Source organism: Chrysemys picta, chromosome 9, assembly GCF_011386835.1.
Source record: "Chrysemys picta bellii isolate R12L10 chromosome 9, ASM1138683v2, whole genome shotgun sequence".
Taxonomy (NCBI): Eukaryota; Metazoa; Chordata; order Testudines; family Emydidae; genus Chrysemys; species Chrysemys picta.
Genome location: NC_088799.1, coordinates 3185107 through 3328752, shown reverse-complemented (window position 1 = coordinate 3328752; position 143646 = coordinate 3185107). Strand labels below are relative to the sequence as shown.

At 48.4% G+C, this 143646-nt stretch overlaps 1 protein-coding gene across 4 annotated transcripts; it reads left to right on the top strand.

Moving 5' to 3' along the window:
- The first annotated feature begins 32226 nt into the window (after positions 1 to 32226).
- On the top strand, positions 32227 to 96027 carry IL1RAP (interleukin 1 receptor accessory protein). 4 transcript variants are annotated; one of them, XM_008173482.4, is made up of 11 exons: positions 32227 to 32348; positions 54010 to 54077; positions 64469 to 64754; positions 65517 to 65709; positions 69084 to 69249; positions 70569 to 70640; positions 72851 to 72980; positions 74909 to 75057; positions 78981 to 79130; positions 79779 to 79922; positions 86199 to 88033. In XM_008173482.4, exons 2-11 carry the CDS (start codon positions 54011 to 54013, stop codon positions 86564 to 86566), a joined length of 1725 nt encoding a protein of 574 aa, XP_008171704.2. In that variant the 5' UTR covers positions 32227 to 32348; position 54010; the 3' UTR covers positions 86567 to 88033. The 4 variants fall into 4 exon arrangements, with proteins under 4 accessions (XP_008171704.2, XP_042699797.2, XP_065413574.1 ...); XM_042843863.2 differs by lacking the exon at positions 86199 to 88033 and adding an exon at positions 94865 to 96027 and having other exon boundaries at positions 32234 to 32348; XM_065557502.1 differs by lacking the exons at positions 78981 to 79130; positions 79779 to 79922; positions 86199 to 88033 and adding an exon at positions 77680 to 78041 and having other exon boundaries at positions 32234 to 32348.
- Positions 96028 to 143646: the final 47619 nt, after the last annotated feature.

Genomic DNA, 143646 nt, shown 5'->3' with positions numbered 1-143646 from the left:
TGATGCCATCATGCGCTGTAACGATTGACAAAGCTACGGTAATAGTCAGGTTTTTTCAGCTGAACAGGTGTGCGGTTTCAATAACGTTGGGCACGCAAAATCAATCCAGTTTTGTTAATTATTATTAAAGATTCATAGGGGCCTGATACGGATTCAGCTTCCTCAAAGTTTGGGCTGTTTGGATCTGATTTGAGCCCATCTCTACTTAAGGGCAAGCTTCTGCACTGGCACTCTCAGGCCGGGATGTAGAGGAGCCAGGTTGTGGATGGAGTCCTGGGGAGGAATTCTTCCTGATTGAACCAGAGTTCCCTCTGGGGGCTTGTGCGGTGGGGATGCTGAAGTGGTATCTCTGCCATCTTCGTAGCAATGTGCTCTGAACAGCAGTATCTCTCATACATTGGAGGGGACATATGTATCATGCCCTAGAAAAGGCTGAATAAGCCAGTGCTATTTGCTCAACTGTTTCTGTTCAGCTTCGTTAACTGACTTAATTGTCATATCCATTCCTGAGCGTTTCTCTAAAAAAATAAATCTAACTGCATAAAAATGTGTCCTCGGCCTTGGTAGGAAAATCTTGTTACTTGTACAATTTCGACCTTCAAAGGAATCGTCCATCACTGAACTAATTTCAGATTTCTTCCTCTTGCAATTATTTCCCTGAAATTCCCTGCCTGCACTTCAGTAAGATACCATTATCAAGAACTCCAGTGCAGAACGCACAGAATTGCTTCAATTAAGAGCTGCTCAATTTATCATCCCTGCCAGGTCTCAAGATCCCTTATTGAAAAGTAAAAGAAAATTTTTCTGGGTTGATCTCCACCAATGCCCACCTTCCTACAGTCATAGGAAACTGACCGCATGGATACATCCATCTAATCCCAATGGATGATCCCCACTCACTTCTCTAGATGAAGTTCCCTGCCAGGACATCCTAGTAAAGTGGTTCTCAAACTCTGGCTCGTGTTGTCAGTCTGCGGATCCCTTCCTGGTGCTTCTGCAACATGGGGCACATCTCAATCCTTAAGCCACCATGGACTGAGAGGTGGGAAGGTGAGGTGGGCCCAAGAAAATCTCTCTTTTTTGCTTAAGGAGAGGTCCAGACACTGAAAAGCTAAAGAACTGCTGTTCTACAGAAAATTGCTTCCTGACCTCCATTTGCGGATCAATTGAAACCTGTGAATCTAAGCAACGGTCCCTGTACCAGTAGTCAGGGATCTAGGGCCCGAAACAAAAAATCAAGGCAAGCCTTGTTCCAGAGAGATCACTTGAAAATGGGCAGTAAGATTTCCAGCATAAGGGCCCAATCCTGCAAATATTCCCGGTAGCGGTCTTCCTACCATGAGCAACCCCATTGCAGTCAGTCTTTTGCAGCATTGGGAGCCTAAACCCTTGAGTGTCCAGTGTTTTCTTGTCCTAGGGTTTCTCATGGAATCTCTCTCCTCTTTCCCTCCAAAAGCACAATGCCTGCCCAATAAACCTTCAGCTCCATGGGCTTTTACTGATGACCAGGTTTTGTTTTCCTCTCTTCACTTGGACTCTGAAGGCTGCCTTCGATGGGCTGCGGCCTATTGTTAGAAAGAGGCCTTTTCTGAATGACATCAGTTCACTTCCATCAAAACGACAACCCACTTTTTCCTAGGCACGGAAAGTTGTTGGTAGGTGACAAGGGCACCACCTACCGGGCAGCAAGAAATACTGCAACACCCAGCAGTCTGCGGCCATCCATTATCCCTTTTCTTAAAGGGCCTGGTCTTCACAACGGGAGGAAGATCTGCAAACCTGGAATTCACTGACACAGCTTCTTGGGCGGGGAGGAGGGAGTTTTTACATCCATCTCTCCTGCCTGGGGCAGACCCTCATGAGGGACGTTTGCCTGACATATAGGACCAGGAAGGGAGGTCTGTGAGATGGGTGGACGGACAGACACATTTAAGGTGCCACAAGTAAGGAAGACATTTATTCCCTAAGTTATTTAGTTAGTGTTAGGGAAAAACTTTGCCTTTTCCTTTATTTAATACTATTTTATCTCTAAACAATGTCCTGGTGTTATTCCCTACAGACAGGCATGCATTTTCCCTCCTGCCTTAGATTTTGTTATTAGTACATATAATTAAATTGGTTTTCCACCATACCTTCATGAACTTCTTATATCTGGCTAAGAGAGAAGTCAGAAAGGAATTGGTAGCCCAATTTTGACTTGCCCTAAAACTTATGAAACATAAGTTGGACAGGGGTGAGGATAGGGGGTTCTACTCGCCTCTGAACAACTTCAAGTATCCAAGAGGCTGACTAGAGGAAGGGACTGTCTCTTACGAGGCATATATACAGAATATAGCCCAACGGGGTCCTATTACAATAACCCTCAGAATAAAATCATAATGACAAATGGATTCTTTTTTCCAAAAGTCCATGGAAGCCTTCTTTCATCTCATTCCATTTATCTCCTCACCAGTGGTGCTTGATGGTTAAGATGGATTCCTCCATTTAAAAAAAAAAATGATGTTGCATGATAGCTCATGATCATTGATTAGAAGAGGAGTAAGTGCGATGCACACTTCGGAACAGTAGAGAGAAGCAAAGGAGTCTACCGGAGAACAAGATGGTGGAGCTGTTAAGCTAATGTGAGTTTGCTTGTGTAAGCAGAGTCAGGATGAGCTCTACCCTGACATCTGGTGGTGAATTATGGCGAGTGTGGAAAAGAACTCCAGGGGCTGATCTTGTTTGCATAGGCACACCCACTCGCCTGGCAGGAAACAACAGCAACTCAAAGTGGTTACTTTGGCTGGTGTGGGATCCCCAGTTTCTCTGTTATTGGGGCAGGAAGAATAAAGTTTTGTTACCCTGATTCTGTGAATCAAGGCCAGTGGAACTGGTGTATGACAGAAGGACTGAGTGAGTCATTCACCATTACCTAAGTAGCATTTGCTTGTCAAGGGGCATGGGTTACAAAACCCAGTGAATGGAGAGAGGATGGGGACAGGTATTTGTACCTGATGGTGTGGCCCCCTCCCCAAGGGGGTTGAAACACCAATTGCACTACCTCCTCTCTCCACTGTTGAATGTCAGAGCTAACTTTGATTCCCTTAGGAGTCTAGTTACAGACTGCTGAGCTGAGTTTGCTTTGGGCCAATAGTGCACCAGCACTGGGGCTCCCCTACTACTAGCTGAAATCACTAAGAGCTGAAATCACAAAAGAGCTAAAGCTATTTAAGAGCTGAGATCACTGAGGCTGTGTTAACTAGTGGGGGAGCCTGAAGCTATAGCTAAGCTAACCTAGCTTAGCGGGGAGTGAGCGGAGCGGAGCGGCTGGAGGAGCAGCGAGCAGAGCAGAGCCTTGTGGGAGCGGCCCACGGGACGGCTGGAGCGGAGCAGAGCGGCTCACAGGTCGGTGAGCGGAGCGGTGCAGCTCACAGGTCGGTGAGCGGAGCGGAGCGGAGCGGCTCACAGGTCGGGGAGCGGAGTGGAGCGGAGCAGCGCGGCTCACAGGTCGGTGAGCGGAGCAGCTGCCAGAGCAGTTCGTGGGACTGCGGGTGGAGTGGAGCAGTTCGTGGTGAAGGCTGCAGTGGAACCCCACGGAGAAGCAGCCGGTTGGCCTCGGATCACGTAAGGTGCCCCTTAACACCCTGCTCACCCCCCCCCTTGAACTCTGGGGCTGCACTGATCATGGACAGAGACTTTGGGGGGTTGTTGGACTTTTGGGACTTTGGTGATTCTTGGGTCGCTGGTTTCAAGAACCAACGGGAGAGGACACGGCCCAATTTGCTGGGGTGGGTCTTCGCTCATGGTTTGGTCTAAAAACTCTAGTTGTGGTGTTTTTCCATTTAATGCTGATGTTGTTTACCTCATGTTATTAAACATTTTCTGTTACACTCAGACTCCGTGCTTGCGAGAGGGGAAGTATTGCCTCTTAGAGGTGCCCAGGGGGTGGTATGTAATTGTCCCAGGTCACTGGGTGGGGGCTCGAGCCGGTTTTGCATTGCGTTATTGAAACGGAACCCCTAGATACAGAACCCGGCCCTTGTTGCTGCCAACTCAGATGGGCAGAAGGGTTACATTTTTGGGGGCTCGTCCGGGATCCCCTGGGTCAGTACCCCTCGCAAGCACCTGTTGAGTGTTCCCCTGCATTGGGAAACAATTGTGGTTATATTTTGAGGAAATTACTGTTTGTATAATGGCTAATATGTCGGGTTTGTTGGGCCCCGGCCCTGCAGCCTCTAGCTCAGGGGCCACAGCCTCAGCCAATGATTGGACAAAAGCACTGGGGCAAATATTGGAAAAGGTTGTGTTGTCCCATGCTAGGTCAAACTCTTGTCGTGAGTTAAGGTTATTTGCTGGGGCAGAGGAGTTCGAACCCTGGTTGGAGCATACCACTGAAATGCTGCAGGAGTGGGCCGTACCTGATGCAGAAAAGCGAAGATGTCTGATAGAGAGCCTTAGTGGCCCAGCATTAGATGTGATTCGCACCCTGAAGCTCATTGACCCTGGGGTCAGTGTGAAGGACTGCCTAGAGGCCCTTGATCATACCTTTGGGACTGTAGAGGGCCCTGAAGACAGTTACTGTAAGTTCCTTAATTCCCGACAACAAATTGGCGAGAAGATTTCAGCCTATATACAGAGGCTGGAGAGACTGCTTCAGAGAGCTGTCATTAGGGGTGCAGTGACTGCTGAACAGATGGATCGGACCAGACTGGCTCAAATTGTAAGAGGAGCTCAATATCAGAACTCGATTCTACTCCATCTCCGGCTAAGAGAACGACGGGAACATCCCCCAAGTTATTCCCAGCTGATAAAGGAGGTCAGAGAAGAGGAAGAAAGGCAGGCTGCCAGCGAGTTTTGGGAAGCCCAAACATTGGAGCCAGCCGGCACAAGACCACTGCAAATGGCCAGTGTACTGATGGTGAGCACCACAGAGGAACTTGCCCAACAAGTGCAGGTCCTGACAGAACGGATAGCTGAACTGCAAAGCACCATTGACCAAGCTAAGACTTCCGGGAATAAGGAGTCTCTGACCGTGGCGATGGAGAAGTCAGCATTTAGAGCCACCATCCCATCTGGGCGAAGAGGGAAAGGACAATTCTTCTGCTACCGATGTGGTCAGGATGGACACAGTGCTGCCAAGTGCCATAATGAAGAAAACCCCTCCTTAGTGTATGGAAAGCTGAGGATCAGTTGGGAGAGATCCGGTAGCTGCCAGAGAGTCCAGGGACGGGGACCACCCAGGCCTGCAGGATTTGAAGATTCCCCCAGAAAAGACTGTCCAGCTGGGATCCCCGCAGGACTGATAGGGCCTCGAGCAGAGGTCATGGTGAAGATTGAAGGGGTGGAGTGTAAAGCTGTGCTTGACACTGGATCTCAAGTGACTATTATATTTCAGTCATTCTACCAACAAATGCTTAGGCACCTGCCTATACAGCCACTGACTGGCGTTGGTCTGTGTGGCCTCAGCATGGATGAATACCCCTACCAAGGGTATGTCATAGTGCACCTGGAATTCCCAGAGGAGGTTGCTGGGGTAAGAGAAGAGGTGGACACAGCTGCATTAATATGCCCTGACCCTAAAGGGACCTCTGATGTGTCTGTGCTGATAGGGACCAACTCCAGTCTCTTCAAGGTGCTCGCGGATTACTGCAGACGACGGGCTGGGGACCAGTACCTGAATACCCTGATGATCCATACGCTTTGTGCTGAAGCCTATAGGAAGATTGAGGGTGCTAAAAAGGAGACATCTGAGCTACCGATTGGGGCGCTGAAGTACATGGGCACAACCCCGTTAGTAGTGCCTGCAAGGACGGAGCAAGAAGTGCTTGTCATGAGTACTCGGCTGAAAGGCAGTAAAGGGGCATTAGCAATGGTAGAGCAGCCGGTTGAAGGAGAGCTCCCGGAAGGAGTGCTGGTCCCCAGTGGAGTCATAACCCTACCTGCTGAAGCCCAGGAAAAGGTGACTATACTGATTGCTAATGAAACAAGTCGAGATGTTGTTGTGAAGCAAGGACAAAAGATAGCGGATCTCTTTGAGCCTGAATCAATTGTAAAACCCCAGTGTGAGACTCAAGTTCCGCCAATAGACCCTGCAAAGTTTGACTTTGGAGATTCACCGTTGTCCGAGGAGTGGAAAGATCGCCTGAGGAGGAAACTTTGTGAAAGATCCAAGGTGTTCTCATTGCATGAGTGGGATGTGGGATGTGCAAAAGGAGTAGAGCACAACATCAGACTACATGACTCTCGACCTTTCAGGGAGAGATCTAGGAGGATTGCCCTCTCCGAGATGGAAGATGTGCGACAACATCTTCAGGAGCTGGCTGCGAATGGCATCATTACAGAGTCCCGCAGCCCATATGCCTCACCCATTGTGGTGGTCCGTAAAAAGAATGGGAAAATCCGGATGTGTATTGACTACCGCACCCTAAACCGCCGTACTGTGGTTGACCAGTACACAATGCCTCGAGTCCAAGATGCCTTAGACTGTTTGCTGGGAAGCCAGTGGTTCTCTGTGTTGGATCTTCGGAGTGGATACTACCAGATCCCTCTGGGTGAAGCAGATAAGGAGAAGACAGCCTTCATCTGCCCATTAGGGTTTTATCAGTTTGAACGCATGCCCCAAGGGATCTCTGGAGCACCCGCCACATTTCAACGTCTTATGGAGAAAGTTGTGGGAGACATGAATTTACTGCAAGTGTTAGTTTATTTGGATGACCTGATAGTGTTTGGAAGAACCTTGGAGGAGCATGAAGAAAGACTTCTTAAAGTGCTTGATAGGTTAGAGGATTATGGTTTGAAGCTTTCAATTGACAAATGCCAGTTCTGCAGGACCTCAGTGAAGTATGTGGGTCACATCGTGTCCCAAGAGGGTGTGAGTACTGATCCCGATAAAATAGAAGCCCTCACTACATGGCCATGTCCAAGTAACTACAGAGAACTCAAGACCTTTCTTGGGTTTAGTGGCTACTATCGCAGATTTGTGAAAAACTATGCTACGATTGTAAAACCTCTGAATGATCTTACCAGGGGATACCAGTCCAGCAGGAACAAATCTAAGACCAAGAATAAGGGAAGGTCCCCAAAACCTCCTGTGCAGAGACACTATGGCCCCTTCGAACCATTTGGGCCACGGTGGGATGAGAGATGTGAAAGGGCTTTTCGAGAAATCATTACTTGCCTAACTCATGCTCCAGTCCTAGTCTTTGCTGACCCAAGCAAGCCATTTATCCTGCATACTGATGCCAGTTTGGAGGGTCTGGGAGCAGTACTGTACCAGGAAGTGGAAGGAAGACGTAAACCTGTAGCCTTTGCCAGCCGAGGACTGTCTGATAGTGAAACTCGCTATCCCACCCACAAGCTGGAGTTCTTGGCCTTGAAATGGGCCATCACTGAGAAATTTCGAGACTACTTATATGGTGCTCAGTTCCAGGTGTGGACAGACAACAACCCACTGACCTATGTGTTAACAAGTGCTAAGCTGGATGCTACAGGGCAAAGATGGGTGGCCGCTTTGGCTAGCTATGACTTCAGCATTCAATACCGATCAGGGAGAAGCAATGTAGATGCAGATGCATTGTCCAGGCGTCCACAGACACCAGGAGTTGCTGTGATACCCACAGATGGAGTGAGAGCTATTTGCAGTGTGAGTCGCCGAGAGCCAGAGGCCCATGAGAGCCTTCATGGATGTGCTGCAGAAGCTTTGGGCCTGCCCCCTGAATGCGTGCCTTCTGCTTCAGTGAACTATATTGCGTTGGACCAATCTCCTTTGCCCATGCTCAATGCGGCTGACTGGCAGGAAGCCCAGCTGCAAGATATTGGCATTCGTGATACACTACTTGCCAAAAGGGAGGGGCGAAGCCCAGCTGTGGTTGTCCCACCTAACCCGGAGGGTAAACTACTATTGAGAGAATGGACCAAACTAAAACTGATTCAGGGAGTGCTACATCGAGTGACCACAGACCCTTTACAAAAGCAACGAGCACAGCTAGTGCTGCCAAAAGAGTACAGAGCCCTGGCCATGAGGGCCCTGCATGATGACTTTGGACATTTAGGGATGGAGAGGACCCTGGAACTTCTTCGTAGTAGATTCTATTGGCCTCGGATGGCTGAAGATGTTCGCAGGAAATGTGAGACCTGCGCTCGATGTGTTCAAAGGAAAACTCTGCCCACGAGGGCTGCATATCTCAAGAACATCACCAGCACCAAACCTTTGGAACTGGTATGCATCGATTTCTTGTCTTTAGAAGTAGACAAGAGGAATATTGGGAACATTCTAGTAGTGACTGACCATTATACACGATATGCGCAGGCATATCCCACGCGTGATCAGAGGGCCACCACGGTTGCTCGAGTACTGTGGGAGAAATATTTCTCAGTTTATGGATTTCCAGCCCGGATACACTCGGATCAGGGGCGGGACTTTGAGAGTCATCTTCTGAAGGAGGTGCTGAGGATAGCGGGAATTAAGAAGTCTAGAACAACGCCTTATCACCCGCAAGGTGATCCTCAGCCAGAGAGGTTCAACCGAACCCTATTAGATATGTTGGGGACTTTGCGACCAGAGCAGAAAGCAACCTGGAGCCAACATGTTGCATATCTGGTGCACGCCTACAATGCCACAAAGAATGATGCTACAGGAGTCACCCCATATCTCTTAATGTTTGGACGAGAACCAAGATTACCCATAGACCTGTGCTTTGGTGTATCAGAGGATGGAGATAGCTATGAAACTCATCAGCAATATGTATCCCGACTGAGAGAAAAGCTGCGGGATGCTTATCACTTAGCTACATCTGCGGCTCGGAAGAACGCCGACCGCAACAAACATCGATATGATGCTAGGGTACGTCTGCAAGAACTCCAGCCGGGGGACAGAGTTCTGCTGCGAAATTTGGGTATTGCTGGCAAACACAAGATAGCCGACAGATGGAAGGCAATACCTTACTTGGTGATGGAAAAGCTAGGAGATCTGCCGGTCTACAAGATCAAACCTGAAGAGGGTCCAGGGCAGACAAAGACAGTGCATAGAAACCTTTTGCTCCCTGTGGGGGAATTGGTAGGCACCCCGTATGAGTTGGGCCACAACAGGGCAACTGGGCAGAACGAAGGTGCTGGACCAAAGCCGCCCTCCAACGTGGACAGCCAGCCCCCTGCAGCTAACCTACCCCCATGCAGCACATCCGAGAGTGAGTCTGAGGAGGAAGACACAACCATGGTGTATCCTGGGATGGAGACAAGATTTCAGTCTCGATCGGCTGAATCAAAAGAGAGCTCTTCTTCTTCCGCCCTAAACCCCATGGCAGAAGTATTTAGGCCCATTCCTGACACCCCTGAGCGACTGGTGGGACCCCCATGTGATGACACACCCAGGTTATTGGACAGTGGAGACTTACAGGTGGAGGATGTCCTGGGCACCTTGGACCCTCCACTGTTAGAACTAGAAATGCAGGGGCTTATGCCAGTAGCCGAGGGACCCTCAAAGGAAACCTCTCCATCCATCGTTCAAGAGGCTGTCCCGCGCACCCCGGCAACAGAGATTCTCAATAGACGAGACAGGGTAATAAGACCAGTAAAACGGTTGACTTATGATGCACCTGGGGTAACTAGTGAGGAACCAATATGTTTAGCACACAGGCTTGTGGAAGCTAAAGTGGGTTATCTGAGGCCCTTTGGAGGGAACCAGTGAGTTGTTATAACAGGGAGTGTGATTTGTCGGGACGACAAATTTTCGGCTGGGGGGAGGATGTAAGCAGAGTCAGGATGAGCTCTACCCTGACATCTGGTGGTGAATTATGGCGAGTGTGGAAAAGAACTCCAGGGGCTGATCTTGTTTGCATAGGCACACCCACTCGCCTGGCAGGAAACAACAGCAACTCAAAGTGGTTACTTTGGCTGGTGTGGGATCCCCAGTTTCTCTGTTATTGGGGCAGGAAGAATAAAGTTTTGTTACCCTGATTCTGTGAATCAAGGCCAGTGGAACTGGTGTATGACAGAAGGACTGAGTGAGTCATTCACCATTACCTAAGTAGCATTTGCTTGTCAAGGGGCATGGGTTACAAAACCCAGTGAATGGAGAGAGGATGGGGACAGGTATTTGTACCTGATGGTGTGGCCCCCTCCCCAAGGGGGTTGAAACACCAATTGCACTACCTCCTCTCTCCACTGTTGAATGTCAGAGCTAACTTTGATTCCCTTAGGAGTCTAGTTACAGACTGCTGAGCTGAGTTTGCTTTGGGCCAATAGTGCACCAGCACTGGGGCTCCCCTACTACTAGCTGAAATCACTAAGAGCTGAAATCACAAAAGAGCTAAAGCTATTTAAGAGCTGAGATCACTGAGGCTGTGTTAACTAGTGGGGGAGCCTGAAGCTATAGCTAAGCTAACCTAGCTTAGCGGGGAGTGAGCGGAACGGAGCGGCTGGAGGAGCAGCGAGCAGAGCAGAGCCTTGTGGGAGCGGCCCACGGGACGGCTGGAGCGGAGCGGAGCGGCTCACAGGTCGGTGAGCGGAGCGGTGCAGCTCACAGGTCGGTGAGCGGAGCGGAGCGGAGCGGCTCACAGGTCGGGGAGCGGAGTGGAGCGGAGCAGCGCGGCTCACAGGTCGGTGAGCGGAGCAGCTGCCAGAGCAGTTCGTGGGACTGCGGGTGGAGTGGAGCAGTTCGTGGTGAAGGCTGCAGTGGAACCCCACGGAGAAGCAGCCGGTTGGCCTCGGATCACGTAAGGTGCCCCTTAACACCCTGCTCACCCCCCCCCTTGAACTCTGGGGCTGCACTGATCATGGACAGAGACTTTGGGGGGTTGTTGGACTTTTGGGACTTTGGTGATTCTTGGGTCGCTGGTTTCAAGAACCAACGGGAGAGGACACGGCCCAATTTGCTGGGGTGGGTCTTCGCTCATGGTTTGGTCTAAAAACTCTAGTTGTGGTGTTTTTCCATTTAATGCTGATGTTGTTTACCTCATGTTATTAAACATTTTCTGTTACACTCAGACTCCGTGCTTGCGAGAGGGGAAGTATTGCCTCTTAGAGGTGCCCAGGGGGTGGTATGTAATTGTCCCAGGTCACTGGGTGGGGGCTCGAGCCGGTTTTGCATTGCGTTATTGAAACGGAACCCCTAGATACAGAACCCGGCCCTTGTTGCTGCCAACTCAGATGGGCAGAAGGGTTACACTTGAATAAAGAGTCCGGGTCAATCTTGTGGATTCCTTGCATACAACAGTCAAAATACAACCTATGACGGTGTCTTGTTTATCCCTGATCTTCTTCCAGAAGGACTATAAATAACTGTGGGACTTGCACTGTGACCCAGTCCTAGACTTCAGCCCCAAATCAGTCTTCGACACATCTCTGCATCTAGGCCCGTGCCTCAGATTTATGCACAAAGCCCTGATCTCGCTCGCTCTTGTTGGTTGGCAGCTACTTGCCACGGGGTGTGCCTACTGCTGCAGTTCAGGCCAGGGCTACGCTATGGACTTCTGCCAGCAGAGGTAGGTCAGTCAGTGTGATGAGCTGTGATTTGTGACCAACATACTATCGCTGTGTTCACCGTAAGGGTGCTTTGATGGTAGAGTACATTGGTGTACAGGTAAAGTGCTCCTGATGTAGACCTGGCCTCATGTTAAGACAGACCAGAGTCCAGCTAGTTCTCTGAACTTTGGGCATAGCCAATATCTTCAGGCAAAGCCATTTATTGGTTGAGCAAAGCGAGGCCGTACATTCAACTGGATGGCATTTCTCGCTCTGGGTGTAATGTAATAACTTCTCAGCACTGCATCCGGTCAATCCCAACATTTCTAGGCATAAAAGGTTGTTACAAGGAAGAGGGAGAAAAATTGTTCTCCTTAAATCTGAGGATAGGACAAGAAGCAAGGGGCTTAAATTGCAGCAAGGGAGATTTAGGTTAGACATTAGGAAAAACTTCTCAACTGTCAGGGTGGTTAAACACTGGAATAAATTGCCCAGGGAGATTTTTAAGAGCAGGTTGGACAAACACCTGTCAGGGCTGGTCTAGATAATACATAGTCCTGCCTTGAGTGCAGAGGACTGGACTAGATGACCTCTCGAGGTCCCTTCCAGTCCTACACGCCTCTGATTCTATAACCCCCTGATTTTAGTGAAAATTGGAAAAACCAAATGAGGCAAATGGGGGACACCCGGAGCCCCGGGTATCTGGATAGCAGACCCAGCAGCTTCAACTACCTCTGTAATTGTTGATGGCAGCCATTAACCCCTTCCAGGGTAACAACAGCCCCACATGGAAGCTCTGCCCCATCTCCCAAAGCCATTTAAAATTGTGACCCCTTGAAACACTTCTCTGCCAGCCAGAAAGAACAGAACAGAGCAATGGGGGGAAGTGTGGAATGGGGGTACACGCAGAGCCTCTAGTGGGGGTGGGGAAGTGGGGGACTCTGACATGGGGTGCATGGGGGAAAGGGGAATGAGTGGGCACACTGAACCACAGGCAGGGGGGAGAATGGGGGATTCTGGCATGGGAAAGGGGGGAAGGGGGAACACAGAGCCCCTGGGTTGATGGAGGAGTTGTGGGGGTGCAGCAAGTCCCTGAAATAGAGGGGCATGGGAGGCTGGGACACAGGAGCTAGTGGGGGGGTTAGAGGAGTACAGGGAGCCCCCAGTGCCTCCAATGTGCGGAGCCTACCGGAGTTATGACGTTTGTGTGTTCTTCTATCTGAACATTTTCAGAGCAGCATCACAGTCAGTTTTACTCCCATCCACATCTCCCTGGAGTTTTCCCCTCCCACCCTGATTTCTCTGTTACCTCTCTTCCAACCTCAGCGTCCACAGCTCCATTCTCAGTGCCTGGGGTAGCCAAGCCAAGCATCTGCCCCCTGGAGACCATCTCAGATGCCCCCTAAACCATTTGTGGTTACAAAATTGGATAACACAGCCCTGGGCCTACATGAGCAATGAAGTGTGCATGCAACCTCCTAGCACGGCATTCGTTACAGTCCGTTCACTTTGCTAAGGATCCTCATCAGTGGCTGCCAGGAGGTGACCAGGAAGTCAAAGATTTCAGTGCAGCACCCACCTAGAGGAGGGCAAACAATTCTTCCATATCGTGAAGAAAGCACTAAAGAGGTTCTCATGCATCATCACCATTATGAAGATTTTGAGGTCACATGAGGCCCTATATTACACTTGGACAATTCCATTGTTCTCCGATTTTGCCCTCCATGTCCCTTGGGCAGACCCATTTGTTTGCTCGCGCTCCACGCCAGTGGCGGTAAAACTGGCAGAATGCAGGGGTGAATCATTCAAGCCTTATGTCTGGTTCAGAGGAAAGCCCAAGGAATTCTGTACATCAGGCAACATTAGCTATGTGTAAGGTGGATTTCTCCCTTGAACACTTTTTTTATACCCCACAAGTGCTTAGAACTAACAAGACAGCTACTTTCAACAAATAGCCAGCTATGGAAAGCTGGAATCTGTAATGGCACACTAACAGGATGTGTAACATTTTAGTACCTCCAAAAGTCTCCCGTGAGAGTTTGTAATGAATTGTCCAAAATACCAGTTTGCAGAGAAACATCTGGCAAACAGATGCTACAGTGACGGAGGCCCTAAACATAGATCGATTGGCATGAGATCCTTCTTACTGAATAGTTCATAGGGGAATACCGCTTTTACACAAGCGTCTTTCCAGTAACAGTCTGTGGCATGTGTTTGGGAGTTTGGTATAGACTCTGCACTCCACTTTTGCAGGAGATAGAAATTCTTTGGCTTTACAGTTTTGCCTGTGAGCTGGGTTGTGACAGGGTGATGCTAAGAGACTAAAGGAGGATAGGCCCATCAATGACTGAGGCATGCAACAGTAAACTTGCAGCTTATTTCTGGCTAGGGTATTGGATGGAGACTCAGGAGAGCCGAGTTCAGTTCTCAGCTATGCCAGTGACTTCCTATCTGATCTTGGACAAATCAGCTGGTCTCTCTGTGGCGCACCTCCCCCGCGGTAAAGTGGGAATAAGAACCCTTCCTTTCTCCCACTCTGTTTAAAAGATACATTCTCAAGGCAGGGACTGTCTCTCAGTATGTGTCTCCATAGGATTTAGCCCAATACTGGACCTCTTGGCATTACAGTAATGCAAAGAATTAGACCTAAAGCTCATGGAAATAAAGGCAGATTGAACGAAGGTGAACACTGAGGAGTGGGCCAGAAATACAGTCCATTAATCAACGGAGAGAATTTGTCCCCTTGAGGTTTTTAAAGTGAAATTGAAGCTAACAGGAGCTAAAGGTCTGAAGCCTAAAACCATCTATTTATGCTCAAACAGGGTCTTTTATTTTTAATCATTTTAAGTTGCAGTGGTATTTGTATCTTTTCCCTGATTGCCCTTCTTTTACTGTGTTGCAAAGAGCTGAGATTTCCAGTTAAAAACTTAAACCACTTTTGTATTGTAATCCTCTGTAATTCCCAGAGCTGCTGGATGGAAAAAAGACAAGAGGAGAATAAATCACTTGCATTTCCTCCCCTGGTTTCGAGTTACTGGTAACATATTGGACACCGGCCGCACGGGAGTTTTGGACTGAGGCATTAGAGTGAAATGGCACAGCCTGAAATGCCTTTTCAAGTCCATTTCTTGGGCGGAATCATTTAGCAGTGAACGCTGCAACATCTCCCGTCCGAGGGCCCGTTGTCAGCTCACACGGGCACAGTGTATCAGAAGTCCCACAATCACACTGCAATGGAGCTGCCGGTCTTTTGGCGCCCCCTGTAGGAACCAGAAACTAAACCCTGCTGCACCTTCCCTGCATCCTGAAATGAGGAGGAAGCCCTACTAAATTAGGCCTGGGCTTTTCAGAGGTTAATTTCCCAGCCAGGATGCAGAGGCAGCCGCATCTGACAGCTCTTTAGGAGCAGTTGAGAGCATTGAGGACCGACACCTTAAAAGAAAGGGAGCTTTGCTTCCAGACACCTGGCTTCTGCTCGAAAAACCGCCCCTTGCTGACCCAATTTGCAGCTGCCTCAGCCCTGAACGTGGTCTAACTGGCAGGGCAGCCCGGCACAAGCTGGGATTCGAGCCTCCAAGTTTATGGCTTCTGAAAACACAATTAAACATATTTTTTAAAATAAAAGATTTCATCAGAACATAGGAACGGCCATACTAGGTCAGACCAAAGGTCCATCCAGCCGAGTAACCTGTCTTCCCACAGTGGCCAATGCCAGGTGCCCCAGAAGGAATGAACAAAACAGGTAATATATTAAATGAGATGTCCTATCTCCTAGAACTGGAAGGGACCTTGAAAGGTAATCAAACCCAGCCCCCTGCCTTCACTAGCAGGACCAAGTACTGATTTTGCCCCAGATCCCTAAGTGGCCCCCTCAAGGATTGAACTCACAATCCTGGGTTTAGCAGGCCAATGCTCAAACCACTGAGCTAGCCCTCCCACCAAGGGATCCAGCCCCTGTCGCTCGTTCCCAGCTTCTGGCAAACAGAGGCTAAGGACACCATTTCTGCCCATTCTGGCTAACAGCCATTGATGGGATTCAAGTGGGGAAGACAAAGGATTTCCTTGGGTTACAGGTAGGGTGACCAGATGTCCTGATTTTATAGGGACAGTCCCGATATATGAGGCTTTTTCTTCTATAGGCTCCTATTGCCCCCACCCCCCGTCCCGATTTTTCACACTTGCTGTCTGGTCACCCTAGTTACAGGTAACAGATCTGGCACAGAGGGGCTCTACTCCTCTCCCGATGCTTTGCAGGAAAGGAGAGAGGGAGGGGTGTTGCCTACAGATTTGGGCTGGGGGGAGGGCTGTCACTGCTTCATGCTCTCCGCTTGCTCCCTAACTCACAGAAAGGATCCCTGCAGTGGTAGCGGGGTGGGCGGGGATGGTTAGAAATGGGGTGGGGAGGAATGGCAGACAGGGCTGTGCTGGATTCCATGCCCCCCCCCAAAGCCTGTGGGGCAAGCCAGCCCCAGTCACTGCAGAGCAAGTCTGCGGTAACCGCTATCTGATTTACAGAGCCGGGCCCCTTGGTACGGGAGTGGGAAATACTAGCCCTGAAGAAGGAAAGAAGAGGTCCCAGAAGGTGTTTTGCTCTGTCTGTTCTCCAGGGTTCTGGCAGCGTGTACGTGTTCATGTGCGAATAGATAGAGAGTGGGGGATTCAAGTGGGGAGAACAAAGAATACAGGTGAGACTCTGTGGGCGGGAGGTTGGGGCCTTTTGTTGTTGATATATTCAAAAAATCCTCCTTAAGCCTCACTGAGAACTGAACTCAGATCTCCTGCTGGCTTTTCAGCTGGCCCACCTTCTAAATGAGCATCAGCAGGTGAAGCCTATAAACGAAGGAGTGCTCCCTCCAGCTGACCGTGAGACAGCCAGACACACATCCTCTCCCCCGGTAAGCCGGGGCCGTCCTGCTTCCATCTGGGGCTGCAGTCCGTGCTGCTGCAGGACCTGTTAGCGTCCAGGGACTGTGCTGAAACTTCCCCCAGGAAGGGAAAGCATTTGACTGTTCAGGACAGGACAATATCCCCCTTAATGGGCTCTGTAAGCCCCAGTGTTTCCCTCCCACAGCTGCCTCATTGGGACTCCTGAGAGAAAAGGGAAATTAACTCTTCCTGCTTTGCCCCTGGTTACCATCAGCACAAGCTGTGGAGTTCTTTAAACCTGCTACTCCTCCAGCGTCCCCTGCAGCAGGGGCCTTTCCAGCCCCCTTAGAACCGGCTGGAAGGGGCTCCTGAATTATGCTTGGGGGTTCCAAGGGCCCCGGCCGCAGCTCTCCAATGACACAAAGTCATCGCTGCGAGGACAGGTTTCCATTCCCGGGAGGTGCAGGGGAAGGAGTTCCCTGCTGCCGCACAGGGACTTTCCTCCTCCTGGGAAGTCTCAAGTGAACTGCTTGAAGGAGTTCCCTGCTGCTCACAGAGACTTCGAGACATACCACCATTGTGCCTGTGTCTCTTCGCTCAACACTGGCAAGATGAAGAAATCACGGGGGGCACCGTGCGGTCCAGATAACTGTGTTGATGGGACATACACAGCATATATGTGTAACCCACACACCTCCTGGGTGGGGTGCCTGTCCCATCAAGTGGCACCGAGACCACTTAGCGAGAGATTCATGAGTCTGCTCTACAGCCATATGGCTTTTAGCTCATGCATTGAGCTCTAGAGGTCCCAGGTTCAATCCTGCCCACCAACGACCAGGGTCTGTCAATGTTACATATGCACTGCTACTGCTCTGGGTGGGTACTGGTGGCTTCTGAAACACGGAACACAGTAAGCACCAGTAGAAGGCCACAAACTATTTAAAGGGATAGTACCCTGTTCCTATACACTACAACCATGGGGAGAGGCCTGTAGATAGAGAGCTAGGGGAAGAGAAAGAAAAAAACATATTTTGAAGTCTACTGGAGGGGCAGGAAGGGTAAACAGAATCAATGTGAGGGAGCGCACGTAACTCACTGGCCAGGATGTGGTCTCCGTCCCGCTCTGGGCTGGACCCACAAGGAGTACAAGTCTGTTACAGCCCACATCTGGCTCGCAGATGAGGTAGGAAAAGCTGCTTCCAGGGAAGAACAATTCATTTTTCAGCCCATTGGAATTTATGAGCGGTGGCTCTTTATCACCCCGCTATGTACTTAGCTGTGATGCACACATGTACTGCCATGCATCCTTGTTACTGAGAGCAGCATGTCTCCCTTTCTATCCCCCACACTAGTCATTCATCCACCTCCCAGATCCTAACTCACCTTATTCCTGTGAGACTCCTTTGCTATCTTGTAACACCTTCCTTTGAGGCTCCCAAAGTGTGTTACAGGCACCCCTCCTCTCCTCCCCACCCCCGGGCCTCTGAGGTGGGTAAGTATGAGTGTGGTCACTGTATGAGGTGGGAAACTGAAACACAGAGGTTAAGTGACTTGTCTGAAGTGGCTCCGCGTATGTCTACACTGCAATGAAAAACCCACAGCAGCGAGTCTCAGAGCCTGGGTCAACTGACTCTGGCTTGTGCTACAGGGCTAAAAACAGCAGTCTAGACATTTGAGCTTGGAACTGGAGCTGGGGCTCTGCCAAGGGTGGAGGGTCCCAGAGCCCAGGCTCCAGCCCAAACCTGAATGTCCACACTGCTATTTGTAACCCCGTAGTGTTTGCCAGAAGCTGGGAATGGGCGACAGGGGATGGATCACTTGGTGATTCCCTGTTCTGTTCATTCCCTCTGGGGCACCTGCCATTGGCCACTGTCGGTAGACAGGATACTGGGCTAGATGGACCTTTGGTCTGACCCGTATGGCTGTTCTTATGAGCCCAAACCAGTTGACCCCGGTTCTGAGACTCGCTGCTGTGTGTGGTTTTTTTATTGCAGTGTAGACGTACCCTCGGTGGCAGAGATGGAATTAAAACCCAGAAGTCCTGATGCCCAGTCTCTACCCTAACCACTAGCACATGCTGCCTTGTGAAGGAAAACTTCATAGACGAGAATCTCTGGGGCCTGGAAATGACAGAGTCATTAAAAACTGTAACTGCTGGAAAGCTTAGCTCATAAACACCCACCCACGCACACACCCACGCACACACACACCCCCACACACACCCAACCCCCCCCCCCCCACCCCACATCCCCCCCCCCCCACATGCACACCTACACACACACACACCACTTGGTATTTCTAAAGGCTCCCATCCGAGTTCTAATTTGTTCCTTATTCAAGTAAGCCCTGGTGTCAAACATAGCTAATAGGGGCCCAATCCTGCAATGCTGAGTTCCCATTGAAGAGAAGGAGAACAGAGGGCACTCGGTATTTTTCAGAGTCAGAGCCCAATTATTTTGTTCTGGCCTGGGCGCATACCAGGGCAGGAGGTCAGAGCCTGATCTGGCACCCACTGAAGTCAATGGGCACTTCTGTCACTGACAACACCAGGAACAGGCTCGGGCCCCAGTCCTCTACTGGAACGGAGTGTGAGCATCTTTGAATTTACTATTCTGTCTCCACTGGTAATTAGTTATTTACATAAAACTTTGGAGCATTTTAATTAGTTGCGCTAATTTAGAATTCACAGAAATTAAGCCATAAAAGTCTATTACATGCAACACTTATTCAAATGAAGCTTGAAATGGCACATGGTAATAGTCACAAATCTTCAGCTAATGCATGGGGAAATCTGGAGAGCATAACTAGGCTTTGAATAATGCCGTTAAGTCATTGGTGCTTCTGCTACACCCGTGCGAGGTTCAGATGTCTGACCTATGGGAGGATGAACCTTTTAGACCCTAGGTCATCACTCCCCGGCCACCCGGGGTTGCAGTGACCATAGGTTGGTACCATCTGACACCTCTTTGGGGCCCCGTGTGAAGTGACTTAGTGGACACAGGTCATTTCCTGGAAGATGGCTGTCCGTGTTACAAGACCACCCTGGGACCATTAGGATAAGTAGGGGCATTGCCAGCAGATTGAGGGACGTGATCATTCCCCTCTATTCGACATTGGTGAGGCCTCATCTGGAGTACTGTGTCCAGTTTGGGGCCCCACACTACAAGAAGGATGTGGAAAAATTGGAGAGAGTCCAGCAGAGGGCAACAAAAATGATTAGGGGGCTGGAACACATGATTTATGAGGAGAGGCTGAGGGAACTGGGATTGTTTAGTCCGCAGAAGAGAAGAACAAGGGGGGATTTGATAGCTGCTTTCAACTACCTGAAAGGGGGTTCCAAAGAGGATGGATCTAGACTGTTCTCAGTGGTGGCAGATGACAGAACAAGGAGCAATGGTCTCAAGTTGCAGTGGGGGAGGTTTAGGTTGGATATTAGGAAAAACTTTTTCACTAGGAGGGTGGTTGAAGCACTGGAATGGGTTACCTAGGGAGGTGGTGGAATCTCCTTCCTTAGAGGTTTTTAAGGTCAGGCTTGACAAAGCCCTGGCTGGGATGATTTAGTTGGGGATTGGTCCTGCTTTGAGCAGGGAGTTGGACTAGATGACCTCCTGAGGTCCCTTCCAACCCTGATCTTCTATGATTCTATGATAGCAAGCAAGGGTGAGGCCCAGAGCCTCAAAGGTATTTAGGCTGCTAACTTCCGTTATTGAGGATCTGGGCCCAAATGATCATGGAGACTGACCTACCCAGAGGTTGGTCCTTTGAGGTCTTGCTTGGGGCGCTCTTGCATTGGACTTTGTAGCCGAGCTCGCTTAGGTGCAGCCTAAGCTATGCCTGTTCTTTGGGTAGACAGCGAAAGACAACTCTTCAGTTTCCCAACTTTCCCCAGTCACCGGCACGACATTGAATTAAAGCGAAGTTGCAGGTGTGTGGCTAGACTGATAACTCAGTCAATCCATCTGTATACCATAGGTAGCTTGTTACAGAGTCTAAATTACACCATCCCTATTAATCCCCACATAGAGAAATAGCCAAGGAAGCTAAATAATAGAGCAGACATTGGCATAAGATTTCATCTGCTGGGGAAAATGGCTTTCTGTATAAAATGCAGCATGTGGTGCCTCGTGGGGGCAAAAGGCTTGGTTCCACAAATCTGGAAATACCCAAGGCATACGTTTGCTTGGAAACTGATTTCTTTGGAAGAGAGGAAGAGAGTACGATACAGCATCATATCAAGCCCCGATAGTGTTGTTCTTTCTGATCTACAGGCATGAGAAGAGCAAGAAGAAAGGGGACACTGGGATATATATGACACACTATCAACATAATTCACTGGTGCTGAAATTAACAGTGAGAGAAAACCCTACTTTAGTCCAGGATGAAAAATCTGTTATATTCATGGATACATGGGAGACTCAGGAATATTTCTGCACAATTATCTTAAAATATATAGAACCATCTGAGAACAGAAATTATGGGCTAAAAACTGATTCATCCCATTAAAATCTATGGATTAATTTGGCTCAGTATATTAATTTGATGCTAAAAGCATGGCCCTTTTTTCAGACTGGTGGACTAAAACTCCTGAGAGGTAGTATTTTAACAACACAACTAGGGTTTGAGCTGCATAATTCCTATGCATCCGAAGAAGTGAGGTTTTTACTCACGAAAGCTTATGCCCAAATAAATCTGTTAGTCTTTAAGGTGCCACCAGACTCCTTGTTGTTTTTGTAGATACAGACTAACACGGCTACCCCCTGATACATAATTCCCAATGGGGTGTCATGCAGCTGTTCTCCCCCCCTCCCACACCGATTTGCAAATGTAGGTTCTTCTCAGTGATAAGAGCAAGTAGGACCCCAAGAGATTGCAACTAGGACCAAAGGAATGAAAGAGAAATTTAGGATGATCCCCAGTTTCTTTGAAAATCCTCACCATTTAGAAGTAGCCACTAAATATTTTGGACAAATCATTTTCAGACTACAGGTTGTTCACGTCAACTGGTGTTCTGTGTTTCATATCAAAACACAGGGTATTGTTTCTGCTCCTTAACTGGACAACTGAAATCTTTGAATGAATAATAAATAATAATGAATAATAAGTACCACACAGCTAGACCTCTCTCGATCAACATTTCTACAGTGACAAGCACTGTAGACCATAAGCACAGCACAGAGATTACAGAGAACAGAAAGATCTGCCCAGAGTTGTAATTCGTGCGACACTCCATGATGCAAAAATATTTTCATAAACACGTGGGGCTTTACTGAACACTTTAAATTCAGTTAAGTACTTAAATGTGTTTAAGACCATCCATATTAAGGAAAGCACTAAAGCATGCGCTTAACTTTAAGTCCTATTGGACTTACGTGCTTTTCAGAATTAAGTGCCCCTCACAGTCTCAGCTCCATAAATTTCAGCTCACCCCTCATGGTACTTTTGATTCATGAAAATATTCTTGAATTAGGCTTTTTGCCTATTCGACCAGCTCTAATCATAAGCTGCACACGTTGCCTGCTGTCTTCATCAGTCAGTTGGCCAGGAAAGAAAAGATAATTACAGAACATTTGTTTGGTAATTGTCTAGTTCTATTTTGGAGTTTGTTTCTCATGCTAGTGAATGTGAATCCATTATGCCATTTACTAGGCTAGGAGTCAGGTGGAGGAACATTTTTAATCAGAGACTATTTTGGTTTGTATGAGAAATAACCCCGTAGTGCCATTAACTAAGATGTGTTAGTGGAAAAATCCCACGGCTGAAAATAATGGACTAGGTAGTTTAACAGAGTAAAAAGCTCCAGAAAGAGGCTTTCTTCTTCAATAGCACAGGGGATTCTTGTCATTTATGAGGTGAATATTTGCAGATTTCCCCCACTCCCAAACACAGACATCTAACTGTTTAATAGACTTAAAGGTTACTAGATGACATTAATTTTATCTCACCCTGATTTACTGTCACTTGCACAATGCAGAGCAGAACTTGTGTATAGACATTTCTGTTGCTAAGTTTAATGTTTTTAAACTCACTTAAATGCAAGCAAAATATTTCTGCGGTTCCCTCACAGATGTAGCAACCTGCATGGAACCTGGAGGGAGAAACACAGGTTGCAGGACAGAAGAGTTTGGAAGCAAGCCCAGAAAAGCAATCTGGATGTACGTGGCTAGAATGCTAGCTACGGTAGCAGCACCTCTGTAAATAGTTGTAAATAAAGAGTGGGTTTAGTTTTAGAAACATGGAGTCCTTTCATGCTATTGCCCAGAACACAGTACACGAAACAACAGGGACTAGCACAACCCACTCATCCGCAGGGTCGGGAGCTGATCTGGGTATTCAGGTATCTGCTGCTCTGTGGACAAGAGCCGTTCTATGAGAATGGAGACTTTGCTCTACTTGGGCTCAGCACAGAGCGAACATGCCAGGATCATAGGGCTACGTGAGCGCAATCTTTCAATGTGCTGTATATGGGGTCTTCCATCACAAAAGAATATATTAATTGCTGGTACAAACAACGTGTAGTGAAATCTATCTTATGTGGCCAGCCAGTGGACCAGCAAATGGTCGTCGCTTGCGGGAAGTAGTCTTCTAAGAAAAGGGGAATAGGCAATGTTTTTTTATTATACGTTGGGGTGGTCTTTTAAGACAGGAGGTTGCCTAGTCAGCGTGGGCTTCTGTAAAAAGTTCACTGCACATAAGCACATTAATTTGCTCACCACTGAAATGCAACCAGCTCTGAGTGAAACACAGTAACTAGTTCAACAGCACACAGCAATACAGAACTAGAGGTTAGGACAGGAAGGGAAGGGAAGGGATCCATCAATGCCAGTGCTAAAGAAACGATGTATGGCCTACAGCGACATATAGCTCAAGGGATCTGATTAGTCTTCAGCTTGTGCCACTGACCGTTCTTATGGACCATGCATCCCACTCTGAAAGCTGAAATGAAAACTGTAGCCAGCAGTGTCAGCCCAAGTGTCCACATCACAAAACCCACCATCGCCCCTGGTGCTAGCTAGCAGCTTTGCATGCACCCTCATCCCGGAGAGAGACCAGTGATTTTCTGGTCCATGGAGAATGAGCACTTCCTCATGCTTCTGGGGAGGGCTCCTCAAGATCACTGTTAAAGCCATGTTAGCAGGGTGGTGTTGGGGAATCTTTCCCTGACGCCCCCTTGTGCTGCATCTGGTCTGTGGATAAGCAGAGGACTTCGGCTTTTAGGGCTGTTAATTCAGGATCTTTCAACAGCACCCGATCCAGAGAAATTAAATTAAGTTAACTGCAAAAACTGTAAAAGTCTCTCAGCACCCCCACTATAAACATTGTTCCAGTTCCCCTGCATCTGGAGATCCACTTGCAAGTACAGGAGAGTTTCCTATAGAGGGTTCTGAGCAGTGAGGCTGCCAGCAATTCCAGCCAATTTCCCTCCACTTAATATTGGTCTAGTACATCAAGTTATACCCCCTTGGGCCACCATCCCGAGCAAACTTCCCTCAAAGGCCCTCCCTTGCAGTACTTGGAGAAAGTGATTGTTTAATCTAGCCAGGCGTGGAGAGTTCTTTGATTGTTCTTCATATAAATTCAATACCTCCTCCAATGACTTTTACTGCTGTTTGCTGAATCCCACCTCAATTAGTCCAAGTTTTTTCAATTTTCTCCCAAAGTTTCAAAGGCTTTTGTCCCTGAGAGGCTGATGATGTTAGTGCAGCTTTGCAAATGTTTGCTTCCTCCTTTTTCCTTAACAGGCAAAGCAAATAGTCTTTGTTTTTTTTTGCCTCTTCGTTATCAGGATGGTAATGATGGGTCAACAAATTTGGGGCTTGATCCAACCACCATTAAAGTCCTTGGGAAGCCTGGGTGTTTAGGTTAGGGAATACTGGGGCTAACTTGGCACGGGTGACTTGTTAGACCAAAGTCTTTCCTAATGTAAATCCGCTGAGGTCAGTGGTGTTATAGCAGAATGAGGGTGGCTAGCCGCCTTTGTCTGATGGGCCCTTTTTTGTGGTGATGGTCGGCCATTCCTGAGAGAAAGGCTGGTCTTGTGGTTAAAGCTCTAGACTAGGCCTCAAGAGAACTGGCTTCAGTTTCTGACTCCGCCACAGGCTCCCTGTGTGACCGTGGGAAAATAAATTAAATCTCTTTGTGCTGCAGTTCTCCTTCGGTAGAATGCCAGTACTTTCCCTCCTCTTCGGCCTGTCTTATCTGTTTAGGCTGTAAGCTGCTCAGGGCTGGGACTGTCTCTTACTATGGGCCTGTACTCCAAGTAAATAACAATACTCTGTCTGGAAATACACTGCTCTCTGAACTGTATGACAGCTGTGCCTTTGTGGAGAGAGGAGTTCTGCCCAGCCAAACATTTAATGCTAGTGTGAACTACTGGGGTAGCTCCAATGGCGTTACACTGGTTTACACTAGCTGAAGATCTGGCCTATTGACTTCAGTGGCGCTACTCATTTACGCCAGTGGTGGATCTAGTTGCTTATTGAAAATGTGCTGACATATAACCACAGGGTTCTAGATTTTCAGTTGTAATAAAACTGTGATATTAATATCAGAGCCCTGCTAAACCCAGGCTGCCTTACACAAATAGTGGGTAAGGTTTTCTGCAGCCTGTGAGTTTGTTTCTTTAGCTGTGTAACCTTTTAAGGGTTTTCCGAAAGCAATCCTTAACTCACTTACACACAAACTGTGCGTCTAAAGGTTAACAATTCCTTATTACTGCTGAAGGGAAATCAAAGACTTAAAAGTCCATTGTCAAAAGGATTTTTCTTTCATTTTTTTAGGGAAAACAATGAACTGCTATTGATTATAATAAACCTCGGCGATCTGCAAATAGAAATTTGTTCCTCTATTAAATGTACAGTATATCTGTTTCCTCCATTGCATGACCACACTCGTTTGTTATTTGTTGTTGTTTCTGTATTGTTATTGTGCAGGACGGTTGCTTCTAAGATCTGGGCCCCCCGTAGTTTTGTTTTTTGGAAAAAAGAGTATGAAAACACTTATTCTAAAAAAAAAAAAATACACAAAGAAATGCATGCGCTTTACAATCAAATAAGAGAAAAGAAGTGGTACGTTATGTTTTGTGTCTACTAGCCATGTCAGTGTCCTTTAAATGGTGCCATCCTATTTAGGTGGTGTAGGCTGTCAGCATTGCTAACTGCTTTTCCTCCCTATAATGGGTAGCTAAAAACTGTGACCTAGTCACAGCAAGGTGATTTGTGGGGGCCTTCAAGCAACAATCCCAGGTTGCCACCCTATGGAATAGAATCTCACAGTAGGAGACCTACCAACATCATGGAGGAGGCTTTTACATGTTCTAACTTTGGGCAGGTCTACACTCTGGTGCGACATCAGCGCAGCTGACCGGAGGATAGCTAAAGTGATGCCAATTTTTTAAAAAGGCTCCAGAGGCGATCTCAGCAATTACAGGCTGACAAGTCCAACTTCAATACTAGGCAAATTGGTTGAAATTATAGTAAAGAACAGAATTATCAGACACATAGATGAACACGATTGGTTGGGGAAGAGTCCAAATGGCTTTTGTAAAAGGAAATCGCGCCTCACCAATCTACTAGAATTCTTTGAGGGGGATCAACAAGCATGTGGACAAGAGGGCTCCAGTGGATATAGTGTACTTAAATTTTCAGAAAGTCTTTGACAAAGTCCCTCACCAAAGACTTTTAAGCAAAATAAGCTGTCATAGGATAAGACTGAGGAAGACTGGTCCTCTCATGGATCAGTAACTGGTTAAAAGACAGGAAACAAAGGGTAGGAATAAATGGTCACTTTTCAGAATGGAGAGAAGTAAATAGCGGTGTCCCCCAGGGATCTGTACTGGGACCAGTGCTGTTCAACATATTCATAAATAATCTGGAAAAAGGCGTAAACAGTGAGGTGGCAAAATTTGCAGATGATACAAAACTACTCATGATAGTTAAGTCCAAAGCAGACTGCAAAGAGCTACAAAAGGATCTCTCAAAACTGGGTGACTGGGCAACAAAATGGCAGATGAAATTCAATGTTGATAAATGCAAAGTAATGCACATTGGAAAACATAATCCCAATTTTGATGGGGGTCTAAATTAGCTGTTTCCATTCAGGAAAGAGAGCTTGGAGTCATTGTGGCTAGTTCTCTGATAACAACCACTCAATGTGCAGTGGCAGACAAAAAAGCTAAGAGAATGTTGGGAATCGTTAGGAAAGCGATAAATAAGACAGAAAATATCATATTGCCTCTAGATAAATCCATGATATGCTCACATCTTAAATACTGCATGCAGATCTGGTTGCCCCGTCTCAAAAATACATATATTGGAACTGGAAAAGGTTCAGAAAATGGCATCAAAATGATTAGGGGTATGGAATGGCTTCCGTAGGAGGATACATTAAGAAGACTGGTAGTTTTCATCTTGGAAAAGAGACGACTAATGGGGGATAGGTCCCTGGGGATAGGTCCACCAATGGCTATTAGCCGGGATGGGCAGGGATGGAAAACCATGCTCTGAAGTGTCCCTAGCCTCTGGTTACCAGAAGCTGGGAATGGGCGACAGGGGATGGATCACTTGATGATTCCCTGTTCTGTTCATTCCCTCTGGGGCACCTGGCATTGGCCACTGTTGGAAGACAGGACACTGGGCTAGATGGACCTTGGGTCTGATCCAATATTGCCGTTCTTATGTTCTTAAGATGGGTTTAATTGAAAAGTCCAGATCAGACAACATTTACAACATCTGGTACATTTTAATTTCTGGTCTGGCTGGAAACAGAGTGGGGATCAGTTTTCCATGTGTTATTTTGGCAGAAAAATGGAATTAAAAATGCTTATATTGATGGATTTCATTGAAAATGTGAGTATGGGTGGTCAAAATTATAGGTGGACTGTGAAGATTTGATCCTTTAGATCTCAAATTTGAATGTGATCCAGATTGGTATGAATGGAGTTGTATACTATGTGGGCAGTTAGGTGATATGACAGAGCAGCCTGGAGGGTGGAGTCCAATTCCTTCTTGGGAGGTATCCACATAATCAAACCTACCATTCACAACTGGCCAGGGAGCGGAGAGCCAATGACTACTTAGACCATGGAGATTTACAGCAACTCTCCCCTTGCTCCTTGAGGACAAATATGGACCCAAATGGAACCACAGATCTGATCCTTCTCACTCTCAATTTTCTAGGGTCTCATGTTATGTCTCGAGTTGGAGTCAGAGTGAAACCCAGAAGTGGCCTGATTCCAGATCTGGTTTGAATGTGGCCCATGATGGCAGAAGTTGTCCAAAATCAGCTGACTTTGGGACAGGGGAAAATCTAACAACGCGATGGCACAGTGTAACATGAATCTGAGCCCTGAGTCTTCCGATAACCCAGCCTCAGACTGACCCTAACTGGAACATGGCCTCATCTGCCTGCCCCTAGTTACAACACCTTGGGCAATAATGTATCCAACACCTTCATTTATAATTCCATAGACTATAATTTCATATAGCTAGCATTCGCTTCCTGGATCAGGAGGGAGGAATAATGGATTAGGTGGGTACGAGGACAGTAACAAGCAAGAACATGTCTTCTGAGGATTATAAAACAGCCTTGGACTCACTGTGTCAGAATGATTGGATACAAAAAGAATGCGAAAACCATGTGCAGGAATCTTAAAGGATAGCCACAGGACAGGACAGGACAGGACAGGAAACACAAAACCAAGGTCTGGATCCTTAAAGATTCATGGAACTTCTCCCAACAGTTGCAGAACTAACCACAGTGTCTTGGATTAATTCCAGTGCCTTTTTTCTGCCTATTTAAATTCCCTCTGTGGTTTCATTTGGCTATGATATTCTTCACCCCATCATTCCTCACTGTTGCACAGTGTTCTTGCTGTTTGCAGCTAAACAGCTGCTGCACTTCAGCCTGAGTGAATAATAATAATAATAATAATTAATAGTAATTAACATCTTTTATACAGTTCCTTTCTTCCCAATCATTTCAAACTACGTATGCAATGAACTGCTCTTCATACTGAAGTGCAGTCACCTTTGGAGTGGAACCCCACAGGTGTTTAATAGCGCAACACTACCCAACAGCATAGGGCAGGGAGTGAAGATGAACGGCAATATTAATTAATCCTCACAACATCCATGAGTCTAGGTGAGCAATATTAGCCCCATGTCATTAGTTGTTAGCATTTTTAATCTACAGACAGCAGCCGTATGAAATGTTTGCTGTCAAACCACAACAGACCGGCCGGGTTTGGGATTTCAATCCGAACCCGCTTTAATTTTGGATCATATTCCCGGAAAGGTTTGCTAACGTTCATGAGCCTTTCAAGTGAGCCTGATGCTGAATTGCATCAAGATCAGGGGGAAATTCTTCATGTTGCTGCTAAGGCCCAAGTAGTTTTGATGGAGTTCTAGCTTTAAGATTTCACAGTTGTTTGAACCTCAGGGGTGTGTGTGTGTGTGTGTGTGTGTGTGTGTGTGTGTGTGTGTGTGTGTGTGTGTGTGTGAGGGAGAGAGAGAGAGCACGCAAATGTTATTATTACCGCAGATGAATGACTAGGCCCTGTACAAACCAAAGTAAAAGACAGTCCCTGCCTCGAGAACCTTGCAAGCTAAGCAGACAATGGGAAGATGAGTGGGATACAACATAAAAACAAAGTGTTCAGGGTGATCATTGGACCTTGGCTCTTTAGTTCCATTTCCCCCCATGACCTCAGGACAGATGACACAGAGACAATGGAGGAGAGAGAGGGATAACCTCAAACTATGTCTGTTATTTATATACATTCTTTATATGTGCATGAATCAGATCCCAAAGAAACTGTTCACATGAATGCCTGTCAAGTGGAAGCCCGGCGTTTTTCCTGGCTCGGATTTTAGACCTGCTTTCTACTGTAGGGTCACTTCACTGCAACAAAAACAACGAGGAGTCCAGTGGCCCCTTAAAGACTAACAGATTTATTTGGGCCTAAGCTTATATAAATAAATCTTTAAAGTGCCACTGGACTCCTCCTTGTTTTTGTTGATACAGGGCTACCCCTCTGATACTTGGTTCACTGCAACAGTTATAGTTAGGAAAATAAATTCAGACAGTAGAGGGCGCCCTGGTCCTGATGTCATGTGCAAACCCATCATCTTCTACACAGGGCCCTCAAACCAGAGGGTCCCCTCAATTCAGGAGTAGGAAGAAAGCCTGTCCTTTATGTCTGTCTGCGGCATGTTCCCTTTGAAGAACTGCTTCCACCCACAGCTGAGAGACCTGCGATGGAGATCTCTGAATCACAGAGTCTCAACAAAGAGGCCATCTACCCCAGCAGGGCCATTGGGACTACTGTAGTCTGCAGTGTGCATGTGATACTTCTTTGCTGCATAAAGAAGCCTCTCGCAGAGCATGGTGGGTGAATTCATTCCAGAAGCTAACCCCCACTTCTCCTTTTCTCCTAGGGGGATGCAGCCACCCTAATGTAAGGAATGTGAGCACACCGCCTGAAGGCATGACACCCCTCAACCCCCATTGGGGCAATACTGCAAGATTTTCCCAACTTTTGGGAATTAGTGTTCCCCTTGTGTTTAGTTACATGGGCCCAGCAGTTTGCAATGGGAGTCGGCAAAAATCTAGTAATGATAAAAGGGTGCATGACTTCTGAGCGTGCCCGTGAACCATGTGTAAAAGGCCAGGTGTGCTCATATTGCTCAGGTATTTCCATACTTGCCATTTATTAATCCATGGGCTGCTGTGAGTGAAGCTGACTCATAGACTCATAGACTTTAAGGTCAGAAGGGACCATTATGATCATCTGGTCTGACCCCCTGCATGCTGCAGGCCACAAAACCGTCCCTACCCTTTCCTTGACTCTGCTAATGAAGTCCCCAAATCCTGTGTCTTAGTGACTTCAATTGGCAGAGAACCCTCCTGCTAGAGATCCCTGCCCCATGCTGCGGAGGAAGGCGAAAAACCTCCAGGGCCTCAGCCAATCTACCCTGGAGGAAAATTCCTTCCCGACCCCAAATATGGCGATCAGTAAGACCCCGAGCATGTAGGCAAGAGTCTCCAGCCTGACCCTTGTTAGTCATTATACTGTTTACCTGCATTGCTTGGTATTCCTCAGCTAATATGTTTTACCATTAAACCATTCCCTCCATAAACTTGTCTAACTTAATCTTAAAACCAGACAGGTCCGTCGCCCCCACCGTTTCCCTCGGAAGGCCGTTCCAATATTTCACCCCTCTGACGGTCAGAAACCTTCGTCTAATTTCAAGCCTAAACTTCCCTACGGCCAGTTTATATTCATTCGTTCTCGTGTCCACATTAGTACTAAGCTGGAATAATTCCTCTCCCTCCCTTGTATTTATCCCTCTGATATATTTAAAGAGAGCAATCATATCCCCCCTCAGCCTTCGTTTTGTCAGACTAAACAACCCGAGCTCCTCCAGTCTCCTTTCATACGACAGGTTTTCCATTCCTCTGATCATCCTAGTGGCCCTTCTCTGCACCCGTTCCAATTTAAGTTCATCTTTTTTAAACATGGGAGACCAGAACTGCACACAGTACTCCAAATGAGGTCTCACCAGCGCCTTATACAACGGAAGCAGCACCTCCTTATCCCTACTAGATATACCTCGCCTAATGCATCCCAAGACCGCATTGGCTTTTTTCATCTGAGGACGAGATGGGGTGGTTAGGGATGGCTCTGTTTTTATGGGACGGGTGGCCCAGTGGTGGATGAAGCAGTGACCTCCACTGCCCAAATGTCAATATTTCTGTTCATCTGCTACTGGCAGGGCTGCAGAGGACAACATGCACTCTGGAGGAATTATGTTGGGGAAGTTCTCTGGTCTGTGTTCTACAGGAGGTCAGACTAGATGATCACAATGGGCCCTCCTGGCCTTGGAATCCACGAAATGGCAAAAGCAAGTAACTAACTTGCCTAGGTCTTTATTATAATCCTGACCTTTTCTTCAAGCGTCAGCTCTGGGAGAAGTCACCATGATCCTGGCTTCCCTTCCCCCTCCGGCTCTGTTGCTGCAGTGAGAGACTGAGTCCCCCTAGCAGCGTGTCTGTCCTTTGTCCCCTCAAGGTGCTCTTGTGCCTCCAGCAGGCACGTCTGTCCCTCAACCCACCCGGGTCAGGGGAACCAGCTTGAGATGCCTGGCAGATCTGTGAAGCCTTCCTTATTTGCATTCATTTGAAGGCAGTTTAAAAGAATTGTGGGGACGGATTTTTTGCAGGGTGTTTTCAACAAGATACTTACACATAGTTCCAGCCCGACTTCTCCAGCTCTGTCACTCCAGATGGTTGAAGGGGTGTGTATGAGACAGGCAGGGGGCTAGGGATGAAGGGCCAGAGAACACATCAGTCCCCCCCTTCTGCCTCCCCCATCCTTGATGCCTCAGCAGTGTTCTTCCCATTCTCTAGCTGTGTGAATGCAAGACCATCTGGAGGGGCAGAATCCCCTCCCTGCTGCGGAACAGCTGGAGCATCTGGAAGAGGAAAAAGTCTCCCTCTTTTATTATTTTTTGGAACATCGGGAAAGAAAGAATCCCTTCGCCTCCCCCACGCTGGCCCATCTGTAAGGACAGAATCTCCCTCCTTCTGCTGCACATCTGCCACATCTGGAAGGGCAGAACGACGCCTCTGGCGCTGCACATCTGGAAGGGAATGATCCCCCTGACCCCTCTCCCCTTTGCACAGGGCAGAATTTCCCTTCTCGGGCTGTTCCAGAAGGGAACCATTCCCCGCACCCCTCCTCCCCTTTCCCGGCACATCTGGCAGGGCAGATTCCCGCCCCTCCCTCCCCGCGCACAGCTGGAGGACTCGTCCCTGCTGCCGGGAAAGCTCCGCCCACCCCGCCGAGGGGAAGGAAACCCTCCTTCGTTTGCATAATAAGACGTCACTGGGGGAGGCCGGGCCAATCAACCCCGCGGAGGGCGGAGTCTGGGCGGGGCGCTGGGCGGCGGGGAAGGCGCCGTAAGGAAAAGGGAAGAAGTCGCGGCACTCGGGCTGCGCTGCGTGCGGGACCCTCCGGCTGCGTGGCCCCTGGCGCCCCGGGGCAGGTGAGTGAGCCGGGTCACGGGCTGGCGCTGGGGCAGATGTGGGGTCCTGCAGCGCCAGATATGGGGTCCCAGATGTGAGGTCCCGCAGCGCCAGATGTGGTGCAGAGCCAGATGTGGGGTCCTGTAGCGCCAGATGTGGAAGCGCAGCTGTGGGTCCGGGCCCGGGCTCCGGATCGACTCCCCCTTGCTTAGCGGGGCATCGCGGGGAGCTGGGGGGCTCGTTTCCCCTCCCGATCCTCTCCGGGGCTGGTGTCGGGGAGCCCCCGCCCGTGACACCCCGGCTGCGAGCCCCGGGGAAGGCGGGCTGGGTTCCTTCTCGCCCTGGGCTGGTCCCTGGCGTGTAAACGGCCCCTGAGCGCGGCTGCCCGGCCATGGGCAGTCGCTCCGCTGCGCTAAGGGATGGCAGGCCTGTGTCCCACGCGATTTCGCGAACTTTCAGCCCTCTGCAGAAAACTTTGCAAACACGAAATGTGCGGGGGTTGGGTTTTTGTTGTTGTTTGTTAAATCTTAACAGTTTTTTATTTTTTAAAAATCCTGCACAGTTTCTTTTTCTTTGTGTTCTAGCTCTGCCACAGATGTAGCCCTAGGTAAATCACTTAATGCCCCCGCCCAACCCCGCGCCTCGTGCCTCAGTTTCCCCGTCCATAACATGGGGAAATTAATTTGACCTGGTGAAAAAAGGGACAAAGTAAATCACAAATATGTGAGCAGGAGGAGGGAGCAGAAAGGTTAAAAGGCTGAATTCATTGATGTTTATAATGTGTTTTGAGATCTTGAGATGAAAGGCATTGTAAGTCATCACTGTTATCATGAAATGGAGAGCGAGGTAAATAATGAGCTTTGTAATTTAATTTAATTTAATTGCTTTGGCTCAATAAATTTACATACACCAGCTTTTCAGATCCCCAAGGTCACTTAGAATAGTAGAGATTAGGTGGAAAGGAAAGATGCACTAAACCGTGCAAGATAGATTTGATAGAGGACGCACCCAGTATTAAAATGATCATAGCGAAAAGGGCCACAAATGCACACCTCAGCTGCTCCCGCAGCACCTCCAGTATTCTCTGTATTCCCAGAAATGCAAACCGAGTTGCTTTAATTCTCTCCTTTGGACTGGGGTGTGTGCAGGGAAATTGGACATGTTGATTCCTTGCCACGCGTCCAGTGGCACGGGGTGTAACTTTAATTTTCATCTGCACTTCAAGCAGAAGAGCCTTCAACAACGGCACTCTTGTGCTGTACATGGGGAGAAGAAGGGGGTGAGGGTGGGTCATACTGAAGATACAACATGAAAATAGAATGAAAAGGACATATCCAAGCATGCAGCGTTGCAATACAGAGAACAATCTGAACCTGATTAGACGCTGGCAGCAGCCGGACCCTTTTTGCCATGTGTGCTTGTGGAGGTCAGCTGCTTGCAAATAGAAAGCATTCTATAGCAGTATTTACAGAGAAACTGATGAAGTCTGGCTTGTTGTGTTGGAGCAGGGAGAAAGGCAGAGCATGGGGACTACATCTTGTAAGCCCTGCAGTTCTGTGACCTACGTGGGTTTCACATGAGTTGATTAATAAACACCACCAGGGACTGTCTCTCACTATGTGTTTGTACTGTGTCTGGAAGAATGGGTCCCTGATTTTGAGGCCTGTAGATGCTATTGTAATACAAAACACACACATACACACCTCTGTGGTCTTCCTGCTGGCCACTCTTTCGTGGTTCAGCTAGTGATGATGCGCTGGCAAAATGTTTTAAACGTCCTTTCCTATTTTAAATAATTGGCTTTATTTTCATTTATTTTGTCATTGCACCAACTGCTTCTTTTATTTCTGAGATCCCAGCACGCACCTGAACAGATGTAATTAAAGCCGTTAATTTTCCTGACAGTCTGTTTTTAACTCTGCTGCCTTCTTTGTGGTCCCCGGCTGGTCCCTGGGCAGAAGTCCCTGAACTTAGATTTACACCCAGAGAAGGCTTGCAACCTGAGGTCCAATATCATTTATTAACTGTACTATAGACAGTATAAAGAGCTATTTATAACAGGCTGCTCTTGGCAGCCCCAGGGTATTTGCGTATTTTATTGTCATGCACCTGGCAGAAAACATATCTAGCATGTGTATGGATGGAGCTGGGAGCCAGGGCATCACCTTGTCCAAGCAGCTTCGTGATTATGTTGTAAGGTGCTGTCACAGGCACCCTGCTTTCCTGTTCCCACAGCGTATGTAGCTCTGGTGAGCAGTGAAAGATACAGTGGCTGAGTGTTGTATAGGCTGCTCATGTGGAAATACCCACAGAGTTCCCCTCTGATATGGACTTATCTACCGGATTTGTCTGTTTTCTATGCCCCACTTGGGTAAGTGATTTTGCTCTGGCATAACATGGGAGAGGGGCTGGGCACGGGGCATTGGGGAGCAGTAGGCAGAGATGGGGAGGAGTGAGAATCGGACGTAGGAGGCTGGGTGGGATGTGGAGAACATGGTGTTGAGGCAGAAACAAGGGGCTGGGGGAGCGTGTTGGGGGGGAGAGATAGACCTTGGTGACTAGGACAAACTGAGGGGCAGCCTAGGGATGAGAGGGGTTTGGGGAACATTGGGGTAAAGGTTTGAATTGGAGGAGCGGGCAGTGACGGGTAGCTGGGGTGCATAAGGGTGAGAGGGTGGGTGGGCTCCAGGCTGGAAGGTGCATGAGGTGAGGAGGTAGGTAGGACTGGATGCATGAGGGTGAATGGAGAGCATAGAAGTGAGGGGACTCTGGGGGCTTGCTTAAGGGCGAAGAGGGGAGGCAAGGAGGTGATAGGCCACTTAGAGGCCTAGCGGGGGCCTGGGGATAAAGAGAAACCTAGGGGGCTGGGAAAGACACTGAGGCCAAGGGGTGCCCAGGTGAGCTGTAGGACCAGGGAAGGCTCAGCAGGCCGGGGATTGTCTCTTTCTGAAGCGCACACCCTAGAAGGTGGAGAAGAGAGAGAGATTTTTGTCTGAACTGCACTCCTCAGGGCTGACCTTGCGAGGCGCTGTGGGCCTCCAACTAGGAGCCATGCAGTCAGCTTCTGCTGAAGTCCATAGGAGGCCCCAGCGCTGCCTCCTATTCCCTCCCATCTCTTATCATCCCCTTGAATTTTATTTCAGTCCTTGACAAGCAGAGGACGCTGCCGGCTGTCAAACCCTCTCTCCTTTTGACAGGATTCTGGGGTGGCACAGGCAGAATTTGCCCGGCAGAACGCTTATTACAGCTGATGACGTGTGAGAAGGAAAGAACCCAGCTTGTCTCGTAGAGCCCAAGCTGAGTTTTCAGGGCTGGTAGTTAGAGAAGCTGCAACCTGGGTGTGGATGTGTGTAAAATATGCCAGCCAACTGCTTCAGCCATGCTGTGCTGGTCTTTCATTGACTCTTACAGTCAAGGTGAAGTGAAGTGCTTTAGAAAATAAAAATACATTCGCCTAAAAATACAAATGGCTCCATGTTAACAGTGAGCTGAGACACTTGCAGTGTTGAAGATCTGAGTTCAAGACCTCCTCAGGGTGTCTTTCTCCCAGCACAGCTGGTGGTTTTCACCGACACTGAAAGCAGAGCAGAGAACTGCATCCTTGGATAGTCCTGCTTATTTAGCTGAGTTGGTAGCACCCTGTGGCTCACGGCCGTTGTTCCTTCCAGCAGTGCTGTCTCAGCAAGGTAGACCAGATGCAGTGGCAGAAGGAAAGAATAGAGAGTTGTCATGTTTGCCACGCGTAAACTGACTTCTCTGTCCCTGCCAGTTCCAGGCCACCTGGGAATCTGGAAATTACTTGGAGGCAGAGCTCACGCGAATCCTTTTCCAACTGTGGAGCTGCCTGGCCTGTAACCCCAGCCCACTTCTCTTAGGTGACCAGACAGCAAATGTGAAAAATTGGGACGGGGTGGGAGGGCTAATAGAAACCTATTTAAGAAAAAGACCCCCAAATCGGGACTGTCCCTATAAAATCGGGACATCTGGTCACCCTAACTTCTCTACAAGCTGCCATCAGCTGAATGTAGCATCCTGAAATTAGGCTTCTGCTAGATTGACACCAAATATCCTCTTAATTTGGGCCTGAATTTAGGATTTTTTCCCCCAAAACATAAGGCTCATTTAATGTTTCTCTGAAAAAAGCCCATAACATTGCAGCATTCACAGGAGGGACAAAACTTGAAACTGGAGAGACACGAAATTGAAGTGTCAGTTTTTGTTGTGTGACCGACAAAGGCAGAAGTACAGGAAAAATAATGAAAAAGCAAATTGGCTTTTCGAAGAGTCTTCAGTTGTAGTAATCTAAGGTGTTGTCAGGACTGCAAGGACAGTTTGTTAAAAAAGAAATGTTTAATCTGTTACCGTCTCTTTAATTTAGATGCACAGTGTTTTCTTAAACTTTCTAGATTCCTTGTATTAGACAAATCAAAAAGCAAGACAGACAATTTTGTCGTAGTCCTTGATTCTGCCGGCATTTATGCACGTGAGTAACTTTATGCATGTGAATAGTTCAATGGGACCATGCTTGTTTATAATTTACTCATGTGCATGAGTGACGGCACAACACTGGCCTTCATGCTTAGAGCTAACTGAATGTCACATTATTATTAATTATTATTATTAGGGCTGTCAAGCGATTTAAAAAATTAATCGTGATTAATCATGTGATTAATCGCACTCTTAAACAATAATAGAATACTATTTATTTCAATATTTTTGGATGTTTTCTATTTTTTCCAAATGTATTGATTTCAATTACAACACAGAATACAAAGTGTACAGTGCTCACTTTATATTTATTTTTGATTACAAATATTTTCCCAGTAAAAAACAAAATAAACAGTATTTGTCAATTTATCTAATACAAGTACTGTAGTGCAATCTCTTCATCATGAAAGTTGAACGTACAAATGTAGAATTATGCACACAAAAAACTGCATTCAAAAAATAAAACAAAGTAAAACTTTAGAGCCTACAAGTCCACTCAGTCCTACGTCAGCCAATCGCTCTGACAAGTTTGGTTACAATTTGCAGGAGATAATGCTGCCCGCTTCTTGTTTACAATGAGAACAGGCATTCGCATGACACTGTTGTAGCCAGCATCACAAGATATTTACATGCCAGATGCGCTAAATATTCATATGTCCCTTCATGCTTCAACCACCATTCCAGAGGACATGCGTCCATTCTGATGATGGGTTTTGCTCGATACAATCCAAAGCAGACCAACGTATGTTCATTTTCATCATCTGAGTCAGATGCCACCAGCAGAAGGTTGATTTTCTTTTTTTTTTGGTGGTTTGGGTTCTGTAGTTTCCGCATTGGAGTGATGCTCTTTTAAGATTTCTTAAAGCACGCTCCATACCTCATCCCTCTCAGATTTTGGAAGGCACTTCAGATTCTTAAACCTGGGGTTGAGTGCTGTAGCTATCCTTAGAAATCTCACATTGGTACCTTTTTTGCGTTTTGTCAAATCTGCTGTGAAAGTGTTCTTAAAAAAAACGTGTGCTGGGTCATCATCCGAGACTGGCAGAATGTGGGTAAAACAGAACAGGACACATACAATTCTCTCCCAAGGAGCTCAGTCACAAATTTAATTAACGCACTGTTTTTTTAATGAGCATCATTAGCATGGAAGCATTTCCTCTGGAATGGTGGCTGAAGCATGAAGGGGCATACAAATGTTTAGTATATCTGGCACGTAAATACCTTGCAACGCCGGCTACAAAAGTTGTCATGCGAATACCTGTTCTCACTTTCAGGTGACATTGTAAATAAGAAGTGGGCAGCATTATCTCCTGTAAATGTAAACAAACTTGTTTGTCTTAGCGATTGTCTGAACAAGCAGTAGGACTGAGTGGACTTGTAGGCGCTAAAGTTTTACATTGTTTTGTTTTTGAGTGCTGTTATGTAACAAAAACAATCTACATTTGTAAGGTACACTTTCCCAATAAAGCGATTGCACTACAGTACTTGTATGAGGTTAACTGAAAAATACTATTTCTTTTGTTTATTATTTTTACCGTGCAAATATTTGTAATAAAAATAATAATATAAAGTGAGCACTGTACACTTTGTGGTGTAATAGAAATCAATATATTTGAAAATGTAGAAAAACATCCAAAAATATTTAATACATTTCAATTAGTATTCTGTTGTTTAACAGTGCGATTAATCGCGATTAATTTGCTTGAGTTAATCGCGTGAGTTAACTGCAACTAGTCAACAGCCCTAATATTATTATTATTATTTATTTGTTTTACCATAGTGCCCAAGGGCCCTAGACATGGCCCATTGTGCTGGGTGCTATACAAACCCAGAACAAAAAGACACTACTTGCCCCAAACAGTTTACTGTCTAAGACAAGAGACAACAGATGGATATAGACTGAGGTGAGAGTACCAGGAAACAATGAGACAGTATTGGTCAGCATGATGCACATAACCTTATCTAGCTATATATTTATATCAGGGTTAGTAAGAAGCACGCTACATTTTTCCTCAGAGATTTTACGTTTGTTTTGCCTTTTTCTTTCTGTTTACACTTGTAGTTCTTTCTTTCTTCTTGATTGTTTTACCTTTGGTCCTAGGTCTAAATAATGACCTAATTGCTGTTAATTCCACCATAGGGGAATCAGATTTTTGAACGGGTAGAAATCATTTCTATCTGTTAGGTTAACACTAGTGGTTTAAGGTGTTACATTGTGACTTGGAACGAGGCCAAATGTTCTGTTGCTTGATTTAAGATTCTCCTGGTGATATTTAATCTGGCTTTTTTAATCATTTAAGAAACCAAGAGGAATGTAGTTAGATTTACAAAATGCATTTGGGCATATGCTCAACATCCTTTTTAATAAAACCTAGCAGCTCAATCTTGCTCAGGCTGAAGTCACTCGTTGTTTAGCTACTGACTTCTATGAGAACCGGAACGAGCCCTTATTCTGGCAAAGGTTTTACCGAAAGACGTCTATTTTTTCACAGCAATAAATTGCATTTCTTTTGCGCCCATCTGCTGGGGCTTCCCATGTGCCCAGCAAACCAGCCAGAGACAGTTTGTTCTAAGGAGAGTTGCTAAATAATTGTTGTTATTTAAACCCGTGTTTTCAGTGGTGGGTAACCGGTGCATTCATCCATGACCCCGCCACGGCCTACAGAACTAAGGGAATTAATTGAATATTTTGCACCTGCAGGGTATTTGATAGCCTCACATCTCTAAGCACATTAAAAACATTGGTTAAGATTCACACTTCCCCTGTGAGGTAGGAAGGTATTGTACTCCTTAGATAGGTGGGGAAAGTGTAGCATGAAAAGCTTATGGCCCAAATTCTCATGAGCTTCCACTAATTTAGGGCATCTCAGTTTTGGGGGCCGAGATCCTCAAAGGTATGTAGACACCTGACTCCCATTGCCCAGTTTGAGTCACCAAGGTCCTGGTTGTCAGAAGGGCTGACTACCGTGGGTGCTCTGTACCCAGGGCCGGCTCTACGTTTTTTGCCACCCCAAGCGAAAAAAAAGAGTGCCGCCCCTCCGTAACAACTCCCCCCGAGCGCCGCGCCACCGAAACACCCCCCCGAGCACTGCACCATCGAAACACCTCCCCTGCCGACATCCCCCCTCCAAGCGCCGCCCTGCGGAAAACCTCCCCCCCCCAAGCGCCATGCTGCCCCACCCCACCAAAACACCCCCCCCCGAGCGCTGCGCCGCCGAAACAAAAACAAACAAAAACTTTGAGCGCCGCCCAGCTGAACCAAAAAAAAACCAACCAAAAAAAACCCCTTGCGCCGCCCCGCCGAAACAAAACACAAAAAATAAAAAAAAACCCGAGCGCCCCCCCCTTACAAGGTGCTGCCCCAAGCACGTGCTTGGTCGGCTAGTTCCTGGAGCCGGCCCTGTCTGTACCTCTGAAAGTCAGGACTTAGATGTCTCACGTTGGTCAACCAAAACTGGAGGAACCCTAAGTTAGGGGTCACTTTAGAAAACTTTTCCTAAGGGACATAGTCAAGGGCAAAGCAAATCATGTGCAGAGCTGGGAGCAGAACCCTAACTCCTAGTCCCTTGCTCTAATTAGTACCACACTGCAAAAGGTAGGCACAGTGCAAAACCAAACAAAACCCCAACCAAACAAAAAGAATCCCGCCTCGGCCCACTTAGATTTGTCAGTGATTGCGGATAAAAAGCCCTGAGCTGCGTAGAAATCCTTTACCCCTAAGTCTAGGGCTTTGCAAGCAAATGGTAAATACTGATAAATGATTTATTTTCTTCCGAATGATCCCGCCCTTATTTACAAATGATTGCGATAAGGCAGGAAAATCTCTCCACTGTTGCACAACTCGGTCAGGCTGGCAAAGATGTGGAGGTTGCTGTACGCTGAATAAGCACACGCTCTTGCACAAGGACTGTCTCTTGGCTCTCGAAACACTTGACTTTAGCCACCCTGGCTTGTTAAAGTTCTGCTAGAGGCAGACGCCGGCAGGTGGAGGTGTGGGGAACACCTTGGGGGTCTGACACTCAGCCGCCTTCAGACAAATAACGTCCTCCTGCCAGCATGATGGGCTTCGCTGAGCCCGGGACCTTTACCCAATGTCTGAAGGGGACATTGATGGTCTGAGCTGGTCCCTTGCACGTTGCTGGTCCCGTTCTCCCCTCCTGGTTCCCAGAAAATGCCCACCTAGCCCTTTCCTGCCCACCCACCTGCATTGTTGGGGGTGGGCTGGCAAAGCAGACTCGCTGCGCCCCCCCACCCGATTCCAGGCAGGTGTCTTCAGAGAGGTGTGCAGCCTGCCTCCTCACCCACCCCGCCAGCCGCAACGTCGCTGCTGGAGTCCTCTACGCTGTGTCGGAGAAGCCGCAGAGCATGCCGGGCGGGGGTGAGCACCGCCTTAGTGAGAGAGGCCAGGGTGTGGGCAGCTAGTCCGGGTGGCTGGGAGGGGTAGCCAAGGTGTGGGTGTGGGGAGAACAGCGCCAATGGGGAGCCCTGTGGGATTCAGTAACCACATGCTGCCGACAGGGCCAGGCAGACCTGGGCTGGGCCAGGCTATGGGACTGTCAGTGTCTGGGGCAGGGACTGGCTTTTTGTGGGAGTGTGCAGCACCCAGGACAGAGTAAGAGTATGGGACGGGAGACGGAATCCACCCAGAGGGGCTGGGAATTCCTAGCTCACCGAATGCAGCGTTCCTGCCACGTGGCAAACAGAGTGCGTCCGTCCCTACCGGGCTCCCTAAGTGGTGGTTGCCAAAGGGGGTGAGCCTGTTGCTCCAGGGCCGCCGTCCTCCTCCTCTCTCGCTCCGTACTGCGAGGGATACAGCTCAGCACCAGCGAATCATGCTGTGCAACGGGCCGTGGGTTTTCAGCCCCGCTGCTTAGCTCAGGGCCATAACAACGTAAGGCAGTGAAATTCAAAGGAGCCCTGTCCATATCCACTGGGTGCACCCAACGGGTATTTGCTGATAAGCAGCGTCAAGGGGCGAAAGGGGAAATTCTGACTGTATTTTTTGTGTGTGTGCATAGAGCTTTCTAAAGGAATGCCGTGGCTGAGCAGTAAGGAGGCGGCGGGGTTTGGTTGTGGGCGGTGCAGATTGTACAGTAATAAAGCACCCACTTCCTGGCAGCTGGGACTTGAAAACCCCAGAAATGAGACACTTGGAACTGTGGAGGTTTTAGCCTGAAGTGGTTTGTCTGCCTTGTGCCTGCGCCTCGCAGCCTCTGGAAATGTCAGCACTGCATACATTACCTTTTGTTTGTCCTTCAGCTTGGGGGATAAATTCATTGACCTCCTGAAATCAATCAGATTCTCCCTGAATAATAAATATTGATGATCATCACAGCATTCCGCTGCTACTTTGAGTTCCGTTCCAGCCCTCCCTGCTTGTAGGTGCATGAGACACAGGTTCTCCTAGAAGGCTGCTCCCTAGATGCTTTCCATGGTATTTTAGGGTCCCTTTGTTTCAAGGTACATTTAATACTGCTGGTGAAGGGTGCCTAGTTGTGTCCTCTGGGCAGGTAAGCACAGGCACGGCTGGGACAAGTTTCCCATGCTTAGTGGTGTGCTGGGGATACCTAGGGGCCATCTGGAATCCCCCTTGTTAAAATCCTCCCAGCCAATTTAGGGAGCTCACCCCTCACCCCCTCCCGCCAGCGATCATCTGTCTTCAGGGCTCTTAAAAATATTTCTCACGAGCAGATTTGTTTTGCCGTCATAATCCATCCATCCAGCAGACTTACCTGGCCACCATCACCATGGTATTTGAGAGCCTCACAATCTGTGGTGTTTGACCTCCCAACACCTGTCTAAGGTAGCACAGTGCTATTATCCCCATTCTGCAGATGGGGAACTGGCGCCCCGAGAGGCTAAGTGACTTACTCAAGGTCCCACAGGAAGTCTGTGCTGGAGAAAATCAAACGCAGATCAGCGTCCTAACCATTCGGCCCTCCTTAGTGCATTAGATTGCATCACGTATCAGGTCTCTCCTTCTCTCACCGCTTCCCATTAACATTGCTCAGTGCACTCAGTGTGTTTTTTCAGGAATAAAGTATAAACCTGGTCAGCAAAAATCCCACCCTCGGATGAGTTTGTTTCCCCACTGGTGTCTCCTCTTTCCCTTGTTACGATTATGAGCAGGTGGTTTTGTTTAAATGGGGGGAGGGAGGGGAATGAAAAGATTGCCCTGTCCCATACTTGGGCCCCTCAGCAATTTGCTTGGCCCTGCCCCCTTGCATGGGCTTCGACAGAGGCTAAGGGGGACCCTGCTTTGCAGGGACCCCTTGTTAAAATATTACCAGCATGACACTGTCCCAAGTGCCTCTCAGCCCCGACCTAGGCTGGATTTGAATTGGCTCCCAAGAGGTGAATGTCTATCAGGGATGGTCTAGACAGTATTTGGTCCTGCCATGCGGGCAGGGGACTGGACTCGATGACCTCTCGAGGTCCCTTCCAGTCCTATAATCTATGAATCTATTTTTTCGCTATTTATTTTCACTCTGGCTGAATTGCAAATGGTTACAGGGATTTTAAGAAAAATCAAGATATAAATGACATCAAATCTACCTTCTAGCAGAGACACAGGGCCCGATCCAAAACCCACCCGAGCCAATGGGAATCTTCAGTGGGAGTTGGAACAGACCCCAAGTTTGCAAAAGCTCAGTCCTAAAAGGAGGAATGTGTGAAACAAAGGATTATAACAGACGCGGCTTTAACAATAGCTATTGCTGTCTTGTGTCTGCTATAAAATAAGGAAATTATAGACACACTCCAAAGAAAGATGGATACATGGTTTAAAAAAAAGTCAGCCTTGCTTCTCAGCTAAGGTCTCAAACACTTGGGTTTTGTCTACACAGGGATTTTAGCCAGTGAGGCAACTATGCTGCTGGTGCTGCAAATGCCTGGATGGTTTTTACCAGTGCAGCTTTCATCAGGGTGCGCTGAAGTAATGGAAATCATGCTGCATGAGTGTAACCTGTGTCTTTGCTAGGGGTTGATACTGGTGTAGCTCCACGGTTGGCTCCCATCCCAATGGAGAAGACGCCTGAGCTATTGAAAACGGTCTGTGTAGGCCGGGTTGCGGAGCTGGAGATGTAGCAACATGTGTGGGGTTTGGTGGTGATTGCACAGCAGAGGATGGGGAAAAAATAACACTTCATGGTTCTTGAAATGGGACATTGTGACACTGGGGAACTTTTCTTCGCCGATGTCTGGATGAGTGACTTGCTGGGTCAAAGGACGGGCAGAGAATTGGAGAGATTTGTGAAGTGTCAACGTAAGGGGTAGGCAGGAGACAGGTTTCTGTCCCACCAGAATGTTTGAGATTTTAAAAAAAGAATTCCTCTCCCAAATCAGGAAGAAAAAATGAATTATTGATTTTTATGCTAAATTTTCATGAACTGACAAACTGAAAAAAATGTCAGTTCATGTCAATCAAAATGTTTTGTTCTGATAATTCCAAAATGTTTCATTTCAATTTATAAGAACATAAGAATGGCCATACTGGGTCAGATCAATGGTCCATCTAGCCCAGTGTCCTGTCATCCAACAGTGGCTGGTGCCAGGTGCTTCCGAAGGAGCGAACAGAACAGGGCAATTATCGAGTGATCCATCCCGTCGTCCAGTTCCAGTATCTGGCAGTCAGAGGCTTAGGGACACAGAGTATGGGGTTCATCCCTGGCCACGTTGGCTAGTAGCCATTGATGGACCTGTCCTCCATGTCCATGGATTTTGATCTGTTTTTTTTTCTGTTTTTAATATTGAGTGAAATTTTGCAACGAAAAGTCATTTTGAACCAGAAAACCAAAACTTTTCATTTGGAAAAATATCAAAATGTTCGGTTATGACAATTCTAAAACACTTTTTTTCCCAACTGTATTGAGTTGGCAAATTCCTCAAAATTAGCTCTTTCTTACAGACAGTTCTGGTTTTGATAAATCGGTATTTTTGGTGGGGAGAAAAAAGTTTTGTTGAAAGGGGAGCCTAGACAGTGACATTTTTCAGACATCTTCACCCCCCCAGTAGGTGCCTCCCATTCCCTCCCCTCCACTGGACAGGGCACAGATTGGTTCTGCTGATGGTCCCCTTTTGTCTGAAAAAAGCCACTTCCTATTTCAAATCTGCTGATTGCAGAGATCTCCAGCAGGTGGGATTTAAATGTCATCACCCAGCCATGGCAATTTTCCTCATGCTGTAAACCACTAGTCACGGGATCCAGCCAGGAGCTTTCCTCAGCGAACATCTCCCGCGCACCAGCCGAGGTCCAGATACAAGCACTCTGTCCATTGGAGTGCTGCCTTGTCGCTTTGAAGATGTGGGTTGCTGTTGTGATCCCCTGCATGATCTGTTTCTGTTCGGATGCCCGGGCCAGTCAAAGCCATGCAGCTGGGAATCCTCCTTTTTTCACAGATTCCAAGGCCAGGAGGGACCGTTGTGATCATTTAGTCTGACTTTCTGTAGAACACAGTCCGGAGAATGTTCCCAAAATAATTCCTAGGGCCGAGCTTTTAGAAAAACATCCAATCTTGAAATTGAGCTGGGATAGAGAATCCACCACGGCCCTTGGCAAATTGTTTCAATGGTTAATTACTATCGCCGTTAAAAATGTACGCCTTATTTGCAGTTTGAATTTGTATAGCTTCAACTTCCAACCATTGGTTCATTTTATACTGTTCTCTGCTAGATTGAAGAGCCCATTATTAAATATTTATTCCCTTTGTGGGGGGGATAGCTCAGTAGTTTGAGTATTGGCCTGCTAAACCCAGGGTTGTGAGTTCAGTCCTCAAGGGGGCCATTTAGGGAACTGGGGTAAAAATCTGTCTGGGGATTGGTCCTACTTTGAGCAGGGGGTTGGACTAGATACCTCCTGGGGTCCCTTCTAATTCTATGTAGATACTTGTAGACTGTGATCAAATCATCCCTTAACCTTTTCTTTAAGTGAAATTGATTGAGTTCCTGAGTCTATCACCATAAGACAGGTTTTCTAATCTTTTAATCATTCTTTGGGCTCTTCTCTAAACCCTCTCCAATTTATCAACATCCTTCTTGAGTTGTGATGCCAGAACTGGGCACAGTACTCCAGTTAAAATAACCTCTCTACTCCTACTCACGAGTCCCCTAGACATCCCAGGATCACATTAACTATTTTGGCCACTGTCACACCGGGAGCTCATATTTAGCTGATTATCCACCACAACCTCCAAATCTTTTTCAGAGTTCCCTGGATAGAGTCCCCCATCCTGCAAGCATGACAAAGAATGTATTCTTTGTTCCTAGATGTATCATTTAGCTGCATGAAAACACATGCACTTTGCTTGTGTCCCGCTTAGTAAGCAATCCACATCCCTCCGAATCAGTGACCTGTCCTCTGCATTATGTACCGCTCCCCCAAGTTTTGTGACATGTGCCCTCCTTCACTCCCCCCACCTCCCACTTCTCCCAAAGTGTTGGATTGCTTTGAATGCTGCTCCTGGTGTCAGGATGGGTTCCCTTCCCCAAAGAACAGCAAAACATTGTTTCCCTACCTGCTATTCACATCGGGCTTCATAGCGAAGGATTAACACTTTTCAGAACTGCAGGGATTTAAGGTTATGGGAAGAAGAAGAAACAACCCTCCTTCTGCTCTGACATCCCTGATGCAGGCAGCGCTGCAAGAATGCGGAGCTCCAATTTGCCTTCCTGTCTGCTGTCAACCACCCGGGCCAAAGTAGAGTCTTTCTGGAAGGCTTATGGGCCCCTCTTGAGCCAATGCAATGTGTATCTTATTTTTATAGGGTTTATAATGAATATATAACACAGGGTTTGGAAAACATTTACCAAGCACCTACTAGCCAGAGGACTAAAGCTACTGGCCTACTGGAAAGAGCTGAAAGGCCTGGTATAAATGAAAGTAGTGTCTGACAGTGTCCCCTGCAGAAGCAGCGATGGTATTACCTGGCCCAAGGCAGATTTCTTTCTAACTCCCAGTAGTGAGCGATTGGCTTAAGAGGAGGGTTTAGATCTACTCTGTCTTGTGCCGGTTTCCTACCGGTGTAGCTCCATTGACATCAGTGGAGTTATTCCTGACTCTCGCTGGCGTATCTGGGATCCGAATTTTAATTTCTTGGGTGGGGAAAAGGGAGTCAATTTCTCTGCCTATTGTCGGTTCTTCTATGGCCCTATTTCCATAGAATCTGAGTGCCTCACAGTCTGTGATGTATTTCTTATAGCTAGGCAGGAGATGCATTTTCCGTTTGATGGGAAATAGGACAAGTTCAAAATATTTTTCTGTTCTGAAACAAAAGCAAAAATTTCAAACTTACCCATGAAATGAAATTCCCCCATGTTCAATGCAATCGAAATGTTTCACTCTGATTTTGACATTTAAAATAAAATAGAATGTAAAATGAAAGAATTTTCGAGACAAATTTCTGGCCACCTCTAGTATTTATCCTCCCATTGGCCCTATGTAGCAGTGCTATTATCCCCATTGTACAGAGGGAAACTGAGGCACAGAGGTTAAGTGACTCACCTGGGGTCACACAGGAAGTCTGTGGCAAAGCAGGGAAATGAACTCATGTCTTCCAAATCCTACACTAGTTCCCTAAGCACTGTACCATCCTTTCAGTGGCGATAGGCAATTGTTTTGGGCCTTCATCAGGGGCTTTTATTCTTAACGTGTCGCTAGATCATTCTGTCTCGCTGCTGCTTCTGTGTCACTGGTGACATGGGGCCAGATTCTGGGCTTAATTCGTGCCGGATGTAACTCCACTGGCTGTAGTATAGTCACAGCCGGGGTGGATTTGACCTTCAGGCGAGATGCATGTGTTTTTCTAAGGGCAGAATTCAGCCTCTCTCGTTGGCCGGCATGACTGCCTCTGAGCTTAGGGTACTCTGTGTGTAGTGGACTGGCCAGTGTATTCAGTATTGGATTGTTGGGGCAATTCCCCCTATTGCATTCTTAAAAGCTTCCTGCGAAGGGAGACTTTAATGAGCACACCGCTTCCCAGAGAGGGAACGTTGGGGTCTGAAAACCCACAGCGTCTGCTATTGCTCATGCTCTCGGCACAGTCCCGTGTGACGTTAGGCTGCTCGGAAGAGCTCTCCGTGGAACGTGCAAACTCACCACACTAATGGTTTGCTTCCTGGGAGATGTGTGCGGAAACCCTGAGAAACTCGAACAAACGGCAGTGTCATTCAATGCCAAAACCGCCTCCGGAAGAGTGATCTGGTCCGAAAAAAACCACAGTAAGTCCCAGCTAAATGGAGCCCAGATGGTTTATGCTACAGTTATTCTCTTCATTGCTCGATTTACTCCTGCAGATATTGAAAAGCAAGAATATGTCCTTAAGGGCTGAAGGGCCTTTTCCCAGCTTCCATTAGTGCATTTATCTTTTTCTTTGCAGCTGCTTTTGTTGACTGTCCCTTTCCCCCCCTCGTTGGTTCTCTTAGTTTCTTTGCTTTAATTATATTTTTTCTTGTATCCCTTGAATGCCAGGATAAAAAAATCCTAACTAAGCAACCAGCCATAGAATCGTAGGACTGGAAGGGACCTCGAGAGGTCATCTAGTCCAGTCCCCTGCACTCATGGCAGGACTAAGTATTATCTAGACCATCCCTGACAGGTGTTTGTCCAACCTGCTCTTAAAAATCCCCAATGATGGAGATTCCACAACCTCCCTAGGCAATTTATTCCAGTGCTTAACCACCCTGACAGTTAGGAAGTTTTTCCTAGTGTCCAATCTAGGCCATCCTTGCCATCTAGGCCCATTGCTTCTTGTCAGTCTTCAACCCTTGTCCTGTGCAAGGTGTGGGCCAGGTTCTCCAGAGGAGCTGAGCTCTGACTGGGTGTGTTATCTGTGAATGATCCGAGAAACCTCCTCTGATGAGGAGAAGAAAGGAATCCTTTCCTCCTCCCGCACAGCACTGTGCAGGGGCTGTGCCGGGCACTAGAAGCCATCCATCGGGGAAGGAATCTATGAAGTGATGGGTCTCTGGCCCTGCTGCCCCATTGCAGGGAGCCCCGGCGAGCACGTGGCATACACCCCTGTGTGCACCCCTCCAGAATTCTGGTCCCCCTGCAGTGAACCAATTTCTATGGGAGACCTGAGAGCCCAAGGGAGAAAGGGTCGTTTTGTCTTACGGGCAAACGATTGGAGCACAGGGTGGAGCCGTGAGAGCGCCTAGCCTGCATCTATCACCCATTTAGCTGGATCCTCCAGCCCAGTGCCTCCCTGGAGCCCTTCCAGGTACATCCAGGCAGTACAGGACAGAGCGAGCTGTCCTCCTGGTTGTCAGTCTCAGCAGGGAGGCCAGAGACTGAACCAGCCTCTCACCCCAAGAGGTCAGCTCCTTGCTGGCCTGGCTTGAGGTGCACTAGTGGGGAGGGATAGCCGAGGGCGTGGGAGACCCGGGTTTAGTTCCCTGCTCTGCTCTCGCCTCCCTGTGTGCCTTGTCTTTCTGTGCCTCATTTGCTCCACCTCCCAGGGGTGCCACGAGGATGAACGTACAAGGTTCTCAGATCCCACGGTGACGGGGGGCCGGATAGCGAGATAGGTGCATCCCAGAAGCTTGTGCCGTGCTGCCCATTGTCTTCCTCCAGGGCTGCTTTCCCCAAGGACCGAATTCAAAGGGGAGAAATGAAAGCCGATAAAGGGATGGAACCAATTGCTCACCAAACTTGGCACACCGACTCAATCCGCCTTGCTAGCTTTCCCACATCTGCAGCCCTCCTGTTGGGCTGAGCGTATTAACCTCCCAGCAAAGGCAGTGGGAGCTGAGAGTGCTCAGAGGTACTCAGCGCCTTGCAGGATTGATCCAGGAGAGAACTGCAGGGAGAAAGCAGGGCAGACCCCGCTCCTGCCATTTGGAGGCTGTTATTTCCCCCCCGAAGTGTCCCATTAACTTCAACGGCCCTCGAGCACTTAGTGGGAAGTCTTTGAGGGGAGCTTTCGTTCCATGTGCAGTAAAGTGGCTTCTCCGCGAAAAGTAAAAACCTGTCAGGTCTTTAGAGGGGCTCAAGGACAGAGGCAGTGTAGTGGAAAATACAGCGTCGTTGTCCTTTAGAATGGGCGCAGGATCTTTGGACAGAAAAAGCTGTCCTTACTTCTGATGGTATTTTTTGCCCTGGTGTTGGATACGTTGTAAAGCAGTGAGCGATTCTGGGTGGTGTACGAGAACTCCAGGTAACGATGCGTGTGCAGAGAGCGGAGTAGCGAATTTGCAGAACTCCCATTACCTTGAGTGGGGCAAGCTCCGTCAGGGTCGGCTTAGACTGGGCATTAGGGGCCTGTGCCATTGTTCCTAGGGGTCCAGCTCTTAATTCTGAGTGTGTCCTGCAAAGAAAGGCTCCCCTCCGTCACCCTGTGTGTGCCATTGTACTTGTTCAATGGCAGAGCAGCCGATGAGTCCCAGACCAGGAATGGAGAAGTTGCTGTAATCTGACACGCTCTGTGTCTGTCTCCAATGATAAGATCTCCGGAGAGCCTGGAATGAACCAAAAATTAATCAAACTGTTGCGCTGCTCCGGATAATGCAACTGGGAGGAAGTTGCAGAAACACTGGATTTCATAATAAAAAAAAAAAAAAAAAAAAACCATTGGGGCCAGTTTGTGGAGCCCTTAGGGGATCACCTTGCTCTTGGAAGTAGAGACCCATTGGCTTTAATAGGATTGTTTGGGGGAGCAAGTCCTCATCTGCACAGCTAAAGGATGCAAAAAAGAGCCCATTGAGATTAAGGCTGTATTCATGTCACAATGGGCGAGGGTATAGCAGCCCAGCTGATGGCAGTGGGCCAAACTCAGCCCTGGGGTAAGCAGGAGAAGCTCCCCTAAAGCCTCTTCCACCAAGGCTGACTTTGTCCTGTTTTGCGTAAATGGGGAGGGAGTGGGTTCCATGAAAAGTAGGGAAGAGGGCTCATTTGTGGACTTATTTTGATGAGGAAACGGGGAAGACTTTGCTGCTCACAGAGTGGACTCTGCACACGCCAGAGAACACACAAGACGCCGTGATGTTTGTCATCGTCAGATCTGACAACAGCCGGGCGGTGCGAGAACTTTGCCCCCACTTCTGATTAAATGTATCGCCTTTCCCAGCTCCAGCCCTCTGTGCTGTCAGCTCTCTGTTCCCCACTGAGCAGTCGCGACCTCTCTCTTCCCTCCGTCTGACCGGCCTAAAAGAAAACAAATAAAGAGTTGTTTTGTTGTCCGTGAGGGAGGCTGGCAGGTAGCAGAGCTGGTGTTTCTTTTTTAGCCCTGGAACTGTTCTGAGTGACTCAGGCAGGTATTGACGGGGCAGCAGTAATGCAGGATTAGGCTATCTGATGGCATTTCACTTTGGATGACAGAAATGCCTGGAGAAGACCAGGTCTCTTCCTTTTTATTGAGGCCTGGTAATTGGCTCCCAGAGGAAGAAAACAGCTCATGAAAAACAAACACAAATGCCTGGATTGTCAGGTCTCTACTGATCTCTAGTGCTCAGACTCTGGGGACAATCCTGGTACCTACCAGCAGGAATTGGCTCCCTGCATGTTTAGAGACAGCCAACGAGAGATGAGAGTAGGACCTCATTTGTCATGAGTCCTCGCAATGCCTCCCCGGACTGGCTAGTGGGACCTTCGTGCTCTGTAACTCTAGAGCCAAGCACATTCAATGCAAACCTGCCTTATAGTGAAAGGTTTGAGAAGCTCAGTCTGTTTAATAAGAGAAGGTGAAGAGGTGAGTGATCTTAGTGTTACATGGGGAGTCTTCTGAGAGTAGAAGGCTCTCTAGCGGATGAAGGCAGAACAAAATCCAGTGGCTGGAAGTTGGAGCTAGATAATTTCAGGCTCGAGATAAGATGCATGTTTTTTTAACAGTGAGGGTAATTAACTCTTGGGACAATCTACTTAGGGATGTGGTGGAGTCTCCATCACTTGGCGTCTTTACCTGAAGATGGAATGTTTTTTTCTAAAATAATCATGCTTTAGCTCAACTACCAAGATATGGGCTAGATGCAGAAATTACTGGGTGAAATTCTCTGGCTTGTGTTCTACAGGAGGTCAGCTAGATTTTCTGAGGGGCCGGAGATGGATAACCTTTCTTTCTCATCTCCCTCCTCATCTGTGGGCAACATGCATCCGATCCTACCTTCCCAACTCCACCTCCTGAGACCCGGAAGACGGCCCCTCTCCCAGGGGGGCAACAACCTTACACTCCTTGCCCCATCATCCTGCCTATTCCTTGCTAGCCCGCTTCCTGGTGTGACTGGCGCCCACCAACCTCCCTCCGCTTAATCCAAAGTCAGGCGAGGTTTGGGGAGAAGCAGCAGGCTGGGAAGCAGGGTGCTTTGGGGAAGCTTGCTGGGAAGAAGGAGGGAGCGTTCCTGGGGCAGACGAGGGCGCTTGGTGGGAGAAGGGATGGGCGGGGACTCATCCCTCCAGGAGCCCCGTCCTTAACACACATGAAAGTGGCTGCATCAGGACTCATTGTTTAGCCGAGGGTCCCTGTAGGCTCCTGCGGTTGTTTGTTAAGCGCTGTATAGAAGGCAGCGAACGGCTGTGCGATTGCATCGCTTTGGTCTCCGTTATTAGCCAGTGGAGCAGTGCTCTTTGCCAGTACCATCCTGGCTAGGCAGCTTTGCATTCGCAGCCCGGTAGCTGAATGCTGCCCTTTGCTTGGGACGGCAGAGAAGCGCAGGATTCCTGCCTGTTTCCCTCTGCTGCTAGGAGAGGCTGGCCCAGCCCGGGGAAGCATCATGACAATCTCAAGTGCAGGTGCCGGAAGTTGGACCCTTAAACCAGTGGTCCCCAACCTTTTTCGTCTGGCAGGTGCCAGACGAGCCACGGAGGACCGTGGTGGTGGACGAGAGTCCGCCGAAATGCCGCCGAGAAGCGGCAACGTCAATAGGCGAATCGGCAGCATTTCGGCGGGGACGCCTCTGGACGATGCTGCTTCTAGGTGGCATTTCGGCGGATGCTCGTCCGCCGGCCATTATGTGGGCGCACTTAGACACCCTGGCGGGCGCCATGGTACCCGCGAGCACCGTGTTGGGGACCCCTGCCTTAAACCCATGGCCTGGTTTGCAGAGTTGTTAAGCGCACACAGTTCCCACTGGTGACTGAACTTTTGCTGCCTTCGGGGCTCTGTGCTCCTAGAGATCGCCCCCACTGACACACACAGCTAATCAGCTTTGCCTTCGCCACTTCCATTGTCTGCCTGCCTTCCCGATCTCCTGGCACCTGGGAACGTCGAATGAAGGCTTCAGTCCCACTAATTAGAGCATCTACTAAATGTCAGCTTTCATAACCTGCAGCTTCTCTTCGGCATGCTGGGAAGGCCTGGAGCTGCAGGGAACTTTGCTTTTCAATGACCAAGAGGATTTGTGAGAGCAGAATGCCAAATGTCAGACGTATGTGTCGGCTCACATTCCTGTGCCCTGAAGCTGTAATGAATTGCACCATATAGAGCACAGGACTGGGAATCAAGAAATCCAGGTTCTAGACCTCGTTGTGGAGATGGACTGATTTTAAAACATCTCCTGGAGTGACTGGACTGAGGGGTTCGGTACTGGGATCTGGAGCCTTTAATTATTTATAGGTCACCGGTTCAAATCTGGAGTTGACTGAAAGCTGTTGCAATCACAGCGTAAGCCTCATTCCTAGGCGACCTGCCCACTAGATCTGGGTGAACTATTCGCATTCAACAAAGTTGTTTGTCAAATGTAGCCTTTCCTCCTTTGCAAGTTATCGGCCAACAGACTTTGCAATGGTCAGATTGTAAAATGCGTTCATTACTCAGAATCATTAGATTAATGCTTTATGCAAACGTATTGCATCAGTGCTTAGGCTGCAGGGTGCGCACTGTGACAATTGCCGAGTGATACCGTCCGTCTGCAGGGGTCCAGCACTGTGGCTTTGGAGCCAAAGCTCAAGAGTTCTCTTGCTTCTCTTGCTGTATGCTTGCAGTTGGCAGATGCCCATGGTATCTGTGCGTAGACGCTGCCTCTGAATGTTACACTGAGCTGAAATGGTTGAACTTGAGACCTGACTTCCACTTTCTAACTATGCTTTTGGGCTTAGGCGCCTCATGCTCCCATGGTGTCTCTATGCAAACTTGTTAAAAAGCCTTAAAATCAAACGCAGAGGTGCTGGAAGGTGCCAGCACAAAACTGCCGAGGACAAAACTTCCCGTCGGTGAGAAAAGAGTTTTGAAATAACTGGAACTTCTTTGTGTGTGTTTGTATTGACAGGATGAAGCTGTGCTGCCTCCTGCTGGTGACTTTATGGCTGTGCATGGCCACCCTCAGCAGCAGCTCAGGTAAGTGAGGGGTCAGATTTTGTTTTAGGAAATGGCAGGCAGTGTCTTAGGTTCCACTCTTCCCACTCAGGACAGGAAGCACAGACTCATCTCTGGGCCTTTGAACTCAGCAGGGATGGATTTATTGCTTTAAAATAGTTGTTGTTTTTATATTCCTGGATGCAATGGCATCGGATGCAATGGGCATCTGAAAGAGTTTTGCAAACACAAGCTTCACAACACTCTGGTCACTAACATTATCCCATTTTACAGCTGGTAAAACAGAGACTCAGCGTGGGGGGGCGGGAGAATGACTTGCCCGAGGTCACTTAGTGAGTCAGGCAGGGCCGGGAATTGAACCTGAGAATCTTTCCTTCCTGTTTGGATCCAGAACATGAGATTCTGGCCCTTGAAGTCTGACTCACGTCTCAGTCATGGCTGCGGAGAATGGAACTTCTTGAATGGGCCAAGCTCGCATGCCAGCCTCATTGAGTCACGTTCCTAGCAGGAAATATGTTGTAATCCTCACGGGCCGTCTGGCTCGCATTCAGCTGGGCTGCTCGTGAAGAGGGGGATTGTATCGGTATCGGCCCCAGGCTTCCTATCTGGGGCGAAGGAGAGATGTCGTGATTGATTTACAGAAGGAAAACGGAAAGGGGCGGGGGGGAGGGGGACAAGCTCTAACTTTATTAGGGAAAACCCATTAAAGAATGAACATTCCAGGCAGCCAGTGGATGTTCGGTATGTCCCTCATGGGCATCGGCCTTGTTGCACCATTTACCGAGCCTGCGCTTGGATAACCCCCCCCCCCCCCCCCCGGAATCCCTAAGTCGGACCCCATCCCTTGCCCGTTGGAGCTGCCCTGGCTCTGCTGGGTCCCGCGTGCCCCAAGCCCCCGGTGGGTGCGAAAGCCGGTCGGATTCACCTTTCTGTGCATTTCTCCCGTGGAATCAAAACTGACCTGTCTACATTGTAGACAATCTCCCCTTCCATTTCGGGTAGGGTGCTGCTCCCTGGCAGTGCGCCAGAAAGCATTACCGGAGCATTTCACGCCGCCGCTCGCTGCGGTGACAAATCTGGGAAGCCCCAGCCAGTGAGCAAAATCCAGTTCCCCGCAGTGCCGTGGTTTGTAGCTCCTGGCCTATTGCCTCTGCAGGTGTTGCTGGATTCGTTCGGGCTTGTGCTAAAATGAGGACATCAGAAGCGGGTGCTATGAGTTGGGGTAATATGATCTACTGACAGGGCCGGTGCAAGGAAGTTTCGCGCCCTAGGTGAAACTTCCACCTTGCGCCTCACCCCCCCCAGCCCTGCAGCAGCTCCCCGGCCCCCCGAGGCGCGCGCCCCCCCCCCCCGTGGCAGCTTCCTCCACCCGCCTTGAGGCGCCCGCCCCGCGGCAGCTCCGTTCCCCCCCCCCCCCCGAGCGCCGTGCGGCAGCTCCCCACCCCAGCTCATCTCTGCTCTGCCTCCTCCCCGAGCACGCCGCCCCCGCTCTAATTCTCCTCCCCTCCCAGGCTCGCGGCGCCAAACAGCTGATTGGTGCTGCAAGCCTGGGAGGCGGGAGAAGTGGAGCAGCAACCGCACGCTCGGGGAGGGGGCGTAGGAACGATGTAAAAAAAAATTGGGGGCACCACTTTTTGGCGCCCCCAAATCTTGGCGCCCTAGGCAACCGCCTAGTTTGCCTAAATGGTAGCACTGGCCCTGTCTATTGATTAGACTAAGGTGCCACAAGGACTCCTCGGTCTTTTGGCTGATACAGACTAACATGGCTACCCCTCTGAAACCTGATCAGACTATGGGATTGGGAGCCAGGACTGCTGGGTTCTGTGGCCAGCTCTGCCCCTGACTTGCTCTGTATCCTTAGGCAGGACACTTAAGTTCACATTTTCAAAGAAGTGTCCACTAATTTTAGTGTTTCAGCTGTTGGGTGCCCTCCTTGGGACCCCAGGCCTACTGTGAAAAGGGGTTGAGAATCCATAGCTCCCCTGGGCTCCGCCTTAAAAAGGAGTTAACTGTTATCAGGAAGGGACGCACTTTGGTATCCATGGATGAAAGCACGATATACTGTGGGCCAGATTCTGGTCTCAGTTCATTGGTGTCAATCCAGAGTAACTTGTTTGAGGCCAGTGGAGTTACTCAGGTTGACACTGGTTTAAGTGAGATCAGAATCTGGCCAGATAATAGCCAGTATTTTACAGTGCAGAATGGGTTATGATGGCTGTTTTATAGACCTCTTTATCATATCCCCCCTTAGTCTCCTCTTTTCCAAGCTGAAGAGTCCTAGCCTCTTTAATCTCTCCTCATATGGGACCTGTTCCAAACCCCTAATCATTTTAGTTCCCCTTTTCTGAACCTTTTCTAGTGCCAGTATATCTTTTTTTAGATGAGGTGACCACATCTGTACGCAGTATTCGAGATGTGGGCGTACCATGGATTTATACAAGGGCAATAATATCTTCTCAGTCTTATTCTCTATCCCTTTTTAATGATCCCTAACATCCTGTTTGCTTTTTTGACCGCCTCTGCACTTTGCTCGGACATCTTCAGAGAACTATCCACGATGACTCCAAGATCTTTTTCCTGACTTGTTGTAGCTAAATTAGCCCCCATCATATTGTATGTATACTTGGGGTTATTTTTTCCAGTGTACATTACATTTATCCACATTAAATTTCATTTGCCATTTTGTTGCCCAATCACTTAGTTTTGTGAGATCTTTTTGAAGTTCATCACAGTCTGCTTTGGTCTTAACTATCTTGAGCAGTTTAGTATCATCTGCAAACTTTGCCACCTCTCTGTTTACCCCTTTCTCCAGATCATTTATAAATAAGTTGAATAGGATTGGTCCGAGGACTGACCCTTGGGGAACACCACTAGTTACCCCTCTCCATTCTGAGAATTTACCATTAATTCCTACCCTCCATCCTTAGAGGTTTTTAAGGTCAGGCTTGACAAAGCCCTGGCTGGGATGATTTAGTTGGGGATTGGTCCTGCTTTGAGCAGGGGGTTGGACCTGCTTTGAGCAGGGGGTTCCAGTTGCTGGCCAGCTCAGGTATGTTTTTATGACCTGCTACCCCATTGTTAAGTCCAGTTCTGGAGCTGCTTTCATCTCCAAGGTTTATTTTTGATGCTTTGAGGTTAGGTTGTTCCCCACCCAACTTTTAAAGTGAAGTGATGCTGGGGAAAGATGCCAGATTCGCAGCTGTGGGGGGAACCTGGAGGTCTAGCTGCAAAGCAGGTAGAGCAGTTAGCTACCCCCATGTTGTACTTACCTACGGGCATTAACCCCGAGCTGCCGGGATTCCTTCTGCAGACAAGAGCGGAGTTCAGCCTCTATGTCCAAGCAGGCCGCAGCTCTCAGAAGAGAGGAGCCCATTTCACTTAGGTCACTGATCTGAGGTTAGTTGGTCACTTTCAGTCTCTCCTCAGGTGAATCAGATTTGAACTGGTGACCTCTTTGATTCAAGCTCCATATCCTATTATCTGAGTCACCTAATCTTTTCCCCCCGGTTTAGTTTTGTGTAATAAACCAAAGTTATAAGCCAGAGTGGCCGGGGTTACGCTTTGAGACCAGCCAGCAACGTCCATGTCTCACATCGCTTTTGAGGGTTTTGTTCTGTTCGACTCAGCCGTTGATTAAAAACCTGTGAGACGCAGTTTGAGGGCCCATCGAGGCGTAACTGGATTTTGGCGGCCAGGGGCAGTCGTTGCAGTAGCCCTGTCAAAAGGTATAAGCTAAGCAGGGCTGCGCTTGCATGAGACGTCCATGGAAACCCCAGCATGCTGCAAGGAGCAGCCAACGCTCCTGCCTGGTGTCACGGGCACTGGGCGGTGTGAGACGGGAGCTTACAGAGAAGCTGTGGGAAAATGAAGAACCTGAGATCACCAAAGAGCCCCCTGGGCTTTGGATCAACCCATTGCTCGTCCTGCGCAGGGAAAGGGTATCCTGGATGGTAGTCACGTTTGCTCTGCTCTTCCCCCTCCCCCAATTACTCTTCTGTTGTGCAGCTGCACGAATAGAGAGACCACGTGAGGGTGTGGTGTGGAGGTTTGCTGGGGAGCATCTCCCCTGTGCCATTTACCAGTATGTAGCAGGCACGGCAGTGGAACGGTCTTGGGCTGGAACGTGTGTACGAAGGTAGACTCATAAGACACCGTCGGTATGAAGGGAACAGGTAATTGCCCAGCTCCCGCTGTCTGGGTGAACGTACCCACCTTTGGCTGCTGGCGCGCACTACTGTGTTCAGTCTGCCTTCTTCTCTTCCTCCGGAATCGTGACCCCAGCCCCTGCAATCTTGGCTTGGAGCGGAAGGTGGGGGATTTTTCGGTCATTACTACCTTCTACTTTTCTTGTCTCACTGATGCTGATTCTTTAGCGAGCTGAATGTGAGCCTGGCTCTCTCCTCCCAGCTCAGGGTATTGCTCAGTCAAATCAGTTCTGCTTAAGATGGTAAGGCAGCGGCACCTAAAGACGTCAGGAAGCTGCTAAGATGATAGTAGACCAGTGGTTTTCAACCTCTTTTCACGTGCAGACCCCTACAAAATGACGGTGCAGACCCCTTTGGAAATCTTAGCCATAGTCTGTGGACCACGGATTGAAAACCACCGTGATGGGGTATTGCTCGCTGTTGCTTCTCAGATGGGTGTGCTGGAGGAAAGTGCAGATAAGATCGGCTGAAGCTCGCTCTGGTGTCTACTAGAGCAAAGCATCAGGCCCTTGTCTCCGTATCCACTAAGAAACAACCCCCATCGCTGGCTCGCCGCCTGCTGTTAGCGCGCAATCAAACCCTTTGCAGGGAGGGCAGCTTTCCAAGGATTCAAGACAATTAAAAAGGATGCTTCTATTTGGCAATGGCGTAGTAGCAGATGCCAGCAGGGTAGATGGCTTGTCGCATAAGCAGCGCTTTGTAATGCCATCTCCAAGATTTTAACTAGTGATGGACAAAACTGGGGGCGGGGTTGGTTTGGCAGAATTTCATTGGTCAGGAGTTTTGAAAAACAAAAAACTGAAAGGAACTGGCAAGGGCTTAGAGCTGGGTCCTACTTCTTTTGAACCACGAAAGTTTGAGGAAGTTGGGATAGAGGGTTCTGGATTTGGCATATCTGTAACTTAACCTGCTTTAAAGTCCTTCCCCTTACAGCAATTTACAAAAGAATGTACCCACTTAATAATCACATCTATTATAGCTCTGAGCGCTTTATAAAGGAGGTCAGCATTATTATCCCCATTTTACAAATGGGGAAACTGAGGCACTGATTGAGGAAGTGATTTGCCCAGGGTCACCCAGCCGGCCAGTTGCAGAGCCATGAATAGAACACAGAGTCTCAGTGCCCTAGCTCGTATTGTGTGTGTGTATATCTGTGTGTGCATGGGCGCTTCTGTTGGTGTGTTGTGCTCGTGTGTGTGGAGGAGATGGTCTGTGTGTCCATAGGGGGCGTTCCTAATGGGGGAGTGGGGAGCATTGTGAACAAAGCTGCAATGTTCCAGAATGTTTATTTTCTACTTTCCGGAGGTCGAGCGACACCGTTATTTTCCCTCCTTCCCCAGCACTTTCCTTTGTGCAGAGAGGAACCCCCAGCTTTGCTCAGCTTCTGAGCAGGGTCCCGGCTCCCTGCTAAGCCTCCTCACCCGTCATACAGCCAGGCTGAGCAAGGGGGCAGGTTTTTAAAGCAAGAGAGCAAAGATGATAATAAAGAAATCTGCCTGGTGCGAGGTTGGTGTTGTAACACCCACAGCCCGGACCATTCAAAGTTAACTCCTCTCCCCCATCTGAGCTGCTTTTCCCCGTGCATCAGGGAAGAACTGTAGAAGGAGGGAGTCCTCCCTTCTCATCCTGTTCTCAAGGAACATTGAACACGTGCAGTGGCCTTAGAATGACCTTTGTCTCTGCTCCCCGGCCTCCTGGGTTGGAGGTGGATCGTTGGCTCCTGACACACCGGCTGGAACAAGTTTGCCCACCTCCCTGCACCTCGCTTGCTCCCCGTCCCTTTCCCTGGCAGGGTTGTAAACCAGCCTCTTCCCTGGGGTCTGCAGCCGCTGAACACACTGGTATTTACTGATGCTGGCTTTCCACGACCTGTCCCATCCCACTTCTCCTTTCCCCTTTGGCATGCATTGTTCCTCTTGCTGACACACTGAGATAGGTTGATGGTTTAGGGTGTTGGACTGGGACTCAGGAGAGCTGGGTCTAATTCCAGTCTCTATCATGAACGTGCTGCGTGACCTTTGGCAAGTCGCGCAGTCTCTTGGGACCTGGGTTCCACCAGCTGTATAATGGGTATAACAACACGTAGCTCATCAACCCTTTGTCAATTCAGATTTTAACTCTTCAGGACCGGGACGGTCTCTTCCTGTGTGTTTGTACAGCACCAGGCTCAATGGGGCTTCCGTCTCGAGACTGCAGCAGTACAAATTAATGCTAATAATAGTGACACTTGCATGCATAATTTTAAAATTAAATTGTATTGGCATCTCCAGGGTGAGTATCCATGGACTGTAACGGAGTTTCATCAGCTCTCTCTGTTAGGCAGCTTTAATGTGCCCTTTGCTACAGTATCTGAGGGTCTGTCTACACAGCAAAGAAAAACTCGCGGCTGGCCCGTGCCGGCCCAGTTGGGCTCGCGGGGCTCGGGTTGCAGGGCTGTTTCATTGCTGTGTAGACTCCCTGAGCTGCAGGGTCCCGCAGCCCGGCCTCCAGCCCAAGCCCAGAAGTCTACACAAGTCCCTCAAGCCACAGAGCGAATGCTAATTCCATCTAGCTTACCTCCGACAGGTCTAATTTGTGCAGGGAACGTTTCAGAGACAGGAAACTGCCTGGGCCTAGATTGTGAAAGCCAGAGCCCAAGGTAGTGTAAGCCCACGGGGCTCCATTGGCTTCAGTGGAGCTATGCCAGCTGAGGATTGCACCCTGAGTTCTGGACGGTTCTCCTGCACTGATCCCCGAAGCCCTCCTTGGTGTCGTCGTTCTACTTTGTAGTATGGCGGGAGCTGAGCTATCCCGTCAGTATTTAGAATGAAATCCTTTGTGTTGTGGAAGGATATTCACGGGGCTTGAAGTGTCCAGGGAAGGACGAAATGCCCTTGTCACCTGTTGAGACCGACATCGCCAACTGAAGTGTTATGGGCTTGCTGGCATCGGCAGTAAATACGTTTCTGAACTTCTAATGAAGCCTAACAGATTGGGGAGGGGGAGGGGTGCAGCAGGGAGCTGGCACACAAAACACTGCTGAATGCAAACAGATCAAGATCAGTTTCCAGCACAGATTAAATCCCCCACATCCTGGGCAAATGATACAACCAGCTCTCTCCAAGCCTGACAAACCCAGCAGGTCCTGCATTGTTCTGCGACAGCAGCGGGCTAGTCACAGCAGCAAAGGGCATTATCAGCATTGGGAAAAGAGCCACTGAACAGCTGAAGAGGAAGAAATGGCTTTTGTGTGTGTGAGAGATCACGTCACTTGTCCTCCTAGACAAAACCCAACCTCTCAGGCACAAGGCACCCACCATGGTAAATCTAAATCAGCCTGTGGGTATGGCCGCCTGGCTGCATCCTTTCACAGCAGCCTCAACCAGGTAGGAGGGGGTAGAGGGGAGCTCGTCTCATGCCCTGAAAGGTTTAAATGTCAGATGCAACACTTGTTTCTGCTGTCCGAGTTGAGATTGACGGTCCTTGGCTTTCCTTCCTGCGGTCTTGGGGCGTTTATCAAGATTTATGGAGCCAAGAGGGCTGGGGAGCAGTCAACCTCTCTAAAGCCAGACCCCTGCTTTGTGGTGAATGGTGTAGCCGTTCTTTATCAGCATGGCCGCCTGCTGCATTTCGAGTTCGTTCACTGAGGTTTGCAGCCCGCCACCTTCTCCAAGTTGGGATTCCTCAGCACGTCTTGACTCCTGAATCCGTGCAATGGACTCAGGAGTTGTTGGCCATTCCTTTCGTGACAGCCTTACTAAACGGTCAGGAAAATTTACCCAGCCCAGGTAACACCTCTCCTTGCCCACCGGTTACCAGAGTGATTGACAATCACGGAAAACCACAATTCTCTTTTAGGTGGCCATCGACCAACACCAACCCCCCACCACACCATGGGCAGTGCTGACTTGGGAGCTCTTCCGAAGTACAAAGGATTGTTCAGGATTGCGGAGTTCATTGGCCTTGAGCCCAGAACTTCAGTATTGCCATTTTGACGTAGGTTTCTTTTCCCCTCTGGCCCTGCCATTTGAAGAAATAAAGCCAACTGACACTTATCCAGCCCAAGGGGACATAGTGAAGTCAGTGGCACATGGAGCGCAGGTGAGAATGAACCCCAGGGAGCCCTCACGTACAGTCCCCTGATCTAATCCCAAGACATCACTCCGTGTTCACAGAGGAAGGACAGCACTCCCTTCTCTTAATGGGAAGCAGAGGAAGGGATGAGGCTGTAGGCTTTCTTTGTGAAAATAAATACCCCTAAAGCAAATAGCAGTAAAGCTTCATCATGCAGGCAGTCACTGACTGAACAGTCTGCTTTGTTAACAACTCTGAAGTCCCGACCTTGTATAAATCAAGTAGCTTGGACCTCATGCTTCTAAGTAGCTTAGCAATGTATTGGTCACAGTTGGCCTTGTCCATGATGTATGTGTCCCATTTGGCTTTGACCGTGATGCTGGTTAGCCAATGTTTTAGACTTACAGGATGAGGTTTTCAGTAGAACTCAGCATTGGCTTGACTCTGTTTCCAGAGGGGTCCCATAGGGGTTTTACCACTGGCTTCACTAGGAGGAGAGTTAGGCCAATGCTGAAAACACCAGCCAGAGAGTTTAAAGCGAAATAATTTTTAAAAATCTAGTTTCACTTTTCACTCTTTATGCCGTTTGCTATCCGCTCTCCGAAGAATGACATGAGGCCGCTCAGCTTGGCTTCCTGTTGACAGTCCATTTCCCTAGGTTTCTCCTGCTAGCTTGGGTTTCTCACGTTCCCAGGGAATACACGTTCCGTTTTCATTGACATTTTTAGACTCACAGGACAAACATTTCTGTTCAGATTGGGCCAGATTCTGCAATTCTTACATTTAAGGAGCGCTTCGTTATGCAGGCTAGTGTTGCTCAGAGCAAGGGTCGCCAAGTCTGTCCCGTTCGGTTGTGTTAGCCCCGCTCTTCACTTTGTTTGTTTTTAAATGTCAATTTGGGGCCAAAATACTTCCCACTGTCCCTTTGAGGAGGAGGAGGATGTGCCAAAAGGGCCTGATCCCTGGAAGGCAATGGGAGACAGCAGGATTGGTCCGAGGACTCTGGTTTTCTGTCTAGCAAAGCTCCCCCGATCTCTGCACACATGAGAGGCTGTGGTAAATCCCCTTCCATGTGCACTGTCACGGTATCTGAGGGCACTGCTGCAGCTGACTCAGTTCTCTGTCTGACTCACTCTGGTTTTCTGGGTTAGCACAAGTAGGAGGCCTTGCACTCCCACCAGACAGCCCTGTTTCCTGTGTGTGTGCAGGGCCTGCCCGCTGAGGCAGGATGTGTTGTCACACCACTAGCCTCTCTCGGCTCGCAGAGGAGAATTAGGAAACACAGCGCTTAGCCAGCACGATGGCTTTGCGATTCACTTGCATGCCGTGTCCATTTTACTGAGGAGCTTCCATGCGGAGGCAAACACGGGGAAAAGAGATGCCGGTTAAAGAACAATTGACCTTTTGCCTGTGCTTTGTCTTTATTCCTTTGTTATGGACGAAGATGAATGTGGGTTTGCTCTGCAGCTTTCCTCCTCCCAGCCCAGCGTCTGCCCTCTGTCAGACCCTGCAGTGAGCCCCCCTTGATCCTGCTTTCCGACGTGTGGGGCCATGGGAATGCATCTCAGGGCTCTGTGCCTTTTCCCCTGCTGGAGCACCCTCCCCAAAGAAGTACGCTGTGCCTCCTCCCATGCCAGGTCCTCCCGCTGTACCACCAGCAACCTTGCCCAGCCCCCATGTTTCCTTGCCTACACTATCATAGAAACAGGTCCCTGTGTAGTTGGTGGCACAGTGCCACTGAATTCTGCAGCAACAGCCCCTAAGTCCTGCGGCAACGTTAACCGATTCTGCCACCAGGAAATACCCTACGGTCCTGGCCCCTGCTGCCCCACACAAACGCACACACAGCGGTGGCATAAAGTTCATCAAGGAGGCATTTTCAGGTAAGATTTCTCTCCATGCTGTCCGGGAAGCCTGGCTCTACCCACACGAGTCCTGTGAGGTTGCCCTGGCAGGGACGCATATCTTGGGGAATTGTAGGAAGAACACCAAGAAGAAGGCAGGTTCCAGGTGCCCAGTATTCTGAAGGTAACATCCCCAGCTCTGTCTCCAATGACGCCACTAGACATGTTGATTTCAGTGGGAGCTGGAGCACATGCAGCAGTTCTTTTCTGCCCACGTGAAAGCTAAGACATCTCTTCCTTCTGGCCCTAGAACGCTGCGATGACTGGGGAGTGGACACCATGAAACAAATCCAGGTCTACGACGGGGAACCAGCTAGGATCAAATGCCCGCTCTTCGAGGCCTTCTTAAAATACAACTACAGTACAGCCCATTCGGCTGGCTTAACCCTGATCTGGTACTGGATTGGGCAGGACCGGGACCTAGAGGAGCCAATCAACTTCCGTCTCCCAGACAATCGGATCAGTAAGGAAAAAGACACCCTTTGGTTCCGGCCTGCCCTTCTCAATGACACTGGGAATTATACCTGCATGCTCAGGTAAGCAGCGCAGTAGGCATCAGACTTTAGGGCATGAAATGCCTTTTATATAACAGGAAAATTGTGTTGCTAGCTTAATATCTTGCTGTCGGGTGATGGCCACTTACATAAGAATTAATGGTGAAAGAATGTGACAGTTACAAGAATTTTCAGTGCCAAGCCAATTTATATTATAATAATGCTTAGCACCTTGCAGACATTAATGCACATACCTCTCCATGCTAACTGAGAGTGTCCATGGAGAGAATACTGGCAAAATCCACACGCCCTCTCCAGTAAGGCGCAATCTCTATATAGAAGTGGAGATAGCTTCAGAGGCAGGGTAATATGTCAACTGGATGCTAATTTGCCAAAGTTTCCTGACACCCCAAAAGAGTTCCAGGGAATTAAAAACAGCTCCGGGTGCAGGAGAAAATGAATGTAGCATCCCCAAAGCAACGGAGGAGATCTCAGTCTGTCTTCCTTTTTCACGTCTTAGCCCCGTTGTTTTCATGACGTTGGTAAAGGATGGTGCAGTACATGAGTTGTATTTGCATGGAGAAAACAGTCTTCAGTTTTTTCTAATGCACTGTGCGGCTGCTGTGTCTGTCTCAGTGTCTGTCTGGAGTTTTCCTACATGCAAATATGACAATTCAAGCTGTATCTATCTCATCAGAGTCGTCATGTCTCTGACCCAAACTGTGACCTTTAATTTTATTTCATTCATAATGCCACATGTATAAACTAGACCACGCTAATCGCGTTTCCCTCCTCTGTGCTTAGAAACACAACCTACTGCAGCAAGGTCGCGTTTCCCCTGGAGGTTGTGCAGAAAGACCAAGATTCTTGCGTCAGCCAATCAATAAAACCCACCGAAGAGCTGTTCTATTTGGAGCATACTAACGAGAAGATCATTTGTCCGGATATTGATGGCTTTTATCCTCCCAGCATAAAACCAACTGTCCACTGGTACAGGGTAAGAAAGGGAGTAGAGGGACTGTAGCCTGGGCCAGGCAGCGGGGTGCAGTGCTTCTCACCTGAAAGAGACAACTGTGCGATCCTTGCCATAGACGAACCAGGAGGCCAAATTCTACCCTAAACTCCCTGATGCAGCTCCACTGACATTACTGGAGCTGCTGCCACAATCTCGCTCCCTTTGAAGTCAGCAGTAAAACGTCCCTGGCTGGCACTGACGCAGGATTGGGGCCTAGATTAATCAGACTGGGACTTTTCAGCTTGGAAAAGGGATGACTAAGGGGGGATATGATAGAGGTCTATAAAATCATGACTGGTGTGGAGAAAGTAAAGAAGGAAGCGTTATTTACTCCTTCTCATAACACAAGAACTAGTAGTCACCAAATTAAATTAACAGGCATCAGGTTTAAAACAAACAAAAGGAAGTATTTCTTCACACAATGGACAGTCAACCTGTGGAATTCCTTGCCAGGGCATGTTGTGAAAGCCAAGACTATAACACAGTTCAAGAAAGAACTAGATAAATTCATAGAGGACAGGTCCATCAATGGCTATGAGCCAGGATGGGCAAGGATGGTGTCCCTAGCCTCTGTTTGGAAATGGGCACCAGGGGATGGATCACTTGATGATTATCTGTTCTGTTCATTCCCTCTGGGGCACCTGGCATTGGCCACTGTCAGAAGACAGGACACTGGGCTAGATGGACTTTTAGTCTGACCCAGTATGGCCATTCTTATGTTCTAACAAGGAAGAGTTTAGCCGCAGGGTGGCCTTCTGGAGAGGGCAGTAGACCAGGACTCAGGAAATCTTGGTTCAGTTCCTGGGCTGTTGAATGACCTTGGGCAGGTCACATGCCCATTCTGTGCCTCAAGGTTTCCCCATCTATAAAATAGGGCTAGCTATGCTGACCTCCTTTGTAAAGCACCTGGACATCTACGTCCCAATTATTACTATTAGGTGAAGAGGTTGGAAAGTGATGAGTGATTTTTGGGGGCCCGACTGGAGGCACCGCCTGAAAATTAGGCCCCTCTCCAGTGTCTGCAGTTGGGTGCTCCTCACTTTTTAAAATCTTGATGTCTCCTTTGAGGTTTTTGAGATTCCGCTTGCCGTGGCTAGCGACAGGCATTGCAGTGTCCAAGAGGAATAGCTTCATTTTGGTGGTTTACATGACTAATTTGTATCATCTATTGATGTTCAAATATTGACAATCAATTAGCAGAATGAAACAAAGAGCCCCACTTAAATCATTTTGCAGACAGCAAGCCGTAAAAGTCATTTTGCCTAGTAAAAGCCATTAACAATGGTATATTACCTCTGTCTTCAACTGTCACATTAAGATAAATCTGAGTTGGAAACGCACCATTCAGAAATAATCACTTGGAAAACGTACAAATCTTTGGCTTTTATGACAGTCAAGTTATCATCAGCATATTTAGAGGCTATAAACCTTTCTGAAAAGGGGCCTGTAACTTGGCACTTGGGACAGGTTCCCTGCTTTTTCTGACAAAGAGGAAGGCTTATTAAGGTTCCTGTCCTGTGGATTTCTTTTGGTCAGTTGCTCATTTTGGGTCAAATCCTCAGCTGACATCCATCAGCGTAGTCTCATTGAGAGCAAAAGTGCTATGCCAGCTGCAGACGTGTCCGTGCAACTTGGTGTCAGTTTGTGAATAGAGTTAAGTTTAGTTCTTGTCCTTTTTTTCACTTCCGTATCTTTCTTTCTTCTGGGCCCCTCACCCTTCCAGCATCTCAGCATCGCTAAGAGCTCTTTCTCTTATAGAACCTGATAAGTCAGAGCTGGAATAAACCTACTAGAGTCATCTACTCCTTCCCCTTGCCTATTCAAGATTATTCCTTGCAGTACCTGCGCTCGCTGTCATAGAGAGAAAGAAGAAAAACCCAACACACGAAGGGGAGCAGTGGAGACAAAATTTTATTGAGGCAGTTTTGTTAGTGCCTGGATACTCCAGTGATTAAGAACATAAGAACATAAGTAAGGCCGTACTGGGTTAGACCAAAGGTCCATCTAGCCCAATATCCTGTCTACCGACAGTGGCCAATGCCAGGTGCCCCAGAGGGAGTGAACCTAACAGGTAACGATCAAGTGATCTCTCTCCTGCCATCCATCTCCACCCTCTGACAGACAGAGGCTAGGGACACCATTCCTTACCCATCCTGGCTAATAGCCATTAATGGACTTAACCTCCATGAATTTATCCAGTTCTCTTTTAAACGCTGTTTTAGTCTTTTAAACGCTGTTATAGTCCTAATTAAAAGCATTGGAAGTGCAAAGGTGGTTAAAGTTTTACTTGCCAGCGTGTTCCATCACTTCTCTTGTAAACCTTTCCACGGCCCCATAGCTCTTGTTCTGGGACTTTTCCCCTAATCTCCAGCCAGAGGTTTTCCTTTTTAATTTCATCCCATTATACCCCTTGGTACTGAGCTAAATAATTCTTCTCCTTTCTTGGTGTTTGTAGCCTCTAAATAACCTGTAGGTAGTTACGTCTCCCCTTTGTTCACTGCTTAGCTAAACTGTGTGCATTTATGGGCTGGTTTCCAGAGGTGCCGAGACCCGCAGATCCAGTTGGCTTTGGTGGGTGCTTTGAAAATCACAGCCTAAAAGAGCCTAATGGCCCAGGAGTTTGAGGGATGTTATGGCAGGAGACACTAGCAGGTGCTGTTACAGTCTCACCTGTTCGCTTTCTTACAGCGCGAGCAGCGTACAGTCCGAAGACATGCTGTATGGTTAGTTTTGTGATGTGGAATCTTTGGGGGAGCTGTTATAAACAGTAAGGGAGTTTGCTGTCTGTCTCAATCTCTCTAATTCTTGAGGCAGAGTTGCTCCCTGGGAACCAGGCATTGGCTGATATTTCTGAAAGAGGGGATTTGCCTGCAGGCTGTTTGTAGCATCCTCTGTTCCGGCACAGGTGCCTATAGTGTGAAAAAAGAAGTTAAACAAAGGCAGTACCCAACTCCACATCAGTGATCTCTCCATCAATGGGAAACTGACCTGAAGAGCCCCAACAACTCATACCGCTTGGAAGAGAGGCGAAGAGGAATTAGACATACAGTTCAACGGGAGCTGGGTGCCTGATTCCTTCCAGTTCCTTGGACTATCCCAGCCTTAATCTTTCCTGAAAAGTAACTTGCTCCATCTGGGGAAACTGAGGCAAAGGGTGGACAAATGTCCCCCTCACCTTATTGGACTCATGAGATTTTAATGCTGTAAAACTTAGACCTTAGCCTGAATTGAATCAAAATCCAAATACTGCCTGCTAGGCTTATTCCAAGCAGAGCTTTAGATTTTTATAGAGGGATTGAAAACAAGTTTCTGAATTTTTGTTCCAAAAATGTAAGTGTTTTGCTGTCTGCTTCTAGAACTGTGTGTTGGTGAAAGGCTTCCACGACCGATATCCCAGAGACTCAACACTCATCATTGGCATTGTCCGCGGTGCGTACCAAGGCAACTACACCTGCATTGTGAGCTACACGGAGAACGGAAGGACCTACAACCTCACCAGAAGCATAAGGATGAAGGTAGTAGGTAAGGAGGATAAAAAAACCATGCAGAATTTTAGTGGCAGAGATGAAAAGATCTGGAGAAGGCTCTTGCGGGCTCAGTCAGTGACTGACTATTGGTCCCATCTCTGACTCCTTGGCATAAATGAATTAATTAATCTGCCACCACCAGGTGTGTATTTCGGTTTGCTGGAGTCAGCCTCCCCCGGCGTGTGAATGCCCAGGACACATCTCTGGCTGGGTGAGTAGTGCAAGTGAGGATGAGATGATCTGGGCTGGCCTCTGCTGGCATCGCCTCGTTATGGTCTGTCCATGGTGATCTCAACTCACGATTAGAAACAGCGTCTCATTTTTCCAGTGGCTGCTGTATGTTTCCTACCATCTCTCAGGCTGTATTTTAAAAGTAGCAGGCTCATCTGTTCAGACGGTAGGATCTTCAGGGCAGAGATTGTCTCTTCAGAGCTGCCTACAGTGTGCGTAGCACACACATGTGGTGCTATGCAAGTAACAAAGAACGCTCAGTCTAAGGCCTTGGCTACATTGGCAATTCACAGCGCTGCACTTGTGGCGCTCAGGGGTGTGAAAAAACACCCCCCTGAGCGCAGCGAGTGCAGCGCTGTAAAGCGTCAGTGTAATCAGCGCCTGCAGCGCTCGCTCGCAGCGCGGCACGCTATTCCCCTCGGAGCGGTGGAGTACTTGCAGCGCTGCGAGCGAGCTCTCACAGCGCTGGCGGCGCGACTATAGTCGCAAGTGTAGCCAAGGCCTAAGTGGCAGCAAACGCAATGCAGAATGTAAAGCCCCGGTAGACACTAGAACGTGCTTGTGTCAGGTGGTAACAGCTGCTCACGGAATGCCTGGTAGGAGGAGAGAATACTGCTGGCAGGAAAAACCAGTTTTTGTTGTTGTTTTTAAAGAGCAGCAGTAGAAAAATCTGTGGGATCGGCTGAACTGTAGGTAAAGGCCGAAATGCCTAGATGGAAGTGTGATTCCTCCGGACTGCAGCTGGGCCCAGATCATCTATCCAGACAGCCCTATACTTGGGGGTTTTCAAAATCTGGATTGGGCACCAAGTTTTGTGACTGGGACCACTCTCTACTTAGATCAGCTTCTGCTCTTTGGGACATATGCACAATTCTTAGCAACTCCAGCGGGAGATGGGTACACACATCTGGGGGCTCAGGGAAGCAGGGGGTGAGTGACCCTAGTGTGCGGTCACAGAGGGTAGGGTATATGCAAATGGCTAGTGACTATAAAATAGTCTGAAATCATTCAATATCCTAATGAAGACTGATTGTGTTTTCAACTGGGACCCCGGGGGGGGGGATTCTGTTTTCTGTTCTGCAGGATCTCCAAACAAGGCAATGCCACCGCAGTTTCTCTCTCCAAATGCGAAAATAATCTACGAACTCGAAGCAGGTAAATCACAGCGGTAGCTGGCCACAGTGATGGGGAAGATTATCTTAAGCCATGTAATTAACAAGCACAGGGGTTCATTTCGGTTGCCTGCTTTCCCACGGCTCTCCTTTGCATCTTTACTTGAAGAATATGGGGGCCAGGATTGCTTTGCAAGCAGCATGGGATCCTCTCTCTTTTCTGTCGCTTCCAAATTGCCGAAGCCCAATTATGGGACACGAGAACACAGCTTAAGGCAGTTCTTTGAGCAGACAGACTTACTGAAATAATAAACATGGAAATCAGGCCCCAGCTCGTAGGAGCAGCTTCAGAAGCAGAGAAAGCACTGGAGAGAAGGGGGTAAAATGGGGCGCAGCTGGGGGCATCCGTTCCTCAGAAGTGGCCAAGACAGGGATCTGCAGACATTCAGAGAACTTTCTACAGGTTTAACTGGACTTTCTCTGCCCCGTGCTGATTGTTTGGTTGTGCTAACCCTCCCCTCCCACAGTCTCCTTAGCTTATCTTCACTCCACACCTGCCCGTCTTCTCTCCTGCCCTCTCCCCCACCCCTTTCTTTCTATTTAGCCGATCTCCTCCACTTCCCCGGCCCTCTGCCTGTCTGGTCTCTTTAAATTGTTAGCTCTTCGGGGCAGGGACTGTCTGATACTCTGGGTTTACACAGCTCCTAGCACATTCTTCGTTGATCGTTAGGCACGGACAGCTTCCGGGACCTGCAGTATTACAAATAATAAATAAATAATAAACATGATTCATAACAAGGAGGAAGATCTTGTCCTGAAGGCACTGGATTTGGGCTCAGGAGATCTGGGTTCAGTCCCTGCTCTGCCACAGACTTCCTGTGGGACCTTGGGCAAGTCATTACTCTCTCTGTGCCTCAGTTCCCCATCTGTAAAATGGAGACAATAGCCCCATCTGGCCTCCCAGGGGTGTTGAGAATAAACCAATTATTGTGTGTGGGGGAGACCCCACTGTCGTGGGGTTCACTGACAGCTGGGGGTGCCTCCTCCTGGCCGCTCTGGGACCAGCACCATCCAGGGCCAGGGCCCCCCTTCTGCTGCTTGCTGCACATCCTACTGCTGCACTCTCTGTGACACTTGGCCCTCCGGCCAGGTCGCTGTGCGCGCTTCCCCCTTAGGGGGTATCACAGTCTCTTCAAAGCCATCTTCCCAGTCACTGCCTAACTGGTGCCACTTCCCCAGTGGCAGGTAGGGGAACCTGGGCCCACCCTCTACTCCGGGTTCCGGCTCAGGGACCCTCCACTCAGCAGCCACGGGCTGTTCCACCCTGGACCTTGCTGCCTTTTCCCTGAGCCCTTCCTTACCTTCCGGCTCTCCCCACTTCTCTGGGTTTGCCAGCCTCACAGCTCCCTGCTCCCAGGGAGTAACCGTAGGCTACTTGCCTCCGTAGCCCCAAACACACATCCCTTTTCCCTGGCAGTAACTGCAGGCTGTTTCCCACGGCCCCCTCTGTTATCAGCTTCCTGCCTTTATAAACCCAGCCCATCCCTCTGGGCTTCCTCAGTCAGCCAGGGGATTACTTAAACCTCCTATTGCCCTCAGCTGTGGCCTGGCTGGTTGATTGGCCTCCTCCTTAGCCTACATTAACCCCTTCAGGGCAAGTATGGGGTGAACACCGCACCACAGGCGCTCACAATGTGGTGGTAGGAACCACTTAAGTATCTGGTTAGGGAGAGAGTTGTTTGTTTGTTTGTTTACTGTTTATTTGTAAAACAAAAGTGAAATATTCCCACTACTGCACGGTTATCAGACATTTGAAAATGTATTTTGGCCACATTCCCGGTAGTTTTTGTGTCTTTTGCTAGTTGCTCTTCAGAATCTTTTTTTGACCTGCCTGATTATACTTTTACACTTGACTTGTCTGAGTTTATGCTCCTTTCTATTTCCCTCAGTAGGATTTGCCTTCCAGTTTTTAAAGGATGTCTTTTTATCTCTACCCGTCTCTTTCACTCTGTTGTTTAGCCGTGGTGGCATTTTTTGGGTCCTCTTCCTGTATTTTTTATTTGCAGTATACATTTAGTTTGAGCCTCTATTATGGTGTTTTGAAAAAGCTTCCATGCAGCTTGCAGGCATTTCACTCTTGTGACTGTTCCTTTTCATTTCTATTTACACTCGGGCTATGAAAGGCCTTGGACAGTAGAAGCGATGCAAAGCTGCAGCTGCTACGTCCACTTCACCCTAATCCTCTGCTCCTAGGTGCCGAGCTTGTTCTGCCCTGCGAAGTTTACTTCACCTTTCTGAAGGACTCCCGAACGGAGCTTTGGTGGACGGTTGATGGAAAAAATACAGACGATATCACAGACCCGACAATAAAAGTCTCCGAAAGGTAACGTTTCGTAACGTTCATTGCATAGCTTTTTCAGCCCTCTCCGCTAGCCGCACACGGGATCCCACAGAGAGAGGCCTGGGGTATTCAACAGCACTGCCCCTTTTGGCAACACCTGGAGCTCCCAATGGAAAAAGCCTGTTCAGGTTATTGGCAAGTCTCAAACTTTAGGAGCCAAGGGTCACTCGTTTCTTAGTGTTAGTCAGATCAAATCCCTTCAGGGTGCAGTGCAGCACCCGTGCGTAGTTATGATACTTAACCACGATCTGCTCCTTGTTTGTCACCAAGTTTTCTTTCAAAAGAGACATCGTTAAGAGACTCCATAAGCTAAGGAGAGCTCATCATTGGGATTAGCATCACAAACCGGCTAGGGTGTGCCACTGCCCTCTAAGGAACATAAGAGCATAAGAACGGCCGTACTGGGTCAGACAGTCATCATTTTGTTCATAAGAATATTAATAAATATGATGGGTAGTAGAACCAATCCATAATGAGCTTGGGGATGAAACAGAATTCATTTGAAGATGAGCATTATCATCATTAGAATGTCATGTACATAAGAATGCAGGCCTTGCTTACAGGATAGGGCACCCTAAGCAGTGACTCTGAAAAAGATTTAGGGGTCATGGTGGATAATCAGCTGAACTTGAGCTCCCAGTGTGATGCTGGGAGCTCAAGCTCAAGCTCAAGCTCACATTAGCCAAAATAGCTAATGTGATCCTGGGATGGAGGGCAAGGGGATATAAAGTAGCAGAGCGATTATTTTACATCTATTTGTTGCAGTAATGTGCAGCCACTGCTGGAATAGTGTGTCCAGTTCTGGTGCCCACAATTCAAGAAGGACGTTGATAAATTGCAGAGGGTTCAGAGAAGAGCCACGAGAATGATTAGAGGATTAGAAAACCTGCTTTACAGCGGTAGACTCAAAGAGCTCCATCTATTGAGTTTAACAAAGAGAAGGTTAAGGGGGGACTTGATGACAGTCTGTAAAAGTACCTACATGGGAGACAAATATTTAACAATGGGCTCTTCAGTCTAGCAGAAAAAGGTAGAACATGATCCAATGGTTGGAAGTTGAAGCTAGAGAAATTCAGACTGGAAATAAGGCGTAATGTTTTAACAGCAAGAGTTATTAACCATTGGAACAGGGCTGTGGTGAATTCTCCGTCAATGACAATTTTAAAATCAAGATGGGGTGTCAGTCTAGAAGATCTGCTCTATAAATGATTTGGGGCAAGTTGTCTGACCTGCACTATACAAGAGGTCAGACTCAGTGACCACAACTCTCCCTCCTGGCTCTGGAATTTGTGAATCTATGACTAGGTGTTACAGTAGCACATAGAGGTTCCAACCAAGATTGGGGGTCCAGCGTGCTGGTTGTTGTACAGACACATATTGAAGGACAGTCCCTGTTTCAAAAAGAGTTTACAGACTAGACAGACAAAACGAAGTGGAGAAGAAAGGAAATCTTATTATCCCCATTTTAGAGATGGCTAACTGAGGCACAGAGAGACTAAATGACTTGCCCAGGGTCCCATAGAGAGTTTGTGATGAAGGTGGATACTGAACCCAGATCTCATGAGTCTTTGTCCAGTGCCTTATGGCAAGCCCACCCTTCCCCTCTAAAATGCCCCAGGACACCAGTTAAACAATCCTATTTCGCACGCTGGCAATAAGCAAAAGTAATGCCAAGAAAATTAAACGAAACCAGTTCACAGAGCAACCAAAAGGTCAAACCGTTCCGCTGTGAAAAATGAAGCAATTCCTAAATATGGGTGTGATTTTGCAAAAAAGAAAAGGCTGAATTGCGTGTGTGTGTATGTGTGTATATATGTATACGTGTGTGTGTATATGTGTGTATATATATAAAAATCACAAATAGTGCAGCCAACGTTAACGTGTGCAACCCTTTAACTTTTCTGTTCCAGCGTCGTTACTGACGACCTTGGACACAAGCAGGTCACAAAGACTCTGACCATTCCCAAGGTCACAGCCAAGGACTTGAAGCGTAACTACACCTGTCATGCCAGAAACACCAGAGGGGAGGTTCACCATGCGGCCCTGGTGAGAATGAAAGGTAATGGATTTGCTCAACCGCGGCTTAACGGATGCAGCAAGGCAAAAATCTTAGACGCATGGTCGAATATGGAAGAAATTTCTTGGGACAAGATGGGCCTTGGCTGAACGTGGTCATACAAGGGAATAGAGGGAGTAAATATTTCCTGCTCCCTCTGCTCCTGTGTAGCCTTCTTATTGTTACCCAGATGGCACTTCCGGCTATAGGGACGAGAGTGGAGGCTGCATGCCTGATATTCCCCACTGTGCTCAGGTGGGTGTGGAGAAAGATGGGGTGTGAAACCATGGTTCTAGTCCCTCTAGGCACCAAGTGGAGCAGGGCCAAAGAGGCTAGTAAGTTGCACCCTGAAAGGAAGGAAAGGACGAACTCTCCCTCAAAGCAAGGGAGAATTCTGTCTGAGTCACGGTTCCTTGTTGGTGCCGCTTCTGGGGTGGCGCAGCGACTTGTTGCCCTTCCACGGGCTGAGCCTAAAGGCTCGATCTCGCCCTCGGGGAGCAGGGGCTCATGGTGTTCTGCCCCGAGGTGTTTTCCAGTTCAGGGGCCGGCACCAGGTTGTTACACTACGTCAGCGGTCAGACCCCTCTCGGAGGTGCCATCCAGTTGTTCTTTAGACATCTGTTATCTCCGTGGTGCATGGACACGGTTCCCATTTATCTCTGTACCGCGGGAGGAGAAGATACATCCTGCAGCCGCCAGATCTGATGGCTTTTCTACGTTCATTTCTGCTGACCAAGCTGGGTTGTGTGGGAAGCTGCAGCCCTTTTTGTACTCTGTCTCTTCTTTTAAAGCTCAAGATCCCAGTCACCGAACTACATGAACCATTCTGCCCTAAATGATGGAAGAATATTTTCCTCCAACCCCATGCCAAGCGGTACATGCAGTGGGTGCTGTCAGCACAGGCTGGGGGAGCTTTTGCTGAGGCCTGGCATTTCTGGACTGTGCACCAGGAAATTGAAAAAAACATGGGCTGATTAGACTTGCCGGTAGAGCGATGCGCTGACCTCCCTTTGTAGCCTAGCAATGCTCACTGTCCCAGGTGCTGCTCAGGCTCTTTTCCCGGCTTTAAACATGGCACCGCTTTGCAAGAGGGTCAGTGGAAACTCACCAAGGCACGAGCACACAGGTTCTTCCCACTGAAGCTGTTCACCCCTGTTAAACACAGTATTTTTAGTGTGGGTGACCCAGGCCCTGTGCATCAGTAGAACAGGCCCGTGAGTCAGATAACTGCCCTTCACTGGGAAATGCTAATCTGAGCATCCTCTCTGACCCTGGGGCCTCTTTGAAGAGAGAAGACGTTCGTGGTCTCTCCTGATGGGTTTCCTGGCAGAGTGTCCCTGAGGCAGGTCACCACCTTACTGCTTCCCCGCCAGTGTGACCGGACAGACAGGAAATGCCTTTTGGACGTTGCTGGTGCTTGAAACCCTTCTAGGTCACGTTCCTTTGAGATGCCCAGAGGGAGACTAAACAGACCTCGGAGCATGAAACACTCTGCACCGTGCTCTGGTTTGGGTTCCTGCCTCGGTCACTGTGGGAGGGTGATCTAGAACTGCCAGGACTGGGGGCAAATTCCAGATAAAAAGTAACAGAGGGTCCTGTGGCACCTTTGAGACTAACAGAAGTATTGGGAGCATAAGCTTTCTTGGGTAAGAACCTCACTTCTTCAGATGCAAGTGAGAAGTGAGGTTCTGACCCATGAAAGCTTATGCTCCCAATACTTCTGTTAGTCTCAAAGGTGCCACAGGACCCTCTGTTGCTTTTTACAGATTCAGACTAACACGGCTACCCCTCTGATACCAGATAAAAAGTGTAATTCAGAGACATTGACTTCGCAAGCCGACTTTTTCTAGAGCGGTTTCTCTCTTAACCTGAGAGGTATTTTTCCTGTTTCACACACCCATGTCACAGCAGCCAAAACCCTTTCTTCAGGCATGTCCGCACCAGGTTTCCTTAGCCAGGCAGACATTTCTGTTACCTCACTAAGTGGGTGACAGCACTGTACAGAGACTGCCCGGCGGCACATCAGGAAAGATTGCTGTTTCTAAGAAGCTCCACCAGAGTGGAGTCTGCCCTGTTTAAATCTTTCAAATGCAAGATGCCAAAAAATAGCCTTTTGGCTCCTCATGTTCCACTCTGCTGCCGCCAGGGTTGCTGGGAGTTCAGACATGATTGACTCGAAGGAAGGCTTTCCTCACTAACGACCGCTTTGCAGCTATTCTCATCGAATTGTCCACTCGCGACAATCTTTGTGTGTCTCTTCAGACAGGCGCCCCAGACAGAGCATGCAATTAATCAAGGCCAGAGCTGGGTTAGAGCCATCTATCTATCTGCCTACCTGAGGCTTTTCTCGAGCAGTCATCCCTGTAGTGTCTATGCACTTACTTCTTGTCTCTGGATAGGAAAACGGAGATGCCTGGCAAGTTGACCCTTTGATTAGAAAACACAGCCATCCAGGACCTCACAGAACACTGTTTCTTGGCTGACTGATGCTTGACTGTCTGCAACTGTCTCTCTTTCCCTCCTGTCCACTTTGTCAGACCCCCAGGAGAGTTGACTGGAAGCTTCTCTTTCTGTAGAAAAATTACTTATGTCCTCTTTTTCGCTTTCTGCTCCATTCCACAGCAGAGTGCAAGAACCAGCCTGGACCACAGCAGGCTAAAGTCAACTAGCTGCAGACCATCACATCATGTCACTCGTGGCTCAAACTGGCCAGGACCTAACCTCTCAGTACCATTTGCCTTATAAATGTTAGCAAGTGGGCTTGTATTTCTTTTATGTTGGCTATGAAAAAATTCCCCCCTCTCCCTGCCACTGGTTTATATTCATTTCTGGCTCCTGGTTTTATTCTTCTTGGGATTGTCTCTTTCACGGTTCCGTGTATCTCTTGTACTGTTTGCTACCCATGGAGACTTGGTGGATTCTTTCAGTTTGTATATTCTCTTTCTGGTGGTTTGGTTTGTTCGCTAATAAAGCTCAGTTATATTCACGAGTTTTGTGATGCTTCTACTTACTGCTGATGGCTCTCTATCCCAACTGCCGCTGCACACGTCACGTAGTTCGGCTGTGCCCATTCAAAGAGCAGTATTTGCCTAGTGATGCCACACAGTTACCACGTTAATTCCTGTTCTAAGTATGAGGGAAAAACAGGGGCATCTCAGATACTACTGTTACAAATGCTGGCTTCATGAGAGAGTCTGTCTTGCTTAGGACAAGTCATCTTACCTCTTTGCAAACATTTCAGTCTTTCCAGTGTTTTCTCAGAGCCTTCCTTCTGGTTCGTGACTAGAAACAGTCGGGGGATGCTACTGACATACTTGTTATCTTTTTGGGACAAGGCATGAGAGGAGCATAAGATGGTGGCCATGAGTTATTCCGCTCCAGGCTGGGGCTGTTGGTTACGGCCTGGCTTTCCCCGTATCCATGCGCCGATCACACCCACTGCACTTGCTACATGCTGTTTCCAAGGCTAGGATTGTTCCGGAAAAGGCGGCTTTCACAATCCTACCCTCTGGGGCCAGCTCGAACCTTTGGGCCCAGCCCAGAGTGAGGGCCATCCTGCGGCAGAAGGGAACTGTAGCTCAGAGATTCCTCCCTGGCCTCTGTCTTGCTCCGGGAAGATGTGGGGAGTGACCCATCTTCAGTGTCTGTATGGGGAGCAGAACTGGCCCTTCAGTCATTTTGTCTCCCTTTCAATTGCCTCCTTCATGTTGCAACCGCCCAGCATCCTAAAACTGCCCAGGGCTCGCGTGTGTGTGTTTGTGTGTGTTTATTTAGGCATTAGCCTTTGATGTCCTACAGAAACCTCCATTTGCAGATGGGCTCACATTGTATTATGCCCTTCGGCTGCCTGTGATCCAGCCATGTGCCCATTCAAATGGACGACCAGCGTATTCCATGAAAAAAGACCTGTCTGTTTTTAACCCCAGTTCTAGCTCCAAGGTACACTGTGGAACTGGCCTGCGGACTAGGATCCACCGTCTTGCTGGTGGTGATCCTGATCGTCGTCTACCACGTTTATTGGCTCGAAATGGTTCTCTTCTACCGGGCTCACTTTGGAACGGACGAAGCCATCCTAGGTAAGGGTTTCACAGAGTTACAGGGCCTGCTTCTTGCTGCCAGTCCCTTTGGTTCTGGAGATAACTTTGTGTCAGGCCATTTCTACCCCTCCAGAAGCAGGGTATCACTGACCCTAAACGTCCTTAACTGTTTTCCCTTTTCGGGGTGAACGGAGTGCTTGCGAGAAGAGCCAGAGGCAGGGTCTAGGAGGGTATCCTTGCAGTAGGTGCGGCATGGCCATGATAGTGTAAGCTCTCCACACATTGCTTCATGGGACCGTCTCGAGGGACAGGGCTATGTTGTCCAGTCTCTGGGCTCTCTGCTAAAGGTGTGGAAAGAATGGTCTTCTGTCTCGAGCACAGAATCAGGCTTCTTATGTCACTCTGAGCTCATCCCCCAGGCACGCCACACCGCTTTTTCTTCCTATGGAGAACTGGGATGATAGTAGGTCCCTGGCTAGAATGGCGGGTTTGCTGCTGATCCCGTGAATGTGTGCCAGGCGCTTTGAGTCCGGCCGAGGCTGGAGAAGCGCAGAGCCTTGTCTGGCGAGATGGCTCATAGGTACAGGTCCCCGGCGTCTGTAAGACTCGAGAGGCAGCAGGGGAGGCGGGGGCTGAATGGGGGAGGAAGGCACGGACCGTAGCCAGTAACCGAAGTGTCTCTCTCAGACGGGAAGGAGTATGACATTTACGTGTCCTATGCCCGGAATGCCGAGGAGGAGGAGTTTGTGCTGCTGACCCTGCGTGGAGTCCTGGAGAATGAGTTCGGATACAAGCTGTGTATCTTCGACAGAGACAGCCTCCCCGGGGGAAGTGAGTATGTCCTGGGGGATGCCCGCCATTCATGCCCTTCCCCTTTAGTAGGTGGGAGGCCGTGGTGATTGAGAGGAGGGTGAGAACAACCTGACCTTTCATGTTACACTTCATTTCAAAGCAATGTCCCCCACGCCGTTAAACATCCCTCGGAGCAGATTCCGGCATCTTGCTTCATGGGATGTTGCAAACACTTGGAGCCAGCGTGCGGGGCGCTGCCGTGGTCAAATGACAGTGGGTATTTTTCAATGCTCTTTCCAGGAGGAGTGTTGAACTGCGCTCTAAAAGCACCGCAAGGCAACCAGACCCCTATCCTTAAATAAAATTTCTGAACTGGCCTAAGGAGGAGAGGATAAAGTTGGGGGGGTGGACTGAGGAATAGGGGATTTATTGTACTAGCTCAGATCCGTAATCCATCCAGTGCATTACCACGTCACTGACCCTGGCTAGCACCCGCTGCGTCAGAGGAAGGTGCAGTAAACCCTGCTATAGCAGTGATGGGATGACCAGTCCTCAGGGAAAGTTTCCTACTAATCTCCATTAGTTAGAGAGTAGCTCATACCCTGGAGCATGTCTATCCTTAGTAAATATCAGCATATTCATAACCCTGAGTAGCAAATACGACATTTGTATTTTTGGGGGGCCCACCCGTTAATGATGGACAGGGCCAAGGGGCTCCACACCCGGGAGTGGCCGAATCCAGGACCCTCCTTGGATCAGTTGTACAAACCTGGGGTTGCAGAAGCAAAGATGCAAGAACAGCCCGTACTCCAAATGCCCCATCTCCTGGGGAACCCCACATGGCTACAGGGCACAGAAGTTGCAGAACCCCAGTAGGAGGCTAGATAAGGGCCACCGCCACTGAAGTCAATGGAAAGAATGCTCTTGACTTCAGGGGACTTTGGGTGAGGGCCTGGTTGTGTCAGAACGTGTGCTGGTAAAAATCACTAGCTCGGTTGTTCCAAAGTAGTGGCTTGCGCACTCAGTTACCCCAAACCAGGAGTGACTCCCCTGGAGTCATACACCAGTCTGAGCAGCTGCAAGAGATCAGAATCAGACCCTGGGTCCTTTTGCTCTCCTAGTCCCATGCAGAGTCCGTTGACAAGGTGCTTGGGCGCCACCCCTTTGACAGAGAAGTAAGCAAAGATGACTCACCAAGTGGGTGACCAGCTAAAGCCCCTGGGTGGTTGGTCAATGCAAAGGCTGCACGAAGAGGCGAGCCGTACGCCAGCTTGTTTGTTTTCGCCAATGGTCAGGCTCTGGCAGATGCTCGGAAGGACCAGGCTCCTGCAGCCAGCCCTGGATAGTTCAGTCCAGCAGCTGTTCACGCTACGTTGTTCCCGTCTGCCTAGCTAAGGCCAGTGGTCAGTAGACGGAGGCAGGGTGTGAATGCTGAGAGAAAGGGGAAGGACCGTGGCTCCTCCTTCCTTCCACCCACTGACAATCCCAGGTGGGAGGAGGCTCAAAAGAACCATTTTTATGTCATCAAACCCTGGAGCCACAGAGCAGTTCCCACCAGGTGTTTGCACGGGTGTCACTTGACAGCATCATCTGGCCTTTTACGAAAACTTACAGTTTTACAGCAGGCTCCAGTCCTGACTGGGGGCTTTGGGCACCGATTCAAAGTGAAAATAGCAGGTTAGTTCAGCCCCTGCAAAGCACCAGACAGCAGAGGGAGGGTTTGGTGAACACTGATGATTTAAGTTGTTTTGTTTTTTTCTAGGCTAAATCTTCAGGGTTTATTCTACTTCTTAACACAATTTTGAGGCAGCCATGGGCTAAAAAGTGCAGTTCTGTGCTGAGAAGAGACTCTGTAAACTTGGCATCTCCTTCCGCAGCAGATCTGCTCCCGGTGTCTGTTAGCAGTCAGATCAGCAAGTTGATATTTGTATGGTTTTCTGCTCCAGTTCACCTTGCAGAACTGATGCTGCTCTGGGAGAGAGAGAGGTTCTGTCCCTTCTTGTGAATCAGCAGGATTGATTCATGACGTTCCAGTCGTGTGTTGGCACAGGTGTCACTGGAAGGCATAGTTTAGCCTACCGTCTCTTTATTGCTGGTGGTGATGTACAAGAAGGAAAGAATCCAGCTTGGCTCTCAGATCCCAGGTAGGGTTTGCAGGGCTGGCAGTTAGACATAAAACGTATTTGCGGGCAGATAAGTTGGAGTCCCTGAGAGGCGATACACTTGGAACCCCCAATGTCATTTTTGCAGTAAGCTCCAGGTAGAGCAGGTCATTAAGGGTGAGATGTGGCACAAAGCCAGGACTAAGGTCCCATGGCCCCAGAGTAGGAACAATGATGGCAGAAACAGGGTAGGCCTGTGTTGTTGGAACATGAATGGGAGGAAGGAAAGACGGTAACAGAAAACGAAAGTGCTTCACTTAGGAAGGAATAATCAACTGCATAAATACAAAATGGGAAACGACTGCCTAGGAAGGAGTATTGCAGAAAAGAATCTGGGGGTTATAGAGGATCACTGACTAAATATGAGTTAACAATGTAACACTGTTGCCAAAAAGGTGAACATCATTCTGGGAGGTATTAGCAGGAGTGTTACAAGCAAAAAACGAGAAGTAATTCTTCTGCTCTATTTGGCGCTGATAAGACCTCAACTGGAGTATTGTGTCCAGTTCTGGGCACCACACTTCAGGAAAGATGTGGACAAATTGGAGAACGTCCAGAGGAGAGTAACAAAAATGATTAAAGGTCTAGAAAACCTGACCACTGAGGGAGGACTGAAAAAATTGGGTTTGTTTAGCCTGGAGAAGAAAAGACTGAGGGGGGACATGATAACAGACTTCAACAAATACATAAAAGATTGTTATAAAGAGGAGGGTGATAAATTGTTCTCCTTAACCGCTGAGGATAGGACAAGAAGCAATGGGCTTAAATTGCAGCAAGGGAGGTTTAGGTTAGAAATTAGGAAAAAGCTTCCTGTCAGGGTGGTTAAGCACTGGCATAAATTGTCTAGGGAGGTTGTGGAATCTCTGTCATTGGGGGTTCTTAAGATTAGACAAACACCTGTCAGGGATGGTCTAGATAATACTTAGTCCTGCCTCAGTGCAGAGAGTTGGACTAGACGACCTCTCCAAGCCCTGTCCAGTCCTACATTACTGTAATGAAGCCAAGCACGCATGGGGCTGAATGTTTCAAGAGCAGATTGGCTGGTTGCTTTAGGAAGTGCTTAACCTGTTTCCTTTCCTTCTGGTGTTGGTCCCAGATGCCCATTAATTGACTACTCTCTTCCCTGCCTCGTTATGGTTCACGTCTCTGCTCGTTATGTTCCACAGCTATTTTATATCAGCAGGAAGGACAGCTCTGCGTCTGACCTACAGCTCCACTGTTCTGTTCTTGCCTGGCTCTCAAAGGGTGCTGTCTGCTGTGATTCTCTCATAACCCAGCAAATGCACATTTTCCTTGGGAACTAACTATAAATCGTTCTCTGCCTTTCGCTCTGGTGTTCTCACCCCGCTTTCTCTCCATGTGCGGTATCACCCACTCTGCTTCCTCGGGGACTGGTCCAGTTCAAAACAACAGAGCATCTTTCCTCTCAAAGGGTCCCAAAGTGCTTTCCAACCAGCGTGCACAGGGATTGCTTCATCCGCCTTGTGTGTGGAACCCAGGGGTTGTTTAGCACAGGACATGAGGAATATCTTGTCCATATGAATTGCCTACAATGAAAAGGGCCATGGGAATTTCAAAGGCTGCTGGTGGTGAGTGTGTGAAGGTGGGATTTCCAGCAGCATGGTGCCCTCGCGCCCTACCAGAACTTCAGTTCAGCGTGACTCAGTGGGACAGTCATGTCTTGAGCTGGCCAAAAGTTATTCACACATTTCGGTACATGATTCAAATTATTTGGTGAATGTTTTTTTACTGTTATTCAGCCAGCTCTAACCAGCATCTGCTGACTGGCCAGCACCACTCCCTGCAGGATCATATCTGAAGGCGGCAGGTCTGCAGGCAGACAGCAGTATCCTGCCCTCAGGGCAAGCCTGATCCTCTTCCTAAATTCTCTACAGAGAGAGAGAAGCAGCAGGGATCTGATTAAACAAAATAAAGAGCTAAAGGAAATAAATCAGCCAAGTCCAGCACTACCGCTCAGCTGTGCACTGTGCTAAGAACTCCTGGGGGGGCAGAGCTTTCAGTCGAGCTCAGCCGTAACGTGGGTAATTGGCAGAGTAGCCGTTGCTTTGTGTCTGAGCTGCTGGGCTCTTCTGCTGCGTGTCCTTGCACAAAAAGAAAAGCTCCTTGTTTAAATCCCCCATGGGGCATGGTGATGTCTGCCACCGCGCGTCTGACGACACCCATCACCAAGCGACTCTGGCCACTCCTCTGCCCTGTCGGAAGAAACGAATCTGGTGCTCGGGTCAAACAAGTGTGGCCCCGAGCTGCACCGGCCTCTACGATGTGGCTCCAACCTCCTGTGCCGTGCTCCGGAAGCAAAGACCATGAGAGTGCCATGGGGATGTGTGGAACAAGGAGTGCAGAAAAGGGCTCTCCTCACCCTCATGCTCCCTTGCAAAATGCACCGGCCACCTCCTGTGCCGAAACAAGAGAATGTGCCCGAGAGGTAGTGACGCTCCATGTGTGAGCTCTAGTCCCCGCCACACATCTGCCTCTCGCTGCCTCCGGCCTGGACAGTGGAGTGGCTGGCATGGGCGCAGCCCGTCTCTTGGGGTGACCAGGGGAGCCAGATTGGCTAACCATGACTTCCTAGAATGAGAATCCACTAACTCCTGACAGGCCCCAGCGAATTCCCAAAGAAAGTGGGTCACCGGAATCTGCCTGCCATGCTGTGCCTGCAAGCGTACCTCTCTTTCTCTTGCTCTGCACACTCACGTCTCTGCTTCTCCCCTGCCTGCCCATATCCCTTTGCTGTCTCTCCTTTCCAACCTGATCTAGGCACCCCTCGCCTTCAAGCCCAACCAGCGGCGCTTCCATACCCATCCGTGTGACGCAGGCTCACAGCAATGCTCAGCAGCTTCTGGTTAGGTCCCCCAAGTGCCCGTCCCGGCCCACCTGGACAGCGGCGAGGTCATGTTCAGTTGCCGTGCCACATACAGCATTGCTGCTGCTCCCCCATCACAAACTGCTGGGCTTCAACTCACCTACATCTTAGGGAAACATGACGGGCCCTGAGATAGCTTTGGGCAGCTGGTACCTGTCCCAGAGCGTGCACCTGTGTGATGGGGAGAGGATTATGCGGTCCTTGATGACGAAGCAGAGGGAGATGGATTATCCCTCCAGTTCTGCTGGCAGGAGCGAGTCAGACACCCTTGACGGCTCAGTGCCGTTACTTTCTTTTCCATTCTATTTTCGGCCCGTGAACTACGGAAGCAGCCGCTGGGAGATGCGCTTTCAGAAGGACTTTGCATTAGTTTTGTGAAGGTGGCTAAGGCAAATCTGCTCGCTGCTGCTGGAAATCAAAGGCATCCGCTACCGTGTCACTGACTCTCACGGTGTCGCTTTAGAGACCCCCACATTAAAAAGCCTGGTGCGGCTGAGGTCCCTGCATCTGGGAACACCGTGGAGGTGCCCTCGGTGCGGTGATGTGGGAGCCAGGAGCAGTAGCTTAATAATCGGTCCAGGAGAGTAGTTAGAACTCAGCAATTCAACATTAAATTAACCCTCAGAACACCCCTGTGGGTGGATAATTACTATCCCCGTCTCACAGAGGGGGAAACTGAGGCAGGGGAGTGAAATGATTTACCCACAGGCCTGTCTGTGTGACAGCAGGATTAAAACGCAGATGGTCCCAGCTTCTCTTAGATCGCATCTCCCTCTAGCTGAGGTGACAGCATTGACCAGGTGGATGACACCCCGTGACAGCCGTGCTTTGCTCCATTAGATTGCGTGGTCTCCTTTTGTGTCCCATTTATAACTGGGATAAATCCAGGCCGGCCCAAAGCAGCCTCGCTGTCCACTCGTGGCCGTCCCCCAGCGATCGAGACTATCACTGCAACGTGGCGCAATGGCGTTTACGTGGCACTGGCTCTGAGCGACCGCAGCCATGCTCTGCCCGTGGGGAGCCCGGCCATGTGGCTTGGAGAGAAGGGGTTGGGAGTGGGTAGCGGTTCCGTTGTGGATCAGAGCAGGCCCAGCTGCTGGGCAGGAGGGGGGTGCTGGCTGCTGGAGCAGAGGCCTGCCTGAAGTGGTTGGGATATCCCCATGCAGTCACACAGGGGGGCTCGACCTCTCAGGAGGGTCTGCTTTGCCGCAGTCGCTCAGCGGCGCGTTTGCCGCCGTCACTAACCAGCTCGGTGTCTTTCTCTCCCAGTTGTCACAGACGAAACTCTGAGCTTCATCCAGAAAAGCCGCCGCCTGCTCGTCGTGCTGAGCCCCAACTACGTCCTTCAGGGCACACAAGCCCTTCTGGAGCTCAAAGCCGGTCTGGAGAACATGGTCTCCCAGGGCAGCATCCGAGTCATCCTGGTCCAGTACAAAGCCATCAAGAAGAGCAAGGTGAAGGAGCTGAAGCGGGCCAAGACTGCGCTCACTGTCATCAAGTGGAAAGGCGAGAAGTCCAAGTACCCACGGGGCAGGTTCTGGAAGCAGCTGCAGGTGGAGTTGCCACTGAAGAAGACGACCAGGCGCGCTACCATCAGTGAGCAGGAGCTTTCCAATTCCTCCCTGCGAGATGTTTGATAGAGGAGGGGATAGCGAGGCTGGGGAGGGGACAAGAACATGGGCTCTGAGGGTTTACAATGAAGGATTCCGTCTCGAGCATTTCAGAACGGCACCTCCCTACGGCGTTTCAAACTGCCCTGGTCAGAGAAGAGCTCACTGGCCACTGTTTCAAACGTGCCGCCTTTTATTTAGCTGGATAAGACCGGTCAGCATTACATCCACTCTCAGGGGCTAAATATTTGCCATCCAGGAGGGGTGCAAGCACCTTTGGGGGAAGGGAGGCGTTTGCATGGGTCAGCGTTCTCACTCTTGGGATCTGACCTGAGCCCTGCCCCTCTATTCTGGGACCTCGATCCCCCTTTCTCTCCTTATGACCTTTCATCCCTTCTGATTAGTGGCTCGTGGCGGTAGCCACTCCTCATAGAAGCACTGGGCCAGTTTGAACAAAGTCACCAGACTGGCTGTTATGCTTTCAGTAAGGATCCTTGGAGACGGGAGTGTCCACGTTGCTCATTCAGACACTCCTGATTTCTGCTTCAGGATGGGACGTACACTACAATACATGCTCACACCTAGCACTCGGCTGGCCCGTACCGTTCCTGGACGTGTTCCCATGGGGACGACTCCCTTCAGGGACTTTACAAATGTGAAGCGATCCTCACAGAAATGTACTTATGTTTTGTTTTGAAGGTACTCTTGTGGTATTTGTTTTACAGAAATACCTTCTGGCAAAAGCTGGCCCAGCTCAGAAACTCATGGCAGTCTTCTGAGTTTCCAAGCCCCTGTGGTGCCCAATCCTCGGAACCGAGGGGAGTTTCTCCGTTAATACAGTGCCACAGATCCTGCCTTCCCATGCACGTGACCCTTATTCGTAGAACAAGCTCAGGGACTTCACAAGGGTTGCAGACGGCTCCGTTTTACTGCTGAAGAGCAGCGTCCCTGTTCAACCTATGCTGCTGGGCATTGGAAAACACTGGGGAAGGAGTTAAAGGAGACATTTTGTTTCAAAACCAAAACCCAAACCACCTCGCTCCAAGTTCTGCCCACATCTACATGCCCTTGGTACGTGAGTCAACCAGCACATCCGTTGCTGCCAGGCATGCTTGGGGTGACACTTCAGAGAGTTCACATTCCACTGGGATGTCTGCACTTACTGCTCTCCCGGCTCAGAAGTGCAGCAGCGACAACATTGCTTGTATTTCACCGTATATAACGGGCAGACCTCAGCAGCTCTTGTTGAGACACCAGGGACTGACTCTGCACTTGGGCGACCAGATGTCCCGATTTTATAGGGACAGTCCCGATATTTGGGGGGTTTTCTTATATAGAAGACTATTACCCTCCACCCCCGTCCCGATTATTCACACTTGCTGTCTGGTCACCCTAGTCTGCACATACTTTCCAGATTTTCAGGGAAGGCTGAATGCCCCGCCCCCTGCACAGATTTTTAAGGAGTATGAAGCAATAAAGCATTTTTATTTAGTCTCTTACTTGTCCTGATTTTTGGTTTTGTAGATCCACCCTTTTTAAAACATGGAAGTGTATTTGCCAGCCTATGTTTTGTTTCTGAATTCCCACTCTCTGAAGTGAGACGCACCAAGGACACTAGCAGGGCTGGATGTGCAAGAAGCAGTGCGACGCACAAGGGGAGCGGGTCTGGGCCACGGGCACATGTCTGACCGGTCCTGACAAGTGTCTTTCCTGGTCTTAATAGTGCCCGTCGGTGCTGGGCCCCAGTGCACCAGTCCTGCCTGCCTTCCAGCTGTTCCTTCATGCTCTCACTCTGCTCCCCCCGGTGACGTCAGTGGTAAAGCCCCCCTGTCATCAGTGGCAGCAGGGTTAAGCCAGGAGCTTTTGAAAATTCCACTCGGGGCTGCTTTACCCTGGATTAGACAGGAGGCAGCAGCTCTGGATGGAATAGGCAAGGGCTTGGCATGCTAAGCCACTGTGCTGGAGTGTAACCCTGTCCTCTTGTCAGCTCGCTGGGGCAAGCGTCTGTCTTATTACAGAGCCCAGCATCGTGGGGCCTGGCTCTGGCTGGCGCTTTGAGACTCTGCTGTGATCGAAATGTTTAATATTCGAGGGCAATCAGTTCTCAGGGCAGGTCAGCTCTGCCCTGCTTTCCTAGGGAAGGAGGATTGTTTTTTCCATGTGTCTGTAGATTTGTTAATCATTTACTAGTGTCCTAAAATTCTCTGTATCAGAGGGGTAGCCGTGTTAGTCTGAATCTGTAAAAAGCAACAGAGGGTCCTGTGGCACCTTTGAGACTAACAGAAGTATTGGGAGCATAAGCTTTCGTGGGTAAGAACCTCACTTCTTCAGATGCAAGTCTAAAATTCTCTGCCTCCCTTGAGGCACCTAGATGTCTTGGTACATGGGGGCATTTTTGCTTTATTCTGGAATTGAGCGTTACTCCTGGCAAATGCATGTACATTGTTTGTGGCTAAGATTGTAACTCTTGGTTGACCTGTCACCCGAGTAGCGTCAGGCTATCCGGAGCTGCTCACAAGCTTGAATACCAGCCTCAGGGCAGACTGTGACGAAATGGCACAAACCCCAAACTGGTTGTGAGTCCTATACCTAGATTTCACTAACCATCTATCTAGTGTGAACTCAAGCACTGGGACAGCCTTAACATGGAGTCACAGACAGTCCCCGTGGGCAATCCGATCTAGCATGCCACCTAGGTAAGCTTGTCCTTGTGATACATGGTCCCTTACCCCCCCAAATCACAACAATATTCAGGTTACTCCCAGTCCCAAACATCCAGTCACTGACCCCAGGCCAGTTGCATCCTATAGCTCACCAAAGCCAACACTTGTAGCCAATCCTATAATAAACAAACAAGATGTATTAAGTAAGAAAAGAAATGAGAGCGATTTCCAAGGTTAAAGCAGGTAACATACACACACAAATGGGTTCCGTCTTAGGTTCCGAAGGGGTAATAGAAGTTGCTGTAATATGCAAGTTCTATGTCCTTTAGGACTAACCCCGGCCAAGCCCTGGGGAACTCTTGATTAGGCTTAGAAATCTTTGCCCCTAAGAAGCAACAGAGGGTCCTGTGGCACCTTTGAGACTAACAGAATTCTGTTAGTCTCAAAGGTGCCACAGGACCCTCTGTTGCTTTTTACAGATTCAGACTAACACGGCTACCCCTCTGATACTTGCCCCTAAGAGTTCAGGCAGCACAGAGCTGGGGATTTTTATTCCCTTCCTCCCTGAGTTCAAATTGATGGGATGAGTTTACACGCAGGTCTCTTCTGCTGGGAGGGCGGGGAAAAGGGGTGAATGCAATTAATGGCTTTGTTATTTGGCTTTGATGTTTCACAATGGCTCATTTGGTTTCAATGGGCCTTCTTGCAGAGCAGGGCAGGGCCTAACCCTTTCTGCAGGAAGCCAGCATTTTACATGAGTTAAAGCTCCTTTCCTGTTTGATGACTTACACAGCTAGAGGTTTACAACGCCAACACTTAATGTGACCTTATAACATGAGCTACAGATGTTAAGCGAGATTAATACATGCAGCATTCTACAAATACTTCATAAAGTGTTAACACATTTTTATAAGTTTAATACCTATTTTAATAATCCTACCCCACAGCTGAGCCAGACGGGTTTCCAGCTCTGCATTCATCAGCGTTCAGTTGGGACCTAGGGGCCTTGGCATGAGCTGGCACCGGGATTGCCAGCATCACAGCCCTGTGATGCCCATTGGTGAGACCGGGATGCACATTGTGGAGCCATTGTTAAAAAGAAACAGCTGGAATCTCTGCACTGTCCATCCAACTGGACAGGAATAGTTGTGCCGTGCTGGAGATACAGCCAAGGGCCCATTCCCGCAAAGCCTTTACGCACATACTTCGTTTTAAGCAAATGAATAGTTCTGATGACTCCAAGTCCCAAGTGGCTTCCTGGAAGTCAACAGAACTGCTCATTTGCTTAGGATAAAGCAGGTATTTTGCTGTGCTGGGGCCGTCATCCACGGCTGGCTCTGCAGGAGGCAGTGTGGTTTCCTGCTGTCGTAAACTCCGTCTCCATGTTTTCACTTGTGATATAACCAGCACATCACAGTTTATAAAACTTTGTAAAGCCAGGATTAACCTGTAATCAGGGCCGGCTCCAGGCACCAGCCCATCAAGCAGGTGCTTGGGGCGGCCAAGGGGAAGGGGCGGCACATCGGCCTGTTCGGCAGCAATTCGGAGGCAGGTCCCTTTTGGAGGGAAGCACCTGCCGCCGAATTACCGCCGAAGAAGAAAACGGCGCGGTGGAGCTGCCGCCAGAGTGCTGCTGATCGCAATTGCAATTGCGGCTTTTTTTCCCCCCCCCCCCCCCCGCCGCTTGGGGCAACAAAAACCCTGGAGCTGGTCCTACCTGTAATGTGCATCGTTTTGTTCCATTTTTTCCTGTTGGGGCTTTGGAAACGTTAAGCATCTCCTTGCTATAAACGTAGGCAGAGTTATCTTCAAGCACCTCTGACATCTGCATGCAGGATGGGAGGCCCCACTTCACACTCCAAACGCTTTTTGTTGTATTCTAAGTTGATTTAAAAAACAGCCTGCATGCATGAAATCTGAATGTCCCCACATCTCCCAGACATTAGCATCTTGCATCTCACCGCTGGCTTAGGTACCAGGAGATCCTTTGTTAATAGGGTGGTAGAGATTTATCTTAGGAAAGAAATCCCTGTGTTTAATTTTACTTGTCTGATTTAAAAAGTTTAAAAAAAAAATGGACCAGATCCTCCTCTGGTGTAAGTCAGCGTAACTCCATCAACATCAATGATTCAAGATGCTTGTGCCCATTCCCCGACAGGATTACCAAGAGGCAGGCAATCTCCATCAATTCAATGAAGAATAAAAGCATGCAAGTTACCATTGACTGCAAAGAGAGCTGTTAGGCCAGCGTTTGGCTTTTTGAATGTCCCATGCGTAGGGCAGATGCTGGGGCCCGTCTCAAATAAGCCTAGCCACTTATTTATGAATGGCATTTGGTTCCCAGTGCAGGATTTTAGCACAGCTCGTACCTTTAATTTGGTGCGTTCATCTGACTCCGTGCTGTAACGTTACATTAGTCAATAGATAGCTAAATGTAAAGTCCTTCATTTTATCTTACTGCGCAGGAGGACCGGTGAAGGACATAAATCCACACCGTGTAGAGGTCAAGCATAGGGGTTTATTACACAGAGCACTGGCGGAGTGTCACCTGGCTTATTAGGCTCAGAGACACTGTCAATCAATTGATTACAATGGAATATATAGATTTTCCATGGGCGGGGGAAAGTGACGAGGTAGGCAGTTCCACACCCCGGGATAGGTTTTGGAGCAAGACAAGATAGCACATTAGCCAATGGTTAAAAGGTTACATAATGTCTCCGCCCATGGTCTCAAGTTAGCAAGTTAACATTTAATTAGTACTTTGATAAAATGTTATTAGTATAAAATATATATGTTGAATTCTGATTTGGAGTCCATAGGAATGGAGCAACTCCTTTGATTGTCCAACAGGTACATATCTAGGGGTTAAAGCAAAGAAACAGTGAAAGTACATGACCGTACAGATTGTCTCCTTTATGTCTTAAGGCAGGGCATTGGTCCCTGGGAAGGGAGGTGGAAGGATGCCATATCTTTATACTGACATGTGCCAACTTTTCATAGACTCAAGGTTGGATCTGTGGGAAGACTGTTTTCCTACAGGAGAAACACAATAGGAACAGGGATCCTTTGTTCAATTTGAAACATTGGATGAAACATAATTATTCAGTTCTTGCTTCAACATCTGGCATTTCTACTGACCAAGCATATCTTAGCAAAGGCAATGTTGTCTTGTTTACCCCAGCTTTCTCTTAGCTAATCACTATTTGCTAGGCCTCTGGTCTCCAGACCAAACTCTGGACTTTGGGTCTGAAAAAGAGCTGGTACAATCCACATACCAGGTTGTTTCATAAAATGCACATGGATTTTAACCCTTCAACTGGCTTTGCACACATTGGAATGGACTTTGCTTTCCATTCCATTTGCTGTTTTAAGGCCTTTTTCCATTCTACGTTTTCTCACTTTTGTGACGTATCAGTGTTGTTCGGTTATATATATCTTTTACTTTTAAATAAAATGTTTATTTTCACTTTTGTATTTCAGTCTTTGCACGGTTCTCCTGAGTTTCATTTTACTCCATTTCTTCCTCAGCAAATATGTGTAGCCAAGGCAAAATGTTCTGTCCCGGTGGCAACATCTACTGTAAATAGAACCCTAGCGGGTGGAAGTCACCCCTGTGCAGAGACCCAGCATCATGAGGCCTAGGTACCACCTCAGTCACATGTATGCCATCCAAATAGTGGTACCTCTTCATGTTATAAATAGCACCCAAAGGCGCCAATCAGGGGCCCCCTTGTTGTAGGGGCTGCGCGCACACACACACACACACACACACACACAGGAAGTTCCTGCCCTGAAGAGCTTTCAGTCTAAAAAGACAAAAGGGAGATGGCATGGCTATTATCCCCATTTTACAGATGGGGAAACTGAGGCACGGGACGAGTAAGTGACATGCCCAAGGCCACACAGGAAGTCTGTGTCAGAGCTAGGAATTCATCCTTAATCAAAGTCAACCTCTCCCTTAGGCGCTTATTCTCCCATCATTCGTTTGTCTGGGAAGGCTTCTCATTCTGCTCAGGCTTACCCCTTTCCTATCTACATACTAGCAGGTTGTTGATGCATAAACTAGCCTTTCCAGACTGCTAGCCAAATGAATGCTTAGGTCACTAGACATACTCTAACTTTACAGCCTCTAAAGGGCTAATAGAAATGTGTCACTTTTAGATTCCTTTTGCACATAACTTTGGGGTGCTCTGCGGTGCACACAGATGCTACCTAAATGTGCAGGCACCAGACCAGAGACCTTCACAATGAAATCACTAGCGAGTAACATTTCCTGCTGGAAAAGCCAATCTCTGTCCTCCCCCCAGTCTGGTTCTGCATTGCACAGCTGAGACCAGACAAGCTTGTTAAAACTGCTGAATGATGCAGCAACGTAACCTTCCCGTGTGGCAGCTCCTAGACGTCAGGGATCTGAACAGGGGCGACGGAAGTTGCTGGGTTTGTTCTCCTGTGCAAAGGAAGCTCTTTATAGGGGATTTTTCTTCTTGTGTTTATTCAAGTTTTCCCTCCAGCACGCTCTGCCCCGGTCAAACACTACCAAGTCCCAGCTACCCTGTGCCAGATGCCATCACTCACAGTGTGTGGCCAACCCTTCTGTGTTTATTACCATGAAAACCCAATGATGTCAATTCGGGTGAGTGAATTTGCTAAGTGGCACAGCCCTATTAATCCCCATCCCATTCACTGTGAAGCCATTAGTCACAACTCTTGCATTTATCAGCCACTAATACACTTTGTATAACCTGCATCATCTGAGCTGTAGCCAGAAAGGCTAAGACTGTTCCTTGGTTCAGTTCCATTTCAGTACGATTAATAATAGTAAATACACGGGGTTTGTCTTCCACCTTTCCATCTAAGGAGCTCGCCTTACTGTACAAACTTTAATGAAGCCCTCTGCAAGGCAGGACTTTTATTATCCCCATTTTAGAGAAGGGTGAACTGAGACACAGAGGAGTCAAGGGCCAACATTTTCAAAGGTCTCTAATTTGGGATGCTTCAATTTTTGGATGTCCAATGTGAGACAAGAAGAGGTGGCTTTCTGGAGTTGGCAAGAAGCCCCCAATGATGTCCATTACAGGTGTAGCCTTCTGAAAAACAGGCTCTCGGAGCCAGGTGAACGGTTTGCTTTCCTAGATTCCAAGCCAGAAGGGACCATTTTTGATCATCTAGTCTGACCTCCTGCAGAGCACAGGCCAGAGACCTGCCCCCACACTAATTCCAAGATATCTTCTAAAACACATATGCATTGCTCTAGTGATGCAAAACAGCTGTAAACCCTATAGGTGGGTAATTCCCTACCTTGGGGAGACTTTTGCTCCTTCCTGTGAAGTAGGTGCCCCTGGCAGTGCTGGGGACAGAATGCTGGCCCAGATCAAACACTGATCTGACTTAGTATGGTTTGCTCCTAAGTTCACTAGCAGCCGTGTAAAGAAAACGTACCAGACAGACACCGAATCTGCCTGCCAACCCTCAGCATGATGGGGATGCTGAAAAATCAGCGATTGAGATTTGTTGTGGGCCGGGACCATGGGCAAGTAAAAGTTTGCTGGGCTGCACTAACCAATTTCTCTCTTCTCCAGCTGGGAAGGGCAATGCATGTGTCCAGTGAAATAGCCTCATTTGGCTTTGTTCTCCTCTCCCTCTCCCACCCTTGCCTCTCTAGATACCACCGAGGCAGTTTTCGACTTCATTCAGCGAAGCCGGAGGATGATCGTGGTGCTGAGCCCCGATTACCTGACGGAGAAGAGCATCAGCGTGTTGGAGTTCAAGCTGGGCCTCGTGTGCCAGAACGCCCTCTCCACCAAGCTCGTTGTGGTGGAGTACAGGCCACTGCCGATCACCCATCCTGGCATTCTCCAGCTGAAGGAGTCCGTCTCCTTTGTGACATGGGCCGGGGATAAATCCAAGCCATCTGGCTCCAAGTTCTGGAAGGCCTTACGCCTCGCCCTGCCCCTGAGGAGCCTGAGCTCTGGCACGGGTTGGAACGAGAGCTGCTCCTCACAGTCAGACCTCAGCCTGGATCCCGTCCAGAGGAGGAGGAGCAGGTTGAAAGGCCAGAGGGAACCGCAGAGCTCCAGAACAGGTGCTGCTGCTCCGAGCGGGGCGGCCCCAGAACCCAGGCCAAAGACCAAGCACCGAGCCAAGCGGTTCATGCCATGTCAGTGGTGCGTGACGTACTGTGACCGTGGCGATAAACTCAGGCAGAAGCGCCCAGCCGTGCCCAAGTCCAAATGGGAGACTCACCTCTGCAAGCCGGTCTCGGGCGGAAACAGACTGGAGCCCCCGGCCGCACAGCTCTGCCAGTACACCGATGTGTCCAGCAACAACGACGTCTGGCTTCTGTAGCTGAGTTCCCAGACCACAGCAGAGCCGCTGGGGATGCGAAGCGAATGGAGCAACGACGAGGGTTTTCGGGATTTCCCGGACTGGCTCCACTTCCTTCCACATGTCCTCATTCTTTTCCAGCCAAATGACGGCCATGCAGGAGGGCTGGAGTGATGTTACCAAATGTTCCACTCATTGGCATTTGAGATGGGAAAGACCATCTAGTCCCTAACTGATCTAGGGAGCTCTGGGGCCTCACAGGGCATTTGTGGTTGGGTTGCTAAATAGATATAAAAAGACATTCAGTCTTTCCCTTATGTTGCTTTCCCCCATCAGCAGTTGCTGTAGTCGGCCCAGGGAGATGGGAGAGTGAAGAGTCCCTGTGCGGTGAATCGGAGGGGAGGTATTGACTAAACAATCTCCTTATGAAGAGGTACAAAAGTGTGATGTGACCTCAGGCTTGACCCTCCACCTTTGAGTCAATTAAAGCTTCATTACTGATTTCCTTGTGGGCAGGATCCAACCCCGAGGCCGGATTGGTCCTTTTCAGTGTTTCCTGTGGTGCTTTGTCATATCCTGGTTTAAAGGGACATGGTCACCGCTTTAAACAATAACCCCCGAGAGACTGTAGGCCTTTTATCGTGCCACTGGTTGAAGTCACCATTAAGGTCATTGGAGCTGAAAGAGTGAAAAATAGTGTTCTCCAGACAACACTCGGGGGGTAGATTTTCAGAGGCACAGAGGGTGTGAGGTACCCACCGCTCATTGCGCTTTCGAGAGTCTTCCCCTTTGTGCACAGGCCGTTTCAATGGTGGCCCCGTCAGGCCAGTTCCCCCGTTGGTTGGGAAGGGCCTTTCACACAGCCACTAACATTTAGAGACATGGGGTGGCCAGCCCCAAAAGAGGCGAGATAAGGCCTGAAACACACTTAAAAACCCCACTGTTGAAACGTCCTAGATTTCAAATGGACTGTGTCTCGTTAAGTGATTCACGAAAAGGGCCCTTGATCCCCTCCCTCGGGTCCGGCAGCAGTGTTTCCTGATGTGCATCCTGAATTCCCTTTTCCTGTGCTTGGTTTCATCCGACACCCATTCCCCTCCCCCCAGGGGGTTTGCAAATACTACCACCTTCACCCCCTCAGCTGTCATTTGGTGTCACACATTGAGTTCTGGAGGCCTTTCCCTGGGAATTAATCCCTCCCCCAGCTCTTTAATCGGTCTGATTACTTGTCTGTAAGTTAAGTGTGGCTGTTATTAATTTTTCTTCTGTGTGGGGGTATGCGTTGGGAATCCACTGTAGGAAGCGTGTGGCTACCAGCCCAGAGGCTCGGTTAGGGTCAATGGACGCAGCTGCATTGACATCATTGAGTCAGTGCTGAGGGTCTGGCCTACATCTGCCTCCGATTAATACTGCCGACGCTCCTGTCATCTCTGAAAGTCAGACAGGTGGCATTCATTCTACAGCCTCTCTCCTGTGCCAAATCTTCTACCCTTTTCTCTGTCATTGAAGGAAGGAAAAATCAATTTCACACATACAGAATGGGAAAAGACGGTCTAGGAAGGAGTACGGCAGAAAGGGATCTAGGGGTTATAGTGGACCACAAGCTAAATATGAGTCAACAGTGTGATGCTGTTGCAAAAAAAGCAAACATGATTCTGGGATGCATTAACAGGTGTGTTGTGAGCAAGACACGAGAAGTCATTCTTCCGCTCTACTCTGCTCTGGTTAGGCCTCAGCTGGAGTATTGTGTCCAGTTCTGGGCGCCGCATTTTAAAAAAGATGTGGAGAAATTGGAAAGGGTCCAAAGAAGAGCAACAAGAATGATTAAAGGTCTTGAGAACATGACCTATGAAGGAAGGCTGAAAGAACTGGGTTTGTTTAGTTTGGAGAAGAGAAGACTGAGAGGGGACATGATAGCAGTTTACAGGTATCTAAAAGGGTGTCATGAGGAGGAGGGAGAGAACTTGTTCACCTTAGCCTCTAAGGATAGAACCAGAAACAATGGGTTTAAACTGCAGCAAGGGAGGTCTAGGTTGGACATTAGGAAAAAGTTCCTAACTGTCAGGGTGGTTAAACACTGGAATAAATTGCCTAGGGAGGTTGTGGAATCTCCGTCTCTGGAGATATTTAAGAGTAGGTTAGATAAATGTCTATCAGGGATGGTCTAGACAGTATTTGGTCCTGCCATGCGGGCAGGGGACTGGACTCGATGACCTCTCGAGGTCCCTTCCAGTCCTATAATCTATGATTCTATGATTCTATGATTGAACATAACCCCACAGGGTTTCCCATTACGATTCATGAGGAACTACAAAACGTAGCGCACAGCTGAGGCAAACGTTAGGAGGAAATGGAGAAAGAAAAACATGGTTGTGGAGGAATTCCAAATGAAACTTGAGTCTGAAATGAGCAGCCCTGTCTAGTGTGAAAATTCGAATATCCTCAAGGTCTCGCCCATCATTCCACCCACAGCAGAACTGTTTCTGTCCGTCTTTCTCCAGTACTGCATGACGCCAAGTTTTACATGACTCAAGCCAGGTTCATATAAAGTCACATCAACCTTGAGTGATTAAGTAGAGGAGGAGGAGTGAGGTTGTGTGTGGCAGGAGAGTTAGTAAATGGCATAGAGCTTCGTTAAAAGGGAAGAAAACACACTAGCCTCCCCCGTCATGAGCAGTTGGATGTGTCACCTCACTGTGGGGGAGTCTCACAGACCTGAAAATACAAGCGAAGAAATCCAAATATTTTGTAATCAATCATCGCCAGGAGCCAGTTGACGATCAATCATCGCCCGGTTGGGTTATTAATTGGAGGCACAGATCAGGTTTTACCAGAGAGCTCTGTCCTTGGGTGACCATGTTGTAAAGTGGTGAGTTATGTTAAGGACAGAGCTGCCGGTCAAATGTGTTGGAGAGGGTGGTAAAATTGTGAAGGGCTGTAAAAATGGCAAATTCAGCCCTTGCTGGGACAAACTCCCATCCCGCCAGGCAGGGAGGAGGTAAAATGCTAAGGGCCAAAACCTCAGATGGTGGAAATGAGCGTGTAGCTCCACTGATTTCAGCAGAAGTGTGCAAGTTTATTCCAGCCAAAGAGCTGGCCTAATCTTTGATTATTTGCTATTATAACGACTGGGAGGAGAAGCCGAGTTTTGATATGTCACAAGAATGTGGACGTTCATTTGTTGAAAATTGGCAATGCTCTGTGGCAGCTCGTGCTAATATGACTGGGATAGTTTCCTCTATCCAGTGTAGCTGCAGAGCTCCAGTGACTGAACCTTAGAATACAGTTAGGTTCATTCCCGATTGTGTGTCCCTCATCTTAATCCTTTTGGGGGGGAAATCACTTCAGCACAGAAGGATCCCAGCTCCCGGAGTCCTGTGATTTCTGTGGGAATCTCGGCTTTCATTTTAAAGAAAATTAGGTCTCTAGCCCTCATGCTTGTGTAGAAAAATGTAAAAACATAATGCTTAACAGCTCCAAAAGCAGAAGGCAACGAAATGAGCCCCACATTTCTTTTTAAAAATCACATGAATTTTAAGGGTCTGCACCAGGACTATGAATTGCATAAGGACTTGGATGGGCCCTTTGCACAGGGGTGGATTCTACCCCATGAGAATAACAATTAAACCATTTCACACTCCATCTGCTATTGGCAGGTGCAGACCTAACAATCCAGTCATTGCTCTCCTCTTGGTAAAGATGCAGAGATATACATAGACCTTTAGCGTGGTGACGGGGGTAGAAAAGGCACTTTCAGATTCATCCTTTTTTGACACATTTCTGGTATTAACATTAAAACTGACATTTTATAGAAATGCTTCAGTCTCGGCACAATGTTGTTGTCACCTTGGGCCTACTGTAGTATGTGGTATCTCACATGGGCGCGCACACACACACACACACACACACACACACAGCAGAGCTGTCCAGTTACCACGATCAGCCACAGTGAGTAGATCTCCCTCCTCAACTTGGGATCTGTGTACAGAATCTCCTGGTACAGTAAAACATTCAGACTCTATGGAGTTTTCCCCTGTACTGAGATTGCTGGATTGAAAAGCTAATAAGTGTTTACTATACTGGAATAGATTGTTCGTTAGTTTCATCTAGACCAGTGGTTCCCAAACTTTAACAACCTGTGAACCCCTTTCACAAAAATGTCAAGTCTCGCGAACCCCCTCCTAAAAATGAATATTTCCAGGGATTTTCTCCTTTACCTGAGTATAAATTATAAAAGCAGTGATCTTGGAAATACACAATTTGTTTTTATGACATGCTTATGACACATTTATTATTTATTTATCATTACAGTATTATTACATTATGAAAACGGCAACACTCTTCCAAGATCTCACTTTTGTAGCTCGTATCTCTTTGAATAAGCCTGTTGTAAGACAAGGCTCCTATGTTACATGAAGGAGTATCAGATGTGAAACAGCAGGAAGGTATTTAAGAAGCCAACTCAGAGTTCCTCCTACACAAGCATTCAGGTCTTGAGCAGTCCAGGCAAACAATGCACATTACAACAAAGCTTAAACTTGTTCTTCATCATAATTTTAAAAACAATATTAGCTGCCTATTTCATTTTAAAAACAGCAAAAAATATCCACCTCCCTTTCCATTTCTTATAAGGAGTCTTGAAGTTTAAATCTCCTCAGTGTGATAGATGTGCTTGCTTTGATCTGCTTAGCTCTTGGAAGTCCAGGGGCTCCGGGCTGCTGGCCCCGTGCTGTCCGGGGTCCCTAGGGACAGCTCTGTCCGCCATTAGGGAATTTTTTCCCCAAGAACCCCCTGTAACATTTTGTGAACCCCAGTTTGGGAACCACTGATCTAGACCAATATCTCCTGCCTCTGGCAAGGAGCAGCTGCTCATGCTTCAGAGGAAACCTTAAAGTCATAATGCACAGAGCCTTTAGTACAATATTTATACAGAGCACTCCAGCCCCAGCTGCTGGTCAGATGATGTATTGAAGCATGAGGAGTCCAAACAGAGCATGTTTCTAGGCGGGTCAGTGAAGGTGGAGGTTGGGTTGGCCCATCCCTGCTTTTTATTCTCTTCCTCCCTAGAGATCTGCTGAACTAATTGAAGCTCTGCGAAGCTCTGCAGTCTCCTTTCAGTTTCACTCTGCTCCTCCAACTGTAGAGGGGGAAGAGACTTCTCATGTGCAGCAGGGTGCAGAGACCATCGGCGGGCCAAGGCAAAGACTTTGGGGCCCTTCTTCCTGTCTGGAACACAAGCTGGGTGTTGTCAGCGCCTAAACTACACTTCAGCCATTTTAATCCTCAAGTTCCCAAATCTCACAATTGTGTTTTATAGGGAAAGCCTCAAGGAGGACACTCCAGTTAGGTTATCAAAGAGGAGATTGAGGCTGGATTACAGGCTATAAATACCTGCATGGGGAACAGAAATTTGTTAACAGAGGGTTCTTCAATCTAGCAGACAAAGTTATAATAAGAGTTAATGGCTGGAAGCTGAAGTGAGACAAATACACGCTAGAAGTGTTGTAAGCAAGACACAAGAAATAATTCTTCTGCTCTACTCCACACTGATATGGCCTCAACTGGAGTATTGTGTCCAGTTCTGGGCGCCACATTTCAGGAAAGATCTGGACAAATTGGAGAAAGTCCAGAAAAGAGCAACAAAAACGGTCTAGAAAACATGACCTATGAGGGAAGATTAAAAAAATTGGGTTTGTTTAGTCTGGAAAAGAGAAGACTGAGAGGGGACATGATAACAGTTTTCAAGTACATAAAAGGTTGTTACAAGGAGGAAGGAGAAGAATTGTTCTTCTTAACCTCTGAGGATAGGATAAGAAGCAATGGTCTTAAATTGTAGCAAAGGAGGTTTAGGTTGGACATCAGGAAAAGCTTCCTAACTGCCAGGATGGTTGAGCACTGGAATAAATTGCCTGGGGAGGTGGTGGAATCTCCATCATTGGAGACTTTTAAGAGCAGGTTGGACAAACACCTGTCAGGGATGGTCTAGATAATACTTAGTCCTGCCTGAGTGCAGGGGACTGGACTAGATGACCTCTCGAGGTCCCTTCCAGTTCTATGATTCTATAAATAAGATGCACATTTTAAACAGTGAGGATAATTAGCTATTGGATCAGTTTACCAAGGATTGTGGAGGATTTTTGAAAAGATCCTGGACTTGAAGCAGGAATGAATTCAGGGAAGTCCCTCTGGCCTGTATTATACCAGAGGTCAGACTAGATGATCTAGCCTTAAAATCTATAAAACCCCCTGGGACACGGGTGTTAGGCATCCTCCGCTTTTGTGTCTGTGGAGCGAGTGTCTGTTACCGTTCCACCTGTAGAGTCTGTCCCCTAAATTCAAGCTCTAGGGACTCACACTTCTAGCTCTGGAGGTCACCTGTTCAATCCCAGGATCAACTAAGATGCTGTCGTCACAAAGACATGGGATTTCTCTTAATGAACTTGGGGGCAAATTGAGAAGGCACTCCAGGGACTGACTTTCAGAGGTCTTGAGCATCCCTGCCACCCATTCATACACTATCAGGCCAGAGGGGGCAATCATGACCATCTCCTGTGTGCAAATATCCCCAAGCACTCTACACACTGGTGGCAAAACGCTGTACGTATAGACTGGAGACAGATTTGGGATGTGACCGAGACATACACAAAAAATCTGGAGATTTGCTTTGGCCCCATCACTTCTTATCTCTCGCATTTACCCGTCAGTGAAATGCCGGCTCTTATCTATGGTACTTCTTTGGCTCCCACTCACATAGTATCTGAGCATCTCACAGCCTTTAATGGGTTTGTCCTCTCAACACCCCTAGGAGGTAGGGAAGCATGTGCCAGGCAATGTACAAACACGTGATGAGAGCCAGTCCCTGCTGTAAGAATCTCCATGCTTAGTCAGCGAGATCCCAGCCACCGGGATAGTCAGTGGTTGGCTATGGATGTCATGCTGATGGTGTGCTGGGCTAACATCACTCTGTTCTCTCCCTGCCTTTCCTTTGCAGTCACTGGAGGGGTCAACACCCTTCAGCAGCAGCTTCATCATTTAGCAGAAGCCTGAATGGGAGCGTTGCTCTGCTGACAGCTCATTTCACCTTTCATCAGTTAATAAATGGACTCACTTTGGAAAGTCCCTGTTATTTTCATGTCTCTGGGTAGCCACGTTTCTGGAGTACAGCAGCTGGCAGGCAGACAGCCCTGGTCCATTCTGGGAGGGAGACATGACTCTCTGTGCCAGGCTTGAATACTAATGCGGCACGGGGTCCAGTTTGGCTCCCTCTTCCTTCAAACCCACACCTTCCAGGAACACTGCCTCCCTCCTGATCCTCCCCAGCAGTCTCCCTGTACTGCCCCTTTCCTGAATTACTGATCCAGGTCTCGTTGGCTGTAAACTCTTTGGGGCCAACCCTTTGTATAGTGCTTGGACATTTACGGTGTTTTCTAAACAGCATTTGCCCCTTCTGTAGCCGTTTTTATGCAAGGATCTCCAAACATTTTATAGATGTTAATGCCTTCAGCCCCACAACACCCTTGTGGTGTAGGAAAGCACCGATATCTCCATTTTACATGAGGCACAAAGAATGGCAGTGAATTGTCCAAGGTCACAGCAGAGCCAGGACTAGACCCCACGCCTCCTGCCTTCCATTCCTGAGCTTGAACCACAAGGCCATCCTTCCTGTCAGCTTATGACTGGCATGGACAATAAATCACCCTTGGCACCTCTATATGCTTTGTCATCTACAGATCCCCACACTTTACAAAGGAAGGCAAATATCATTATCCCCATTTCATGGATGGGGAAACTGAGGCACAAAGAGTAGCAGTGACTCACCCAAGGACACATGGCAGGTCAAGGGCAGAGCTGGGACTAGCACCTGGAATTTCTGTTTCCTAGAGTAGTTGCTGTAGCTGCTCGAATATACTGCTAATGCAGCCTGCCTTGGTGTCCCAGGGATACAACTGTCTCTGTATCTAACCTTGCTGGTAATAACGTCATTGATCCCTTTCAATTCTCCTCCTCTGAGTCTGGTGTTTGGGCTTCCTCTTTAAATAGACTCTGACAATGCACTGGTAACAAAGCAGCATCTGGGGTTTCAGCTCATCAAACGTTCCAGTATTTGACCGATATCCTAGGGACATTTGGAGAGGAAAAAGCCTGGCGTGCTGACTTTAACACACTGGGCAAGGAGGAGAGCTTTGTGCAGGGAGCGTACTCAAATGACAACAACATGGGGGCTGCCCCGTCCTGAAACCACTAAACCCCGGATGTGTGAGCTACCTGCTGCAGGGCTGGTGAGCAGTCATCACTTCTATGAGAGCAATTCAATAGACGTGAGGATCGAGGTTTTAAAGGCCTTGTGGCAATGCATTGCCAAGTCCTGCAGCACAAGCATGTGACAGTGGGATACTGCCTTCAAACCAATCCCATTGACTGCCCCAGCTTGGTGGTAGATTTCATATTGCAGCGGCTATGTGCAGATCACTCCTGCTGTAGATGGAAACCTGGGAGCCGTAGAGCAGTGGTTCTCATTTCTCACAGAACTCTTCTAGGGGGTGCATCAACTCATCTAGACATTTGCCTAGTTCTACAACAGGCTACAGAAAAAAAGCACTAGCGAAGTCAGTAAAAACTAAAGTTCCATACAATGACTTGTTTGTATGGCTCTCTAGACACTGAAAGGTAAGTACAATATTGATATTCCAATTAATGTATTTTATAATTATATGGTAAAAATGAGAAGGTCAGCAATTTGTCAGTAATAGTGTGCTGGGACCCTTTTGTATTTTTATGTCTGATTGTGTAAGCAAGCGGTTTTTAAGAGAGGTGAAATTTGGGGGCACGCAAGACAAATCAGACTCCTGAAAGGGGTACAGTTCTCTGGAAAGGCTGAGAACCACTGCTGTGGGGAAACAGTAAGGACGCACCTTTGAGTAGAAGCAATTTTGTGAAGTAAAACCAATAAAGAGCAATCCAAACCAATACCGCAGATGGTAATACCCCTAAACTCAAACAGTGTTGGAATCCAAAACAGGATCTGCATTTGGGAGTGGCCCCACTTATAACGGGTCTAGCTAACTCCCAGATCAGATACCTCTGAATGTTGCCGGACTAGCATTTCAAGGAGTGAATCAGCATTTTGAAGCTTTTAATAACTAGCTTTAAAAATAGCATTGGCAGGAATTAGTATTTCCAAATGGAGTTAAATGAACATTTTTCTTCCTTTCCAGAGATAAACAGTGTCCAAGAGAAAGGCTTATGCTCCATTATAAGCTATTAGTAAATCAGGCCTCCCCCAGGCACTTCTCCTTTCCCCTGGTCTATCATATTCCTCCCTATATTGTCCTTTCTCAGTTACCCCACTTTAGACCCCAGCCCTGTAATTAGACCCACGCCCAGAGAGCCCCACTGACTTCCCAGTGAACTATGAGTAAGTGAGACACGCCCATGAAGTGATCTTACTACTAAAGTGAAAAGCAAATGCTTGAGAAACCAGCATAACCCCCTCCCCACTTCTGACCTCACAGCCTCAGGTGAGTCTCTTTATACTCTACCCAATTAGTTAGCTCATCAATCAATTTACACTAATCAAATCAGCTGCAACCCTCCAGTGCAGCCCATCTGAAAAATAACCAAACACCCTCAAGCCAAATGGGCTCACCAATGCTTTAGGGGATTAGGTTCCCATCTACCACAACCCAGTCCTAATGAGCTGGTTACACTACAAAATGCATGCTTCCCTTGGGAAGTGGAAGGAGAAAATGAAGGTAATTGAAGATGGTTTTCCCCTGGGAAGTGGATCAAATTGTAACCACAGAACAGGTCCGGAGATAACGTCATGGCACATGCAGAGTAATATGTGCTTTTACAAGGATATGCAGCAGTTACCCTGCTGGTGGACTCTTTATTCCACATCACTGTAGTATCTGATCTGTAGGCCTCATGATCTTAAGTGTATGTACCCTCCCAATACCCCTGTGAGGTAAGGCAGTGCTGCTCTCTCCATTTTACAGATGGCAAACTGAGGCCTGGGGAGATACTAAGGGCCACATTTGTAAAGGTATTTAGGCATTTAATTCCCATTGGGAGATAGGTGCCTAAGTCACTTTAAAAATTTGGCCCTAAGTGACATGCCCTGGGTTACCCAGGAAGTCTGTAGCAAAGCGGGGAAATGACTCATTATCTGGCATCAAGTGTCTTATCAGAGCTGGCACAATATTATTCAGTGAATCTATATTGTTTGAAAACCCGTGAAATTTGCCATATAAGATTGTCCATTAATACGTTTTTCCTGCTATTCCATCGGCTGTACCCATTATGTGCCGGCACGGATGTTCATGCTTTCCATTCCTTTCAACTGATGGACCATTCTTCCCATCTGTACAGAGAGCCGGATGTTTCTGGTATGTACAGTCCTAGATTTATCTGCAGATGGGGCTGATTCACAGAGTTCATCTCCACAGTTAGCTCTGCAGCAACACTTCCGCAAAGCACAGAGTGGTTCAAGCTGGCTTTTTCTAGGTTAGCCCATTACAGAGAGAGGCCGGAGCTGGGGAGTTCACAGCCAGAGCTGAACTTCAGTGGTGGGCAAGGGAGCCAGGATACAAGTCTCGATTTCAGGCCCACTGGACACAGCGGCCCAGTTGTGCCCCTGAGATCTGTGACATCTACAGCTCAGGGGCTTTCTGAGACTGCTCTTGGTGGTGGTGATTAGAAGGCAGGATGTTGTGGGACCAGTTGGCACACCCATCCCCTAGTCCAGGGACCTGCCGAAGTCATGCCCAGAAGCACAAAGGCCAGGATCGTTGTGAGCTCGTGGTCTGGCAGTAAGTGCTGCATCCTTCTTGCCAGAGGCAGATGGCAGACAGCGTTTCTGGCACCTGTAGCTACTCAGGTGTCTTAAGACCAGACTCTAAAACCCCCAGACTTACTGTTTGGAGTCAGATGCCCCTCAGTGCTGGGTGATGCTAAGGTGGTGGCTGGCTCTCCGGAATGGTGTCCTCTTCCCAACAACCACCCCTCCGTCTTGCTCAAGTTTGGTTTCCAGCAGCTGCCTTTCATCCAGTTGCTGACCATGGCCAAGCTCTGAGATCAGTGGGTGATGGTGCTGCATGTGGTATAAAGCGGAGTGTCATCCATGTATTGTTAGCATTACAGTTAGTGACGTCTCATGGTGTCCTCCACTAGCTTCATCCAGATGGGGGATAGACTAGAGCAGGGGTAGGCAACCTATGGCATACGTGCCAAAGGCAGCACGCGAGCTGATTTTCAGTGGCACTCACACTGCCAGGGTCCTGGCCACCGGTCCGGGGGGCTCTGCATTTTAATTTAATTTTAAATGAAGCTTCTTAACCATTTTAAAAGCCTTATTTACTTTACCTACAACAATAGTTTAGTTATATATTATAGACTTATAGAAAGAGACCTTCTAAAAACGTTAAAATGTATGACTGGCACGCGAAACCTTAAATCAGAGTGACTAAATGAAGACTCGGCACACCACTTCTGAAACATTGCTGACCCCTGGACTAGAGCCTTGGGACTCCACAGGTGAGAAGGCTAGTGGTAGAGGCGAAGTTGCATGTCCCTGCTCACTCTCAATGCAGCCCAGAAGGAAGGATTTCAGCCAAACCTCTGCTTTCCCATTAACCTTTGCTACATTTAGAAGCTAGACAAATTCAGACTGGAAACAAGCTGTACATTTTTAACCGTGAAGGTAATTAACCATTGGAACAACTTACCCAGGGTTGTGGTGGATACTCCATCGCCGACAGTTTTAAAATCAGGATGGGATATTTTTCGAAAAGACCTGCTCTAGGAATTATTTTGCGGAAGGTCTATGCAGGAGATCAGACTAGATGATCACAGGGATCCCTTCTGGCCTGGGAATCGCTGAGTCTTCCAGGTGGGACAATGATTGACTGTGATCCACAGTGTTGAATGCTGCAGATATCTACTAATATGAGGCCAGTTTGACACTACAAAGTTCAGCCAGCACAGTTGTGTCTGGTACGGGTGTGAAAAAATCCCCCCCCAGCGACATAGCCAGCAGAACTCCCGGCATAGACACAGCTATGTCCAGAGAAGAGGGCTTTCGTTGGCGTAGCGAACGTTCAGGTTGGTGGTGTTACCATCTCGGCTGAAGAACTCCTTCTGTCTGCGTATGCTGTATCTACACGAGGGGGTTATGCTGGGATAGGCTCTGTAGTGTACACGTGGCCTGAGATTAGACAGTGTCCCTGTATTAACCGGCAAGAAGAGGTCACCCTCAGTGAAAATGCCACTAGTGGTGAAAGTCTTGTTTCTCATCAAACATGTAGCAGTTTCCCCCGGAGAGGTGTCCATGCCTGGCCAGCAGGGGACACCATGGGGGCATTGGCGGAGCTCAGTCATAAGGGCAGAGGCATTCACAGGTCCCGCTATGCAATATCTCCTTGCTGACCATTTCTCCTTGCCCCACCCATTCAGCAGCACCAGCCTCACGCTAAGTTTCTAAAAGAAAACAACACACCTTGTTATCCTGCTAAAGCCACACTTCTTAAAGGGTTCGTTTGTTTTGGACACGTTTTCTGGGCCATGGCCCCTTTCCGTTACGTTAACATTCATGCTGGGAGTCTCATGATATTCCCTCTACACGCAGGGCAGGCATGCTGTCCAAGCCCCCCTGCTCATCCCCCGCACACACACTTCAAACCTGACCAGTGCATCTCAAGAGAGTGGAAACTATTTGTTAAATAGATTTGCCCAGAAATTATTTATAGCTTGTTCCTAATCAGCTGTAGGGAAGCCACCACTCCACACTGTACAAAGATGTCCTTGTCCGAAGAAGTAAGCAATGAGCTTCGGCATGACCATTCATTTCCTCAGTGACCCCGGTGACCGTGGACCCAAATGGCCAGCAATCCGTAGCCTGGACCCTTTGACCATTACAGGCCATCAAACAGGAGTGACAGAATTAAGGGTTGGGTTCTGTCTCCTCAAAGTGTTGTCAGACAGGCGTAGAAAATACTGACCCATAACTCCATGGCATGACATTGTCCTATCATGGAGTCAGGATATAGGCAAGGCAGGTCTCCCCAACACAAATTCAGTTCAGGATTCATTTGTCTAATGTCCCTCAGATTTATTTTCCAAGTCATGTGTGAGAACCTCTGAAAACTCAGGGCTGTCCTACAGTATGGTGGTAACCTCATAGTGTGAGCACCCGCTCTCCTCGCTAGCCCCAGAACTGAGATGGGGTCACAAACACCCTGATACCAGGAGGTGTAGATTCAGGAGTTCAGTCCAGGGGGATTCAGCTCATACTACAACTATTTCCAAATTCCTTCTCTGTATCTAGGTTTGGATTTCAAGCACCAACCTCCCTCAAAGTTCAGAGCTGTTGAGATCCAGGTCTTAGATAATTTTTGTCTAAAATATTTTGGTTTTGAGGTTTTTGGTTTTCTGAGGGGGGGGGGGGGGGACCAGAAATTTTCCATTGAACTTTTCTACAAAAAAAATTTTTCTCCCCATTTTTGTTGATTTTTTTCCATGGAGAAAGCCCCTGTTTTCTGACCAGCTCCCATTCAAGATACTGTCTTTACATAAGAACGGCCAGACTGGGTCAGACCAAAGGTCCATCTAGCCCAGTATCCTGTCTTCCGACAGTGGCCAATGCCAGGTGCCCCAGAGGGAATGAACAGAACAGGGAATCATCAAGTGATCCATCCCCTGTCGTTCATTTCCAGCTTCTGGCAAAAAAGGAACATTTTTATGATTTGAAGGAATATTTGCAGGAAGCAAATTAGAGGAGGCTAAGGGTACATCTACCCCCCCCCCCAAAACCCCAAACAAAACTCCAGTGCCAGTGAGTCTCAGATCCTGGGTCAACTGACTCGGGCTCGAGCTCCGAGGCTCCAAATAGCCGTGTAGATATTCCCACTTAGGCTGCTCTGAAACCCGGCGAGTTGGGAGAGTCTGAGAAAATGTGTGTTTCTATTGACATTTTCTGTTTTTTTTTCAATTAAAACCAACATCTATCAAAACCCAGAAAGTTTTCCTGCAAGTGTAACAAAAGCTGAAATAAATGTGTGCACAATTTTTTTTTAAATAAAAACAAAATATCCTGTTCTTTAGAAACGTTTCATGGAAAACACGTCCTGGTTTTTACCACGATCGAATTGACGCTAATCCCCCCTCCTTCTCTGCCACGGCTCTTTGCTCAGCACTGTTATTGTTTCCTGCCCAAGGCTCCTCCAATGGTTTCCGACAGACCATCCATTGAGCTCATATTCTGATGAATTGACAATTGATTCAAGAAGGTTCCAGGGCAACATGTTTTTGGAAAGGAATGTGGTGAGGCTATTTTTGCTTCCATTTTTCATCCATTCCTTGCCCTCAAAATAGTCCCGTCACAGTTCCGGCACACGTGCAGGCTAGAAATAGAGGGAATTTTCCTTTCCAGTGCACCCAGAGATTCCTTTCCCCATTAAGGGTGTCTGTTCTAAACTTTTCAGAATAGCATCGTTCTCCCCCACTAACTACCACATCCCTCCTGCGCAGAACTAATGACCTATGTGCATAGGGAGATACTTATCCAGAGATGGGCCAAAATAAGATCAGAACAGACTGGCTGCTTCAGGACTTTCTGCCTGATATAGCAAATAGCTAATTTTTTTTTTAATTATTGACCAGAGCAGATTGCTCAGAATTTCCCTGTCTTCTGTTTAATGACCACAAGAGGGCAAAGCAGGCCGCTGTATGATGATTGTACAGCCAGGAGGTAGCTCACCCAAGAGGCCTGCTGTCCTTGGGTCACAAGGCTCTTAGCTGGAGGCTTTTCTGCAGTATCCTGCAGGATGAAGCAGGTCTGGCTGCTGAGTGGGGCTTGCTGGATGATAGCAGCGCGGTTGGCAGATGCACAATAGCACCCAGAGGATTACCTAGGTTTACTTTTTCTGGAGGAGTTTGAATTTCACCCAGAGGCAGCCATTGTCCAATGTTTCCTGTTTCTGGGGCACAGTGTCACCATGCCGTCTTGGGTCCTGTTTCTCCTCTTACAGCGTAAGTCAGGAGTAGCTCCACTGAAGCCAACGAGGCCAAAGCGGTGTTAAACTTTACGTGCCCTGGAGGAGTGAATCGCAGACGCACGGTGTCCCTGGGAGCGAAAAGAAACTCCTTTCAGTACATGCTGTTCCTACAAAATGTCAGTGCCGTACAAGAAACCACAGCTAAGCACTGAGAAGCCAGAAAATGGCCAAGTAAAGGGTGCCCGTGCAACCTTAACTCTGCCCCCTTGTGAATCTGCACCACAAGACACTTCTTTGGTAAGAATTAAGCTGCTCCTCACTTCAGTGAGCACTACAATATGGCCTGGTGTGCAAGCCCCGGCTCCCAGAGCTTTCTGGCTCCTGACTCCTCAACCCTGGGAGCCCCAGATCCCAAGCTCCCGGGCAGCTTGCTAGGTGGGTTGCCATACAGCCAGGGCTCCCCGGGCGTTCAGGCTCCCAGGGGAACTTGACAGCCCAGGAAGCTTATTTTGGTTTGGAAACATTCTTGCCGCGGGGGTTTCCAAAACAAAATATGGCCGATTTCCAGGTCCACGAAAAATGCTGAATTTGGGGATTTAATTTCAGTGGTGTGGGAACAATTTTTATAGCGGGGGTATAAGGTTTCTGCCTTATATACAAGGCAGAAACCATGTATGTGGGTTATTAAACCAGGGAGTACGGCAACACCCCCAGCACCAGCACCAATGCTTAATTTCCCCGAATTCAACATTCTTCTGTGGACTTGGAGATCTGTCTCGCAGCCAGCTCTCCTACTGCGTATTAAGTACCAGGGGTTGACACAGTTCCCAGCACTCCACACTCAGCTCCCTTCAGCTTGCAAACACTTGGAGTGGAAATCACCTGGTATCAGCCCATGGCAGGAGAAGTGCAAACAGAGAGTTGGCTGGAACACTTGGGTGCCAAGAGCAGCCGAGCCAAGGAGGAGAGGGGGGCTTGCAGCATCTGCCTTTCAGGAGCGTCAGCTGGTATTCTTCTGCCCAGCAAGGACCCTGCAGACACAAGGGCTCTATCCCTGAAACGGACAGTCAGCCCAGAAATGGCACCCTCCGAAGGTCAGTCCCTTGCACAGGTGAGCCGGAGCCAAAGTCAATACTGCCCGTGCATGGCCCTGCTCCCAAGGAACGGTTATGGTTCCTGAGGTTGTGTAACTGCTCTGTACAAATCCATCTAGTGGAGACATTTGTTATCCTGCTTAGGGCCACACCGGACCTCGTAACGAATGTGGTGCAGACAACAGGCAGGGTCAGATCTTCAGCTGGTGTTCATTGGCGTAGCAGAAGGGCCAGGATGCTGAAATCAGTGGAGCTGTAACAACACCCACAGACCCCCAATTGTCAGTGGCCAGGACTGAACCTGGGACCTCAGAAGTTTAGTGCAGGAGCTTCTACTGCATGAGCTAAAAGCCACCTGGCGCGTAGCCATGGCTGTAGTAGTCTCAAAGATCTCTAGCAGGGCTAGGTGTCACTAGAGGGGGGCCCAGCGCCACACCACGCAGGCCTGGGTTACGCTACCCTGACTGACACCAGCTGAGGCTCCCCCCCCCCAATTACTGTATTACGGAGAGGCAGGGGGCACCTCATAGTTAAGACTTCAGCCAGGTTCTCTCCACCTTCGGTATTTATCTGGCCCCCTGCCCCACACCCTGAGCCCCTCACACCCGTTAGTGTATTTATCCTAGGGTGACCAGACAGCAAGTGTGAAAAATCGGGACGGGGGTAGGGGGTAATAGGAGCCTATATAAGAAAAAGACCCAAAAATTGGGACTGTCCCTATAAAATCGGGACATCTGGTCACCCCAATTTATCCTCACAGCCCCCCTGTGAGGCGGGGCATTAGACCGAGGGGCGACTGAGGCCCAGCACCTCAAAGAGGCTAAGGCCCTGATCCGGGCAGGAAATCAATGGACGTCAGGCACTGAAAGGCCTTGAAGGATCGGGGCCTACGTGACTCGTCCCACACGACGTCTGGGGAGCAAGGAACTGAAAAATGATACAACTTAACGTGAGCTTCCCCCTCACTGACCTGCAGAAACAGGCCAGCAAATCGCCTGGTGACTGAGAGTGGAAGGGAGGGTGGCTTTGCAAGGCTTCGGGAGAACGAGGTGAATGGTTTGTGACTGGCAGGTCTTTACGAACGGCTGCTGCTCGGCACTGGCAACTCGCAATGTCTCAGTCTCCCTCCTGCCTCCACCTCGTTAAATCGCCTTGGAAATGCACGGACAGCCGGAGCTGAGGGAAACAAGCGGTCAATAAGCAAAGTTGTGGAGAACTTGGGGACTGATCCTCTTCTTGTGCATTTCAACGGGAATTAACCTGCCCCCATTAATGGCAGTGGGAGAACTTACCGCATTTGCCTTGGATTTAATTGGGAGCAGGATAAGGAACTCTGGCTGCAATGTTTAGGTTTGTTTGTTTAAAATTAAGCACCACAATCCATATGCTGATTTTCAGAAGCACTGAGCAGCCATTAAGCCCAATGGGAATGTCAGGAGATGACAAGTAACCTTTTTTTTAAGCCTTGCTTTCCAAACACGGATTAGTTTACAAGGTAATGAAGCAGCCCCAGAGGCCTGGACACCTTTGGCTATTGGTAAATTGTATGCAGAGACTCTCACTTCTAGATCTAGCGTGAGACATTAGTTGACAGACAGTTGCGATCATGTGTTCAGTGGCCTGCTATGATCTCAAGAGCCACTTCCTAGTGGCCAGCTATCCACATCACAGAGGACACTAACTGTCCCCTTTGCTACCAGTCTCATGAGATACACTAAGGACCAAATGGACATAACAGCTCAACGTCCAGAACAGAGTTGAAGCACGTTAGCTGTGTGGCATGGGAGAACCAGCTTGTACCATCCCTGTTCATGCGCCACCTGTTCTGTGCATACGCTGCAGAGTTCTTTCCCCATCATGCTGAATCCTTTCTCCAACACTGAGTTCATTGAACCCATTTGTAGCAAATCAGGAGAATCTTAGAGAGCTTTTTAATGTCTGGAAATTAAGCCCATGGTGGGCAGCATGAACGGACGCTACCTGACCCTACACAGGTTCCATTGGTCCCAGGAACAAACCCTCAGCAGGTCTGAAGGATCAGATAGCATCGTACAATGAACTCCCTCTTTTTGAAACATTCAATGATAAATGTTTAAACAGCTGCAATTATAAGGTTCAGGGAGGGAAAGTGAAAAGGCATTGTCTTGCATTAGAGCCACAACTGGAACGGGGCCAGAGGTGAGGAGTTTGTGGGTGACCTGTGTACATTTTCATTCATTTTGCTGAATCCCCTGCATGGCGTAACTTTCTCCGTGGGAGATTTAGCCAAGCAGTCAAAAGAAAAGAAAGAAATGTGGACAAACCAGCTTCCGTGATTTATTGCCGAGGGAGATTGTTCTCGTTGGGCACGAGCTAAGTATTTCCTACTTCAGCTGAGGGAGAAGGAAGGTGCTGGATGGCATGCTTTGCCAAGACACAGATCTCTATTCTTCACGGTGTCTTGTACATTTAGGATAAATGCGTGCAGGAACTGATCTTACCATCCACTTAATTACTGGTTTAAAAAAACGTCTTTTCTAAGGTCAAGTGAGATTAGCAAAAGGAGCCAGAGTTCCTTCCCCTGATTAAATAGCGGGGGAAGTTTCTTAAATAAACTTCTTAAGTGGAGTTAAGGCTGATGAAAGTTGCGGTCCCAACAGCCAGTGGGTTGGTCCACACTGCTTTGTAAACCTAGGTTTACCATTGCATGTCTCACAGCTGTGCTAACGCATCCATACTGCACTACACAGACCTTCTGACTCAGCTCTGCTGCTTAACCTGCGGCCGCACTGCAAAATGAATGGGCTTGGACCTCAGTCTCGGCGCGACTTGGGCTCTGACCCACTCCACTCGCAGGGTCCTTGGACCCAGGTTCCTGAGAGCTTGCAGATCTGAGCAAGACTGATTTAGTTGGGGAGGGATAGCTCAATGGTTTGAGCATTCGCATGCTAAACCCAGGGTTGTGGCTTAATCCTTGAGGGGGCCACTTAGGGATCTGGGGCAAAATCAGTACCTGGTCCTGCTAGTGAAGGCAGGGGGCTGGACTGAATGACCTTTCAGGGTCCCTTCTAGCTCTATGAGATATTCTCTATCCCCTTTTTAATGATCCCTAACATCCTGTTTGCCTTTTGACCGCCTCTGCACACTTCATGGACATCTTCAGAGAACTATCCACGATGACTCCAAGATCTTTTTCCTGACTTGTTGTAGCTATATTAACCCCTTTCATATTGTATGTATAGTTGGGGTTATTTTTACCAATGTGCATTACTTTACATTTATCCACATTAAATTTCATTTGCCATTTTGTTGCCCAATAACTTAGTTTTGTGAGATCTTTTTGAAGTTTGTCACAGTCTGCTTTGGTCTTAACTATCTTGAGCAGTTTAGTATCATCTGCAAACTTTGCCACCTCACTGTTTACCCCTTTCTCCAGATCATTTATAAATAAGTTGAATAGGATCGGTCCGAGGACTGACCCTTGTGGAACACCACTAGTTACCCTTCTCCATTCTGAGAATTTACCATTAATTCCTACCCTTTGTTCCCGGTCTTTTAACCAGTTCTCAATCCATGAAAGGACCTTCCCTTTTATCCTATGACAGCTTAATTTACATAAGAGCCTTTGGTGAGGGACCTTGTCAAAGGCTTTCTGGAAATCTAAGTAGACTATGTCCACTGGATCCCCCTTGTTCACATGTTTGTTGACCCTTTCAAAGAACTCTAATAGATTAGTAAGACATGATTTCCCTTTACAGAAACCATGTTGACTATTGCTTAACAGTTTATGTTTTTCTATGTGTCTGACAATTTTATTCTTAACTATTGTTTCGACTAATTTGCCTGATACCGACGTTAGACTTACCGGTCTGTAATTGCCGGGATCACCTCTAGAGCCCTTTTTAAATATTGGTGTTACATTAGCTAACTTCCAGTCATTGGGTACAGAAGCCGATTTAAAGGACAGGTTACAAACCTTAGCTAATAGTTCCGCAACTTCACATTTGAGTTCTTTCAGAACTCTTGGGTGAATGCCATCTGGTTCCGGTGACTTGTTAATGTTAAGTTTATCAATTAATTCCAAAACCTCCTCTAGTGACACTTCAATCTGTGACAGTTCCTCAGATTTGTCACCTACAAAAGCCAGCTCAGGTTTGAGAATCTCCCTAACATCCTCAGTCGTGAAGACTGAAGCAAAGAATCCATTTAGTTTCTCCGCAATGACTTTATCGTCTTTAAGCGCTCCTTTTGTATCTCGATCATCAAAGGGCCCCACTGGTGGTTTAGCAGGCTTCCTGCTTCTGATGTCCTTAAAAAACATTTTGTTATTACCTTTGGAGTTTTTGGCTAGCCGTTCTTCAAACTCCTCTTTGGCTTTTCTTATTACATTCTTGCACTTAATTTGGCAGCGTTTATGCTCCTTTCTATTTGCCTCACTAGGATGTGACTTCCACTTTTTAAAGGAAGTCTTTTTATCTCTCACTGCTTCTTTTACATGGTTGTTAAGCCACGGTGGCTCTTTTTTAGTTTTTTTACTGTGTTTCTTAATTTGGGGTATACATTGAAGTTGGGCCTCTATTATGGTGTCTTTAAAAAGCGCCCATGCAGCTTGCAGGGATTTTAGTCACTGTACTTTTTAACTTCTGTTTAACTAACCCCCTCAGTTTTGCATAGTTCCTCCTTTTGAAATTAAATGCCACGGTGTTGGGCTGTTGAGATGTTCTTCCCACCACAGGGATGTTGAATGCTATTGTATTATGGTCACTATTTCCAAGCGGTCCTGTTATAGTTACCTCTTGGACCAGCTCCTGCGCTCCACTCAGGACTAAATCTAGAGTTGCCTCTCCCCTTGTGGGTTCCCGTACCAGCTGCTCCATGAAGCAGTCATTTAAAGTATCGAGAAATTTTATCTCTGCATTTCGTCCTGAAGTGAAATGTTCCCAGTCAATATGGGGATAATTGAAATCCTCCACTATTATTGGATTCTTAATTTGGATAGTCTCTCATATTTCCCTTAGCATTTCATCATCACTATCACTGTCCTGGTCAGGTGGTCTATAATAGATTCCTAATGTTATATCCTTATTAGAGCATGAAATTTCTATCCATAGAGATTCTATGGAACATGTGGATTCACTTAAGATTTTTACTTCATTTGATTGTACATTTTCTTTCACATATAGTGCCACTCCCGCCCCCTGCACGACCTGTTCTGTCCTTCCGATATATTTTGTACCCCGGAATGATTGTGTCCCATTGTTTGCTCTCAGTCCACCAGGTTTCTGTGATGCCTATTATATCAATATCCTCCTTTATCACGAGGCACTCTAGTTCACCCATCTTATTATTTAGACTTCTAGCATTTGTGTACAAGCACTTTAAAAACTTGTCACTGTTTATTTGTCTGCCCTTTTCTATGTGTCAGATTCTTTTTTATGTGAATGTTTCTCATCTGATCTGGCCCCTACTTTATCCTCCTCCATCCTCTGCTCCTGACTAGAACCTGGAGATTCTCTATCATTAGACTCTCCCCTAAGAGAAGTCTCTGTCCGATCCACATGCTCCTCTGCAGCAGTCGGCTTTCCCCCATCTCCTAGTTTAAAAACTGCTCTACAACCTTTTTAACGTTTAGTGCCAGCAGTCTGGTTCCACTTTGGTTTAGGTGGAGCCCATCTCTACTGTATAGGCTCCCCCCATCCCAAAAGTTTCTCCAGTTCCTAATGAATCTAAACCCCTCCTCTCTACACCATCGTCTCATCCACGCATTGAGACTCTGAAGCTCTGCCTGCCTACCTGGCCCTGCGCGTGGAACTGGGAGCATTTCCTAGAATGCCGCCATAGAGGTCCTGGATTTCAGTCTCTTCCCTAGCAGCCTAAATTTGGCCTCCAGGACATCTCTCCTACCCTTCCCTATGTCATTGGTACCTACATGTACCACGACCACCGGCTCCTCCCCAGCACTACACATAAGTCTGTCTAGATGCCTCGAGAGATCCGCAACCTTTGCACCAGGCAGGCAAGTCACCATACGGTTCTCCCGGTCATCACAAACCCAGCTATCTACGTTTCTAATGATCAAATCTCCCAATACTAACGCCTGCCTTTTCCTAGCAACTGGAGTTCCCTCCCCTGGAGAGGTAACCTCAGTGCGAGAGGCAACCCCAGCACTGTCTGGAAGGAGGGTCCCAACTATGGGAAGGTTTCCCTCTGCTCCCGTTGACTGCTCTGCTTCCCTGGGCCTTTCATCCTCCTCAACAGCACAGGGGCTGTCTGACCGGAGGTGGGACAATTCTACAGTGTCCCGGAAAGCCACATCAACATACCTCTCTGCCTCCCTTAGCTCCTCCAGTTCCGCTACCCTGGCCTCCAGAGTCCATACGTGGTCTCTGAGGGCCAGGAGCTCCTTGCACCGAATGCACACATACGCCACCCGCCCACAGGGCAGGTAATCATACATGCCGCACTCAGTGCAATAAACTGGATAGCCCCCACTCTGCAGCTGGGCTTCTGCCTGCATTGTCTCCTAGTTAATGAAAGGGTTGTTTAAAGCAAGAGGTTTTGAATGTAGTTTGGTTTATAGGTTTTAAGGGGAATAAAGGGACCCCCGCTCCCTTCCCAACTCCCTTGCGAAACTCCCTGTTAGCAGCCCCTGGTCGCAAAAGCTCCCTGGTCGCTTGTGCGCTGCTTTATAAAGCCCTGGCCTGTGTGAATGCCCCGCCCACTGATTAAGGCTCAGCCAATTACCAGAGGCTTCTAGCTTTCAGACCTTCCTTTGAAGCTCACATTGCAATCAAACAAGTCATCTCACTAACAGTAGGATCAGGCTCTAATTGCCCTAGATGACATTAGAATAATGCCTAGCTCTTTTCATGAGTTAATCTCAAAATACTTTACAAAGGAGGTCAGTATCATCAGCCCCATTTTACAGATGGGGAAAATTGAGGCACAGAGCAGTGACATGACCTGCCTAAGGTCACCCAGCAGCAGAGTCAGGAATTAAATTGAGGTTTTCTGAGTCCTAATCCATCATACTAGCCACTAGGCCACACTATAACACAGTCACATGAAGCCTTTTGATCTGTTCCAGCTCTTGGTCATTGGAGATTTTTGTCCCCGCATTTGATTGCAGAGCACCACAAAGGCTTCTAAAAGTGCAAGGCCTGTTTTCTCTTCTCTGCTGTCAGTAAACTGCAGAGTTACCAAACCAGGCCATTGTCGCTGTGTTCCAGCCACGCTGTAGTTCTTTTCTTTCCAATGTCACCTTTTTCAGTGGACAGTATACCCTCTGAGCCCCTCACCATGACAGCACATGGAGTTGGTGACCCAGCGTCCCTTCAGAGGTGTAATTCAGCACAAGGCATTCCATCACTTCCCATGACAGGGGAGCTTTCGTCTTCATTTAACCCGTGGCCTGGCAACCAGCTGAACAACACGCGAATGCAGACCCGCATATCTGTTCAACGCCGCCTACGCCCCTCGCCTCCCACAGCCATGCCAGGTTACTGTAATTAAATCCTCTCCTTCACTTGTCAGATCTGCCTCAGGTACAGTAATTATCGCTTTACGGCGACACACAAGGTGCAAGATGACTGAGCCTGAAATGTCAAAAGGAGGATTAAGTGTTCTTTACCATTACACCAGGGATGCCAAATCTGTGTGCAGTGACCCCAAACCTTAGCCTAAATCTACATCGCTTTGCTTTAAGTTACTAGCGCTGGTGACAAATTAATCAAGTAAAATCAACTGAGACTGTTTCCTTAGGGTGGGAAAGAAAAGAAGACCGGGAGAGGAGACATGGGGCGCAGGTGATGTAGGAGGAACAGTGTCCACATGTGGGAGGAACAAGGCCCCCTTGGGGTGGTAACTGCAATGGGCCATTTCGTTTGAGTAAAAGAAAAATAGTCAGTGGGAAGAATCGTGTCAATCTGGCTGCAAGGTTCCACAGTGATCTTCTCTGCAGGATTTTTGATTCATGCCATGTCCCGTTATGATCTTTTTCATTGGTGTGGTTACATGGGGGTATTATTTCCCCACAACCTACATAGGGTTGTTGGACCAGACTGTGGCATTTAGGGTCTGATACATACTGCAGCTAATGGAAAGACTTCCAGCTTAGAAAAGAGATGGCTGAGATGGGGGATATGACTGAGGTCTAGAAAATCCGGAATGGGGTTGAGAAAGTGAACGAGGAAGTGTTATTTACCCCTTCACATAACACAAAAACTTGGGGGTCACCCAATGAAATTAATAGGCAGCCAGTTTAAAACAAACATAAGGAAGTACTACTTCACATAATGCACAGTCAATCTGTGGAACTCCTTGCCAGGGGATGTTGTGAAGGCCAAGACTATAACAGGGTTCAAAAAAGAATGAGATAAGTTCATGGAGGATAGGTCCATCAATGGCTATTAGCCAAGATGGTCAGGGGCGCAACTTCATGTTCTGGGTGTCCCTAAACCTCTTACTGCCAAAGGCTGGGACTGGTTTACAGGGGATGGATCACTCAAAAATGCCATGTTCTGTTCATATTCTCTGAAACATCTGGCACCGGCCGCTGTTGAAAGACAGACTACTGGGCTAGATGGTCCATTGATCTTTCCCAGTATGGCTGTTATGTTCATATAATCACTCAGCAAGAGTGGCCTTCACCACCAGCGTTTTTCCAGCAAGGCAGACTACCTAAACAGGTCTGTGCTTTGCTTTCTCTTCAAAAGTTAGGAACAATGTCATTGCCAGCAGTTATAAGTTACTGCACAGCCAGTGGTGGATTAGCCCCTGGGCCCATGCCCAGGGGCCCTTGCCAATTGGGGGGTCTCATAAAAATGGGCGCCCCATGCCCCATGCCCCATCCCGCTCCGCCCACCAGGAGCTCCTGCTGGGGGAGTGGGGTCGGGGTTCAGGGTCTTGCCCTGCTCCATCTGCCCGGCAGTGGAGCAGGACAAGCCCCTGTATCCCAACCCTGCTCTCCAGTAGGAGCGCCATGGGGGGGCGGAGCGGGGCAAGCCCCCGTGCCTCAATCCCATTTCCGTGGCAGGAGTGTGTGTGTGTGTGGGGGGGGGTGCAGGTGTTAGGGCTGGGGAGGGGGCCCCGTTTGCTCTGGCCCAGGGCCCCCCAAACCATAATCCGCCTCTGTGCACAGCCCTTTCCAAGTAAACACATTTATTCTTGCTTGGGAAGACTGGAGAAGGGCTAACTTAGTGCCCATCTGTAAAACGGGGAAAAGGGAGGAATCGGGAACCTATAGACCAGTCAGCCTGAGCTCAGTACCTGGGAAGCTGCAAGAGCAATGTATGAAACATTCAGTTTGCAAATACCAGGAGGATGAAGGGGTGATCACTAGCAGCCAGCATAGATTTACTAAGAACAAATCATGCCAAACCAGCTTGATCTCCTTCTTTGACAGGGTGACTGATTTGGTGGATAGGGGAATGCGATGGACATAATATACCTGGACTTCAGCAAGGCTTTTGACATAGTTCCACAGGAACCAGTGAGAGACAAAAAGGCATCCTTTAAAAAGTGGAAGTTAAATACTAGTGAGGAAAAAAGAAAGGTGCATGAACGCTAGCAAATGAAGTGTAAAAATATAATTAGGAAGGCCAAAAAAGAATTTGAAGAACAGCTAGTCAAAGACTCAAAAAAGTAATAGCAAAAAATTGTTTTAAGTACATTGGAAGCAGGAAGCCTGCTAAACAACCAGTGGGGCCACTGGACAATCAAGATGCTAAAGGAGCACTCAAGGACGATAAGGCCATTGCAGAGAAACTAAATTAATTCTTTGCATCAGTCTTCATGGTTGAGGATGTGAGGGAGATTCCCAAACCTGAGCCATTCTTTTTAGGTGACAAATCTGAGGAACTGTCCCAGATTGAGGTGTCATTAGAGGAGGCTTTGGAACAAATTGATAAACTAAACAGTCACCAGGACCAGATGGTATCACCCACGAGTTCTGAAGGAACTCAAATGTGAAATTGCAGAAATACTAACTGTAGTCTGTAACCGATCATTTAAATCAGCTTCTGTACCAAATGACTGGAGGATAGCTAATGTAATGCCAATTTTTAAAAACGTCTCCACAGGGGATCCCAGCAATTACAGGCCGGTAAGCTTGATTTCAGTGCAGGGCAAACTGATTGAAACTATAGTAAAGAACAAAATTGTCAGACACATAGATGAACATAATTTGTTGGGGAAGTGTCAACATGGTTTTTGTAAAAGGAAATCATGCCTCACCAATTTACTAGAATTCTTTGAGGGGGTCAACAAGCATGTGAACAAGGTGGATCCAGTGGATATAGTGTACTTAGATTTTCAGAAAGTCATTGACAAGGTCCCTCACCAAAGGCTCTTAAGCAAAGTAAGCTGTCATGGGATAAGAGGGAAGGTTCTCTCATGGATCAGTAATTGGTTAAAAGATAGGAAACAAAGAGTAGGAATAAATGGTCAGTTTTCCCAGAATGGAGAGAGGTAAATAGTGGTGTCCCCCAGGGGTCTGCACTGGTCCCAGTCCTATTTAACATATTCATAAATGATCTGGAAAAAGGGGTAAACAGTGAGGTGGCAAAATTTGCAGATGACACAAAACTACTCAAGATAGTTAAGTCCCAGGCAGACTGCGAAGAGCTACAAGGGATCTCTCAAAACTGAGTGACTGGGCAACAAAATGGCAGATGAAATTCAATGTTGATAAATGTCAAGTAATGCACATTGGAAAACATAATCCCAACTATACATATAAAATGATGGGGTCTAAATTAGCTGTTACCACTCAAGAAAGAGATCTTGGAGTCATTGTGGAAAGTTCTCTGAAAACATCCATTCAGTGTGCAGCGGCAGTCAAAAAAGCAAACAGAATGTTGTGAATCATTAAGAAAGGGATAGATAAGAAGACAGAAAATATCATATTGCTTTTATATAAATCCATGGTACGCCCACATCTTGAATACTGCGTGCAGAATGGCTTCAATGTGAGGAGAGGTTAATAAGGCTGGGACTTTTCAGCTTGGAAAAGAGGCAACTAAGGGGGGATATGATAGAGATCTATAAAATCATGAGTGGTATAGAGAAAGTAAATAAGGAAGTGTTGTTTCCTCCTTCTCATAATACAAGAACAAGGGGCCACCAAATGAAATTAATAGGTGGCAGGTTAAAAACAAACACAAGAAAGTATTTTTTCACACAATGCACTGTCAACCTGTGGAACTCCTTGCCAGAGGGTGTTGTGAAGGCCAATACTATAACGGGGTTCAAAAGGGAGCTAGATAAATTCACGGAGGATGGGTCCATCAATGGCTATTAGCTGGGATGGGCAGGAATGGTGTCCCTAGCCTCTGTTTGCGAGAAGCTGGGACTGGGTGACAGGGGCTGGATCACTTGATGATAACCTGTCTGTTCATTCCCTCTGGGCACCTGGCATTGGCCACTGTTGGAGGACAGGATAATGGGCTTGATGGACCTTTGGTCTGACCCAGTATGGCCGTTCTTATGTTCTTATGTATTTAAGACAATGGGCTCCAGAGTTACTTAAACTTAATTCAATACGACTTTCCAAAGTTATTGCAGGAAATTGCCATCTGTGGCACAGTGGCTATTACTAATCCTTCCATCCTTCCACCCTGTCTTTCATGCCAATTTCGATTTCAAGCTCTTTGGGGGCAGGGACTGTTTGATATTATGTAGACAGAACCCCAGTCTCAGCTGGGCCCCCTAATTATAAATAATAATAGTAGAGATGCAAGAGTAGGGGTTTGTCTACACCAGGGGTCGGCAACCTTTCAGAAGTGCTGTGCCGAGTCTTCATTTATTCACTCTAATTTAAGGTTTCGCGTGCCAGTCATACATTTTAACGTTTTTAGAAGGTCTCTTTCTATAAGTCTATAATATATAACTGAACTACTGTTGTATGTAAAATAAATAAGGTTTTTAAAATGTTTAAGAAGCTTCATTTAAAATTAAATTAAAATGCAGAGCCCCCTGGACCAGTGGCCAGGACCCGGGCACTGTGAGTGTCACTGAAAATCCACTCGTGTGCTGCATTCGGCACGCGTGCCATAGGTTGCCTACCCCTGGTCTACACTTACATTTTATAGCGCTCTACCTTGCTGGCTCAGGGGGGTGAAAAATCACCACCCCCCCCCGAGCGCAGCAAGTTTGAGCGCTTTAAAGCGCTAGTGTGGACAGGCTCCGAGCTTCACCCCCCTGAGCGCAGCAAGGTTGAGTGCTATAAAATGTAAGTGTAGACAAGTCCTAGGCCTCCCAAAGCTCAGCCTCGGGGCAGTAGAGCTACCACAGCTCACTGCAAAGGGAAGAACTGGGACACCCCAGGCATAAATTCCCCTCTCTGCCCCAGCTGGTAGAGGCATTCCAGAGTGTCTGGCAGGAAACAAAGCTTTATTATCGCTTCAAAGGTGTGGATGCATTTGAGAGCAGATAACCATCAGCTGTTCTGATGACAGCCCAGATCAGGCAGACAAAGGCGCACTGACACCTTTTAATGGGTTCTTTTCTTATCCAAATCATGAGTAAGTCCTAAACCCTTCAGTGTGTTATTTTAAGACACAGAAAAGCACACAGAAGACTTAGATGATAGCGTTCTTTTGGCTCCCAGCAGGGAGCTTACTTGTGTCTGTGCCATCTGTACGGAGTCCCCATCTTGGCTGCAAATGCAGAGTTAAATTTGGGCCACATACGCCAGTGCCCACCAGCAGACTCGGTGGGGAAGCTGAGCGCATAGACAGGCCTTGGGCATTTCAACTGCGGCATCATGCTCTGAGCAGGGTTAGATGCATTGCTGGGGCAATGAAGCCTTCCCAAAAGTGGGGGACCAGGGGGCCCTGCCCCGCCCGATGGCTCTGCCCCTCCTCTTCCCCTCCGAAGCCCCCCACCCCCCCAGCCAAGCCAGAAGCTGGAACCGGGTTGGGGAGCCCAGGCCCCTCCACCTGCCCGGGGTGGGAGGGGGCCAGGATCTGCTCTCAGCCCATGTCCCTGCCCCCGGGGCCCCCTGCCCAGGTCAGGTAGAGGTTCTGCAGCTCCCTATAGCTGCCTGTGTGCAGGGGTGCCCAGAACAGGGGAGCCACGGGGCATGGCCCTCCCACTTTTTGAAAGTAGCCAGGTCTGGTCCGTCCAATTTTCACCACAGGTCCAGCCCCCTGCCCCTCCTCTTCAACCCAAGGCCCTGCCTCCGAGCCAGGTTGACAGCTGGAGCCCAGCCAGGGAGCCCGGGCAGCTGTGGGAAGCCATGGACCCTCCACCTGCCTGGGGTACGGGGGCCTGAGAGCAGCCCCCAGCCTGTGTCCCCAGGTCCCCCACTCAGACCAGGTGGAGGGTCCATGGCTCCCAACAGCTGCCCGGGTGGCTCTGACCATGGCCAGCCTGCGGCTCCGAGGCCCTGCCCCCCGGCCAGGCCAGGAGCCGGAGCTGGGTTGGTCTAAGAGCCGCGTGGGCAGGAGTGGCAGAAGCTTCCTAAAAATTGAGGGGCCACTGGTGCCCGAACTGTGGCCCTGCCCTCCCCGCGATGCCCCTCTCTCCGAGGCCCTGCCCCGCCCATTCCCCAGGCTCCGCCCTCACACCACCTCTTCCCCCAAGGCCCCTCCCCCATGCTGCCTCTTCCCCCAAGGCCCTGCCCCCACTCGCTCTTCTCTGCCTCCTCCCCCATCGCTTGCCCTTACGGCTAGTAAAAAGTGGGAGGGCAGAGCTCTCTCACTTTTAAAAGTGGTGGGGCCATGGCCCCCACTGTTCCAGCGCTCCTGCCCCGTCCATCCGTATCCTGCTACATCTAAGAGGAATTAATGGGACCTGATAAATTCTATACTTGGCAAACAAGCCAGTTCATAAAGCAGCATGAGAGCGAAACAGCATTATCACAACAGGTGGGATGAACTTGCAAACAAACCCTTCACTCTGTTGGAATGATTTCTAGCACAGAAAAAGCAAACATCGGAAAATTCATGCTCCGTTACCCAACCGTGGCAATTATTTTTTTCCAGTTCCAAAATATTTTTAAAGTAAGTTGTCGTCCCCTCGTCCCCGGAGCAGCGTTGTGTAGAAACCAGCTTTATATGGTATAAAACGGCGGTTCTTAACCAGGGGTCTGAGGCCCCCTAGGGGGCCGCAAGCAGATTTCAAGGGGCCCACCATGCAGGGGTGGCATTAGACTCACTGGGGCCCAGGGCAGAAAGCAGAAGCCCCATCATATGGGGCTGAAGCCAAAGCCTGAGCAATTTAGCTTCACGGGGCCCTCTGTGGGGTGGGGTCCAGAGCAATTGCCCTACTTGCTACTTCCTAATGCTGGCCCTGGCTTTGATCTGCAGATAAACAGTTGTTGTGGCACAGGTGGGCTGTGGTGTTTTTATAGCATGTTGGGGGGGCCTCAGAGAGAAAAAGGTTGAGAACCCCATGTGATGGGTTTGGTCACAGAGACCCCCTTGGGACTGTCACCTGATGTGCCGAGATTACCTTTGAGCCCGTTTTCCCTGCCAGCTTGGGACTCCAGAACCCTGCCTTGTTGAGCCAGACACGTTAGCCTGCTGCAACACAGACCCAGGTCTGGTCCACGCCCCCAAAGCTGCAGACTTTAACCAAAAACTGCTCTGCGGGTCACCTATCTCCAGCATCCAGACACCCAGTTCCCAATGGAATCCAAACCCCAAATAAATCCATTTTACTCTGTATAAAGCTTATATAGGGTAAACTCATAATTTGTCCGCCCTCTATAACACCGATAGAGAGATATGCACAGCTGTTTGCTCCCCCAGGTATTAATCACTTATTCTGGGTTTATCAATAAACAAAAGTGATTTTATTAAGTATAAAAAGTAGGATTTAAGTGGTTCCAAGAAATAACAGACAGAACAAAGTAAGTTACCGAGCAAAATAAAAAACAACAACACGCAAGTCTAAGCCTAATTCATTAAGAAACTGAATACAGGTAAATCTCACCCTCAGAGATGTTCCAATAAGCTTCTTTCACAGACTAGACTCCTTCCTAGTCTGGGCCCAATCCTTTCCCCTGGTACAGTCCTTGTTAAATCCAGCAAGCATCTTAGGTGAAAAGCAGGGGCTTTCTCATGACTGGAACCCTCTTTGTCCTGCTCCACCCCCTTTTATAGCTTTGGTACAAGGCGGAAATCCTTTGTCTCTCTGGGTCCCCACCCCTCCTTCTAAATGGAAAAGTACCAGATTTAAGATGGATTCCAGTATCAGGTGACATGTTCACATGTCCTGTCTCCAATCTTCATTACCCACGGGCTGGTCTACATGCACACAGGAGGGCTTGCAAGTAAACAAACCCATTCGCAGTTCATTGATTCTGAAGCACCCTTAATGGCTTCCATTTAATATGTTGACATCAGTAATACAAGTTTATATCTTATTCTCCTAACGCCAGACATAGAAATAATACATGCAAACAAATGGGATGAACACACTCAGTAGATCATAAGCTTTGTAATGATACCTTACAAGAGACCTTTTGCATAAAGCATATTCCAGTTATATCATATTTACACTTATAAGCATATTTCCATAAAACATTATGGAGTGCAATGTCACACCGCGGGTATAACACACGTGGCTGGGTCACAAGGATATATGCCACAGTCTGAGTTACCTTCTTCCAAAAGAATGTTAATCACCACCACGTGGCTAAGCATAGGAAAAATAAAGACTGGTCAGTCATGTTCAACTTGCCCGACACTGCTGATGAATGGTAGCACCCAGTAATCTCAATCAAAGATCAGTGCCCCAATGTGCTAGGCGCTGTACAAACTAGTTATGAAGACCGTCCCTGCCCCAGCGCGCTCACATCTACACATCAGCCAGGTTGCAGAAGGTGGACAAAACTGACCAAAGGAGGTAAGGCTTTGGAAGGCGCAATGAACCAAAGAGAGTTTAGCATGAAAGCAGCATTCCCAGTATAGTTGCAATGTGGATCCTCAGTGAGTGATCTCCAGGTCACTGACTTGAATGTGGCTCACACATTGGTCCTAAAAATGCCAAAGGCAAAGCATCCACTGACTTCAATGCAGCCAGGATCCAGCCCTTCATGACCCTACCATGTTACCATTTGAAATCTGCTCCAGGCTCCAGCTATTTTCAAGTTTTCTGTAGTGCCCTGTCACAGGGTATTCTACTCACCGTTGGGGCACCTCCTTGTGGCCGTGCCTGGGCCAGTTCCTGACCAGCCTGATGCCTGCTCCTTCAGTTGCTTGGTCTTTCTCTCGCGTTGGAGTCAGGTTGTCCCTTCTTCATAACTCAGGTGCTCCCTCTTCATGGCTTGGCCCTCTGGCCAGGCCACTGTAGTTTTCCCCATCTGGGGTATTAAAGTCCCACGGGATGACGTCTCTCAGGCTCTGCCCAGATTCCGCCATTTCCCCAGTGGCTAATAGCGCAACCTGGGCCTGCCATCCACTCCAGGTTCCAGCCCAGGGACCCTACGTCCAGCCACTACAATCTAAGCAATGCCCAGTTGCTGTTTCCCTGGGCTCTTTCCTACTTCCCTTTCTCTCCCTTCTGGCCCATCCCTGGGCGAGTGACCACCGGAACCTCCTCTGTTCCCTGTGGCTACTTCACCCCTTGGATTCTTGCCAGAGTCCCTATTCCCAGGCAGGATCCCAGGGTATACTCCTGCCTCCTCGCCTCTCACCGGCTCCCCTCCTCTCTCGGGAGTGACTGCGGTCTTCCTTCCGGCAGCCCCTTCTTGCTCCTGCCCCTGCCCAACTGAGCTTCCTCATTAGTTAGAAGTCATCAGCCCTGACTCTTCCAGGTGCAGCCAGCCATGGGGCTAATGGCCCTTTCTGGCTGTGTATGGGGTGCTCCATCAGAGAGCAAGGCGGGAGTCGCACCCTTAGTCTCTCCATTCCTCAGAGTGGTGTCTGTGAGCTGGGGATAACAGCGCTGCCTTTGTGCCCTGGGGGCCCATGAAGTCACGACACCTCCTCGTCAACCTCCTCCTGGCCCTGGCCAAAGTGGCCATCTTCAACGCCAGGAGGAGGATGCTGGACGAGGGGGTGCTCTGTGACTCTGGGGCCTATCTCCACTCCACCCTAGGCTCACGGCGCCAGGCAGAGTTCCTCTGGGCGGCGAGCGCTGGCTCCCTAGGCAGCTTTGAGGAGCAGTGGGTGCTGTCCGGGGTTCTCTGCTCGGTGTCCCCCGCTGGATCCCTAGTTTTGAACCTGTGGCCTTCACTCCTGACCCTGTTATTCATTAGTTGTCCCCCATTTTCGATTGGTTCCTGGGTCCAGCGGTCCCTCCCGGAAGGCTGGAGGAGGGGCCTTTAGACATGGGTGGGCTTGCGCCCGCCCACCTCCCAGGATTCCCACTAAGGCCTGGGGCGTGGGAGGATAAATACATCAATGCCTGTGAGACTCTCCCACAGGGAGAGGGGGCCAGGTGAGAGGGAGTGAGAGAGATGCTGTTGCCAGTTTGTGGCCTGAGTTTCCTCTCTCTTGCTCCAGTGCCAGCCGGAATCCCTCCACGGCAGTTACACTGGTGTCAGTCAGAGAAGAATCAGGGTCACTTAAAGAATGTCCCTCAGCCTTGCAGTTCAGCGGTCAGTCCGCTGAGTTTTACAGCTCTGGATTCCAGCCCTGTTGCCAAAGCAGGAATAACCCCTCGCGGCCCTGGCAAAGGCAGGCCAGCAAGCTGAGGGCTTGTGTACACGTCAAGTGCTGCGGCGGTGCTTAGCGAAGCTGCTACCTACGCTGACGGGAGAGCTTCTCCTATTGGCATAGATACTCCGCTTCCCCGAGAGGCAGCAACGGGAGAAGCCCTTCCATCCCATAGCGCTGTCTCCATCAGGAGCTAGGCCGGGATCACTGCGGGGCTCAGGCATGTGGATTCTCCACACCCGAGTGATGTAGTTACACCGACAGCAGTGGGTAGTGTAGCCCAAGCCTCAGTTCTGACCTGTGCAACCGAAACTAGTCTTACTGCCTCAAGGGAGGATGGCTGACCCAGTGTGGCTTTTGTGTCTCTTGTTTGCTGAGGAAGTCTGCAGTGCAGCGAGGAGTGGAGCAGCTCAAATAAATGGGCAGGACTGAACTTCCTTGGTAATTTTGTTTTTCTCGTTTCTCTTTGTTCAGTCGCAGGTGCCTATGCCTGCCAAACTCGTTACCGTGCTGATGAATCTGCCTACGGATAGGTGAGTTGCCATTGTAATACATGTATTCTTTTGGATAAACAGAGCTATCATATACAAGAGAACACTAAGTCTATTGTCAATAGCTATCGACCCACTCCTGTTTGTGTTTCGCTCCGATTCGTTAAGTGCTTTAGGCCTACTTTTGAAAATAATGCACAAGCTGAGCAAATGCCAGCCTGGGGCCCCACTCATTGGAGACAATTAAGCAGCATTTGCACAGTTAAAGGCTGAAGTAACTTCAGTCATGTATTTGTCCAAAGCTTTGCAGTTGCTAATCACCAGCTCTCGATTGCTAAGCGAACGGCTTCAGTCCGGCCACAGAGATGCTCTTTGGGTCCGTGCCCTGCTCATTCCGCTTCTCGTGGGTACCTGAAATAAAGGAATTGATCAGAAGGTTTGGACGCTTGGGGTCTGTCTACACAGCATTTTGGAGTGAGCCCCCCAGCTTGGCTTGACAGACTTGGATGAGTGGGGCTTGCACCAGCTGTGTAGACAGAGCTTTAAAGTCGTGGGTTTGGACGCTGAAGACCATCCCCTCCCTAGGCTTCACAGCCCAAGCCACACCACCCACACAGCAGACATTAGCGCCCTAGCATGAGCTCCTCTAACCCAAGTCTGCAACCCACGCTGGGAGACTCACTCCAAAATGCTGTGTAGACAGACCCAGGGTCTTCAACCGTGTGCTAAGCTAAGTTCATTTTTGACGGTTTTTGCTGGCCCACTTCTAAAGCTTCAGGAATTGGAGAACGCCCCCACCTCTGCGGAGCGCCGTGACTAAAGCTTAGGCGGACCCCTTCCTCCCCCTCCCCCCCGGGGCAAAATCGTGATAACCTGAACAAATGGAGTTTGGCTTGTGTGAGGATTGAAGAGGGCCCAATTCTGCCAGCCTTTTTCAGACTGGGGGAAATTCACCCCGTGTGGAGAGCCTACACAAGGGCTAAGTACCCCTCAAGTCCCACTGAAGCCCTGCTTTGAGCATGGAGGAGATGTGGCTTTCTTGAAAGTTGCAGAGAGCATTTCTGTAGCTACATCCGAGCTACTCGAGTGTCTTTTAACCCAGAACAGTGTCACAGCCTTACATTTCTGACTGATCTGGGCCTTAGCGGTGCATGGGATTCTTCGGTCCTAAGTGCAGGACTCTGCACTTGTCCTTGTTGAACCTCATCAGATTTCTTTTGGCCCAATCCTCCAATTTGTCTAGGTCACTTTGGACCCTATCCCTACTCTCCAGCGTATCTACCTCTCTCCCCAGCTTAGAGTCATCTGCAAACTTGCTGAGGGAGCAATTCATCCCATCATCCTGATCATTAATAAAGATGTTGAACAAAACCAGCCCCAGGACTGACCCCTGGGGCACTCTGCTTGATACCGGCTGCCAACTAGACATGGAGCCATTGATCACTACCTGTTGAGCCCGACAATCTAGCCAGCTTTCTATCCACCTTACAGTCCATTCATCCAATCCATACTTCTTTAAGTTGCTGTCAAGAATACTGTGGGAGACCATATCAAAAGCTTTACTAAAGTCAAGATATATCACATCCACCACTTTCCCCATATCCACAGAGCCAGTTATCTCATCATCGAAGGCAATCAGGTTGGTCAGGCACGACTTGCCCTTGGTGACTCCATGTTGACTGTTCCTGATCACCTTCCTCTTCTCCAAGTGCTTCAAAATGGATTCCTTGAGGGCCTGCTCCATGATTTTGCAGGGGATTGAAGTGAGGCTGACCGGTCTGTAGTTCCCCAGGTTCTCTTTCTTCCCTTTTTTAAAGATGGGCACTACATTAGCCTTTTTCCAATCGTCCGGGACCTCCCCCGATCACCACGAGTTTTCAAAGATAATGGCCAGTGGCTCTGCAATCACATCAGCCAACTCCCTCAGCACCCTTGGATGCATTAGAGCCAGCCCCGTGGACTTGTGCATGTCCAGCTTTTCTCAATAGTCCTTAACCTGTTCTTTTACCACTGAGGGCTGCTCACCTCCTGCCCATACTGTGCTGCCCAGTGCTGCCCCAAGCAGCCAAACAAAAAATAAAAAACAAAACAAAACAAAACAAAACAAAAAAAAGCCGCAATTGAGATCTGCGCCGGCAATTTGGCGGAAGGTCCTTCGCTCCGAGCAGGAGTGAGGGACCGTCCGCCGAATTGCCGCCAAACAGCTGGACGTGCCGCCCCTCTCCGGAGTGGCCGCCCCAAGCCCCTGCTTGGTAAGCTGGTGCCTGGAGCCGGCCCTGAGCAGTCTGGGAGCTGACCTTGTCTGTGAAGACTGAGGCAAAAAAAGCATTGAGTACTTCAGCTTTTTCCACATCCTCTGTCACTAGGTTGCCTCCCCCATTCAGTAAGTGTCCCACACTTTCCCTGACCTTCTTCTGGTTGCTAACATACCTGTAGAAACCCTTCTTGTTACCCTTCACATCCCTTGCTAGCTGCAACTCCAATTGTGCCTTGGCCTTCCTGATTACACCCCTGCATGCTCGAGCAACATTTTTATACTCCTCCCTAGTCATCTGTCCAAGTTTCCACTTCTTGTAAGCTTCCTTTTTGAGTTTAAGCTCACCGAAGACTTCACTGTTAAGCCAAGCTGGTCGCCTGCCATATTTGCTATCCTTTCTGCACATTGTCCACTTCCTCAGGGGAAGGAAGCAGAGGATAACACCACAAGAACAAAGGGCATTCAATGACATTAAAAGGTTGCAAATTCAAAAGCAATACAAGGAAACACTTTTCCACACAATGTGTGATTAGACTGCGGAACTCACTGCCACAGGAAGCCCTTGAGCCCATAACTAATGATAACAAAAAAATCAGGGATACTAAACCTCATGCTTTATAGCTTAAGCCGATCTCTAAATATTAGAGAGCAGAGGGCAGACCTAATGTGGGGGTCAGATTGCCCCACAACTGCTATTGTGGGCTTTTTTCACCTTTCTCTGAAGTATCTAGTCCTGGCCACTGTCAGAGGCAGGACATTTGGCTAGATGGACCTCTGATCCAATCTGGCAGTTCCTATACAAGGGGATGGGATATGTGTATAAATCCGAGGGGCGGCACATTCCAATGGAATCAAGTAACTGGGACCTGGCCAGCAGTGGGAGAGCCCATCCAGCTGCAGAGTTTGTTAGCAGTTGGAGAGTTGTGACTCATTGGAGAGGGCAGAGAGAACATGACAATTGCATTGTCTTGGGCTGATTCCAGTCCTAATTTATCAGCTTCAATAAGAGTTCAATTAGAGCCAGAAGTTAAAAATTACCAAGTGGGCTGCCGTGCACTGAGACAGACACCCACAAAGCTGGAGATAAAAATAGCCTGGCCTAAATGTAAGGCAGTGAATAAAACAAGAGTCGTTTCTGAAAGGTTGTTCTATGCCTCATGGGCCCCTCTTACTGACAGCATCACTTCCCCTCTCCACCGCAGCCCCACCACCATCATGAGCCGCACCTTGTCTCAAACTAGATTGTAAACTCTGGGGCGGGAGGGTCCTTTGCTTTGTGCACGTACAGTACCTGGCACAAAGGGGCTTTGGTCCTGATTGGGGCTTCTGGGTCTGGACACTACTATACATAAATGAAAGACACAAAGACATCTCCTTTGTCACTCCTGTCCTCTTGCCTCTCCTCCCCTGGGTCATTTCTTTGGCTTATTCACTTATGATGTCTTTTAAACTAAGTGCCCCGGAGCAGGGGCTGTCATTTACTAAACATCCGTATACCCTAGCACAACAGGGTCCTGACATGATTAAAGGAGGTCAGGCTAGCTGATCATAGTGGTCCCTTGTGGCTTTCAAAAAGCTGATGAATCATCCTCGTCCCATAAACATACAAGAATAACTCTTCTGCCAGGTGTCAGCGGCAGCACGGAGGACAGGTTCAAAATGTCTAGGAGTCCTTGAAAAAATAAACCAAACACTGGCTCACGCCCCCTCCTGGACCCATACTCCTAAATCAGGCTCTGTGAAATAAACTAAAACTTCCCTGGGTCACCTGCCCAGATGATTTTTCAACATACCAGGAGTTTGGTCATCCATATCCACACACATGCACACAAGTCTCGCCAAGTGTCCAGCTGCTGGAGATCCAGAATCTGTCTCACCATAAACCCCACTCACCTGTCCAGTTAGTCGGTGATAGCCAAGGGCATTATGGGATCACTCACCTCTACTGGGCGGCTGTCAGTGAAGTCTCCTGCGTGCCACTGGTCCATTCATGTAGATTCCTTCCTCAAGCTGCAGAAGCTTCAGCTCGGGCGCTAAACACCACAAAGAAGCATTGAACACAGTCCTTGTTTGGAATCAACATCCTCCCTCCCCCCGAGGAAACCAGTTCCCCCTTCTCTTCTTTCTCAGAGCCCCAGCTTCCCCACCCAACCAAAGTCCAGTTCTTGCTCACTCAGGGTGACCTCTCGCCCAGACTATATTTGACACAAATACGATGCCCTTTCTTGAGCACCGTCTGGATAATTATTTATTATTACATTTTACACTTAAAACATAAACAAAATCCAACCCAAACCAACTAACATGACAGCTGGAATTATGGGTAAATGCCATGGAAACAAAACTGATCACAGCTTTCTTTTCCTCTTCTTGTCAACAGAGGGATCAGAGAGCTCCATGCTATTATTATTAGTAATAATAATAATAATTAATATTTAATAAAGTAATAGTGCCTTTCCTTCCAAAGAATCACAGTTCTTCACAAACGGTATGCATGCAGCGACACTGAAACGCAGCAAGAAGGCAACACGGTATGCACATGAGCAAGTGGAAATGTTTGGTCAAGGACACTGGGACAAACTCTTACTTTTATGGAACTTGCTATTGCATCTTTAATGTCTACGTGGGGAGGGGAGGACTTTCGATTGGCTTCACTGAGCTTTGGGGTAGGCTCACAGAGGAAATAGGAGCTTTTTATTTGCTGCAGCCAGACACGCAGAAGAGGCCCCCACCCCGTAGGGTGAATGCAGCTACGTGTTGTATGAGGACATGGGAATTCTCATGTCTCCTGAGCACCCCAAGGTTCCTTCCTGGAGCTAATGGAGCTGATGCGAAGCATGGCGCTCGCGTCTCAAGGTCCATTCTCCGAGGAGTGCTGAACTCCCAGACAGACGATGGCTCCAGTACACGAGCTGGGGAGCTTTCCTCTACCATGGCAATCACGGAATCATCCTGCATTGTCTTCTGACTCATCTAGTTAGCTGAACATGGGGTCTGAACCTGGGCATAGGCCTGGGTATCAAAGACACACCTCTAATGTCATTGGACATCACCTCCTGCAAAGGGAGGCCCCTTTTGACAGGGAAAGTGGTCTGACTGTATACCCTGGAGAAGTCCTCCCGTCGGCTGATGGCAGTTACCCTGCTCATGCGATGTTACAAGACTATAAGCCTTTGGGGCAGGGACCGTCTTTTTGTTCTGGGCCTGTGCCACATCTATTGCAACAGGGTCCTGGTCCGACTCCTCAGTGCTACCGCAATATAACGAATAAGAATAATCAGGCCCCTGATCTGTCAGTGCAATACATTTCACAAGGGGGAAAGGAATGGGAATCAGAATTAAGAGCCCACAGTAGTCTAAAAGCAGTGCTAACTTCAGAGAGTCTGAAGCAGAGAGCGAGAGAGAGACAGAATTCTACAGTTATAGTGTATAAAGGTGGGTGAGGTACTTTGGCAGCAAAAAGGCACGGCTGCCCTGGGAATAAATACCTTTAATTGCTTCCCTGAATGCCCTGAGAGTTGTTTAACACACAGTAAGTACACAACCTGCTGATTGAAAATATTTAGATCTATTCATTAGTTCAGAAAGTCAGGAGGAACCTGTTTCCCTCCCCCCCTTTATTATTATTTTTAAATCTAGCTCTTTGTCCCTGGATAGGCAGAGATCATTAATAATGGATACAGGTCACACTGCTTGATAGGTTTTTGGAATCTATGTGTTTCACTCCGGTGCTATGGGAGCGTGTTGGTGAGACTGAAGAAATCCCCAGCAGGAAAATCAGGGGAAAATCCATCAGCAAGGATTAATGCTGATGATGGCACATAGGACGGACAGAGCACTTTATGTTTGCAAAGCACTTGAGAAACTAGATCAAATGGACCCCACCTGCCCCCCTCTTGGAGGTAGGTAGAGAGGTGGCCCTGGACTGAGGCAACACCCAGAGCCTGGGCTATGTCAGGGACTCTCAAGATTGCCACCGTTCTGTGCTGGGGCTTATTCTGAGGGCAAACGTATCCCAAGCCACAAAACAGTAGCCAGCCTAAGTCAGCTGGGTTCTTCTCTGCTTCACCCCTAAAGGAGCCCCAAATGCTTTACAAACAAACAGCTGATTCGAAGTTCCTTGGGGGCAGGACCCAGTTTTTGTGCAGTGTTTGTACAGTACTGTACTTAGCACAAAGAGGTCCTGATCCTACAGGTCTGACCAGAATGCAACTAATATTCTGCTATTATTATCCGTTATTATTAGACACGTGAGAGAGATCACTTCACCTAGCACTAAAATGCAGCCACCCCTGAGCTGGAACACAGCAGCTGTTGAACAGAGCACAACCCTTTAGGGCAGGAAATTAATTCCTGCCCCAAGTACTCTGCCTGTTTCTGACTTGCTTTTATTTCCAGCTCAGACCTAACCTGACGACACCTGTTTATTGCCTTTGGAAGAAATAATTTCTGTTTTCACTTTCCACCTGCTTTTTACACAATTTCTCGCTAAACTTGCAAGTTGGCAGGCAGGCTTCTTTAACTTTGATAACATGACCGGTCTCACTGAAAATGTACCGATCCCTGTGTGACCCTGGCATCTGGGCTCAGAACGGGTGAATTGTACCTTGAGTCCCAGTTCATGAAAAGTGTCCTGACCTCATCTGAATTGAACACAGGTGGAAAGGAGTGTTAATGATTGGCTTTTGGAGTGATGCAGTGCTGGACAGCACCCTGTGCTATTTACACAGTGATCTAGCTAGCAGGATATGAAAGGGACTCCCTGGTATATTTACATACGTGCCATCAGATCTCTGTTTGACTTTGCAATAGAATAGAAGTTGTTTATAAAACCACAGTAAATTACCCTGCAAACCCTCATTCACACGAGTTGTCCTATTGCAGCCAGTGGCATTGTACACCTGAGTGTTTGCAGGCTCAGCTATTATATAAAATAGAAAAATCCTACCAGTGCCCACTCTAAATAACTCAGGTGCCAGTACAGAGGGAACGTGCAACCCAGGGTGTATGGGGAGTAGAGGTGGGCTGTCCCAAGGTGACCTATTCCAGCTGGCTGGCTGGGTTCCTTATTCCTTACCCTCTCTGGAGCTGTCTGGAGGATTCACACAGCACTAGACCCTGCTGTGTAGCCCTGTCGGCTCCACCTCCAAACCATCCCAAGCCAACAGCTCTCAGGAAACCCCAAGATGATGCCGCCCTCTTGGCTGCAGAGTCAGCGGGGGGCTCTCCAGAGCTAAAAGTGGGAGCTGCCCTGCTCCAGCTTGAGCAAGGCTCTGTAGCTGTACCAAGACTCTACCGCTGCAGGCTGAAACAGCGCCTATCCTCTGTAGAACGGCCCGGAGGGTGTCCTGTAATGCACTCCCCAGTGGGTTACACCAGTGGAGGCAGGCTCTGTGCCGCTCTTGGAGTTGTAAACGCCCTTTGTGATCTCCCCAAATCCTTCCCCCGCCTTGCACAGTGTAACAGCAGCTGTTGTGCTGCTGGAGGCTGGGAAGGCACGAGGCAGTCACAGGATTTGCTCTGCAAAGTTTTCACGTACAGTAGAACCTCAGACTTACGAACTGACCGGTCAAGCAGACACCCCATTTGGAACCAGAAGTACACAGTCAGGCAGCAGCAGCAGCAGAACACACACACACACACACACACACACACACACACACGCGCGCGCACACACACACACACCACATCTAGTACAGTCCTGTGTTAAATGTAAACTACTAAAAAATAAAGGGAAAGTTTAAAAAAAAGATTTGACAAGCTAAGGAAACTGTTTCTGTGCTTGTTTCATTTAAGACAGTTAAAAGCAGCATTTTTCTTCTGCATAGTAAAGTTTCAAACTTGTATTAAGTCAATGTTCAGTAGAAAACTTTGGAAAGAACAACCATAATGTTTTATTCCGAGTGACGAACATTTCAGAGTTATGAACAACCTTCATTCCCAAGGTGTTCGTAACTCTGAGGTTCTACTGTACTTATTTGGGGCAAATTATTAAACTCCAATTCCAGTGCGAAACCAGGTCTTTTGGGCAGGCCTGGGAGAGCCCAAAGATGGCTTGGATTTTGGGGTGATGAATTGGTTCTGTCTGTACCACTCCTGACTTGCGGATGGTTTTATGAAATTACGGTGTCATGGAAAGCTTATATGTGTGTGGATCCCCCATGAGCTAGCAGGGCTGTGCCGTGTCTCTGCCGGGCCAGAGACAATGGCGAGTGATCAGCAGTCAAGGATCGAAGTAGAACACCTTGGGACAATGGGTTTGCTCTAGCTGGGAGACAAAATTTCCTCATCTTGTCTGAAGGGAGAGGGGAGTGAGAGCAGCAGAAAATTACCAACAAAAGACGCAGGTGACCCCAGCAGGAGTCTGTAAAGGGACTCACAGAGGGGAGAGCCATTCTGCCTTGGATCAAGATGGGGCAGGGCAGGGAGTGGGGTGAAAAACACTGACTGGGGATCCCCCATCTCCTCCCCTGGGGTCTTAATGGTCCCGTTTACTGCTTATATGTAAATTGAGGTCAACACCCATTCCTCTGTTTAGGATAGACCTTAATAACTCCGCCTGACAAACCCGGTTCACACATTTCAGCTGTAACCCCAGCACATAATCCTAACTCTTCATACCCGCCCTGCACATACATCGCACAAGAATATTAATGATCAACGAGTTCTTCATTTTTAAATGATACCTCACAAGGCATATTTTGTACCAAGAGTATTACACTAGTGTGGAGGGTGTGAATACAGAGGTGCTTAGTGTCACCGCTGTATCTAAACTAAAAAGAAAAGAGCCCAGCATGCATTGACTCTGTAACTTGGCCGTTTATAGAACAGGCAGGAACAACTGGAGCTCACTCAACTAGGCCCCAAATCTAAGAAAAAACCCTTCAGGGTAAAAGTCTTTGCAATCCTGGTTTTAAACAAACTTAAGGGTTGAAACTATTTCAAACCAGAGGGGGAAAGAACCCCAATTTGATTCTCACGATTCACTGGAAGAACCAGGAAATGAACAGCCCACCTGGTGAAAATGGCAAAAAGCACCATTCCCTCTGGGTAACAGGTGAAGAAGAGTCCACGCACTGCCATGGAGCTGGCTTCTGCAGCAGTGAAGCAGAATGTGCTTTGCTTTGCTTGGCAGGGAAGTTCCTGCGGAGGGGCTGAGGCTCTGTCTGAATGAGTATAACCCTGTATGGTCTGTGCTGTTTAGAAGGGCATGCTCTGTCCGTTGAACCCCCGTCTGAGCTCCCCAGAGCCTGAGGAAATGGATAAGGTGCTTCATCTCTTTGGTTGGTGCAGTGTGCACCCCATTTGCAGTTACCCAGCTGTGCAGAGCAGGGTGCAGGGATAGGAAGACGTGACGCTACCTCCTCCCTACCCGATTTCGGTGATGTGTTCCACTAGGGGCAGCCCGAGAGGAACAGTCGCTGCACTCCCAGGGGCTCAGATACTGGCATTGTCCCCAGCTCTTGCACCAGGCCTGCAGCGTGAGGGCCACCTTGCATGCTGACTCCTGGGTAGCTAAAACGGCCTTTATTATCAAGATGATACTTATCTTTTTCCTCCTTTAATTCGATTCCCTTTTATTCCTCTTCACTTAGACCTCTAATAGCATTCAGCACTTGTTTTAACTTTCCTAACTAAACCCGCCAGCTTGTTTAACTAAAGGATAAAGGGAGCAGAGCTTGGGAACTGGCCAAAAATTGCCCAAATTAAGAAGGATTTAAATAGGTATGAAATATGTAAATACTAAACAGGTTCCTCCATTGTACGTGTGAATCACAGTGGCTGAGCAGGTGCATCTGAGTAAGACCTAGGCAAATATTACACAAAGTCTCCCCCCAACAGAATGTGATACTTTAAATACTTCATTGAGCCTGGAGGGAGAGCCAGGAGAAACCTTTAAGGCCTGATCCAAGTCGACAGTTGCTACAATCGTGTACCAAAAAAAATCCTGGGAAGTCAAGAAAGCCAACTCTGGGCCGATGTTCTCTCTGTACATGGCCGGGAATCCACTGCAGAGGAGAAAGAAGCAATGACAGTCTCTTTTACCTAGAGCACAGAAGACCAAACTTTGCCCAGACGAGGCCAAAGATGGAATGGGGCCGTGGAGATGGAATTACCCTCTGGCTCCTAGAGGTCAGAGTTGAGGCACGTTGGCATGGCAGTGCTTGTCGGGCCACACCTTCCTACACTGCTACCGTCACAAACGGGCATTCAAAAAACGGGGGTGGCTGCTCCCTCTCATGTCTCAGCAAGTGCACTCCATACATCCCTAGCCTGCTGCTCAGGGGTTCATGATGCCTGGACACAAGGCTCATGCATGGAATATGGTCTTAGCTCAGCTGTATCCCTTTATCTCCCTTGAGGTTTGCATGAAGATGCTGTTGCGGTATGAGACAGACACCAAGTGGTGCTTTTTTGGGGGGTGGGGGGGAGTGTTTATTTTTAGGGGGGGTGGTAAATGGAAAAAGCTTTGATAACCATTTTAATCATGTTTCTGATACCAATGTGGGGGGCAGGGGAAACGGGAAATGCGAATAAGCAAAATTGGTTCTGTTTCAAACACGCCAGAAGAAAAACAAATGTAAAATTTCTCAAGCCCCCCTCCCCCTTTTGGAAGTTTTTGACTGACTCTAATAGACAGAGAACTTAGAGCCTCCTGCCATCATCACCAGAGGAGGACTCCAGCCAATCAGATGTCACGCTTCTGCTCCAGTATCTCTCTCCTCTCCCTGCTCCTACATTGTCCCTTGGATGAGGGAGGATATTCAGTTCATGCTTTTGGCCAGAAGATGGCAATGAGAAATGAGGTTTTCCAAACCAAGCTCTCAGCTCGGTGTATTTTGAAAGCACGTACCCTAGGGTGCTTTGGTTTTGTCACAGCTTTAACTCCAGAGCTTCTCTAGAGCAGTTGTTTCAAAGAGGAAAGGCAGAGCCACATATCTCGAGGAGTGCTAGTGGCATACGGGCGCAGCCTGCAGAAGTAAAGCCAGGAGACGGTTTAAGACCAATTTTCCTATAAAGCTCCTTTCACGGCTGGGATGTACTTTTGTTCCAAAGAGATGCAGTATAATCCATTTCTGCCCAATTACAATGGCCAGGTCAGCAGTTTAGTGACAGGCAACCCGCCCCTCCCAAGTTTTGGCAATTTGGTTTGAATAAGTTCCCCCCAAATTTGGGAGCCAAACTTCCACCCAACTGCCATTAGTACCCTTGCAGTTACCCACATCTAGTGCCCCAGATCTCTGGGTCTGAGTTCTCTCCATGGCTCGAGTCGTGCCAGGCTGCCGTTCCGGTGTGTTTTGAGAAGCCAGGACACCGTTCTGGTACTTGCAGTACTATCATTTCTGACACTTCCTTTTTTATAACTCTCGCACAGTCTTCCTCCCACATAACATCAGGGTATTTTGGGGGTAACTTCGCTGAATTCAGTGGCGCTACACCAGTGTAAAACTGGCATAAGAGCAGAATTATTCATCCTATTTCTCGTCTGCACGCTGACATGGAAGTGGGGTCTCTGTGCACATCACAGATTGCAGTAATGGGGACCAGGTGAAAATTAGGCCATGAATCTTTTTAGCTGACTCCTATCCAAATTATCTGAACGTCTTTGATCTGCAAACTTCCTCCTGAAATTTCAACCCTGCCCCATGGTTCTTTCTGACTCGTCCAATCCCAGCGGAATTGGGAAGTGAAGGGGTCCTGAAAGATGCAGGGGGGGGGGGGGAGTAACTCTATTTTTTAGATCTCAGAAAAAGTCACCTTTATTGTGCATATTAGAGCAGTGCTTAGAAGCTGCAACCAGGACTGGGTGCCACGATGCCAGATTCTGCACAAACGCATAGGAGGAGACAGCCCCAAAGAGCTTACAGTCCGAACAGCCAGTGGAAGGGGCAACAGGGGAGAAATGACTTGCCCAAGGGCAAATGGAAATTTAGTGGCAGAGCTTGGAATTGAACACACCTTTCCTGGCTCTGAGCCAATGCCCTATCTCCTGACCACACTGTCTCCTCTAAATTGCTGATGGTTTCTTTTGGCTGTGAGTTCCATGAGTTAGCAGTTCACCAAATAATTAAATCTTTTCTTTTATCTTGGCTAACCTGAACAGCTCCCTTATCCTCTTTTTTGACATGGGGCGAGTGCATTTCCTGTGCGTTTCTTTGCTTACCTCCGTCACACTGGGAGATGTCCGAAAAGGAGGAGGCATCACTTGATGTCCCATTGATGGGGAGTCCAGTTGCCCTGCTCAAAGCGAGGTGAATGCAACACAAACCTGAAGGTGTTTATGTTGTGCCATGCTCATGTGGTGCGGTGACGATCCCTGGAGTAAGGGTGGAAGGAAAGGGCTGGCCCTTCTGGGTACAGACAGACTTCCAAGGAGAAAGGTTTTGCTGGGCCACCATCATCATGCAAACATACCCTCTGCAGCCTTCTTGCATGCCGCTGCCTGTGTTGGAATTCCTCTCCCCCCCCCCAATAAGTCAACTCCCTAGACTTCAAAGGATTTACACCAGCTGGGGTTCAGACCTTTAGCTGAGCCAAGCCTCGTATTCAGGCAGGATAAGCATGCAAAGGTCTGGATTCTCCTCCGACCTATCCAAACCCCTTGGAGCCAAAAAACTGGACTGCGGAACAACCCGAGACAGGGTTCTTTGTAAGAACTCTTGGACTTCCTGCCTCTTGTCAATCCAGAGACTCCATAATAGCAGATATTCAGGTGCCCCTGTTCATGGAACCTAAGCGCCCTCCTGGAACTTCCTGTTGATAATGGTCACTGCTTCCTACTCACCCCAGTGGAGCAGCGGTTCTATTGGTCGCTCTCTCCCTGGCAAGCCTGGACTTGGGGGCCACTGGTTCTTCAAATGAAACCAGCAGAGGGCTCTAGAAACCTTAGAAAGCAGGTGATGGATTGTAATGGAACTTGCTGGGTTTCCACGAGGGCGTGCCGCTGAGCGAGGAAGTGAAGCTAATGAAACATGGATGTTGACTGAACGCCTAAAACACGGGCTGGGGCAGTTGTGTGTGAGACTGGCAGGACTCAGGGCTTGCAGACGAGCCTGGGACCAGCACTTCGACCTACAACTGAACACCCAGATGGACCAGACCCCCTGCCTGCTCTTAAGCCCAGCAGCAATACCAGGCATGCAGCCGCTCAACGCTTACACCTGCAGCTGCGATTGTGTCTGCCTTGTTCCCGCCCTTCCTCCTGCCCTGCTCCAGTCCTGCTCCCCTGCTCGGTTCCTGACTCCTGCCACAACTCTTGGCTCTGACTCCTGGTTCTTCACTCCAGCTCTGACCCCCAGCGCTGGTCCTGGCTGCTGGCTCCAGCTCCGATCACTAGGCCTGACCACCCACACCCTGGTCCGTGACAGAGAGTAACTCTGATTTCTTTTCTGAATCAGCTCACCCATCCCTAGCCACCCTGATTGAGTTCAGCTCAGCTGGTCTGAATGAAGACAATTCAAAGGTCTCTGATCGTCTCTGAACCATTCACCCAGGCCTAATGTCAACATGGAAGCAGCTAATCAAAGCCTATTACTGTAAATGATCAAATCTGAGATGGCAAAGTTAATGAGTGAGTCTCCACAAGTGTCCCTCACCTGTTCTGTTTGACTTTCTCTTGGTTTCCCATTAACCCTGGTATTTTCATTTCTCGTCACCTTGTGCAGTGGCATGGCTTCGGCACGCTGAGGCTGGAGGTCC

Excerpts from the sequence above, each read along its gene's own strand:
- IL1RAP (XM_042843863.2), top strand. The coding sequence starts at position 54,011 with ATGAAGCTGTGCTGCCTCCTGCTGGTGACTTTATGGCTGTGCATGGCC. Across the intron at positions 64,755-65,516 it reads AATTATACCTGCATGCTCAG|AAACACAACCTACTGCAGCA; the intron begins GTAAGCAGCGCA and ends CTCTGTGCTTAG. Across the intron at positions 65,710-69,083 it reads CAACTGTCCACTGGTACAGG|AACTGTGTGTTGGTGAAAGG; the intron begins GTAAGAAAGGGA and ends GTCTGCTTCTAG.